The sequence below is a fragment of the Meles meles genome, chromosome 1 (genome assembly GCF_922984935.1).
Source record: "Meles meles chromosome 1, mMelMel3.1 paternal haplotype, whole genome shotgun sequence".
Lineage (NCBI taxonomy): Eukaryota > Metazoa > Chordata > Mammalia > Carnivora > Mustelidae > Meles > Meles meles.
The window spans coordinates 66,427,064-66,554,005 of NC_060066.1; the positions used below are offsets into that span (position 1 = coordinate 66,427,064).

General features: G+C 38.9%; 1 pseudogene; it reads left to right on the forward strand.

Annotated features, from left to right (window-relative positions):
- Window positions 1-31,517: 31,517 nt before the first annotated feature.
- On the forward strand, window positions 31,518-120,434 carry LOC123945001 (annotated as a pseudogene).
- Window positions 120,435-126,942: the final 6,508 nt, after the last annotated feature.

Sequence of the window (126,942 nt, forward strand, 5' to 3'; positions counted from 1 at the left end):
AAATTTGGTAAGAAACTTTCAGCCATAAAAGTTTGCTTTGAAGCAAAGCAAAAAGAAACTTCACCTGTGTCTTCTCTATTCCCCAAAAATGCAATAGCTCCCTATTGAATGTATAAAATTTTATTAGACATAATTGAATATGTTTTGAACTTGATTTTAAATTCATTCATTGTAATAGAAACTCTGTATTTTTAGGGTGATTTACAATGTTTCATGTAAGTACTTCAACAGTAATCCAGGCACTGTGTAAGGGAGGCTCAGCGAATATTTCTGAAGTTCTTCTCTGGCCCATATGCCTGTATATATATGATACCCTATATAGTCACCTACTCTACTATTTTTCAGGGTGAGAATGCATGAAAATTTCAGTGGGTTCTGTAGTTACCATGAGTAGAGAGGTAACAATTATAATACTCGTCCCTCTGATTTCAGACCCCCAAAATATGGAATTCTATCTCACTCTTGCTAGAAATTAGCCTGGAGGTGAGCATAGATTTCCTTTTTCTGAGACCCTCCCTGATCTAAAATCTCATTAATCTCCCTACTCTATTGAACTAGAAGCATTTTATCAAGTATGGGGAAATGGTGTGTTATCGATGACAGGGAATGTAAGCTTTACCCAACTGAAACTTGCAATATTTTTTTTCTTCTTTTTCATCTGAAATTAGTCTTCTGCACTAAATAGCCAGAATTATTGCTTTCTTCCCTGTTTCCTTTATTGCTCTTCCCAATTTAGAGTAATTATTGGTAGCTCACTGAGCAAAGATGACTTTGTGTGTCTTGGGGGATTTCCTATAATAATCCACATGTCACCTTGCTTATGTCAAGATATAATCTTCAAAAATAAACAGGTAACTCATACCATATGCAATTAATTCAAAATGAATCAACTACATAAATATAAGGGCTAAAACCATAAAAGTCTTAGAAGAAAATACAGTGTTAAATCTTCATGACCTTAGATTTTGGCAATGGATTCTGAGATCTGACACCAAAAGCAGTAAGAGAACAGTAAGAGGAAAAAAATAGATAAACTGGATTTCATTGAAATTTTAAAAATTGTACATGAAAAGATATTATCCAAAAAAGTGAAAAGATAACCTACAGAATGGGAGAAAATATTTACAAATCATTTATGTGGTAAGAGTTTAATATCGAGTATATATAAAGAACTCCCAAAACTCCAGAGAAAAGACAAAAACCAATTAAAAAATGGGCAAAGACTTGAATAGACATTTCTCCAAAGAATATTTACAAATGGGTCATAAACACATGAACAGATACTCAACATCACTAATCATTAGGGAAATACAAATCTTAATGAGATACTTACTAAGATATACTACCATAACTTCAAGAAAATGGAAAAATAACAAGTGTTGGGGAAATTGAAACTCTCCTCCATTGCTGATGACAATGTAAAATGGTGCAGCTTTCCGTGAAAGAGTCTGATAGCTCCTCCAAAAGCTAGATGCAGAATTATAAGACCCAGGAGTTATGCTCCTATGTATATACCTCACATCATTAAAACAGGGATTCAAACAGATATTTGTATGCCAATGTCCGTTGGAACATTATTCATGATAACTGAGTGGTGGAAACTACCCAAGTGTCTATTAACAGATGAAAGGATAAACAAAATACAGTACATACCTCTGATGAAATACTATTAAGCCATAAAAAGGAATGAAGTTCTGGTACATGCTACAGCCTGGATGAACCTTAAAAATATTATGCTTAGTGACAGAAAGCAGATGGAGAAGGACAACTATTGTATGACTCCACTTAACATGAAATATCGAGAATAAGCAAATTCATATACAGAAAGTGGTCTAGGGTTTACCAGGATGTAGAAGGACAGGACAATGGGGAGTTATAACCTGATTATATAATCTCTATTTGGGGTGATGAAAAGGTTTTGGAAATAGATGGTGGTGATAGTTGCATAATATTGTAGATGTAACTAACACTGCTACATCATACACTTAAAAATGACTAAAATGGCAGTAAATAAATAAATACATGGCTTTGTTCCCCTATACCAAATAGACAAGCCAAATTTGGAAGATGGGTTTAAACAGTAGTTTAAGGCTACTGAAAATTGATATTTATTCACAGAAAAATAATTTAGAGTAGAAACATCAGTGTTTCATAAGAACCATGAGAAAAAATAAGTATTTAACCCTTTGTTCAGTAGGTTTCCTGTTTGTAGAAGAGAATTCTCTGAAAGAGGGACAGAAGTTTCCTTAAGCCTTGTTGTCATTGACATCTGATTAAGACAACCCACATTATTTGGGTTAGTGGAGTTTTCCATTAACTTCGTGTGAGTTTTTCTACAGGAATTTTAAATAAAAATTTTCCTTTAAAATTCTTATATATGCTTGTCTTAGTTACTAAATCTTGCAGTCTGTCACTATCGACAAAACATAAGAGCTCTCACTAAGGCAAGTCTCTAGTCAACTTTTCTTTCTTCTTATTTTTTTCCTGTATGAAATTAGTAATAGGATCTACTAATACTTTTAAATAATTACTTTATTTCTGCTTGGATGACCACCTGGATTAGGACTAAACCTTTCTAACTGCATAACACCTTTCTTCAGGGAAATCTTAAATCCTTGGACTTATTTCCATTCTAATTTGTTTTGTAATCTTAACCTTTTTGGAGGGTAAGGAAGATGACAAGAAGTGAAGAGAAATAGTAAGAAGCAGCCAATACCTAACTTTTTATCTTCTTACATGGCAACTGACAACACATTTAAAAAAATTTCCAAAATTGTGCTTCTTGATGCCAACATACCCTTAGTTTGGATTTGCAATAAAATTTTTGCTGGAAGTAAAAAATTATTTGTAAGCTCAAGTTTGTGTAATCATATAAAAGTTTCATAATATAAAGTGGTATCTAGAGATAAAAACACACACACAGAAACAAATATAGGCACATCACAATCCCAGATTTTCTGGGACATGATAAGGGCCTGAGGGAAAGAGGGGGGTGTATTTTTAAACATAAAGTATACTTAAGTAACTTAAGGATAAAGTATTTATGATGTCAGAACCTGGGTAGGATAAGTAGAATTCAGTGACATGATAAGGGGATAAGATAAGGGCCTGAGAGGAAGGGGGGGAGAGATATATGTTAAACATAAAGGATACTTAAGTAACTTAAGGATAAAGTATTTATGATGTCAGAAATTGGGTAGGATAAACAGAGTTCAGTGACTTTGATTAGTCCTAGAAAGAAAACAGCTATAGTGAGCAGAAAAGAAGGATAGATAAAGAAAGATGAGTCCAAAAAAATGGGATTCTTGGAAGAACTACATAAAATAAGTGGGAGTGGGGACACTGGTGACTTACTCATTCACTTTCAAGTGGCCAGGATGTTGTAGTGTTAGATTACCTGGGTCTTTTGCTTTTCAAGACTGTTTCTTCACTTTCTTACCCCCACATATTCAGGGGGTATAGGTGTTCATGTTCGTGTCCCTCTAGTTTCTGCTATAAAGTTGTTGAAAGCCAGAATGAGGACTCCATCATATTCTAAGTGAAAAACTCCTCAGATACCTAGCCTCTGTAGCAACTTAAACATTTCAGAGGAGATTTTAACTGTTACAATCAAAACAACTTCTCCTTCAGAAGCAAATGACCAATTTGACCATTGCTTTATATGATCTTCTAATAAGACTGTTATGGGAATAGTGTTTTGTCATTGACTCATTCCTTGATTGATGCTACCATGCTGCTATACCTCACCTTATGAGTGCTTAACTAGTGACTTTTTTTAAAAGTAGGCTCCACATTGAGTATGGAGTCCAATATGGGGCCCAAAGTCACAACCCTAAGATCAAAACCCAAGCTGAGATCAAGAGGCAGATGCTTGACTTACTGAGCCACCCAAGTGCAACTACTTAGTGGTTTTTTGACATAACATATCTGGGAAAATTATACTACTTTTCAAACAATGACCTTTTCTCCCCAGAATAGCACAATTTTCACCATGAAGCACACTGGATAATCATGCTCTTAAGAAGTGGTATTTTGGGGCACCTGGGTGGCTCAGTGGGTAAAGCCTCTGCCTTCGCCTCAGGTCACGATCCCAGAGTCCTGGGATTGAGCCCCGCTTCGGATTCTTTGCTGGACGGGGAGCCTGCTTTCCCCTCTCTCTCTGCCTGCCTCTCTGCCTACTTGTGATCTCTATCTGTCAAATAAATAAAATCTTTAAAAAAAGTGGTATTTTAACATTATGATTTCAGACAAAGACATGCTTATCAATTCATTCAAAACAAGTTTTTAGACAGAGTACAACATGTGGAACAAATTTAAATTGCATACTGTGAAGGATGCACCCAAAATATTTTCCTCTGTGTATGCAAGACAAGCGAAAGAGATGAGAACACAGCATCTTCAGCTAGTTACTCACATGGGTGATTTTGAAGTGTTCTGAAGTATTCTCATGGTTATTTAGTCTTTATTTCACCCTAAAAATATATTTCTGGGCTATAACTTTGAGTGTAGATTTGTGTACTAGACAATGATGTACCTAAGAATGGTTGAAAAATTGTCAAAGAGAAAGATGGAGAACAAACCCTCCAAAGAATATATTTCCTACACCCCTCCTCTAAAACCCACCATCCACTATAGTCTTTTATTACATTTTAAGTATAAACTATATTTACTTTAAACTAGTTATTAATCACAAGAAATTATTTTCTTACAATTCAATTCATGTATTTTTCTAAGAAGATTGTTTGGGTATCTTTCCTTTGGTATTGATATAAAACATCATAAATTTCCTTGTTAAATTTAATAGATTTTTAATTGAATTGTCAAGTTGCTTCACTTCTCTGAGACTTCCTTTCTTCATCAAAAAGAAGGTTAATAAAACTGGTGCTGAAAGTGCTGTGGGGTTTTAAAATAATTAATTAATTAATTAAAAAAATAAATGTCATGAGTAAATAGTTTCAAGCACTTTCACAGCATTTATTTATTTACTGATAAATGTTTTGTTACTAATGAATCACTCCTGGGCATCTGGGTGGCTCAGTCAGTTAAGCATCTGACTCTTGGTTTCAGCCCAGGTCATGATCTCATGGGTCATGATCTCACGGTTCATGGGATCAAGCCCCACATGGGGCTCTGTGACCAGTGGGGAGTCTGCTTGAGGATACTCTCCCTCTTCCCCTCCCCCCTAAAATAAATACATAAATCTTAAGTAACAGTAATAATAAAATCACACTTATTGACACATTAAAATGGTTATTTAGCATATGAGATATTCAAACTGCATTCTTTGAAAATTAAAAAAGATAAATTTAATGGATTTCTTTTTCCTTTAATGACTCTTCACATGGTGGCAGAATTTCACAAATGAAGTAAAATCAGTAAGCAAAGGAAGACATTGATGGAATAAAAGAGCTGAGTAAGTTATAGCCTCAGCCTTGAAGGAAATTGTACATAAGAATGTGCAGAATGTAAAAGTTTATGTACATTATAAAGAAATAGGACCACACTTTAAAAAACAAATAAGCATATCTGAGTTTATACACCAAAACTACAGTTATCTCCTTTAAAAATTTCCCCTGGAAAGTATACACTGTCATTCCTCAAAAACTTATTTGATTGAAAGATAAGTTATGATGATAAAGTAATGGGAATGGTATCACAGAGAAGCACTAGGATATAAAATGCCCAGAACATAGATAAGCGATTTTTCTAAAGGGGTGACTATTCTTAAGGATCTTTCCATGATCTATTCTCCTTTCAACATTTTCTTTATCTATCTATCATCTATCTATCTATCTATCTATCTATCATCTATCTATCTATCATCTCTATATTCTTTATATATATATATATTTCTTAATTTTTATTCTAAGTAGACTCCATGCCCAACATGGGGCTTGAACTCATGACCCTGAGATCAAGAGTCACATGCTCTGCAGACTAAGCCAGCCAGGTGCCCCTCAACATTTTCTACATAAGACTATAACAAGGTTCAGAAATGCTGATCCAAAGGAGCATTCAATTGTTAAAGTCCCATTCAGGAAAGCAGTCAAGCTTGGATCCAACAGTGTGGACATTTTTGCAATGGGAAACAACCAACCACAAAAGGAACTGACTTTGAATACCAAGTGAATAGACTCATTCTAGAAGATACTCTTTTTCTTGCTTAAAACTGTTGTCAGGAGGCAATGGTGGGAGTAAGGCGTAGTCTCATACCTTCCTATAGAGCAGAAACAAGAATTTTCAGAGGATATTCGTGGACATACAAGAATATTCAAAAGGAGTTTATATGGCAAGAGAAATAAGGCTAGGGGGACCTGGCAGGCTCAGTCAGTTAAGTCGCTGTCTTAGCTCAGATCATGATCTCAGGGTCCTGAGATCAAGCCCTACGTCAGGCTCCCTGCTCAGTGGGAAGTCTGCTTCTCTCTCTCCCTCTGCTGCTCCCCCTGCTTATGTTCTCTCACTCTCATGCTCTCTCTCTCTCAAATAAATAAATAAAATCTTAAGGAAAAAAAAGAAGTAAGGTTAATGAACTTTGTGTGTCTGGAGGGGTCTACAATCAACCATAAGCATGGTACATGTAAATGGTCACCCCATATGAAACAGGTCAAGATCCTAATTCAGTGAGATCAAGAATAACAGTGAATCAGGACACAAAGGAGTTCCTGAAAGTCATTCTAAAAGCTTCTGACCAGGTTCTTCAGTGTGCCCTATGATAATGTTTTGGTAATAGCGTCATTGCCATCAAACCCACTCATATATGACTTGGTATCTTTATTCCATAATGTGGGTTCATTTGTGTTCAACCAATTCTTTTTTGTCCCAAGTTAAAAAAAAAACCAAAAAACCCAAAAGGTTTTATTAAGGGGGATTCTGAAACTGAAAGGACATTGTGTTTCTGATCCAAATGGACACTGTATACTCTTAACACCCTGATTTGTTCACAGGTAGATAGAGTATCAGTCCCATTATAGAGTAAGCAGGGCCATTTGGTAAACATCCTTACATTAACCAAGGATTGTACGTGGTTAGTGCTTAAATTTGATTCCTTCAAAATAGACATACAGAGGTTTCTTTAGTACTATACTGACATATACCTCTATGTCAACATTATCATCATTCCTAAATGGGTCACAGTGGGGGAACTCAGACTTTTTAAGGTCCCCACTGAGGCTGGTTATTCTGTGTGTGGGCCTCTTGTGACATAGTTTTTGCTCTTCCCCATCCTGCTTCATGCCCCAAGAAGCAAACCTGGAAGTCTGCGTTATCCAAATTCGTCTGCCCTCTGTCATTTGGTTGGGTTTGACAAATGCAATGCAAGAGATTAGAGAGTGAGAGGAGGAAGAGGTCAGGGATTTATTCCTGCTGCTCTCTGCCTGGTTCAGGAGCACCCATGTTCCTTTACAGATGGCCTCAGCACTTGGTCGGGTGGCTTCTCTCCAAGGGATACAGCCCTTACCATGCTCCAGTAGAGCTCTCCTTTGGGACTTCCTGCTGTCTCCTCAACATCCTCTGTTGGTTCCTTATCCTTGACAATCAGTCCCTACATCAAATCCTCTTTGATTTCCCCATTGGAATGGCTTCCTGCCTGAAACATATATCTTCCATGTATTATTTTCTTATATATTATTTTTTCTCATTAACACAAATATTTATTAACACTATTTATACACCAAAATAGGTTGAGTGTGAAGTTTGGATAACTTGAAGTCACCATTTGCTTCTGCACAAAGGGATTTTCTTATTTATTAATGAACATTTTTCTTTGTCATCCTTTAGTTTTTGTCCAGATATTGGCCACTGTCAAATATTTAAAAGTTAGCTTAGTTTCTATTAAACAAAACTAAAAGTGATTCTGTGACAGTGACTGTATGGTAACCAAATACTTCTGATGTCAAATGTCATTTAGAATGTTTCTTGGGACGCCTGGATGGCTCAGTCTGTTAAGCATCTGCCTTTGGCTCAGGTCATGATCCCAGGGTCTTGGGATCCAGTCTTGCATCAGGCTCCCTGGAGGCTGCTTTTCCCTCTGCCTGCCACTCCCCCTGCTTGTGCTTTCTCTTTCTGAAAGATAAATAAATAAAATCTAAAAAACAAAAAACAAAACAAAGCAAAAAACCAACTTAAAAAAACCCCACCAAAATTTAGTAAACAAAAAACAAACAAACAAAAACCAAAAACACCCCTGATTCTTGATCATCTCTGTCAGTTTGTGCTACTTATGACAGAGAGGGCTGGGATTTTATAAATTCCAAGCCTTATCTGAACAGTGTGCATATAAAAGTGGTCTTTTAGTTTATTAAAGGGGTATCCATGAAGCTGTGGACCTCTGCATTCTTGTCTCTACTCATCAATAACAGCCATCCTTCCAACTATCCTCTTTCAGGCAACCACAGGTTTTAGGAGCTGGCAAGGATCCACAAATAGGTTGTGCAAGTTTACTGTGAGGCACTGGTATACCCCCAGAAGAAGGGGAAGTGGGTCTCAGCAAGCCACTTCTCACAGTGGTTGTTCCGGCAGATCTGGTCGAAGGAGTGCTGTTGATATTGTTGGGAAGATTTGCTGGGACTGTGTACTCTGAGCCATGGGAGGGCCTGGCTGGGGAGGGGGTTGGTATGAGCTATTGTTTCTTTGTTACCTGGAGAATGAGAGCCATGGTTTCTTTTGGTACCTGGAGAACTAGAGCCATGGTGGCTAAATGCTTTTACTGGTTGCTGGCAAGCCAGAGGAGAAGATACTGTAGGGAAGCAGAATTTGCCTGGAGAGATATGGCTGAAGCCTGAGGTTGTGTATGAGGTATTTCTCCATTTGACACTTGAAAATTTAAGTCACTTCTGCTGCTTTTCACTGAGTCAACTTGCATATTCGATGTTTGGGACTCTCATTCATTATTTAATATAATTCCCACAATGCGCTTGTTAGAAGTATCACTCTAAAGATCACCAAAACAGAATCATACTTACCACAAAGTTGTAACTTAGAAGTAAATCTATATTTGACCATCTCTGAGCCTTTCTCCCCCATTTCATAAAGTTTCCTTCTAGAAGGTTTGTTAATACTTACTTAGCAAATCATCCATAAATATGCTATTATTATTCCCATTTTGCAAATGGAAACTAAAAATCAAAACCATCTACTCACTCCACCTCACATACTTGACTATTCACATTATCGTGATTTTACTCTGCCACTGTCTTTATCACAATGTCTTAACTAATGCAGGAAATTTTTGTCCAGAGAGCTAAAAGTTAAAAATAACTTCAATGTTCCTTTCAGGAACTTACTGAAAAAGTCCATTTTTAATGAACATAAGATTGTTTGGCTTTTCAATAGATAGCATCCAATAATTCTTTGCTTTCCGATTTTTCCATACCTTTACCTCAAAGCCCTTTTTTTTCTGTACCCACAAATCCTAAAGCATTCTGCTTTGATCTTTATCCCATCCTAATTAAAAGTCACCCCTTGCCTTGAAAGACTTGCCTTAAACCAAATACCGAAACTTCATATCACAACTTTGCTCTCTTCCTTCCAAGATGCTATTAATTTCATGGTCAAAGCAGTGTTCTCCCTTACTGAGGTAAGCAATAAATTCAGATTTACCTTTTCAACAGGTTATTTTGGTGGAATTTTTGAGGATCCAGCATTTGCCAACACTAACACTTAGGGACTTAAATAATCACCCAAGTTTAGCTAGATAGGAAGACGTGGAGCTGAGATTCAAACCGAGGCCTTCTGACCCTGGAGCCCTCCCATAAATAGCACACATTTTTGCCTCTAATAAGCTATACTATTAAAAGAAAATGTGACAAATCACGTAGCATAAATGTTACTAATTGGTCACTAGAGTGTTTAACACAGTCCCTGATGGCTTTGTATAACAGTACTATCTTTTCAGGTATTCAGAAAAAAATTATTAAAAATTAGACTTTTTCTTTTATCATTCCCCAAAGCTTAAATTTTTAAGACTTGTGTTACTTAAACTCATAAATATATCAAGGTAATTAGCAAAAGTAATAGTATTTCTTTATATATCAACTTGTCATATGAAAATATTGAGCTGTGTTTTATCACTACATATAAGTAAAAATGGGTCTTGCCTTTACATGGCATTATGCATCAAAGTACTGATTTCCAATTTGTCTTCACTGTGCAGCACTGATTATTTTATCATCTGAATGAAATAGAGCAGAATTTTACTTGTTCTAAAAAAGTAGTTGTCATAATAAAAGTGGGCATTTCAATAAAACAGCGTATGATTTTACTCTTGAGATACCAAAGGCAATAACTCAGAGAGAATTGAGTAAGAATTATCATTTTTAAATTACATATTTGAAGGCAATTATGAAAATAGGAACTGATGAATAAACCAAAGGAGTCAAGAAAGTTACTAGAAAATTCTGGAAATAGATTCTCTTCCTCTTGTTTATTTTATTTTTCATGGTGACCTTTGGAAACTCTCAAATAAATCTGATGCAAACGGATGTTAATGTTTAATGTCTTTTTAGCCTGATAATATGGGAAGCAACTCACTAAGGCTTCCACTGAGGGGACTCTCAGGATTAACAGACTCTCTACCCTCTCTCTGTGAATCATACTGGCTGATTCCCACAGCAAAATGACCCTCAGCACTGCCATACTAGCCCCATTCTATCCTTGTACCTGTGCTCCCATCAGCTGAGTTGTATGCTTCCCTAGACGCAATTGTGTTTGATTTGAAACCTTGTCATTGTAATACTATAACAACTACATGTTAATACAACTTGACAACTACATATTACCCAAGATGACAGGTTGTAAAAGAAAAATCTTGCTGCTGTGAAAACTAAATTAAATACTTCAGAAAGCAAACTGCTTTTTAAAATGAGATCAAATCAAATAATTATAAAGAATTAGGGGGAAAAACCCTTTTAAGGCCTAGAAAAATTTTGCTGTTAGCTTTAAGATTTTTTTATCACTTGAAACACACTAGGAAATGTAGATGAATTAAGAGTATAGTTTTGTGAAAAAGACTATCTGGAACTCCAGTCACCAGATTCTTATTAAAAAAAAAAAAAAAAAAAAAAAGCTTTGGGTCTACTACAAAAGGAAGATAAGCAAATATGTATTTATATGTTTGATGTAAAATTCAAAGTTCCAATTTAATATGTATCTCTTTTATGACTGTCTAATATGACTGATATTTCTTGATTAACCAATTGTGATGGTTAATTTTTTTTTCCATTTTATTTATTTTTTCAGCGTAACAGTATTCATTCTTTTTGCACAACACCCAGTGCTCCATGCAAAACGTGCCCTCCCCATTACCCACCACCTGTTCCCCCAACCTCCCACCCCTGACCCTTCAAAACCCTCAGGTTGCCCCAACCTCCCACCCCTGACCCTTCAAAACCCTCAGGTTGTTTTTCAGAGTCCATAGTCTCTTATGGTTCGCCTCCCCTCCCCAATGTCCATAGCCCGCTCCCCCTCTCCCAATCCCAAATCCCTCCAGCAACCCCCAGTTTGTTTTGTGAGATTAAGAGTCATTTATGGTTTGTCTCCCTCCCAATCCCATCTTGTTTCATTTATTCTTCTCCTATCCCCCTACCCCCCCATGTTGCTTCTCCATGTCCTCATATCAGGGAGATCATAGGATAGTTGTCTTTCTCCGATTGACTTATTTCACTAAGTATGATACGCTCTAGTTCCATCCACGTCGTCGCAAATGGCAAGATTTCATTTCTTTTGATGGCTGCATAGTATTCCATTGTGTATATATACCACCTCTTCTTTATCCATTCATCTGTTGATGGACATCTAGGTTCTTTCCATAGTCTGGCTATTGTAGACATTGCTGCTATAAACATTCGGGTACACGTGCCCCTTCGGATCACTATGTTTGTATCTTTAGGGTAAATACCCAGTAGTGCAATTGCTGGGTCATAGGGTAGTTCTATTTTCCACATTTTGAGGAACCTCCATGCTGTTTTCCAGAGTGGTTGCACCAGCTTGCATTCCCACCAACAGTGGAGGAGGGTTCCCCTTTCTCCACATCCTCTCCAGCATCTGTCATTTCCTGACTTGTTAATTTTAGCCATTCTGACTGGTGTGAGGTGATATCTCATTGTGGTTTTGATTTGTATTTCCCTGATGCCGAGTGACGTGGAGCACTTTTTCATGTGTCTGTTGGCCATCTGGATGTCTTCCTTGAAGAAATGTCTGTTCATGTCCTCTTCCCATTTCTTGATTGGATTGTTTGTTCTTTGGGTGTTGAGTTTGCTAAGTTCCTTATAGATTTTGGATACTAGCCCTTTATCTGATATGTCATTTGCAAATATCTTCTCCCATTCTGTCAGTTGTCTTTTGGTTTTGTGAACTGTTTCCTTTGCTGTGCAAAAGCTTTTGATCTTGATGAAATCCCAATAGTTCATTTTTGCCCTTGCTTCCCTTGCCTTTGCCGTTGTTCCTAGGAAGATGTTGCTACGGCTGAGGTCGAAGAGGTTGCTGCCTGCATTCTCCTCAAGGATTTTGATGGATTCCTTTCTCACATTGAGGTCCTTCATCCATTTGGAGTCTATTTTCATGTGTGGTGTAAGGAAGTGGTCCAATTTCATTTTTCTGCATGTGGCTGTCCAATTTTCCCAGCACCATTTATTGAAGAGGCTGTCTTTTTTCCATTGGACATTCTTTCCTGCTTTGTCGAAGATTAGTTGACCATAGAGTTGAGGGTCGATTTCTGGGCTCTCTATTCTGTTCCACTGATCTATGTGTCTGTTTTTGTGCCAGTACCATGCTGTCTTGATGATGACAGATTTGTAATAGAGCTTGAAGTCCGGAATTGTGATGCCACCAACTTTGGCTTTGTTCTTCAATATTCCTTTGGCTATTCGAGGTCTTTTCTGGTTCCATATAAATTTTAGGATTATTTGTTCCATTTCTTTGAAAAAAATGGATGGTATTTTGATAGGGATTGCATTAAATGTGTAGATTGCTTTAGGTAGCATAGACATTTTCACAATATTTATTCTTCCAATCCAGGAGCATGGAACATTTTTCCATTTTTTTGTGTCTTCCTCAATTTCTTTCATGAGTACTTTATAATTTTCTGTGTATAGATTCTTAGTCTCTTTGGTTAGGTTTATTCCTAGGTATCTTATAGTTTTGGGTACAATTGTAAATGGGATTGACTCCTTAATTTCTCTTTCTTCAGTCTTGTTGTTGGTGTACAGAAATGCAACTGATTTCTGTGCATTGATTTTATATCCTGACACTTTACTGAATTCCTGTACAAGTTCTAGCAGTTTTGGAGTGGAGTCTTTTGGGTTTTCCACATATAGTATCATATCATCTGCGAAGAGTGATAGTTTGACTTCTTCTTTACCGATTTGGATGCCTTTAATTTCTTTTTGTTGTCTGATTGCTGAGGCTAGGACTTCTAGTACTATGTTGAATAGCAGTGGTGATAATGGACATCCCTGCCGTGTTCCTGACCTTAACGGAAAAGCTTTCAGTTTTTCTCCATTGAGAATGATATTTGCGGTGGGTTTTTCATAGATGGCTTTGATAATATTGAGGTATGTGCCCTCTATCCCTACACTTTGAAGAGTTTTGATCAGGAAGGGATGCTGTACTTTGTCAAATGCTTTTTCAGCATCTATTGAGAGTATCATATGGTTCTTGTTCTTTCTTTTATTAATGTGTTCTATCACATTGATTGATTTGCGGATGTTGAACCAACCCTGCAGCCCTGGAATAAATCCCACTTGATCGTGGTGAATAATCCTTTTAATGTACTGTTGAATCCTATTGGCTAGTATTTTGGCGAGAATTTTTGCGTCTGTGTTCATCAAGGATATTGGTCTGTACTTCTCTTTTTTGGTGGGATCCTTGTCTGGTTTTGGGATTAAGGTGATGCTGGCCTCATAAAATGAGTTTGGAAGTTTTCCTTCAATTTCTATTTTTTGGAACAGTTTCAGGAGAATAGGAATGAGTTCTTCTTTAAATGTTTGGTAGAATTCCCCTGGGAAGCCGTCTGGCCCTGGGCTTTTGTTTGTTTGGAGATTTTTGATGACTGTTTCAATCTCCTTACTGGTTATGGGCCTGTTCAGGTTTTCTATTTCTTCCTGGTTCAGTTGTGGTAGTTTATATGTCTCTAGGAATGCATCCATTTCTTCCAGATTGTCCAATTTGTTGGCGTAGAGTTGCTCATAGTATGTTCTTATAATTGTCTGTATTTCTTTGGTGTTAGTTGTGATCTCTCCTCTTTCATTCATGATTTTATTGATTTGGGTCCTTTCTCTTTTCTTTTTGACGAGTCTGGCCAGGGGTTTATCAATCTTATTGATTCTTTCAAAGAACCTTATATCAGATCAATTAGATTTTAAGCCAAAGACTATAATAAGAGATGAGGAAGGACACTATATCCTACTCAAAGGGTCTGTCCAACAAGAAGATCTAACAATTTTAAATATCTATGCCCCTAACGTAGGAGCAGCCAACTATATAAACCAATTAATAACAAAATCAAAGAAACACATCAATAATAATACAATAATAGTAGGGGACTTTAACACTCCCCTCACTGAAATGGACAGATCATCCAAGCAAAAGATCAACAAGGAAATAAAGGCCTTAAATGACACACTGGACCAGATGGACATCACAGATATATTCAGAACATTTCATCCCAAAGCAACAGAATACACATTCTTCTCTAGTGCACATGGAACCTTCTCCAGAATAGATCACATCCTGGGTCACAAATCAGGTCTCAACCAGTATCAAAAGATTAGGATTATTCCCTGCATATTTTCAGACCACAATGCTCTGAAGCTAGAACTCAATCACAAGAGGAAAGCTGGAAAGAACCCAAATACATGGAGACTAAACAGCATCCTTCTAAAGAATGAATGGGTTAACCAGGAAATTAAAGAAGAATTGAAAAAATTCATGGAAACAAATGATAATGAAAACACAACAGTTCAAAATCTGTGGGACACAGCAAAGGCAGTCCTGAGAGGAAAATATATAGTGGTACAAGCCTTTCTCAAGAAACAAGAAAGGTCTCAAGTACACAACCTAACCCTACACGTAAAGGAGCTGGAGAAAGAACAAGAAAGAAACCCTAAACCCAGCAGGAGAAGAGAAATCATAAAGATCAGAGCAGAAATCAATGAAATAGAAACCAAAAAAACAATAGAAAAAATCAATGAAACTAGGAGCTGGTTCTTTGAAAGAATCAATAAGATTGATAAACCCCTGGCCAGACTCGTCAAATTTTTTTAAATTTATTTATTTTCAGCATAACAGTACTCATTGTTTTTGCACCACACCCAGTGCTCCATGCAATATGTGCCCTCTCTATTACCTTCCACCTGGTTCCCCAACCTCCCACTCCCCGCCCCTTCAAAACTTTCAGGTTGTATTTCAGAGTCCATAGTCTCTCATGGTTCATCTCCCCTTCCAATTTCCCTCAACTCCCTTCCCCTCTCCATCTCCCCATGTCCTCCATGTTCTTTGTTATGCTCCACAAATAAGTGAAACCATATGATACTTGACTCTCTCTGCTTGACTTATTTTGCTCAGCATAATTTCTTCCACTCCTGTCCATGTTGCTACAAAAGTTGGTATTCATCCTTTCTGATGGAGGCATAATACTCCATCGTGTTATATGTACCACATCTTCCTTATCCATTCGTCCATTGAAGGGCATCTTGGTTCTTTCCATAGTTTGGCGACCGTGGTAATTGCTGCTATTAACATTGGGGTATAGATCACTCTTCTTTTCACTACATCTGTATCTTTGGGGTAAATACCCAGCAGTGCAATTGCAGGGTCATAGGGAAGCTCTATTTTTAATTTCTTGAGGAATCTCCACACTGTTCTCCAGAGTGGCTGCACCAACTTGCATTCCCACCAACAGTGTAAGAGGGTTCCCCTTTCTCCACAACCTCTCCAACACACGTTGTTTCCTGTCTTGCTAATTTGGGCCATTCTAACTGGGATAAGGTGATATCTCAATGTGGTTTTCATTTGAATCTCCCTGATGGCTAGTGATGATGAGCATTTTTTCATGTGTCTGATAGCCATTTGTATGTCTTCATTGGAGAAGTGTCTGTTCATATCTTCTGCCCATTTTTTGATATGATTATCTGTTTTGTGTGTGTTGAGTTTTATAGATCCTGGATATCAACCTTTTGTCTGTACTGTCATTTGCAAATATCTTCTCCCATTCCGTGGGTTGCCTTTCTGTTTTGTTGACTGTTTCCTTTGCTGTGCAGAAGCTTTTGATCTTGATGAAGTCCCAAAAGTTCATTTTCGCTTTTGTTTCCTTGCCCTTTGGAGACATATCGTGAAAGAAGTTGCTGTGGCTGATATCGAAGAGATTACTGCCTATGTTCTCCTCTAGGATTCTGATGGATTCCTGTCTCACGTTTTTTTTTAAGGATTTTTATTTATTTATTTGACAGAGAGAGATCACAAGTAGGCAGAGAGGTAGGCAGAGAGAGAGATAGGGAAGCAGGCTCCCTGCTGAGCAGAGAGCCCTATGTGGGGCTCGATCCCAGGACCCTGAGATCATGACCTGAGCCAAAAGCAGTGGCTTAACTCACAAATTTAAAGATCTGTGTAGGAGGTCCAATATTTGAATGCTATGAGTTCCAGAAAGAAATACAGAGGAAAGTATGAAAATGCCTTAAACCAAAAAAATTCCTAGAACTGAGGAACACAGGTTTCCAGATTAAAATGACTCACTGGGGGTGCCTAGGTGACTCAGTCAGTTACACACCTGACTCCTGATTTCAGCACAAGTCATGATCTCAGGGTTGTGAGATTGAGCCCACATCAGGCTCTGCGCTGGCCATCGAGTCTGCTTGAGATTCTCTCTCTTCCTGTCCCTCTGGCCCTCCCTTTCTCTCCCCCCCCAAAAAAAAAGAAAAGGAAAGGGAAAAAAAAGACCCATTGAATGTGCAGCCATACGAATAAAGAAAGGCAAATAAGGACAAAAAAATCTTAAAAATTTGAGAAAGAAAAAAAAATCAGGTACTATACAAAAGATAGATTCCACATGTCATTCATAGGAATTCTGAGCAGCACTGAGAAGCCCTGTGATTTAAGGAAGAGCACATCCAATATAGAATTTCTAGATGACAGGGAAATCCCTTCATGGAGGCCATATAGTAAGGAAAGAAAGGACGTGAAATGTGTCAGGAGTCTTGATTGCTGTGATACCTGAGGTAAGCAGTATTAAAAGGCATGATGAACTCATGACTGGCAATAGAATGGGCAATCAGCCTGGTCCTGATATAGCCCTTTGTATGGCGGGGCCTTGGCCAGCTGTTGTTTGTTCCTGTATCTCTGTTGAGGCAGACAGAGGTGGATTCTGTGCTAATGAAACTAAGCTCCAGCTATCCAGTGGAAATTACCCCCACCGGGAAATATAGTCCACTCTCAAGTCTTATTTTTGACAGCTTTCTAATATGTGATCGCCAATGCCACCAAGAATTTCCTAAGGTGGAAAAATTCCCTCATAGGAACTACCTATTCCACAACTGCCTTTAGTCTCCATAATTACAGGTTACATGGAATATTATACCTTATATGACATGGGATTTTCAAGCAATTGGTTGTTTTCCTTTGTGACAAAGGCACACATTCAAAGTCCTAATGGAATTTATGTATTGGGCTTATTTTCTTAACAACCGGCACCAGAGAGAGGAGTCAAGATGGTAGAGAAGTAGCAGACTGAGACTACATCAGGTAGCAGGAGATCAGCTAGATAACTTATCTAAACATTGCAAACACCTACAAATCCAACGGGAGATTGAAGAGAAGAAGAACAGCAATTCTAGAAACAGAAAATCAACCACTTTCTGAAAGGTAGGACTGGCGGAGAAGTGAATCCAAAACAACGGGAAGATAGACTGCGGGGGGAGAGGCCGGCTCCCGACAAGCGGCGGAGCAAGGGAGCACAAAATCAGGACTTTTAAAAGTCTGTTCCATGGAGGGACATTGCTCCAGAGGCTAAACCGGGGTGAAGCCTGCGCAGGGTCAGCATGGCCCCAGGTCCCGCAGGGTCACAGAAGGATCGGGGGTGTTGGAGTGTCGCAGAGCTTGCAGGCATTACAACAGGAAAGCCAGCTACAGAGACAGAGCCGAGGAGTGAGCTCTCAGTTCGGGGTTACCTTGAACCGGTCGCAGGCTGGGTGAGCTCAGAGCATGGCTGGAGGCCGGGGATATGGGAGTGATTGGGCGCTGTTCTCTGGGGGTGCACTCAGGAGTGGGGGCCTGGCTCTCGGCTCCTCCGGGCCAGAGACTGGGAGACCACCATTTTCATTCCTGTCCTCCAGAACTCTACAGAAAGTGTTCAGGGAACAAAAGTTCCTGAAAGCAAAGCCAAGTGGATTACTCAGCCGGCGCCTGGTGAGGGCGGTGCAATTCCGCCTCAGGCAAAGACACTTGAGAATCACTACAACAGGCCCCTCCCCCAGAAGATCAACAGGAAATCCAGCCAGGACCAAGTTCACCTACCAAGGAGAGCAGGTTCAATACCAAGGACAGCAGCGGAATTCCAGAGGAAGAAAAAGCACAGTACGGTGCTCATGGCTTTCTCCCCATGACTCTTTAGTCTTGCAGTTAATTTAAATTTTTTTTCAATTTTTTTCTTCTTCTGCTAAATTTTTTTTAACTTTTACCCTTTTCTTTTTTAAAGTTTTTAACTAGTTTTCTAATATATATATATTTTTTTCTTTTTTATATTTTTTCTTTTTTAAATTTTTCTTTTTTTTTATGAACCTCTTTTTATCCCCTTTCTCCCCCGCAGGATTTGGGGTCTCTTCTGATTTGGTTAAAGCACATTTTTCAGGGGTCTTTGCCACCCTTTTAGTATTTTACTTGCTCCTTCATATACTCTTATCTGGACAAAATGACAAGGCGGAAAATTCACCACAAAAAAAAAAAAAAAAAAGAATCAATGCACAGAAATCAGTTGCATTTCTCTACACCAACAACAAGACAGAAGAAAGATAAAATAAGGAGTCAATCCCATTTACAATTGCACACAAAACTATAAGATACCTCGGAATAAACCTAGCCAAGGAGGCTAAAAATCTATATGCAGAAAAATATAAAGTACTCATGAAAGAAATTGAGGAAGACACAAAGAAATGGAAAAATGTTCCATGCTCCTGGATTGGAAGAATAAATATTGTGAAAACGTCTATGCTACCTAAAGCAATCTACACATTTAATGCAATCCCTATCAAAATCCCATCCGTTTTCTTCAAAGAAATGGAACAAATAATCCTGAAATTTTTATGGAACCAGAAAAGACCTCGAATAACCAAAGGAATATAGAAAAAGAAAGCCAAAGTTGGTGGCATCACAATTCCGGACTTCAAGCTCTATTACAAAGCTGTCATCATTAAGACAGCATGGTACTGGCACAAAAACAGACACATAGATCAATGGAACAGAATAGAGAGCCCAGAAATAGACCCTCAACTCTATGGTCAACTGATCTTTGACAGAGCAGGAAAGAATGTCCAGTGGAAAAAAGGTATCCTCTTCAATAAATGGTGCTGGGAAAATTGGACAGCCACATGCAGAAAAATGAAATTGGACCACTTCCTTACACCACACATGAAAATAGACTCAAAGTGGATGAAGGACCTCAATGTGAGAAAGGAATCCATCAAAATCCTTGAGGAGAACACAGGCAGCAACTTCTTCGACCTCAGCCGTAGCAACATCTTCCTAGGAACATCGGCAAAGGCAAGGGAAGCAAGGGCAAAAATGCACTATAGGGACTTCATCAAGATCAAAAGCTTTTGCACAGCAAAGGAAACAGTTAACAAAACCAAAAGACAACTGACAGAATGGGAGAAGATATTTGCAAACGACATATCAGATAAAGGGTTAGTGTCCAAAATCTATAAGGAACTTAGCAAACTCAACACCCAAAGAACAAACAATCCAATCAAGAAATGGGTAGAGGACATGAACAGACATTCCTGCAAAGAAGACATCCAGATGGCCAACAGACACATGAAAAAGTGTTCCACATGACTCGGCATCAGGGAAATACAAATCAAAACCACAATGAGATATCACCTCACACCAGTCAGAATGGCTAAAATTAACAAGTCAGGAAATGACAGATGCTGGCGAGGATGCAGAGAAAGGGGAACCCTCCTCAACTGTTGGTGGGAATGCAAACTGGTGCAGCCACTCTGGAGAAGAGCAAGGAGGTTCCTCAAAATGTTGAAAATAGAACTACCCTATGACACAACAATTGCACTACTGGGTATTTACCCTAAGATACAAACGTAGTGATCCGAAGGGGCACGTGCACACGAATGTTAATGTTTATAGCAGCAATGTCTACAATAGCCAAATTATGGAAAGAACCTAGATGTCCATCAACAGATGAATGGATAAAGAAGGTGTGGTATATATACACAATGGAATACTATGCAGCCATCAAAAGAAATGAAATCTTGCCATTTGCGACGACATGGATGGAACTAGAGGGTATCATCCTTAGTGAAATAAGTCAATCGGAGAAAGACAACTGTCATATGATCTCCCTGATATGAGGACATGGTGATGCAACATGGGGTGTTAGGGGATAGTAGAAGAATAAGTGAATCGAGATGGGATTGGGAGGGAGACAAACCATAAGTGACTCTTAATCTCACAAAACAGAGGGTTGCTGGGGGGGAGGAGGGTTTGGGAGAGGAGGAGGGGGGTTATGGACATTGGGGAGGGTATGTGCTATGGTGAGTGCTGTGAAGTGTGTAAACCTGGTGATTCATAGACCTGTACCCCTGGGGATAAAAATCCATTATATGTTTATAAAAAAATAAGAAATAAAAAATTTATTTAAAAAATTTCTCATAATCGAATGTAAATAGATGTTGCAAGTTAGGTTAATCACTACTATTTAAGTAGGGAATACTATTGGATGGGTTATCTTAACAACTGTCTTCCAGCTCACATGTTTAATCCAGATAATTTCACTGTTATTAAACTATTCCAGATCACAGATTTTTTTAGATGATTTCTCATTTATGGTAAGAATTCAGGTTAACTTTAATAATAAAATTTGTTAAGGAGAGCACAAAAAAGGAAAACTAGGGATCCAATGCTTTTATGAATATGGATGCACACTCAAATAGAAAATATAATCAAGTAGAACCCATTAATTTGGTACCACATTTTAAAAAATAAAATATGACTGAAATGCATACAAATGTGAGAGGACAGAATGTAAGAGCTGAGAGAATTCTGCCTGGGATATGCATATCCCCTTCCAGCTTTTTCTTTTTCACTCTCCCCACATCCCACAGACTACACATGTCAACCTGACCTGGGGTGCAACTGTAGAGCACTTTCAAAGCAGCAGCCAAACATAAGAAGTGGGAATACACAGAACCTCCTAGGGCTTCACAGTTGTTAAAGTGAGAAAATCCTCTCTGGCAGCTATTTAGGGAATGTATGAATGAGATCCTGGAGGCAATGAGACACTCTTCAGGGATCCAGATGTTTGACTTCCAAGGCAGGCCCACAGATCATTCTGGGTGGCAGGTATGGCGAGTGTCAGAACTCAGAGTACTTCCTAAAATTCTGGCTCCTCCACTGGACATTGACTTTTCTCTCTTTTATAGATGATTTTGCAGTCAGAGCTGTTCTTGTCACCCCCAAAGCTACTGTGCTTCTAATGGCAGGGACACACAGTCTTTTCCAGATCACCTTTGAATTCTGTGCCTTTGCCACCAAGGTGGGGCCACATACTCTCCTCTTCTTCCCCGTTTGTCCTTTATTTCTGCCTCATGTCTTCTGTCTTTCCAACTTTACCTTTCGGTTAGACCTTCTCTATACCCTGTTCTCAGTTCAGTTTAGGTTGGAACGCAGTCCAGCACTTTGGCAGTAGCTGCAGCTCACGCTGAAAGTCATGATTACTGAAGCTATGGAGTAGTTTCATAATGTTGGCAGCAATGGCTTGAAGTAATGGCAGCAGCGATTAGGTAGACTCAAAGGTGACAATTCTAATAGTTGCAAGTTGGCAAAGGTGCCAGCAGTTTCCATAGTGATAATGTTGGGTTCAAGAGAAGCAACAATGGATAATGGTCATGAACAGAAACTTTTCCAAGGTGAGTTACTAGCCTCCTCCCACCTGTCCTAGACATTGTAATTGCCTCTGTAGCATCCCCTTTACTCCTACTCCACTGGTTTCCATGAGATTGAACCCACCCTCAGTGCTAGGGATGACCTGGTTTGACCTAAGCCACTCATGACAACTTCTTGCTACACTAACTAGTTCAAGGAAAAGCAAAGATTCAGACCTAAGCCAATGAGTATACATAATTCCTTCAGTCACATTGATTGTTGAAGGAATGAATCTGTACCATTAAAATGGTCCAATAAGAGGGTCACCTTGGTAGCTCAGTTGGTGACGCATTGAACTCTTGATTTTGGCTCACGTCATTTTCTCAGGGTTGTAAAACAGAGCCCCATGTCATGCTGGGCGTGAGCCTGCTTAAGATTCTTTCTCTCCCTTTCCCTCTGCCCCTCCCCAACCCCTAAAAATGTTCAATTAGACACAAAGTTCAGAACTTCTGTTAGAGGTTGTTTTTAAAAATCCATTGCTCAGGGCGTGTGGGTGGCTCAGTGGGTTAAAGCCTCTGTCTTTGGCTCAGGTCATGATCTCAGGGTTGTAGGATCAAGTCCCACATTGGGCTCTCTGCTCATTGGGGAGCCTGCTTCCTCCTCTCTCTCTGCCTGCTTCTCTGCCTACTTGTGATCTCTGTCTGTCAAATAAATAAATACAATCTTTTAAAAAAAAAATCCATTGCTCAAGAAAAAAAAATACATTCCAAAACTTAGTGACTTAAAACATCAAAATTTATTATTTTTCTTAATTTTGTGAGTAGACCACGTGTTTCTTCTTCTTGTCTTGCCTGAGCTCTTTCATATGGTTGCAGTCATGTGACAGCTCACTTGGAACTAGAGTCCCAGATGTTATCACTCTCATGTCTGACAACTGATGATGACTGTTGGTTAAGGTACTTTGGCTCTTCTCCACGTGGCTTCCAATCCTACAGTAGGTTACTCTGGGCTTTTGTCTAGATGATGATCTCAGGTTTTCAAGAGGGCAAAAATGGAAGTTACAAGTTTTTCTAAGGGCTTAATCTCTGGAACTTATAGATCATCACTTCTATCACATTCTTTTGGAAAAGGCAATTCACAAGGTCAGTTAAGACTTAAGTAAGTGGGAAAAAAGACTCTATGCCTTAGTGGGAGCAACCAAATTGTGAAATTATTAAATGATGTGGATATAGGGAATTCATCAAGGGGCATTATCTACCTACAATCATTGAATGAGATCAGTTATGCTGTAAAATACCACATGTTGTGTAACCCACTATCTAGTATTATCTTTAAAAACTTATGTAGGGGCGCCTGGGTGTCTCAGTGAGTTAATGCCGCTGCCCTTGGCTCAGGTCATGATCTTAGGGTCCTAGGATTGAGCCCTACATTGGGCTTTCTGCTCAGCAGGGAGCCTCTTTCCCCCTTTCTCTCTGCCTGCCTCTCTGCCTACTTGTGATGTCTCTCTCTGTCAAACAAATAAACAAAATCTTTAAAAAAAAAAGAGCCATTTATTATTTTTTAAAAATTATGTAAACTCTTCCATCTAGTGTATTTCAGTTCCATAACTTTCCTCTTAGAACTGGCTATTTGTTCTACCACATCTTGTGTGTGTACACTTATTTAAGTGTATGTATACATGTCGTTAATCAAGATATGAAGTCACCACTAGTTTTCTCTTTTTGGTAATACAGACTTTTTTATTTAAATGTTCCACTGGCATCAGTGTTACACAGAATTTGAAATTTGTATTTATAGATGGTACAAGATAACGGGCAGAGGGTATGTGTTTTTCCTTAATCCCTTCAAACCCCCTGCCAACGTTAGGTAAGAGTAAAAGAAAACACCCATTTCTGCAAAGGGAATGAAATAGAAACTTGAGCAGGGGAGAGATTGCCACACATTTATGAAAGATAAAAAGAGGATGGAAGATTTTCAACAAGGAAAAGAGAGTGAGGCAGGTGTAGAGCACAAAACAGGAGAAGGTCGACCTAGAGGAAAGTTGAAAGGTGTAAAGCCAACAAGAGTGAGAAGAGTGGCATATCTGAGAAGGCTATTTGCACAGCAGCCTAATGTTTTCTTCCTGACATGCTCATTTCTTTGCTTTCCTTCTCTGTGTTTTCTGATGCTTAGTGTAAAAATCAAGCATCAGTCTCAGACTACAAACACCTAAGGATTCTTCTCTAATAAGATGGAAGCATCGATATAGGCAGAATTGGAACTTTTGGTGCCAGCACCCCAGAGTAAAGTTCTCCCATTTTGGCAGTTGGAACCTCCACAGCTAAAGACCTGTTACCTGCCTGTACCCATTAAATAATTCATTTCATTTAGACAAGTCCTAGACACCTACATAAAGGTCTCAGTAAATGTCTATTAATGAGAGAAACCAAGTAGAAAAACAAACCCACATAAATAGAGGAAACACATCCTTGCTACAGAGAGAAACAATCCCATCCCCTTTTCTTAATTGGAATGAATATACTGTCAACATCACAAAAGGACTGGATAAAAGAAAGACAAGACAAAAGAAAAAAAAAGAAGAAAAAGAAAAAACCCAAAAAACCAACAACAACAGAAAAATTGTTGCTAGAAGAAACAAAGAAATTTCAGAGAAAGATTTGAGAAGGTAGTACCCCCGAGTACAAGAGCAGAATGCTACAAGAAAGAACAGTCAAGGTACAAATTAGAACATTTATTATATATTTAATTATATGCCAAATGAAATATTTAAAGAAGTGTTAGAATATAATGTGAGTAGTTCTCGCACAACATAAAGAAAAAAACAAAGAGATTGAATGAGACAGAGGCAACAACAACAAAACGAGGAGATTGAACACTTGAAATAGATAAGATATTCAGAGTATAATTCTAAGAGATCCAACTCAACTAACAGGATTTCCAGAAAAATGGGCATACATTAACAAAGTTAAAGAAATTTTCATTTTAATTTTAAATTTTAATTAAAAAATTTTCTATGCCTAGCATGGAGTTCAATGGGCTTGAACTCACAACCCTGAGATCAAGATCTGAGTTGACATTAAGAGTCAGACATTTAACCAACTGAGCCACCCAGGTGCCCCACTAAGAGAAAGAAATTTTAAAGAAATACTACAAAAAAACTTTCTCAGAGGTCAGAAAACACTATTCTGTTTGAGTCTATCAAGTTCCTAGTAAATTAAGAGAAAATTCACATGTAAACATATGCCTGAAATCTTTCTGTCAGAACACAGAAGAAAGAGAATTCCAAAAAACTTTCACTTAGATAAAACAGGTCATTTACATAGGATAGAGAGTCAAAGTCTCACTGGACTTCTAATCACCAACACAACTGGTAAGAGAAAAATGAGCAATGGTATTTCCAGTTCTAATGGATAATAATTCTGAAGCAAATGCATCATGGCAAAATAACTACATTTTAGAGATCCCAGGACTTGGAAAATTTATATCTCATGCACTCTTCTAAAGGAAGTCATTTGAGATATAATCCAGTAAAATGGGTGTAGATATCAAGTGTTGTCAGTTGAATTGTATGCCCCCAAAAGATTTTGTCATTCTAGTCCCCAGTACCTATGAATGTGACCTTCTTTGGACCAAAGTTTTTCAGATCAATTTAAGATGAGGTCATTAGAAGAGACCATAATCCAATATGACTGTGTCCTTCTAAAAAGGGAACACAGACATGCACAGAAGAAAAACAATGTGAAGACATGGGGAGAACACATCTACAAGCTAAGGAATATCTGAGGATATCCAACAATAGGAGAGAGGGATGACCAGATTCTCCCTCACTGACCTTAGAAGAAATCAACCTTTTTAACCTCTTGATCTTATACTTTCAGCTTCCAGTACTGTGAGATGTTAAAACTTAGTTATGGCAGCCCTAGAAAATGAGTATACCAAGAGAAAAGACTCTGAAAAGAGAGATGGTGGAATTCACCTGAAGGCTTTGGAAAAACAATCCCAGGATGACAGTTTTTTTTTTTTTAAGATTTTTTATTTATTTATTTGAGAGAGAGAGAGATCACAAGTAGGCAGAGAGGCAGGCAGAGAGAGAGAGAGGGAAGCAGGCTCCCTGCTGAGCAGAGAGCCCGATGTGGGACTCGATCCCAGGACCCTGAGATCATGACCCAAGCCGAAGGCAGCGGCCTAACCCACTGAGCCACCCAGGCGCCCCAGGATGACAGTTTTTGATCAGGTACTTAATCAATCAGTCCAGTGTGGGAATGCAATCAAGGGCTCCAAGAAGAATGAACAGAATAAAGACAAAACAGAGCAACAGAGAGTACCTAAGGGGCTGGAGAATATTAGTGATTTTCCAAAGAAAGGATATAGTTCTTCTTTTCACAGAAAATTAGAATCTCTACCAAAAGTAGAAAATAAAACCAAAACCTAAGAGACTGTGTAATAAAGTCATGGTTCAGATATGAAAGAAACCCAATGTCATGCAGGTCTTTCAGCAATTGATGGTGTGTTATGAAACAGAACCCATTTAACCTAGAAGAGGTCCCTGAGTGTCCTGAGTGTTATGAATTTGGACCTAAGGAGAAGGAAGTACAATTTTATTGTACTACTTATTTATGCAATGAGCATTATTTAAGTAGTCATATCATAAATACATTGTTAATTGATTTTAAACTTTTAAAAAGAAACGTGGATGTCTTAAATGTAATTACAGAATACAAGATAAATATTATCAATCCTGACAGTACAGAACTAAAGATACCAATTAAAAGGTAAAGGTGGAAGGTGGTGAGTCAGAGAAAGAAAGGCAGAATTGTTAATAGTCTCATGTAATAATACAGTAGGTAGTCAGGAGACATTGCATAACTTTTCTGTAACAGGAAGGAGTATTTTAAGTGTGCTGCTTATTTACAGATGTCGCCAATATAAGAATTAAAACAACTATCAAAAATGGGCATACCTGGGCGCCTGGGTGGCTCAGTTGGTAAAGCAACTGCCTTCGGCTCAGGTCATAGTCTCAGAGTCCTGGCATCAAGTCCCACATCGGGCTCCCAGCTCTATGAGGAGTCTGCTTCTCCCTCTGACCTCCCCTCTCATGATTTCTCTCACTCTGTCTCTTTCTCTCTCTCAAAATAAATAAATAAAAATCTTTAAAAATAAAAAAGGGCATACCCTCTCTCAACTTGATAAAGAACATCCTTGAAAACCTACAGCTAATATCATACTTAATGGTAGCAACTAGATGCTTTCCCTCTAAGATCAAGAATAAGGCAAATATATGTGCTCTCACCACTTCTATTTTATATTGTATTAAATCCTAGCTAATGCAATAAAATAAGAAAAGGAAATAAAAAGTATACAGATAAGGAAGGAATAAAACTGTCCTTGCTGTAGGATGACATGATTGTCTATGTGGAAATCCAAAACAATAACAATAAAAACCTCCTGTTACTAGTAAGTGATTAAAACAAGCTAGAAGGATACGAGGCAAATATAAAAAGCCAATTGCTTTCTGCTATACTAGAAATGAATAATTAAAATTTGAAATAAAAAACACAAGACCATTTACTTGGTAAACCTCATGTCCACACAAAAACCTGCACACTAAAGTTTATAGCAGCTTCATTCTTATTTTTAGTACCAAAAATTATACTTAGGTATATTGTTAACAATGTATATGTAATAGCTATATGAGAAACATACTGAAACTCTGATGAAAGAAATCAATGAAGATCCAAATAAATGAAGAGATATTCTATGTTCATGGATAGAAATATTTCATATTGTAAGTACGTCAGTTCTTTCTAACTTGATATATAGATTCAACATAATTCCAAACAAAATTTCAGCAAGCTAACTTGTGAATATTGAAAAAAACTATTCTAAAGTTGATATGGAGAGGCAAAAGACCCAGAAAAGCCAATCCGATATGGCGAAGAACAAAGTCAGAGGAGTAACTTTAAGACATGGTATAAATCTAGAGTAATCAATACAGTGCGGTACTGGGGAAAGAATAGACAAATAGATCAAGGAAAGAGAATAAAGAGTCCAGAAAAAGACCCACACTAACATAATCAATTGATCTTTGAAAAAGGAGCAAAGGCGATTTAATGGAGAAAGGATAGTCTTTTCATCAAATCATGCAGGAACAACTGGACAACCAATGCAAAAAACAAACCAAAAAACCCCCACAAATCTAGGCAAAGACCTTACACTTCTCAAAAATATTAACTCATGGATCATGGGCCTGAATGTAAAATGCAAAGCTAAACATCTGAGAAGACAACCTAAGAGAAAATCTGGGTGACTTTGGGTGTGACAATGATAAAGCCAAACATTTTTTGGATAGAGTGCCAAAAATGTGATCTATGAAAGAAAATCTTGATAAGTTGGTCTTCATTAAAATCAAGATCTTCTCTGCCAAAAGACAACGTCAAAAGAATAAAAAGAGGAGCCACAGACTGGGAGAAAATATTTGCAAAAGACACATCTGATAAAAGGACCATTGTACAAGATATACAAATATCTCTTATAGCTCAGTAATAATAAAAAAACCTAATTAAAAATGGACGACCAAAGACCTTAACAGACAGATTATGAAAGAGGATATACAGATGACAAGTATGCATATGAAAAGATATTCAGTCTTGTATGGCACTAGGGAATTATAAAATAAAACAACAATAGGATGCAACTACATACCAATTAGAATGGCCGAAATCCAAAATCCTGATACTGCCAAAGGCTGGTGAGGATGTGGAACAACAAGAATGTTCATTCACTGCTGATGGGAATGAAAAATGATACAGTCTCTTCAGAACAGTTTGGCAGAAATACACTCTCATCTTGTGATCCAGCAGTCATACTCCTTGGTATTTACTCGAAGGAGCTGAAATGTTCTATCTGTATAAAACCTGCCCAATAATGTTCATAGTAGCTTTCTTCCCAATTGCCCAAACTTGGAAACATTCAAGATGTCCTTCAACAGGTAAGTTGATAAGCTGGTACATCCTGATAATGGAATTTTATTCAGTGATAAAAAGAAATGAGCTATCAAGCCATGAAAAGACATGGAGGAAACTTAAATGCAGATTTCTAAGTGGAAGAAGCCTGTCTGAAAATGTACATAATGTATGATTCCAATTATATGTCACTCTGTAAAAGACAAAACTACAGAGACAGTAAAAAGATCAGTAATTGCCAGGATGGGGAATGGAGAGAGGAGTAAATACATAGAGAGCAGGGCACTTTTAGAAATTATTTTCTGACCTATAATGGTGGATATATGTCATCCATTTTTAAAAAGATTTACTTATTTATTGAAGAGAAAGAGAGCAAAAGAGCAAGGTGGAAGGGGCAGAGAGAGAGAGAGAGAGGCAGAGAAGCAGACTCCCCTATTAGCACAGAGCCTGATGCAGGGCTCAATCTCTGCACCCTGAGATCATGACCTGAGCCAAAATCAAGCGTTCGACATTTAACAGACTAAGCCACCCAGGCACCCATATATCATACATCTGTTAAAACACACAGAATGTGCAACACAAGGAGTGGATTCTAATGTAAACTATAGATTTTCATTAAAAATAATTTATACACATTGGCTGATTAATTGTAACAAGTGTGCCACACTAATGCAAGATGTTCACAATAAGAAAATCTATGTTGGGAAGGTGGAATATAAGGGGGTTTATAGGAACTCTCTAGCCTAATACATTATATACCTGTTTTCAGTAAACTTGCTTTTCTGCTTTGGTAATGTGATTTTTTTTCCTGGATTTATTATCATATATTTCGTTCAGTTTTCCATGATTGGTTTAGGAATAGTGTATATGGATTTTAATTATGTGATTGCCACATTTCAGGTGAGATGAATGGTACTTCTTTGAGAATACAAGAAATGTAATATTTGTAGTTTCTTCTGGTCCCCTAAACAGGCTCATAATTCACAGACACAGTCATTTACATATACACCATTTTTCTCTAAGAAAATAAAAGGGTATCTATCTTGCCTTCCCCTGAAGAAATGATAGAGGAGAAGCAAAAGGCCACCTCTAAACAAAGACCATTTTTGTTTAGAGATAGAATGATTAAAGAGTTCCAGTGCAATTCATTCATTCATTTGATCAACAAATATATATTTAACAAGACTGTATGCCAGATTCTGGAGAAGCTGTGGTGACACTGTCTTTTCCTTCAAGATACTGTGGTCCTGTAAAGAATTCCGTCAATTGATCTGGCAATTACAATGAACATAACGGATGCTATGATAAGGAAGAAGGACTGTGCTATGGATCTTGGCACTTAAGAATTCTGAAAGTACTCCTGCATGGCTGGGGTTCATTTGCCAAGGTGGGAGTGGCATGAAATAAACCCTGAGAAGCTGGGTCATAAATGACATTTGCCTTTATCCTGAGGGATTTGAAGTAGATTCAAACCCTTCTTGTATTCCAGGAAAAACTCTCTTGACCTCTTCTCTTACTCTTGATGACCATGGATGCAGTTCCTCAAATGCCCTCACCAACTTCATACAGGAACAATCTAAGAGTGCCTCACCCTTCTTGCTTCCTGACTCCACTTTTATCTGTGCAAACCTCTAAGCTTTCATGCAAGGGCACCATGCAAGTACAAGGTCCTATGAATGCCTTATGGAGCAATCCTTGACCACCTGGGGATAGGAAATAATGATTAAATGCTTCCCTCTTTCTTCCCCCAGGATAGTTCTGAGCTGTATTTCAAAAGACTACTCAGAAGGTCCTGTAGAAGAGAGCATCTAGTTTCCCACTGGAATGGTCAACTCTATTTTGTATTCTTGTATTGGTTTTCCCTTTTTCTCTGTTTCACTCCTTCTTCCCTCACTCTCCCCCCACCCCCAGGATCACATTACCTATATATTATCTTCACGTTAGCTATTGTCTCCTCTCTGCTTTCTAAGGAATCCAGGATAAGACACACAGGCAATGACATGAAAGACATATAATTTTTATAAATTTCATATATTATATATAGATATTGATAATAATAAGATACTATTATATATAATATATTATATATCTCATGTACATTTATATATATTAGAATGAAAACCTTGGAGGACACAAGAGAGGGTGTTCATAGAGGCAAGGGTAGAAGTTTTTACGGGGATGAGAGAAATAAGGTATAGCTTGAGGTTTATGAGGTTGGAGAGGATTTTTAAAGGGAGCTAAGCAGGCAGATGGTATCATGTAAGAATGATATTCTTCTGAGATTAACCATAGACAAAAACTGGCTGCTTATTTTGCAGGCATGGCTGTGTAAGGGCATATTTAGCCAGAGTGGCTCCACCTTGGTTGAACAGCCATTTTGTTGTTTATGCAGTAAAATTAAACTGACCCTGCCCCCGCCCCCTCCCCCCTCCCACGGGAACTTACTTAAAAGCAAGTCCAGGAAACCAGTAAAATATGGTTGACCAGTTCCAGCTAACAGAGCCCAAATACAAGGGTCGGTCCGATCAGGTGGCAATAACAGAGCCCGAATTTAGGGATGAGTCGGTCAAGTGGAGACATCCAATCAGTGGAGTATGCATATTGTCTCCCTAGCTACCAAGGAGTGTGGGCCCTGCCTTTTGGGCAACTTTTGGGCGCCAATTCTGACTAAGGAGATAGACTAGTTCAAATAGCTACTATGGGGTGAACTGTAATTCAATTGGCCACCCATGTGTGACCTACCATGACTGCAGCTTTCTCTGTGTGTTGCAATCTCATTGGCCACCTGTGTGTGGCCATGCTCAACCACATGGCCTTTGCTTTATAAAAGTTAGTCTGTGAGGCTGGGGGGTGGCCGCCCTCTCTGTAAGAGGTGGCCCTGAATGGTTGGTTTGATTCTCGATGCTTGGCACGAAATAAAGCTTTGCTTGACTTTCGCTTTGTATCAGTCTCACTCCTTTGATTACGGACCTAACAGCTGTAGGTCAAGTTTCCATAATGAGGAAAGTGATTATCCATTACATGTTAGATTACGGCTGTGAGGATGATTTGGGTTTGATCAAGCTAGTGTAGAAAGGACCACACTTTTAAGAACTTGAGAGTCTTCCCAAAGGAATCCTATTCAAACATTTATTTAGTTTGCTATGCCATGAACATTGTATCTAAAATTAAAATATGGCTGTGAAACTAAATTTTGTCCTTTCAGGTAATACACATTCTAAAATCCTAAAGTAATAAGTATTTTTAGAATTATTTCTTGTCCAAGACTCCTAATTATGCTTTATACAGCTCCAACATACCTATATCTTTATACTAGTATAGTCTAGAATCATCTATTATAGGCTAGAGTAGTAAAGGAAATGCCAGAATCAATTTTACTTATGAATAAAAAAGTCTGACTCCTAGAATTCTCTGTTTAACAAGATGGCCGTGCAATGAAGTAATCTTTCTTTTTTTTAGCCAGTGCTATTGTCTTTTGATGACTTCCACATCAAATCTGATTTATTACTTCACCTGGGCAAACACCAGTACCGGAATGGCAGGCAAGCTAAAATGATCTCTATCAGAAATACAAGCTGGGAACTCTTTTTTTTTAGAGAGACCATCTTGGGTTCTTCTGTCCAGGAGTTGTTCTTCTCTAATTCTGACCAAAGAAAACCTACTGTGCATTGTACTTTGGCTCTTTGAACTGTATAATAACAGATTCTAACCCGAACAAGTTCATGCATATGAAATAAACTTAATGGCTGGGCTAGTTTACCACTTAGCCTTTTCTCACTATCTTCTTTTTTCCCATCCCCTTTTTATTGGATGCTTCAACCTCATTACTATTTCAGGGAAAAACTGGGTCTTGTCCATCATTTTTGTTGTCGCTTTCTTTTTCCTGGCAGACAGAGCTTAAAGTTTCAATAGAGGAAGTGGGGAGGGATACAACACGTTCAGAGTTTATGAAAGACCTTATTTACCATCAAAGTGAAGGTTTCCAGATATGAGGGCCCTCTTTTCTTATGCTCTCAAGTCTTTGATAAGGAATTAAGAACTCCTGCCAGGGCTACAGAAGACACTGAGAGGTGCCTGGCAGAAGGCACTACATGGTGTTCTGAAGCTGTTTATTAATTACAAATGGTATTGAGGAATAATACACCGAGGAACAGAAGAATGGGGAGAAACTGTTAATATCATAATAATTTCTATGGGCACTTTTGAGAGACAATTGGATGTGCACACTTGAATATTTTTCTGTTAACGTCCTTGCACTTTTTTATTTTTTCAAAGCATGCCTTGCAGCTTCCTTTTAACAGAATTACTTATATTTATAACACTCTCCTACTCAATTATAATTCCTTAAAATGGTGGCTCTCAAATATTAGCAGGGCTAAGAATAATATGAAAACCCGTCAAAAGAGTTTAGGGCTTGCATCTCTGAGATTCTCCTTCAATACATCTAGGATGAGGCCCAGAAATGTTTAACAAGCCTCCATGTAATGGTCTGTGAAATACCTTCAGAAATATTTGCCTAGAGATCAAGTCTCTGTGGTCCTCAGGCCATAGGTCCATGCAATGCATGTAGAGTTACTCAATACACACGTTTGTAGATTCAAGGCAAATGGTTTGGGTAGGTAAAACCCCACTGGAGATTCAAGCTCAATATATTACTCTCAGAGATAAGGCTGAAGCTCTAGTGGGTTGTATATAAACTAATTATTTTTGATAAAAGGATAATGGCATAAACAGCTCTCAAACTTGGGGGGGGCAATTGGTTAGAATATATATATATATATATATATATATATATATATATATATATGTATATATTTATCTATAAGAGTGCCTGAATGGAAAGCGTGATTTATTTACTCACTTTTTATATTGGAGAAGGGTGGATGTAAGGAGGAAATGCATTCATTCCTTGTGGTACATTGTGTAAAGGCTAAACCATGTTTGATTTTCCCATTCATTGCTGGATGTGTGTTTCCTTTGTCCTCCCTTGTTTCTTTTGTTTATTGTTTACTAGGGGTTATGAGATCTGCTCTTTAATGCCCCTCCTCCTTTGTTCTTCTGCCACAAGGTGTGAAGCCATTTGCTTATTTGTCCTTTGCTCAGAGCTACCTGTAGATAGGCATGCACAAAACAAAGGAAAATCATATCTTGTCCATCAGCTCCTCACACATTCAAAAGCTGTGCCCTTAATAAAAGAAGAATATTTCACTCCCTCTTTGCTCTTTGAGGGATGTAGGGATTCATCATGCTCTGAAAAGATATCTCTGATAATTATTTTAATGTAAGTAATGTGGAAAATATCTTTTATTTTTAGAGTTTTGCTAATGCTTTCAACTATTGGAAAAAATTAACATGCTACTTTCTTTCATCAAAACCATTCACTCTTCAGTATATTTAAATGTCATTAGTGTGGAGTGCTTCAAGTTCTAAGTAGGAATAAAATGACACCGAAAAATCAATGTGGATAATATAAAGACAAAAATATATATGGATTATTCTGCTTGGAATTGTAAATGTTCAGTGCTCATTAGCTTCTGATTCTGTTTCCAAGTGAGAAAAGGCAATAAACATACACATTACAATCAGGACATGCTCTGTGTTTCTCTCCTTTTTCAAATCCTAAGAATATATCTGTATCTCTATACCTTTACGTGTATCTACACATCTTTTGATAACCACTCAATAACAGCTTTAGACAAAGCTGCTCATTTAGTGACACTGTGTTAAATCATAGCACCTCTTAGAAACAAAATTGGCACAAGTATTTTTGCCTGTGATTAAATTCACATACTATCTTGCTATTGAAAAAAAGTCATAGGCATGCAAAGCACCCCTCCAAAACAGCACAGTGCAAAGGGGGATGCTTATTCTATCTGGAGTCTGTTTGTTTGGGCCAGGGCTGTCATTTTCCCATAGTGTCTTCATTTATTATGCTAACTGACTTTCCAAGGGCAGGCAGGAGGGTATCTGCTCTGTGAATTATTCTCGGTTGGGGGGCTTTTAAAAGCAAACCTATTTTGTGCCCAAACAAAACCAAAAATCAATGTGTTTCTTTTCAAAGATGGGAGGGTTAATACCATGGTTGTTTTGTTCCCATCCAGTTATGTAACCTTGGGAACTTGTTTCTTTGCTTTCAGGATTTGTACAAAACACATTAAAGCTAAACAATAGGCGGGAGTCATAGAAGCAACCCTGGAGCTGTGTCTTGGAGTTCCTCCTCCTGGGTTTGGGAATCTCCAATTAGTTTTATCTCAAGTGCTGACTCCGTGTGTGTGTGTGCGCGTGTGTGTGCTTAGTTAGCCGGCATGCAACACACTTCCCCAGGGTTGTTTCCTTTTTCCTGAGATTTGGCGAAGGGTAAAGTGTCGGAGTCACATGGATACAAAGCATTTGATGAATGTCCAAGTCACCGCTGTGGCTGTCGGAGCTGCCTCTCCTCCAGCCCCGGCCGCGTGAGGCCGGAGCCACGGGGCTCAGCCTACAGGTCCCGGGCAGGAGCCCTCTCCTTGTCTGCTCAGAGCCTCGCGCCTCCCGCGCCGGAGTTCCAGCTAGCGCACTCTACTCTCCCAACACCCCAGCCTCTCCCCGGCATGTAAAGTCGCCCATACCCCCTCCGACTTCTCAGAGGCAGCAACTTTCCCCTCTGGCCGGCGCGGGGCGGGGCACCAGTCGGCACCCGGCATAGCGCGCAGGACTGCAGCCCTGCGTCCCGCCGCCCACCTCGTGACCGACGAGAGCCGCGGGGATGCCAGCGCCGAGAGCGCCCAGGACCTGGAGAAACAGCTTCGCCTGCGCCTGTTGCATGCTCAGCGAGCTCCAGAAGACCGAGCGGGACTATGTGGGCACGCTGGAGTTCCTGGTGTTGGTGAGTGTGTCCCCGCGCGGCGAGGCAGGGAGTGGCGGGTGGCGCGGGGCGCGGATCCAGGAGAGGCCGCTGGAAGCGCGCGCGGCATTGTCTACTGGGGACGGGGTACTGCTCCCAGCGTCGCGGGACCATGAACCCGCGCACGGACACTATGCTCGCCCGCACGTGGACCCCGGGCGGGGCTGTTTCACGCCTGGACACGCAATGAGTTTGCCAGGGCCTTGGAGATAGGCGGGCTTGAAAAGTTAGCTCCAATGGGAGAAGGCTCTTGTCCCCGGAATCCCTGCTTACCCCATCTTTCCTCACTCTTTACCCCGTCCCCGGCTGCCTTATGTAATTTTTTTACCCTCTTCTCTTCCTCCCCTGGGATTTTAAGACTTTGGCTTGGTGATTAAAGTCAGTTTACCACATTCAGGCACATTTAGTTAAAAGAAAAAAAATCCTTGATTGCTTTAGAGCTTGAGTTCATTATTCAGATTAGATGGCAGCGAAGTCCCTTAGTTATAATAATCTTTGAAACATAGGATTCTGGCGGGGGCTAGAGAACTAGCAGCGGGGTTATGATCTCTAGCTGCTGTTGGCTATTAAAGCCACCTGTGGTGCTTACCGTGTTCTAGCTCTGCAGTCTCCTACCCCCATCCTCCATCCCGGGTTTAAATTTGTTCCCCGCTCAGCTTCTGGATTCTCTGTTCACACTGAGCCCAGGAGAGTAGTATAATAAAACTAGTGTCAAAAAACTTCAAGATTTCATAGAAAGAACTGGCAGGAACTTTGTTTCAAAGTTTCAGCTTGACGTATTGGAAGGCTGCTCTGGAAACGTTTCATTCATTTTAGAGCCAGAAGGGGCAAAACTGAGTGAAAGAAACTTCTGAGACATCACTCAGAAATTGAATTTTTTCTATTCATTGTTGCAAAGACAAAAGAGCATTGGCTCCTTTCCACCCAGATGCCTGGGAGAGCATAGGACTGAGGAGCTCTTAGCCTTTGCAATCTAACTCACATCTTCAAACCTTCTGCTCCTTCCACCTCCGTGTTGCGTGCCCTCGTGGTCCAAAGGGAAATGTTTCAAAGGCCAAAACTTTCCGCTCAGTGTTCTGTAAGATGTAAACTTTCTGCTTATAATTATGGTAGAGGAATTCACTTCTTTGCTATGTCAAGAAGGAGAGAACAATGTTTCAACACAGGTTGACTTCTGGTTGACTTCTCAAATTAAAATCAGTATACCTGAGCCCCTGGGGCCACATTCTTTGGAAATATTTAGATATTTGAGAATATATGTGTAATTGGTGATAAATTGGATTGTTGTACACTTCCATGCAGCAATGTTCTAAAAAGCATGTTTTTAAGATTTGACTTTTTTTTTACAAAGTTATTACAATATTATTGACTATATTCCCTATGTTGTATGTTTCTATGACATTTTATAATCAGAAGTGTGTACTTCTTAATCCTCTTCATCTATTTCACTTATCCTCCCACCCCCCTCCCTGCTGGCAACTGCTTGTTTGTTCTCTGTATTTATGAATCTGTTTTTCTTTGTTGTTGTTTGCTTGTTTTGTTTTTTAGATTCCACTGTAAATTAAATTATATGGTGTCTTTCTGTCTGACTTACTTCACTTGGCATACTACTATCTGTGTTGTCACAAATGGCCAGATTTAATGCTTTTTAATGTCTGAGTAATATTCCATTGTGAATTTCATATTCTATTCCATACGACATCTTCTAGATCAATTCATCTATAGATGGATGCATAAGTTGCTTACATACTGTAAATAATGCTGCAACAAACATAGGTGTACATATATCTTTTTGAGTTGATGTTTTCATTTTCCTCAGGCAAATGCCCAGAACTGGAGTTACGAATCATATGATACTTCTATTTTTAATTACTTGAGGAACTTCCATACTGTTTTCCAAAAGGGCCCCACAAATTTACATTACCACCAACAGTGCATGAGGGTTTCTTTTCCTCCATGTCTTTACCAGCACTTGTTATTTCTTGTTTTTTTTGATACTAGCCATTCTGACTGATGTGAGGTGGAGATTTGACTTTTAATAGCTTCAGATTTGCCTTTCATGAAACTTCATTGGTGACAAAGTTCTTTGACTTTTGAAAAATCTGAGCCACTTTTTAAACTGTATTAGTTACTTCTTTCTAGAGGTATATGAAAAAAGTACTGTGCAGAGTCCTGAATTGTAGAAATAGAGATCTAACCTAATCTACATCAAAAACTAATTTGTTGATCTTTATTTAATATATGCGTTTTTCCTCTAACCTTAGCACTTGATTATTAAAATTGAAAACTTATTGCTAGATAGAGTTGGGTAGGAAATTGTGGGAGGGGACACATGGGTGGCTCAGTTGGTTAAGCATCTGCCTTTGGCTCTGGTCATGATCCCAGGGTTCTGGGATTGAGCCCCACATTGGAGTCTTTGCTTAGCAGGGAGCCTGCTTCTCTCTCTGCCTGCTGCTTCCCCTGCTTATGATCTCTCTCTGACAAATAAATAAATAAAATCTTAAAAAAAAAAAAAGAAATTGTGGGAGGTATAAAGTAAATTAATTATATGTCCCTATTTACAAGTAGTTCATTTAATGATTTCATTCTTCTTATTTCATTCAGAAATTATTGACTCTTCCACTTTTATTTTTCTTTGTCCATTATTTTGTGCACGTACATCCAGTACTTATGCACAAACATGTTCACACACACAGAAACACACTAATTGGCCTGTCATCCTAAACAAAAGTTTACCCTGACTTCTTGTTAATCATAATCATTGAAAGCCTCAGATCTACTTGTAATACACTTTTAGATTTTTTCTGAGTATTTATTTTTTCATTATTATTTATAGTAACACTGACTATGCATGTATTATTACTTGTTCACCTTCTGTTGATGTAGTCAATCTAGTTCTAACTTTAACGTAAGGTAATAATATACCAAGCTTTAAAAATATTCAAACTCTTTGGCCTGGCAATTCTTTTTCTAGGAGTCCATCTTGAAGGACTGATCAGAAATGTAGACAAACCATAAAAGTGATTTTTAAAAAAAGTTAGCACTAGTATTAAATAAGGGGTACATTTGTTGTAAAAAATCTGGTAGTGCATTTCTAAGTCAAATGTAAATATTTGTTAGATTAGTCATTGTTTTAGATTTCTGTCATTGTTTCAGCCATTAACATGCAGGAAGGGTAACTCTTATTTTTATTATGAAGAGATAGAAAATGTATTTTTAGTTTTATCAAGAACATATTTTTGACTTACAAGCCCATAAATAATCAAACAAAATGGTATTTTTTCTCTTGATGAAATGATCATATGACCTGAAGGGGAAAACTTTTCATACTAAGATCTTTTATACTTCTTTTTCTTTTAAAGATTTTTTAAAAATTTTATTTGAGAGAGATAGAAAAAGAGCATGTGATCATGAACCAGGGGAGAGGCAGAGGGAGAAGGAAAAGGAGAAGCAGAGTCCCTGCTAAGGGGAGCCTGACTGGGGTTCTATTCTAGGACTCTGGGATTAAGACCTGAGCATTTAAGTCAGATGCTTAACTGACAGAGTCACCCAGGTACCCCTAAGATCTTTTATACTTCTAATTCCTTTCTGTTCTCATTTCCAACCCTTTCATTTTTTAAAGCGAGAACAACTTTCCCACCCCACAGATAGCTGGTATATAGAGTGATTCTCGCTTCCCATGGGATCTCTGGCTTCTTTTGTTTCTTACTAGCCCTTCTATCCTTTTGTATTCCCACTGGGCTTTCAGGGCTCCATTCCTTGAGGAAACTTCATAATCCTGTCCTCTCTGCTGTCCCCCCTACCCCATGCCAGGCTACAGTGCTCACTGCTTTGTAGTTTCTTCTTCCCTGCACCAAAGGAGGCTTATACATATATGTGTTTACTTTGGTCTCATTCTATTAGAATGTAAGCTTCTTGAGGACAGGCCGATATTTTACTTGTGTGTTTTTCCACAGAATTTTGTGCAGTGCTTGTGAAATCATAGGCCATACCAAGATCAGGATGTCTTCCCAGACCCATCTGAGTGAACAGAAGAAGGGCAGAGCAGGGCCAGCTTAATGGGTGTGCATGCTGTGCGCTTTGCTCTGGGCTTCGTACTCAGAAGGACCTGGAACTTGGTTTAGAGCTCTGATAACACTGTCTTGAAATTTGTGCTAGTTTTATCTTTGAACTTGTGTTTTACAAGTGAAGTCCATTGGGATAGTAGTGTGAGTAGAGCTAATATATATATGAAAGAAAGAGAAAAGCTTTATATTTTAATAGCTCTTTTTTTAAAGACTTTATTTGACAGAGAGAGACAATGAGAGAGGGAACACAAGCACAGGGAGAGGGAGAGGGAGAAGCAGGCTTCCTGCTGAGCAGGGAGCCCAATGCAGGGCTCAATCCCCTGACCCTGGGATCATGACCTGAGCTGAAGGCAGAGGCTTAACCAACTGAGCCACCCAGGTGCCCCTATTTCAGTATCTTTAATAACACATTTCCCCCTGCTTTTTGAGCAAAAGACCTCACACTTTTATTTTGCACTGGGCCTGGAAAATCTTGTCGACACATTTCACTCTGGCATTGTGGCCGGTTGGCTATGAAAAATTTTTGTCTAAAATGGGACACTTCTGAGGGTGAAAGGGAGTGTTATTAATAATTACACTGGGAAACAGATGTAACCCTGGAGTGTTCCTGGCAAATCAGAATGTGCTGTTCTTCCATTGCGGGCACATGAGTTACATGTCTTGTCATAAACAAAAGATTTTGAAGTTTGTTACCTGCCTAGGCGCTGACCTCAGATAGCCCAGAATCTGAGTCCTGTCTCTAATTTACTAGTTAACTTTGGACACATTCCTAAACCTTTCAAGCCCCATTTTCTTCATCTGTAAAATGGGGAACCAATAGCATTTCTCAAGGTTGCTGTAAGGATGAGATGATGGATGCTTTGGGCTCTGCCCAGTCCCTGACTTACAGGAGTGCCCTATATATGGTTACTGTTATTTCTTCTGATGCTACAGTTGCTACACAGAGGTACCCATACTGGTCAGCCTTAGTGTCTAATTTTTGCATGGGTGATATTCCTCTTTACACTTTCTGTCTCTGAGTCTCTTCTTTACTTCTTCCCCCAGTGTTTCCCCTTCTTTTCATGCAGTCCTTATTCCCATGATATTCTTATTTTTTAAAAGATTTTATTTATTTACTTGTCAGAGAGAGAGAGAGCGAGTGAGCGCACACACAAGCAGGGGGAGTGGTAGGCAGAGGGAGAAGCAGACTCCCTGTCGAGCAGGGAGCCCAGTGTGGGACTTGAACCCTGGAATCATGACCTGAGCCAAAGGCAGACACTTAACCAACTGAGCCACCCAGGTGTGCCCCATGATATTCTTATACATACTCTGTTGACTTAAGACTGCAAGAACACTTTGCAGTCTATAAAACAACAACCATAGTTAGTATGCCATTTTACAGTTTATAGTAAATAATTGCATATTTATTATCTGATTTGGGTTAATATATATGCCTCTTACTCTTTCAAATGGTGCTCCCTAGAGTTCCAGGGTTCTGTGGTTTGGCTTCAGGATTCTGTGGTTTGGCCCTCATAGAGGGTGAGCAGGAACTGAGTTGGATGGTTTCAGGCTTTCCACTCAATCTCTCCTAGCACAGCCCCACCTTCTTCTGATTTGTGCCTTTGCTAAAGCAGTTAGAAAGCCTCTTACCTAGATAGTAAACTCCAAGAGAACAGGAGTGGTGCATTTTTCTCTTAGGTACAGTTTTCTTGGCCTAAATATAGTGGTGTGTAAATAGGTACACAGGGAAACAAACAAATCAAACAAAAGCAAACACAAAGTTTGAATGAGTCCAAAAACAACTTCCTTCAGTCACGATCTAACTTTTTCCAGGCAAGGATAAACGAATTCAACACATTACCTTTAGGTTTGTGCTATCCCGGCTGAATTGTGTGATCGTCAAATTCATATGCTGCCATCCTAACCCTCAGTATACAAATAATTACAATGCCATGTGGGCGAGGCAATGATAGAGTAATAAGCAAAGTTGCATGGAGGCATTAAGGGGCCCCTTCAGTCCAGGGTCAAGGGAAGTTTTGGGAAAGAGGTGACGGATAGCTTCTGAGGGATGAGGAGAATATGCCAGACTGGGAAGACAGCTAACTATCCATCCAGAAAGAGCAGCGTGTTCCCTGTGATCTTCATATGACATTTTGGGGCTGCTGGCATGACGGTGCATAGGCGATGCTGACAATTCTTTGTTGACGGAGACTGATAAGTTCTACATGCTTTTTGGATACTTTTGGGTATTGGTAGGAGGTGAAGTAAGTTCAGTCTAGTTTGAGAAGGATTGTGTGTTTAAGAATTCTTTCTCCCTTTCTTTCTTTCTCTCTATTTTTATTATTTATTTGAGAGAGAGAATGAGAGAGGAAGAGAGAGAGAGAGTATGAGGAGGGGAGAAGCAGACTCCCTGTTGAGCAGGAAGCCCGATGCTGGACTCGATCCTGGGACTCCATGATCATGACCTGAGCTGAAGACAGTCTCTTAACAAGCTGAGCCACCCAGATGCCCCAAGAATTCTTTTTTTTTTTTTTTAAAGATTTTATTTATTTATTTGACAGAGAGAGATCACAAGTAGGTAGAGACGCAGGCAGAGAGAGAGGCAGAGAGAGAGGAGGAAGCAGGCTCCCCGCGGAGCAGAGAGCCCGATGCGGGGCTCGGTCCCAGGACCTTGAGATCATGACCTGAGCCAAAGGCAGCAGCTCAATCCACTGAGCCACCCAGGCGCCCCAAGAATTCTTTTTTTATTTTTATTTTTTAAGATTTTATTAATCTATGTAAAAGAGAGAGTGGGGGAGAGAACATGAGCAGGGGGAGGGACAGAGGGAGAAACAGACTCTCCACTGAGCATGACCTGAGCCAAAGGCAGACACAACTGAGTCACCCAGGCACCCCTAATTGAAGAATCCTGACTTTAACTAAAAGTAGTAGGAAATCAATTGTGAGGGGACACCTACTGTCCTGTTAGTAATAAACAAATTTGAGAGCTCCAAAGTTGGCACCGGAAAGGGATGTCTTGTGGGATAAAGTTACTAGGCCAAGATTTCCTGAATCACTGTCTCTGAATTTCACCTTGGGATTCCTTCTCTCTGTTCCCTATGTCTACGACCTCTCTGGTCCTCAGCAATCCACTTAAGCATACAGAGAAGACCTTTCCTTGCTTCTCTTAATCTGGGACATGTTATAATCTTCAAAACATTATTCTTGAGTAGGGACGAACAGAGGCCAGTAATCCTAGAAACAACATGAAACACAAACATAGTCCAACTTGTATAATAGAGATTCCTGCTCCTAACCAAGTGACCTTTCAGGGCCGGAGACTCGGACCTATTTTTATCTTAAGCCCCAATGTAGTTCCTAACTGACCCCCTGGCTGGGCACTACTCCTGGGCTGACTTGGGGGAGTGCTTTGTTTTCTAAACATTAACTTGAACATGTATGTATGAGGATGGCCTCAGGACACTGCCCTTAGGATGTCTTGAGTCTCGTAGTGAATACACCTTAGTTCATTCATAATTCAGATATTTGGAATATTAATCATTATGGCCAGAGCCTACTCCCTATACAGAGGAATGTATTTTTAGTCTTATGGTTTCATCTGCATAGTTGTACCTTATTATAATGCCATTAATATAAGAATAGTATCTACTGAGATTAGCTTTGTTTCTCAGCAAGAGAATTCTGTCAGTAGGATTGAGGAATGAAGACTGGAGTCTGGTTCCCATTGGGAGCTTCTGCCATTGCATTGGTCCAGGTAAGAAATGTGGAATGTCTGATTTAAGACAGAATCAATGAAGAAGATAAACAAACCAAAACAGAATAAAACCCAAAACAAACCACAAACAGGAAAACAAGCACCCACCAACTAGGAGACATCCTTGGTTGGAACTTTTGGTAGGTGTGTTCATTCAGAAGTGGAGGTTTCTGTAGAAGGGAGAACATTGTGTGGAACTTCAGCCTGTAGTTTGAAAACAAGATGAATACAAGGGACAGAAGAGCATTGGGAGGAGGAAAAAGGTGAATTTGGTTTTGGACTCGCTGGGCTGCAAATTCTGCTGTTTTTGAAGATATGAATATGAAAGTTAAGAAAGAATTTGGGGGGCGCCTGGGTGGCTCAGTGGTTTAAGCGTCTGCCTTCGGCTCAGGTCATGATCCCAGGGTCCTGGGATAGAGCCCCACGTCGGGCTCTCTGCCCATCAGGGAGCCTGCTTCCTTTCCTCTCTCTCTGCCTGCCTCTCTGCGTACTTGTGATCTCTGTCTGTCAAATAAATAAATAAAATCTTTAAAAAAAAAGAAAAAAAGAGAAAGAAATTGGGGCAAAAATTAGAGTTCTAGAAATTAGCTTATCATATTTTTTTGAAGTCATCAGGTGGATGAGATGCCCTAAGGGGATGAACTTGAGGAAAAAAGCCATATAGACAAAGGGTAGGTTGTTGGAAAGCCAGCATTTGAAGGATGGAGGAAGAAGTAGATTGCATGGGTGACCCAGACTGAGCCATCAAAGGTTGAAACAGAGAACCAGGAAAGAGTGATCTCTTGAAATCCAAGGAAGGACCTAGTAGTACCCAGGAGAAAGTCTTCCTTAGAACTTTTGAGAAGTAGGTGGTGGGAAGACTGAAAAGGCCCCTGGATTTGGCAATTAAATGCCTATCATTGGGCTTTAGTTCAGGAGTGTGTGAGCAGAAGACTGACAGACAATGAGCTGAGACCCCAGTGGAAGGTGAGGGATGAAGACCAGTGGAAAAACTATACTGAGACTTTGTCAGTAAATGCAAGGGGAGAAGTAGGTTAGTAACAGAAGCAGGTGATTTTGTCGAGGGATGTTTGAGGAACTGCCATGTCACTAGGAGATAAAGAAGATCCTTGGCAAGATTCACTGCCACGAAACACCCACAACAACACATCGTTGCATGTGTTGCACACTGTAATGCCAAGAGTGGGCCGGCTGTCTTGGATACTTTTAAATTTCTGCTGCTTCTCTAGTGTAGCATGTGAGGAACTGCTGGGATGGCCTTTGTGCCTCCTTTTGCACACTCACCAGCATCCTGCTGGGACAGTAGGGTGCGGTGCATGGTACAGAGCATGGGTTTAGGGAATCTGATGACCTGGGTTAAAGTCCTGGCACTGAAACTTACAAACTGTGTGTAACTTTGGGCAAATTACATAGCCTCTTTATGCTTGGTTTCATATTTGGAAAATACATTTAATAATATCTCACAGGCTGGCCTCAAGTTCAAATCAGCTTCTGTAGGTATAGTGCTGATAGGTAGTAAGGCTTTCCTCTTTTTCCTTTCTCTTCCTGCCTCACAGACAGAGTCTGGTGGTTGTTGAGGCTACCTAGCCTGCTTCTGGGCCCTTTCTCTTCCAGCCTGGAAGCATACTGGAGGTTTTAATAGATAAGTTTTAATAGAAAGGTCCTGAGGAGGCTGGAGGGGCCTTCAGGATTGCTGGTGAGGTGTGGTCTTCGAGGAGGAGAGGGAGTGGTAAGGGTGTTGGAGATGCGGGTTGGGAGTGTGTGGAAGGTGCAGAGTAGTTTGCCTCTGGGAGGAACAAAGGAGGCAATGCCTAGAGTTATTTTAGAGGAGAGGGGAGTTGGAGGTTTCTGCCTGGTGACCTTTACTTTTCTATGAAATTGAACTATTGTTTTCTTTGTGTTCTGTTTTGTTTGTTTTTGCTGAGAGTAAGGCCTATGAAGACAGTGGTAAAGATTTGAAACATACACTTTCAAGAACAGTAAGGGGAACTGAACTCAGGTATCTGAGGTTGGATGTCTGACTGTCTTTGTGTAATCATTCTTTTATTTATTTATTTATTTTAAAGATTTTATTTATTTGACAGAGAGAGATCACAAGTAGGCAGAGAGGCAGGCAGAGAGAGAGAGATAGAGAGGAAACAGGCTCCCTGCTGAGCAGAGAGCCCAATGTGGGACTCGATCCCAGGACCCTGAGATCATGACCTGAGCCGAAGGCAGCGGCTTAACCCACTGAGCCACCCAGGCACCCTCTTTTATTTATTTTTGCTATGATTTTTAACAATTTTATTTATTTATTTGAAAGTGGGGGGGAGAGAGAGCATGAGCGGTGGGGAGAGAGATAGAGGGAGAGGGAGAAGTAGATTCTTCTGCTAAGCAGGGAGCTCAACGAGGGTAGAGGGGGGAATGACTCAATCCTAGGACCCTAGGATCATGGGATCATGACTGAGCCAGAGCCAAAGGCAGAAGCTGTTTAACTGAATGAACCACCCAAGCACCTCATGCGTATTCTTTTAAAAGTGACTTTCTTAATGCAACATATAAATTTAGAAGTCAAAATAGAGAAGTAGCTTCACCTGATTTCTTATATTATGACTAGGTTCAAATCTTGGAAATAATGACATAATCATTTTTTTAAACCATGACACAAATTGTGTAGAACTTCTGTATTATTACATTTAATGCACACAGCAATTACTATGCACATTCTTTTGAAAAGGAACATTGATTTATCTGACAACATTTTGATAACATTACATTTTTTTCTCAGTACTGTCTTTTAGCATTGTTCTGTTGAGTGTTCTCTTATTATATACCTGGTTTATACTTTAATTCCAAATAAAATTGTTATATTTGAGTTTTGAGTACAATTAGTTTAACCTAAAAATAGTTGTTTCTGTTTACATGAATTCTTTAAAATTATTATCTATAATATTTACTTTTCATAATAGATGAATTTTTATTCTCAGTGTATTGTAATTGCATTAGCTATATTAAAATCAAGATTTCTTTGACTTATTATATTATTGCCTCAAACAATAACAAATTCAAAATCACCCCTTAATAAATGTTTCTTTGCTTAAAACTATTGTTGGGCCAATTTTCAAATGGTGTTCAGTATATTCATTCAAATCCTGAGACATCTTATAAAAACTTTTTTTTCAATTTTTTCCCATTCTCTGAACAATCATTGAATTTTATCCAAGAATTCAATGATTGTAATTTTAAGAAAATTGATATGTTAAGTTGAGGTTATGGTTTTTAAACATCTCTAGTTAGTATAGATAACTTCAGACTTTGATTCCATGCATAAATTTGTAGTATTCTAGCCTTACCATATAGCTAAGCATACTGTACAAAAAAGGACCTGTGTTGTTGGAGAGTAGCTAAGCCAAGGACATTATGTTCTGTCATCAATGTGAAATGAGTATTTTCCATTAAAAGACAACCCCTTCACTTGGAAAGGTTAAATGGTATAATACTTAAGAAATGACGGCATCGGGTTAAATTTAGAATACTGACATAAAAATATTCTCTGGGTTAATAGCAAAAATACAGTAATATAGAATATGAATGAGTAAACATTTTTATTTATTTTAAAACTTTGTTTCTCTGGGAGAGTCGCCTAAGAGTTGATGTCTGTGTTTGACTTTGCTTTGCTACTTTTGTTATTTTAATTATCTATTGAAGTTGTCTTCTTGACAGTAGAAGAGGCTTTATAGATGGTGACACATTTTCAGTGATTGTGCAAGAAATGTGGATGTTTTCCTTTGCTGCCTGGTAATGCTTCACCTTGGCCTCGCTTTCATGCTCCTTTGGTTTCTAGTTTTTTTCTTGTTTGAGACTATTGCCCCAAAGAAACAAATCTTAGGATTCCAGAAATAACATCTCCCATTCCAAAGTTTTTTTTTTTTTTTTTCTGTCAGTAGCACTTGGGGGAGAGCTATGGAAAGACATTTTATCATCTAGATGTTAGTCCCATACTTGCATATTCCAAGATTGCTTTAATAGTTCATTATTTCCCCAGAACTAAAATTATGGAAGGAAAGGGAATTTTCATTTTCTACACTGTGTATCTGTGTGTTGGCTTTTGTGTGACTTTAATATATTTTTATATGTTATGTAGGAATATTTTTGTATTCATATATTTATTCTACTAAAAATTTTTGAATATTTTAAACACTTTATGCCGGGGTTTCTAGTATCTCTTGAATAATGAGATGTCTGGCAGAGATTTCTAATCGCTCCCAATGTCCAATATTCTTTTCTTCCATAGTGATAAAAGTTTTAGCTCAGGCCATGATTATCTAACTTAAGATTGCATGTCTCAGCCTCCCTTGCTGTTAAGTGTGAGCCTATGAATAGGGTCTGGGTAGTGGGTTGTGAGCAGAAGTGGCATGGGTAACTTCCAAGGTGTACCTTGATAATGGAGGAGTATGCACTCTCTCCCTTCTCCCTGGGTGGTGTGAGGATGTGATGGTAGGAAATGAGGCAGCCATTTTCGACAACGATTTCATTGAAATGGAGTCACATGTTGAGGATAACAGAACAACAAAACAGAAAGAGTCCATTTCTTTACTAAAACAGTCTAACTGGTATCCTGTCAAAAATGGGTCTGTAAAAATAAGTCAGTATTTACTTAACTCTGCCCTAACATCATCTTTTTTGACATTTTTACATTGTGCTTCCAATTTTTCACTGATTTATGCAAAGTATTAATGAATTGGCAAACTTTAATCGATTTTTCTGCCTTTGTCTTCACTGAGTAATCCTAACGTTTTAAATTTATTTCTAGCTTTTCTTTAATGAAAGTTCACCAGTGATTTCCCTGGAATACACTAAAACTACACTCTCTTTTGCTCTTGGTAAACTTTCTTTTTTTGTTGTTAGAAAAAGAACAGTATATTTATTTATTTATTTTAAAGATTTTATTTATTTATTTGACAGGTGGAGATCACAAGTAGGCAGAGAGGCAGAGAGAGAGGAGGAAGCAGGCTCCCCGCTGAGCAGAGAGCCCGATGCGGGGCTCGATCCCAGGACCCTGATATCATGACCTGAGCCCAAGGCAGAGGCCTAACCCACTGAGCCACCCAGGCGCCCCAAGAACAGTATAATTTTTAACCTATGCTTCTATATTTTTTTTTCCTGAAGGCCAGGTTTTGTGTGTTTGTTGTGTATATTTGTAAGAACATTTGTTCAGCTGCTTTGACTGAGGTTAAACAACAGTGGTTTAAACAACACGGATTGTTTGTGACTATGAAAGCCGTATGTAATCAACATGGCTTTTTGTGTGTGTGTTCTGTCTTGGAGCTCTGCTTATTTAATTTTTCAATTCGATTGCCTAACAGTATTTCAGAGGAGTAAGCAGCTTGGCTCTATCAGGTCATTGAGTATCCCAGTCCTTCTATCTTATTGCTCCACCATCCCCTAGGACCCATTAAATCAAAGTCTATAGGAGAGAGAGCCAGGCATCAGTATTTTATATAGTTTCTCCAGGTGGTTCCAATGTGCAGAAGGTTGGAGAACCAATACACGAGGGTCTTCTTGTCCATAGGGGTCGAAGCTGGCTTACAGACCCCTTTCTCATTTCAGCTCTAAGGGGACAGAGGCAAATTCCACACATCACTTTCAATCTCATCCCCTTGGCCAGAACGTCATTACATGGCTGAACCAGCTGCAGGGGAGACTGGAATAGTGCTATCTAGTTGGGTAGCCATGTATACGGCTGAAATTTGGGAAGTTCTGCACTAATATGAAGAAGTAGAAAATAAATATTGAGGAGCAAGGTGTAAAACTTAGGCTCCAGTGAAACATTAGGATTGGTTCTTTTTTTTTTTAAGACTTTATTTATTTATTTGACAGAGACACAGGGAGAGAGGGAACACAAGCAGGAGGGACGGGAGAGGGAGAAGCAGGCTTCCAGCTGAGCAGGGAGCCCGATGTGGGGCTCAATCCTAGGACCCTGGGATCATGACCTGAGCTGAAGGCAGATGCTTAATGACTGAGCCACCCAGGTGCCCCTAGGCTTGGATCTCAGAAAATCATATATATTAATTCTTGGGTTCCTTTACTATAAGAATCTGTTCTACTTAACATATAATTTGGATTATTTCCCCCTAAACTAATATATTCTTGTCCACATAGAAATCTATCTAATATTTTGTCTATCTCTTCACATATGTTTGTAAGAGCAATGTAAAGGGTTTTTTTTTGTTTGTTTGTTTTTGTTTGGTTTTCGTGGTTTTTATTTTTGTTTTTGTTGTTTTATTTTCCCATTGGTTTTCACTACAGGAAGAATGAAGAGAGGGTTTGGAAATTTTGTAATTTACATGTTTGTAATTAAACATGTTTTTTTTCCTGAAGTCTCAAACAAATGATAAAACTGTCCCAGGAAAATCTGGAGATCATTTAATATGTCTTTGTTGTATGTCAGGCACTGGATATTCATGTATAACTCACAACTCCTTTCAAGGCTTGTATCATTTTAACAAATACCTAAGTATAGTCTGGTTGGTTCCTCAGTGAGAGAGGGGGGATTCTGAGCCAATCCATTGTGCAGCTATTCCAAGAGGTTCTGCTGGTATTTACTGGCCCAGGCATTTCTAGATCGTGGGAGCACTGTGATTAATCAGGACTCAGAGAACCAAGGCAGATGTTGGGATCAGGGCGCAGAACTTGTTGACTCCGGAAGTACACAGAAGCTAGAAGTCAGGAAGGGACAGTAGTTCATTTCAGGCAAAGGAACAAGAGCAAAGGAGCAACAAGAATCGCCTGGTCAATCCAAGACAGGGGTCAGAGCCAGGCAAGCACTCAGGAGCCAACAATTACCCAGAAGTCAAGAGTTTCCAGGACAGAAATGAGGAAATGCAATGAATCATTTAAAAATAGACAACCTTAGTTCTACTGTTGGATATCTGTTAGTGTATATCATTGCTAAGGGTGATTTCAGTGTGGATCATTTTGGATCTCCATGTGCTTAATTACTTACTACTTACTCTTGGTTTTATGTGTTGAAAGTGGCTCATGGGTGTCCTCTATATGATTAAATCATATGCTATTTGAAACAGGGATTAAGTACACACACGCACACACACACCCAGACACACATCCTCACTCTTCAGAATGTATGTATTGTTCTGCATTCAGTGGATTTTGTATAATTGGCGTTGGTAGAAAGCATTAATGTAATTAAAACACAGAGAAAGTGAACTATAATTCAAATGGTTGTTATTCCTGGAAGTGCTCTATTTGCCAGGACTACTTCTTTTGATGGGATAGATGAGGGAGAGGAACAGGCATTGTGGTAATCCCAGAATGACGTTTGATAAATAAGCCACGTTCTATAGGTGGGGCCATTTTTCTTAGCTTCTAGCAAGGACAGTTAGCACAGCTGTATAATCTTAGAGTCCAGAAGGGAATCATGCTATGGATAGATGAATATAGCTTTCAAATAAAATATGAGAAGTTGATGTTTCTCATGTATATTTTGAAATAATAATTCTCACATATAAATTGTACCTTCTCTGTATGGTGAAATTTTCTGAGGATAGCAAATATTCTTTGGGCTTTAGGGCTGTTTTTTTTTTTAAATTATTTTATATTTAAAATTGACTTAATTATAAGGAATTTAATGAGTTATATTATCAGAAAAAAAATTTTTTTATTTGTTTATTTTCAGCGTAACAGTGTTCATTGTTTTTGCACCACACCCAGTGCTCCATGCAGAACGTGCCCTCCCTATTACCCACCACCTGGTTCCTCAACCTCTTACACCCCCGCCCCTTCAAAAGCCTCTGGTTGTTTTTCAGAGTCCATAGTCTTTCATGGTTCATCTCCCCTTCCAGTTTCCCTCAACTCCCTCTCCTCTCCATCTCCCCAAGTCCTCCGTGTTCTTTGTTGTGCTCCACAAATAAGTGAGACCATATGATACTTGACTCTCTCTGCTTGACTTATTTCGTTCAGCATATCTCTTCCAGTCCCATCCATGTTGCTACAAAAGTTGGGTATTCATCCTTTCTGATGGAGGCATAATACTCCATTGTGTATAGGTACCGCATCTTCCTTATCCATTCATCCGTTGAAGGGCATCTTGGTTCTTTCCACAGTTTGGCGACCATGGCCATTGCTGCAATAAACATTGGGGTACAGATGGCTCTTCTTTTCACTACATCTGTATCTTTGGGGTAAATACCCAGCAGTGCAATTGCAGGGTCATAGGGAAGCTCTATTCTTAATTTATTGAGATTATCAGAAAATTTGATAGTTTAGTTGATAACTTCAATAGATTCTTAATTTTAAACATTCACATTTCTATAGTTGAGTATTTGGTTCAGATTCAACTTTAATGGCATCAGAAAAATATATGCAAACCTAAATGAGAGGTCCAGGAAGTCAGCCAGGATATTTGAATAAAATCTTAAAAAAGAAAAAGTCTGCTAACTAGACTTAAAGAGAAAATTATAGCTTTACTATATTGTATTATATATTCTTTCTACAAACCATTTCTTTTCCAGCTTGTCAGTATTAAAGTTCCAATTATTCTGTGATATTCTAGAATTTTCTTTTCTAGAATTTAATTTTTGCCAAGTGAAATCTGTAGTAATTTTGTAATAAGTAAAGACAGAACTAAGCAATCAGTAAAAAAAAAAAAAAAAAAAAAAAAAAAAGGAATGGAATTGGAGTGATTTTTAAATTTATTTCAAAACCAACTTACATGTGAAAAACCTTTTAACAGTGCAATTTATGTCTCAGGTCAATTTAAAAAATACCTCTTTTAGGGGCGCCTGGGTGGCTCAGTGGGTTAAAGCCTCTGCCTTCAGCTCAGGTCATGATCCCAGGGTCCTGGGATCCAGCCTCGCATCGGGCTCTCTGCTCAGCAGGAAGCCTGCTTCCTTCTCTCTCTGCCTGCTTCTCTGCCTGCTTGTGATCTCTGTCTCTGTCAAAAAATAAATAAATAAATAATCTTTAAAAAAAAAACCTTTTTTATACTAGGCCTTATGATTTAGTCTCTTCAATAATTGTTTTAAAAGCATAAGATTCAGGTGTTTTGATTTTTTTTTTAAGATTTTATTTATTTATTTGACAGAGAGAGACACAGCAAGAGAGGGAAGAGAAGCCTGGGGAGTGGGAGAGGGAGAAGCAGGCTTCCCGCTGAGCAGGGAACCTGATGCGATGCGGGGCTTGATTCCAGGACCCTGGGATTATGACCTGAGCTGAAGGCAGATGCTTAACGACTGAGCCACCCAGGCACCCTTGATTCCTTTTTTAAAGACTTATTTATTTATTTGAGAGAGGGAAAGAGAATCTTAAGCAGACTCCCCACTGAGCACAGAGCCTGATTCCAGGATCAGTGGATACCACCCCTGCCGAAATGAAGAGTCAGATGCCTAAGTGACAGAGCCACCCAGGCACCCCCAGATATATTTTTTTAAGATTTTATTTATCCATCTGAGAGCAAGAGAAAGCGAGAGAGGGAGAGAGCATGAGTGGGGTGAGGAGCAGAGAAAGCAGCAGATTCCTAGCTGAGCAGGTAGCCCCATGTGGGGCTTGATCCTGGGACTCCAGAATCATGACCTGAGCCGAAGGCAGACACTTAACCAACTGAGCCACACAGGCCCACCAATTTTGATTCTTAATATTCCAGGGCATATTCATTAAGCACGTATTGCATGCCAATCACTGTTCTAGGCTGGGAGGAGGAGTTAAAAATCCCCTGTTTCATGGAGCTCCCTTTCTTTCTTTCTTTCTTTTTTTTTTTTTTAAAGATTTTATTTATTTGATATATAGAGAGAGATCACAAGTAGATAGAGAGGCAGGTAGAGAGAGAGGGGGAAGCAGGCTCCCTGCTGAGCAGAGAGCCCGATGCGGGGCTCGATCCCAGGACCCTGAGATCATGACCTGAGCCGAAGGCAGAGGCTTAACCCACTGAGCCACCCAGGCGCCCCTGGAGCTCCCTTTCTAAAACAGTAGATACAAGATAAATGAGTGAACTATTTGGTATATTAGCTAGTTTAAATGGCAATGAGAATGAGTGAAGCAGATGGAGAATAAAAATTTGTGTATGTTTTTACATTTTATATAGGTTGGAAATTCAGAAAGTCACTCCTCTCTGCAAGGCTCTAAGAATATTTAAAAATAACTTTTTTATTTTTGTTTTTTGACACTCTTAACTCAGGCAGTACCTAAGAGGAAAGTGCTACTCAGGTCTCTTGTTCAGCTCTTCAGTATGATTATAATCTAATGATGAAATTAATTTAAAAAAAATTTTTTTAAAGATTTTACGTATTTATTTGACAGAGAGAGATCACAAGTAGGCAGAGAGGCAGGCAGAGAGAGTGAGAGGGAAGCATGCTCCCCGCTGAGCAGAGAGCCCGATGTGGGACTCGATCCCAGGACCCTGAGATCATGACCTGAGCCGAAGGCAGCGGCTTAAACCACTGAGCCACCCAGGCGCCCCTAATGATGAAATTAAACCCAGATATACATTGCTAATAAATTTAATGGAACAGATTAGCAATAGCTTAGTGAGTGTAAGACTTAAGGCTTTAACTAGTTAATTCTTTAGCTGTCATTTCTCGGTACACTGACTTTAATAGAGTAGGCACATGGTTTTTTGGAGGTTCAGCAAACTAACAATGTATCTACCTCACCCTGTCACTGTTACATGTTTATGCCATTGAGAAGCTTATTTTGTAGAGTGTTTGTCAATACGGTTTCACATCCTGGCAGCTTTGTGTCTAGTGGGAATTGTAGCCCGGGTTAGAATCCATCACTGGTGGGAACTAGCCAGCTGAGCAGTGCACCACCTCGGGGAAGCTTCTGCTGGAAATGAAGTGTCCTTCAGCCTTGAGTGGACGAGGTGTGGAGGTGACAGGTTGGGGATCCTGAAGGTGCAGCAGGATCTCAAGCCAGTTTTATAACTGTTACCTTAGATAATCCCAGATGAGTTAAAGCTAAGGTATGGAATGCTTTTTTCCGTTTTATCCATTAAGGTCTTCCCCTGAGAGGAAAAAGGAAGGGTAAGGAGTGTACCTTGTAACCCCTCCCCATTCCTTGTTCGGATAGTATTAGCTCCCTTGTGGCCCTATAGAAGTGACTCCCTGGAGAAGTGTGGACAGCTGGAGGCAGCCCCTCTGTGGCCTATAAAGTGTCATTGGGAGCCACAGCCAGAGACTGTGGGGGAGGGAAAGGGTCACTTCAGGACTGTGGAAAACGCTCCCTTTCCCCTCAGCATCCTAAGGCCTTGTTTCTTGTGTTATTGTCAGTAGAGTCTGGGAGCTTGGATTCTGGTGCTGAAGTTTTTTTCCGGGTTAGTTCTATAAATGATATTTTTTAAGCAACCTTTTTGTGGAGTTTCATTCTTTAGTTCACTGAATTTGTAGCACAAAGGAACGGAAAGAGATTTATTGCTATCGTCATTACCAATTTCAGAATAGAAATTGGTGAGTATTATACTTACATTAGACTTTTAAAAAGTATAACTGAGGGAAAGGGATTCAGCTGGCTGTATTTTTTGATAAGGTTCTGTGCTTTCCTCTTCCGTTTCTCTTTAGAGACCGTTCTATGGCTAATACATCATAAATGTGAAAAGGAAGTGCAAACACAATTACCACAGAAAGTCAAAATCTCTTCCATTCACTTCTTTATGCTGTTTATGACTGTCTGCCTGATTGTTTCAAAGTAAGAAAAAGCTTGGGATTCTTATCTATCATTATCAGTGGCACTGGCTTTGAGTGTGTGGTGTGGTTCTGACAAAACTGGGACAAAATCAACCTTCATGCTAGCAGCCATTGTACCAAACTAATCACAAGAATGTGTGCAGAATATACACAGTGAGCTTTAAAGGCAAGTACATTTGTCTAATGAGATAATGCAAGATACAATGCAAGGAGGGAGATCAGATATAGAATGAACATTCCGTTAACTCTGTAACAAAATATTCAGTGCCATCAGTAGCTCTTCCGTGGGGGCTTTGAGATTTTCTGCTCCACTCTGCTCAGTTTCTTAGTCCTCATCCAGTCCTGAAGCCCCCAGAGGAGGAGCTGAGAGCTGATGGGGCTCCTTAATCAAGAATACAGTGAATGTGGATGAAGTGATCCCTGGGAAACAAGGCTGGGTTTAGAATTTGGTCTAAGATAACATCTGGACATTTCAGAGGTCACAAAAGGAGTTGGGGTCAAGGATTAACACAGCTGAGGTCTGCAGTCTGTGACACAGAGCCAAGGAGCAGCTTTGGGGGATTTCTGCCATCTTTTACACTTGAGAAATATAGCTCCTACTCCTTAGCTCCTTCCCGTGCCCTCTGGTCTAGCCATACCCTCTCCCCTTTCACTTTCAGGTTCCTCTAGCAGACAGTTTTCCTGGACTGACCCGGTAGCTTTGAGTATGGGCTTCAGGCTTATGGTAACTTCTGAGGGGTGGATAATTCCATAATGATAAAGATTAGTATCAGTATTTGTAATCCAAGATGAGGTAGATTTTGACTGCTTTCATTAAACTTATTTCATTAGATGATTAGAATAATCATTTAAGCCATTTGGTTCATAGTTACTCCCTTAATGCATTTTTTTTCACCTAGAAAGGTTTACTAATGTTTTATGATTCTTGTATAATTTTGAAGAATATTTATCAGACTCAAAGAACTTCCCTGATAACTCGAGTCTGGTCTTAGCGACAAACTGTGCCATTTGGAAATGCTTGAAAACTTTCCTGACCACTTCTTTGAAGTTTGCTGTTTATTTTGATCAGCAGGTTCACTTGGCTACCCCTGTGGAAATGTTACAAGGGTCTTCTTTCAGTTCATTTCTGGTCCCAGGTTGACACAGATGAAGTGAGTTGCTCCAAACAGAAGCAACAGAGTTAGAGAATCTTCTGCCTATCATCTGAGTCAGCCTTGCTTAACATCTTACAATTCCAGTTTCTATGGCTTGATTTGTTCTAATTCCCAGGACCTGGACTATTTCTTCTCCTTTTTATTCATACCTTTGGTATAATTTGTTTAGAAATTCAGGAAGTATGGAAGAAAAGTTAAGAGAGAAATCAGTTATCTCCATTTTGGGAAACCAAAGAGCAAAGTGGTTTTGTTTATTAATTTGATGTTGTATGTTTGAGTAACAGTTGTTGAGAGGTTAAGGTCTTTTTCACAGAGTCATAATCTCTGAATTTCACATAAAACAGTATTAGGTACAGAGAGAACTTAGTTTTCAAACTGCCACCCCAAACTGAAGACAAAAATGAGTAAAAAACAAAACAAAACCCAAACCCCAAAACCTCAATGAGAGCTATTCCTATTGACATGAAGAAATACTGTAATGATCATCAGCCTTTCAACAACATGGGATTAATTATCCCAGTAAAAAGAACAATACCCCTAATCTATTTTCACGCTTCTATGTCTCTGATGGAACCAATTTACAAATAAAGGCTGACATTTTACTTTGCAGTTCTCAGCCTTGCCAATCCCCCGCGGCAATTGCGTTGGCCTGCCAGTTGGGAAAATACACAAAAAATAACTCAGAGTTAAGAGTTCTCACACTAGTAGCTATAAACTCATGTTTTCTCGATCAGGAGGTAATCCTCTTTTGATTTCAGAGTAAGTAAGAAATGCAAAATGCATCAAGAGAAGACCATTCTCCTCTTCTAAGATTGTGATACAATTGATGTCCTACACAAGGATCCTCAGAACCTGCTAGACTAGAGCCTGGAGGGTCAGGACAGAGACCAATGGTTCAGGGCTCCCTTCCTCCACCTGTTGACCTAGCAGAGTTTCCACTGTCTGAAGGATTTATCAGTTACGCTCTTACACTAATTTACCTAATGCAAACAGATTCTCCTTCATCTGTCATGCTAGTGCCAAAGAGGAAAGGCCTATGGTTTTTGAGTAGATTATACTGGAAAGACTGTCTCATTCTTTTGTTTTTGTAGAACAGTGATTAAAGTGGTCTGACCAAAGGATTGGTGTAGGGGAGTCGTGGGTGGTCAAGGTAGCCTAGGGTCAGATGGTTGAGTAGCCTTGAATGCCAGATTAGTTTAGAACTAGTGGTAGACAGTGGAGAGGTGGGGAGTTTTTTGAGCAGAAGTTATAGAATTGAGCCTTGATTCAAGAAGGGTCATCTGGCAGAAAGTCTTTTAGCAATAGGTTGTAGGAATGGCTTCATTGGGCACAGGTAAGACTGGAAGAGACCAACCGATGAAGCCCAACGAACGTCAAGAGATTAAATGAGTGGAGAATATGATGAGGCTCCCACTCTAGACCACCTTAATTAGAACCTTGGGATGGGAGAGAGAGTGGAGAGTCAGGAATTAGTATTTTTAAAAGGCTTCATAGCTGATTTGAATATGTAGGTAAGGTCAAAAAATAAAAGAAAATGAATAAAATAGCATTAACATATGTATCAATCAGGGATTGAGATGAATAATGTTTTTTCCAATATGCTGCTAAAAAGTCGACAAGTGTGGTTTAAGTTGTGGGCATGCTTTCTTGAAAAGAGATAGAGCTCTGAGATGACAGAGGCAAGATGTTGAGTTGAGGACTGGTATGCATTATGGAGTAGTTTAAAAACCACCACCACCAGAAAGACATTATTGCATCAGCCAAAATGATCAGAAATGGGGCAGAATGATCACACTCATGACCCAGAACAAACTTTTTCTGCAGTTGTTTAGGAATTTTCTTTCTCCCTTTTCATGCTTTGATCTATTTCTCCAGATACATGAATCTCTGTGGGGAAAAAAGGAGTTTTTTGTTTGTTTGTTTTGAGTTTAAAGTACTATGTGCGATAGTTAAGTTGGCTACCTGGTATGGTGAAATCTGACTTCTGGCCCTTCCGCTACTTATTAGGAAAAGTGAGAAAGTAATTGATGTGTGCCAAATAATTCCCATACAGTGGGAATTTATATACATTATCATTAACCTGCCCAATAGTCCTGTGATGTAGGGATTAACCTCCCAGTTTTATAGGAAATAAAAGGAGGCTCTAGCTTTCAAGAGAGCACACACCTGCTCTTGCTCCCAAGCCTGTGCTATTTCTTATTACCTGTCCTGTCTCAGCAGACATGAGAAAGAGTGGAGATAAACCATGAGTGCAAAGGTTAGTATTATTATTGTCATTTTCAGGTATTATAGAGATAACCCAGATGAATGGCTCATTCAAGGTTATGTGAAAGTAAATGACAAAGGAGAGGGTGTGCAGAGGAAATCAGAGTTCATGAGCATACCCAAAGAACAGAAAGAAGGTTTAGGCTGAAGAGGCAAGTAAATTCACTTCACTCTCCTCACATTTTTTTTTTTCTGACCCCAACCCTGTGGGCTTTTATTTCATCACTCCACCAAATATATATTTATCCAAGTCACCAGTGCTATCCACATTGCTAAATCCAGTGGCCATTGGCCAGTTTTTCAGTCCTCTTTTTGCTTGACCTAAAGGAATGTTGGTTTTCTAATTGAAACACTTCCTTCCAGGACAGTATATATTGACTTTGTTTCTGACTCCGTACTCCACTATCTCAGTGTCCTTTGCTGGTTTGTCATCTTCTCCATGATAAGTAGCTATTGGAGCCACATGGTATCTATCCTAGAGATACAGGATTCATTGCTCTGACCACTTTTCTTCTTTACGTACATTTATTCCTTTGGTAGTCACCCTGAACTTCAGTCTTGAATGTCTGTGTCTCTCCATGGATGTCTAATACATGTCTCAAACTTAACATGGCCAAAATGAAACTGCTTAACACCTCACCTCATTCTTTCTCCCAGCCAAACCTCATCTTTCTGAGATCCTACTCTTGTCAGTAAACAACAACTTAATCTTTTCTCATTGATCACATTTAATAATGGCAAATCCTTTTAGCTCTATTAAAAAAAAAAGAAAATCCAGACTTTACATACGTTCATGATAAAAACCCTCAACAAAGTAGGCTTAGAGGGAACATACCTCAACATATGTAAAAAACCCACAGCTAACATCATTCTCAATGGGGAAAAACTGAGAGCTTTTCCCCTAAGGTCAGAAAGAAGACAAGGATGTTCACTTTCACCACTTTTATTCAACATAGTATTGGAAGTCCTAGCCACAGCAATCAGACAACAAAAAGAAATAAAAGGCATCCAAATTGGTAAGGAAGAAGTATAACTTTCACTATTTGCAGATGGCACGATATTATATATAGAAAGCCCTATAGACTCCAACAAAAAACTGCTAGAATGAATAAGTGAATTCCGTAAATTTGCAAGATATAAATCAAAGTACGGAAATCTGTTGCATTTCTATACTGAAGCAACTGAAAGAGAAATCAAGAAAACAATTCCATTTACAACTGCACCAAAAATTATAAGGTATCTAGTAATAAACCTATACTCTAGAAACTGCAAAACATTGATGAAAGAAATTGAAGATGAACAAAGATAGGGAAAGACAGTGCATCCTCATGGATTAGAACAAATACATTAAAATGTCTATGCTACCAAAGCAATCTACACATTTAATGTAATCTCTATCAAAATACTAACAACATTTTTCAAGGAAGTAGAACAAACGATTCTAAAATTTTTATGGAACCACAAGACTTTGAATAGCCCAAGCAATCATGAAAATGTGAAACAATGCTGGAGGTATCATAATTCCAGATTTCAACCTATTTAAAAAGCTTATGTCATCAAAACAGTATGGTACTGGCATAGAAAATGGACACATAGATCAATGAAACAGGACGGAAAGCCCAGAAATCCATCTATGAAAAAGGAGGCAACAATATGCAATAGGAAAAAGTCTCTACAACAAATGGTATTGGGAAAACTAGACAGCTACATGCAAAAGAATGAAAGTGGACCACTTTTTTTTTAAAAAGATTTTATTTATTTATTTAACAGAGAGAAACAGAGATCACAAGTAGGTGGAGAGGCAGGCAGAGAGGGAGGGGGAAGCATGCTCCCCGCCGAGCAGAGATTCTGACATGGGGCTTGACTCCAGGACCCTGAGATCATGACCTGAGCTGAAGGCAGAGGCTTAACCCGCTGAGCCACCCAGGTGCCCATGGACTACTTTTTTTATACCATACTCAAAAATCAACTAAAAGTTGAGGAAAGACCTTATTTGTGAGATCCAAACCATAAAAATCCTAGAAGAGAACACAGACAATAATTTCTCTGACATTGGCCATAGCAACTTTTTTTCTATGTATGCCTTCTGAGGTAAGGGAAACAGAAGCAAAAATAAATTAGCGGGACTTACAAAAAATAGAATGCATCTGATTAAAGAGGGCATGTATTGCATGGAACACTGGGTGTGGTGCATAAACAATGAATCTTGGAACACTGAAAAAAAATTAAAAAATAAAATCCATGCACAGAAAAATAAAGGTCCATCACTGCTGTGGGTAATTTTTCAAAATGCAATGGAGAATATAAATGTAACTCCAAAGTAAAAAAAGATCCAACAGTGTGTTAAACTACTGTAAAATCACAAAAATACGTGTAAAGTCTACTGTGAAAAGAATAATATTTTTAAGAATCTTTTAAAGAATAAAATGCATCTGCATAGCAAAGGAACAATAAAACTAGAAGACAACATACTGAATGGAAAGAGATATTTGCAAATGACATATCTGATAAAGGCTTAGTATCCAAAATGTATTAAGAACGATACAACTCAACACTAAAAGCCAAATAATCCAATTAGAAATGCGCAGAAGACAGGAACAGACATTTCTCTAAAGAAGATATCCAAATGGCCAACAGACATATGAAAAAATGTTCAACATCACTCATCATCAGGGAAGTGCAAATTGAAATCAGAATGGGATATCACCTCAGACCTTTCAGAATGGCTAAGACCAAAAACAAGAAACAGCAGGTGTTGGTGAGGATGTGGAGAAAAAGGAAACTTCTTGCACTGTTGGTAAGGATGTAAGTGCTGCAGGGACTGTGGAAAACTCTGTGGTTCCTCAGAAAGTTAAAAATAAAACTACCCTATGATTCAGCAATCACACTATTGAGTATTTACCCAAAGAATAGAAAAACACTAATTCAAAAGAGATACACGTACCCCTATGTTTATAGCAGCATTGTTTACCAATACCAGGATATGGAAGCAGCCCAAGTGTCTATCGGTTGAGGAACGGATAAAGAAAAAGTGGTATATGTACACACACACACACACACACACACACACACACTGGGATATTTCTCAGCCATAAAAAAAATTAAATCTTGCCATTTGCAAGGACATGTATGGAGCTAGAGAGCATTAATGCTAAACAAAATAAGTCAGGGAAAGACAAATATTGTATGATTTCACTCATATGTGAAATTTAAGAAACAAAACAAATGAGCAGAAGGGCCTAAAAAAAGAAAGAGAGACAAACCAAGAAATAGACATAACTATGGAGAACAAACTGTTGGTTACCAGAGGGGAGGTGAGGGGGGCATCAATGAAACAGGTGATGGGGATTAAGGAGTACAATTGCTATGATGAACACTGGGTGGTGTAAGGAAGAGTTTATTTATTTTTTAAAGATTTTATTTATTTATATAACAGAGAGAGAGAGCATAAGCAGGGGCAGTGACAGAGGGAAAGGGAGAAGCAGCCCCCCACGCCCATCCCACAGAGCAGAGAGCCCAATGCGGGGCTCAATCCCAAGACCCTGGGATCATGACCTGAATTGAAGGCAGGTGCTTAACCAACTGAGTCACCCAGGCGCCCTGATATATGGAAGTGTTGAATCACTATAGTGGACACCTGAAACTAATATAACACTGTATGTTAACTAACTGGAATTAAAATAAAGACTTTAAAAAATTTGAAATTTAACCATTTTTCACTACCTCTGTCCACTGCTGTTATCCTGACACAGCAGCTTCCTGCTTGGTTTCCCTGGATCCCTATAACCAAGGTAGCTGGGGTAATTCTTTATGAGCATGTCAAATCATTTCACTCTTTTGGTTTAAGCCCTTCAAATACTTTTCATCTCGTTCAGAGTAAAAGCCATGTCCCTCTAATGGCCTGTGAGACCTTGTGATCTGTGGTCTTCTCTGTTACATCTCAATCTCATTTCCTGCTCTTTTTCCAACGTGCCTTTCTCTGATCACAGTCACCCCTTTGCTGATCCTCAAAATGCTGGGCATGCTCCTGTGTCAGGAACTTTGCACTATTGTTCCCTTGGCTTGGAATGCTCTCCCCCCAGGTACTCTCATGGCCAGGTCCTTTGCTTACTTCGGATCTTTGCTCAGATGCTGCTTCTCAGTGAGGCCCACCCTGACCACTGTATACCAAGTTGTATCTCTTCCCTTTCAACACAACACTCCTCACCCACCTTTACTGCTTTAATTTCTCTAAAGCACCTGCTGACCTACTAAATACCTCAGGTATCTTGTTTGTTCTTCTCCCACTAGGAAGCGAGTTCATTAGGAAATGAAGGAGATCCGTGACTGCTTGTTTATGGCTATTCGCACAACCTCTAAAACAATGCTTAGCACATAGTAGGTGTTCATAAATGGTTTTTTAATCGATTGATATGACTCATACTCAATATCATATGACATATATATGTGTATATGTGTGTGTGTGTATGTGTGTATTTAAACCCTTTGTTAAGAAAACTTCTTAAAACATACACAATGCATTGGAAAGGTATTAGAAATCTAGTAAAGGGTTACAAATTTGAGTCTGATCTATAAATGCTAAGAGTTTAGCAAAGTAGATATTGATAATAAAATGGATGATGAGAAGGGATACACTGAAAAAATTAACTCATAAAACTAAGAGGCAAGTAAACACTGAAGAAGAAACTAAAGAGAAATGAAATTAGCTAGGAGACTGCATTTATAAGGAGATGTCATTCAGTGATTACCGAATAATACTTTTTTAAATTACTGAGAAATACTGTAGTGGAGGAGATACTGTTAAACTTTCGATTTGTCTTGGAAAGCAGTCAACTAATTATTTTCCATGTGTCTGAGCAGTGTAATAAGACAACAGTGATTAGTGGAAAGTACTTTTGGTGTGGGAAAGGAAGTATACTACTTTGGGATATAAGGATGTTGTAGAAATTAAGATTTTAAAGTCTTAAGAGGATTCCCATAGGGGGCTGATGTATTTTCCAAAGTCCTTTGTTGTGATGAAATATGGAAGGTTATTTTCTAAGTACCAATTTGTGAACATAAGCATATGTATGCCAAGGGAGATTTGAAATTCAAGAAACTGATTTATATGAAACCACTTGTTTGATGTGATGTCCTTAATGATTTGGTTTTATTTTCATCCCATCCCTATGTCTAAACACATAATTAAAGTTCACCATTGTGAGAGGCTCAGATGTCCTTGCTTTTGGCTGTAATAGTAGAATTTTGATTTCCAGTACCAGTAATTCTTATAAATGAAGTCTACTGGTGATCTCCACAGAATGTAAGCTATTACTGTATATGAAGAGGCAGAAAAAGTGTCATTTTAGTTTATATCTTTCTATGGAAATACCTTACACTATGAGATTAGGCAGGTCTTTTAGTGTTGAAAAATATGAATGAAACCTCCTGTGGATTCCATTGCTTCTTGTAGCTGCTGTGGAAATTCTCTCGCAATGCTTTCAGACACCTTGACCACACTGTTGTACGTATTTACTGTTGCACTGACTGCTTTCTTGCCTTCTTTGAAGCCTTTCCCAACCTGGCTTCTTGACCCTTCTTTTCAGAAGAAAGACTCCTAACCTTTTCCCATGACCATCTTTTAACCATATAGTTTAACTCTGCCCCAGTAGGATCTCCTTTTGCTTCCCTGTGGCATTTGATATTGCTCATCAGTGTTACTTTTTTGAAATTTCCTCCTTGGGTAGCATCCGTTGGGTTCACTGATGAAAGTCTATAATATCCCCCTTTGCTTTCAACTCTCATTCTTGGCTTTTCATTCCCTTTCTTATATAAATTTTATCTGTCTTTTTAATAAACTTATCAACTCATCATGACCTCTACACTTACCTTTACATAAAGTGAAATATATCATTCCAGTTAAGATGTCGAGTTCCAAAGTCATGTCTTCTATATACGGGACATTGCACCGTATGTTTCACTTTTTTTTAAAATATTTTATTTATTTGCCAGAGAAATCACAACTAGGGAGAGAGGCAGGCAGAGAGAGAGGAGGAAGCAGGCTCCCTGCAGAGCAGAGAGCCCGATGCGGGGCTCGATCCCAGGACTTTGGGATCATGACCTGAGCCGAAGGCAGAGGCTTAACTCACTGAGCCACCCAGGCGCCCCATATGTTTCACTTTTGCCTCCAATTCTGTCATTATTTTTCCTCTCTTGGGCCCTACTACCTTCTTATAATTGGCATTTTCCAATTTCCCTAGACTGGAAAACTTGGTGTCTTTTTGGTCTTCTTGTTTTTTATCCCCTATCAAACCAGTTTCTTTTCTTTTTTTTTTTTTTCCATTTTATTTATTTTTTCAGCGTAACAGTATTCATTGTTTTTGCACAACACCCAATGCTCCATGCAAAACGTGCCCTCCCCATTACCCACCACCTGTTCCCCCAACCTCCCACCCCTGACCCTTCAAAACCCTCAGGTTGTTTTTCAGAGTCCATAGTCTCTTATGGTCCGCCTCCCCTTCCAATTTTTTTTTTTTTAATAAACATACAATGTACTTTTATCCCCAGGGGCACAGGTCTGTGAATCGCCAGGTTTACACACTTCACAGCACTCACGATATCACATACCCTCCCCAATGTCCATAGCCCCCTCCCCTTCTCCCAATCCCACCTCCCCCCAGCAACCCCCAGTTTGTATTGTGAGATTAAGAGTCATTTATGGTTTGTCTCCCTCCCAATCCCATCTTGTTTCATTTATTCTTCTCCTATCCCCCCAACCCCCCATGTTGCTTCTCCATGTCCTCATATCAGGGAGATCATATGATAGTTGTCTTTCTCCGATTGACTTATTTCACTAAGCATGATACGCTCCAGTTCCATCCATGTCGTTGCAAATGGCAAGATTTCATTTCTTTTGATGGCTGCATAGTATTCCATTGTGTATATATACCACATCTTCTTTATCCAGTTATCTGTTGATGGACATCTAGGTTCTTTCCATAGTTTGGCTATTGTAGACATTGCTGCTATAAACATTCGGGTACACGTGCCCCTTCGGATCACTATGTTTGTATCTTTAGTGTAAATACCCAGTAGTGCAATTGCTGGGTCATAGGGTAGTTCTATTTGCAACATTTTGAGGAACCTCCATGCTGTTTTCCAGAGTGGTTGCACCAGCTTGCATTTCCACCAGCAGTGGAGGAGGGTTCCCCTTTCTCCACATCCTCGCCAGCATCTGTCATTTCCTGACTTTCAAACCAGTTTCAATGCCCTATTGATTCCCTCTTCTGATTGTGTTTAGACATTTCTAAATGTGTCCAGGATGCTGCTACTTAGGTAATGAATTGATCTTCCTTTGTTCAGGAAAGATGTAACAATGACAGAGAAGGCAGAGTGATAACCATGCAACCAACATGCCCAGATTAGTTTTGCTAAAATACTATTTTCATCTTTTTATTTATTTATTTATTTTGCCAAAGACAGACCTCACCTCCTTGAGGCTCACACGTCCTAATTGCCCCAGCTGACATTCTAGAACCTTCATAAAAATCTCCTTACCATATCTGTTCACACTTACCATGGTAACAAATCTCTCCTGTAGGGTTAGTTTGTTTCTCAAGTAATCCAGTCAGTTATCTTGCTGACTTATCTGATTGCCTCTGCTTATGCTCTTCTTTCTGCCGGAATAAACTCTCCTCTCTTCTTGGACACCCATAGTTTACTTGCCTTGTAAGACTCGATTCAAATATCACATTTCTATAAAGACATCTCATACCTCTCTTACCTTTCATCACCTCCCAATGTTTTGTTATTCATATTACAAATTTCATCATTTTAATGCTACTTGTCTTGCATCATCATTTATTTGGTTTCTGATATTGCTATCAGCTTAGGTCATGATCCCAGGGTCCTGGGATTGAGCCCCACATCAGGCTCCCTGCTCAGCGGGAAGCCTGCTTCTCCCTCTCTCACTCTCCCTGCTTGTGTTCCCTCTCTTGCTATATCTCCCTCTGTCAAATAAATAAATAAAATCCTTAAAAAATAACAACAACAAATGAACGGATAGATCTGGTCAATGTTACGAGTGTATAGCCTGTGCTTTTCTGTCTCTATGTCCTTTTCATTGTGTTTTCTCTACGTATCTTTAAGCAGAAACTGTGCCTTTCTCCTATTTTTATTTTCTATAACTAGTTCATAATGCACTGCCAATCCTATAGTGAACCTAGAGAATGAATGAATGACCAAATGCATTGAAAGTGAAACAAATAAATGTTAGTATACATCTTTTTAAAAAATCTCTTACATTTCCAAGTACATAAGAGTCTGAATAAACTATAGGAAAAGATGAGGGCAATGGAATTGAACAAAGTGTTAGATGGATATTATTATCAATAAGTAGGGCAAAGAAGTAGTGCCTAAGTAAGTATTATATTTTAGCATGTAATTATATCTTTTCAACCATATCTTATTCATTTAATGTTCCCAGTATTTATCAGGAATTCAGTAACTGGTTTTTGTGAAATGAATACATGAATTGTGTCTCATATATTTTTAAGTATTTGCTTAAATAATAATGCACTGCCGCAGCTGGTTTCCAAAGTTGTCTCCCCAAGGACCTTTACCTCCCAGTGGTCACACCTTTTTGGCATCCTTTCTTTGACTCTGAGCTGGCCCTGCAAGTTGCTGTTGACCAAAGACTCCTAGGTCTAGGTCATAAGAAGCTGTGCAGCTTGAAGAAAGTTTTGCTTTTGTGATGCTTTGCTTTGAAGCCAGTCACCATGTAGGAAGTGGACCTATTCTGAGACCACTGTGCCATGAGAAGCTTGAGCCATGTTAAGAAAATCACACGAAAGTGAAAACACAGTCACTGTACTATAGTGTAAAAATGTACCTGTAAGGAGAGCCATGCACTTAAACTCATGTTAAAGGTCAGCTGTTTTGTGTGTCCTATTTTTCGCATACCACTGTTTGTGCAATTTACCTGTAGTTTTTAAATTGCTATACTGTATCCCATTCTGTGAGTGTATCACAATTTATCCATTCTGCTCTTGATGGACATTGGAGTAGTTTCCTCTTGTTGACTAATATGGCTAGTTTTGCGGTTAGCATTCTTATAAATGTCTTTGATAAAAGGAGGTACCCCTTTCTGTTGGGTGGTTTTGAATTGTTTTATGGCTATTTTGCATTGCATTAGTTTTGTGTCTACAAGTAGCCTATATGCCATTTTAGAGTGTAATGACTAGGGTGTATGTGTTTCTCTTTCTTATCATAATGCCTACCAAGCAGAGTTTATAGTTTAATTATTCAAGAAATATACATTGATTGTTCATTTAGAAATTTTAAAGCACATCTGCTTGGCTTCTCAAAAAAAGTTCTAAATTAATCATGGAGTTTGTACTCCAGTCATTAAGGACAAAAAATAGGGAGACAAACCATAAATGACTCTTAATCTCACAATACAAACTGGGGGTTGCTGGGGGGAGGTGGGATTGGGAGAGGGGGAGGGGGCTATGGACATTGGGGAGGGTAAGTGCTATCGTGAGTGCTGTGAAGTGTGTAAACCTGGCGATTCACAGACCTGTACCCCTGGGGATAAAAATACATTATATGTTTATTAAAAAAAAAAAAAATTGGAAGGGGAGGTGAACCATAAGAGACTATGGACTCTGAAAAACAACCTGAGGGTTTTGAAGGGTCAGGGGTGGGAGGTTGGGGGAACAGGTGGTGGGTAATGGAGAGGGCACGTTTTGCATGGAGCACTGGGTGTTGTGCAAAAAGAATGAATACTGTTACGCTGAAAAAATAAATAAAATGGAAGCATCAAAAAAATAGGGAATATCTTTTTAATTAGACATTCCTGTTGAATAAATAGCAGTTTGTTGGAAAATATTTCATCTCCCCAGAGCTATTGTTTATTGTTTTACAAATAACATGAGAAAGAAAATCACTTTTCTCATAATGATAAAAGAAAGGGTAGTAATAAACAACTGAAGTTTCTGTGTACTATTATCATACCTTAGGGTTCTAAGCTTCAATAAATCACTTGTTAGGATAGAGCTTATAAATTATCAGTGTGTGTAACTTGAGAAGAGTGTTAGAGTACATATTTTCTATTTGATGAGCTATATTTTAGAGCTGCATCATATCATTTATTATAGTATAAATTAATGGGTACTAAAATTACAACATTTTTTTCCTTCACAGCTAATCAACTTGAGGAATTTTCTTGTTTTTTGCCTCTTTGTCATAACACCTGGATTATTTATTTTAAAAATTACAATGATAAAACTATTCCAAATAGGCCAGGTCTGATTACTTTCCATTCCAGCAAATTTACTTTAAGTGCCAATACCATATGGAAAAGTTTGACTCTGATATACCAGACTTTTTTTTTCTTTTTTGGTAAAGTGTAACTCTTGAACAAAAAAAAATGAGTGACATGGAGGTTTAAATTAGTTTCAGATGGTTTATAGTTTGTGGTTTGTTGTTGTTAACTCTAAAGAATCTAAAGGATATATAAAAAGATTAAAGAATCTTTTCAACTACCAAGCTTAAAATATCCGTGTTTATGAACAAATGCCATGCATTTTCTATCTTGGTTTATCCTTGTTCCTTTAATTCCTAGTATTTTTTTTTTTTTGAATACCGTGATGTCTTTTGCATCTTCCCATTCATCTATTTATTCAAACATTTACTGAGTGTTTTTTGTGAGGTAAACATTACTGTGGGCCTCCCATTTTCAGAGACTTGGCTCTTCCCTGGAGGAGATCAAGTGTACTGGGAATACCAGCTATATAGATGGATACAATATAATATCAGTAAACCTGAGGAAAGTAGGATCAGAGCAACTCGTTCTGCTTAAGGGAGTCCAGGAAGTTGTACACAGCAGATAACATTGGAAGGGAGACATGAAGGATGTATAGTAATTTGAGCAAAAAAGTGGAAGGAAAGATCTTCTGTGCAAAGAGAGTAGTGTAATACAGAGGCACAGATATGAGAGAGGTTTGGCATATTCAAGAAACAATGATAAGTGTGGTTTTCTTAGAGCTTAAAGCACACTGGGATAAAGAAGAGGGGGAAGACTTGAGATGAAGAAGGTTACCATTTCCACTGCCAGACATGAAAAGCACAGCCTTCCCCCAGAATGACCCCCTCTTTTTTTATCTTGGAACAGAACAGTAATATGGGAACTGGTAACCCTTGGTACAATTGGCAGGAATTGAATAAAAAGTAGGCTTTTTGATCAGCAAAGAAAATAGGATTGAGTTTTCTAAAAAAGTGTAAAAAGGACAAATGGGAGTAAAACCCCAGCATAGGCTCAGAGCAGTAAGTAACCAGTGGTCATTCCCAAAGTAGAGATGCTACAGCTAAGAAGGAAGGAAGCCTCCATTAGAGTGCCTTTGAGCACCGGGCATGGTTTTCTATATTTCTTCGTCTTCCTTCATCAACCTGGGTGAAACCCCAGAGGGCAACTGGATGGAATTAGGTAGACACTAATGTGGTTGATAGCAGAAATAGGCAACAGAGTGATTATGATAGGGAGATGGGCTGGCCTGAGAGTGAGAAAGTAAAGTTTAAAGGCATAAATCCAAATTTCTGCACTTCTACAATTACTGGGAAAGAGATGTTCTGTGTTTTAAACAAGCCCCTAAAAGAGGGGAACAGTATTAGAAGACTGTTGGGAAAGTAAATGTGGTCTTACCAGGACGATGTTGGTGAAGACAAGTGACACTGGATGGAGGCGTCACCTCCATTTCCCTTTGTCCTGGAGGCCATATTTTTAGAGATAATTACAGAGAAGAGAATGGCTGGGGAGGTAACCAGGGTGGTGAACGGTCTGGGAAGAATATTGCAGGCAAAAGAGACAACGGACCTGAAGCTGATCAACCCTCCCATGGAATAAAGGAGACAAGACAGTCAAAAGCAAGAATTGTCTAGAGTGAAGGCAACAACCACTAACTGGAAGTCCGAGGAGTAGATTTAGTTCTATGAAGAAATTTAGTTCTATGATCTTTCTTACGACTTTCATTGACAATAGGGAAATAAACAACTTTGGAAGAAATACCTCCAGGATAATGGGTTCTCTGTGTATTGGGAGTGTTCAAGCTGTGATGGGTGCCAACTTGTCAGTAATGCTGTGATTTGTAGGCATTTTGATAATGACCTTGAGTGTCATTGGAAGATGTCTGAAAATGTAAAATATGACACTCTTGATAGCCTTAAGATGTATGTGAACCAGATGGCCTCAGCTGGATGCATTTAGGAGCCCTGATGCCAGCGAGCCCTGGGCATGCGGTAGGGCTGTGTGCGAGCTTTCATTGGAGATCTGACTCGTGGGAAATGACCTAGTTGCTAAATTGAGATGAAATAACAATTATAGCCATTAGGAAATGAATGCCTGCTAGTGCCCAATTCTCAGCTGGGTACTTTATACACACTGTCTGACTTAGTCATCACAACAGACTTGGGTGGTGGAGTTTATTAAATATCCCTTCTTTTATCAATGAACAAAGAAAGGATTGACTAGATTGATTCCAGCTCCAACATTTGCCAGCTGTGTCACTTTGGAGACTTACGTTGTCTCCATGCCTCCGTTCCCCCATCGAAAAGTGTGGATAGTAAGAGTGGCTGCCACATAGATGAGAGTTAAATATGCTTAGCACATAGTAGATGCTTAATACAAGTTTGCTATCATACTTTAATTTTTACTATGGCTCCAAAGCTCATGTTGTTTTCCCTGAGATGCAGTGGGTTGGGGGAATGTCACAGCTAAAGAAATATGAAAAAATATTAGAATCTTCATTCTTTACGGGGGGGAATATATATATTAAATATAATATTACCATATTATATTTTATATATATATATAAAATAAAAATATATTGTTCCACTTGGGAGTTTGGGAGAGAGCCAGGTAGCAGTTGATGATTACATGAGTAGTCTCGTATATTTATGTATAAGAACGGTGTACAGTATTGGAGTTATATATCCTTCAGGTTAACAACCTCTCAACACCAATCCAAAATGCTACTTACTTTATAAAATTTTTCCAGTCCTCAAACTGGAATGGGATTATGTTTTCCTTTAACTGCCCACCCCTGCACACACCCCCCACCCCCGACCCTGAATGTTCTTACTTGCTTATTATTTCCTGATTTATATCATGGTTACTTGTGTACTCTCCAAAGAACCTGAAGCTCAGTTTTGGCCTGGCCTTTAGCATCTCCTCTGTGGTATTTCTTGGAATACCTCAGTTCTGGTATGCAGGTACTCCAGTCTTTATTTGAATTGAGCCGCATTATTAAGTTTTCATTTTTATCCTTTTTTTTTTTTTTACTGACCCCTTTAGACAATACTGAAAGGCATCCACAGAACATTTACTTTCTGTAGACCATAGAGTTTGTTTGTTTTTTTTTAATTTATTTATTTTTATTTGTTTATTTACAGCATAACCGTGTTCATTGTTTTGGCATCACACCCAGTGCTCCATGCAGTACGTGCCCTCCCTATTACCCACCACCTGGTTCCTCAACCTCCCACCCCCCCCCACCCCCCCTAGAGTTTGTTTTTTTTGTTTTTTTTTTTTTAGATTTTATTTATTTGACAGAGAGAGAGAGAAATCACAAGTAGGCAGAGGCAGGCAGAGAGAGGAAGAAGCAGGCTCCCGGCTGAGCAGAGAGCCCGACGCGGGGCTAGATCCCAGGATCCTGAGATCATGACCCGAGCCGAAGGCAGAGGCTTTAACCCACTGAGCCACCCAGGCGCCCCTAGAGTTTGTTTTTTTAAAGCAGATAGGCTAATTCCTAAAATTTTAAGTTTGTGTACTTCTTTAAAAACAAACATTACTTTAATGAAAATAGATCCTGAATCTGGTATCTGCATACCAATGATTATGAATCAGTGGGGGAGGAAAGAAACTTTATTTCACTCTGGCCCCAAATGGCTTTCATGCAAAAAGACTAAATGCTCCCTTTAACTGACTCAGTTGCACAGATGTGTGGATGTGTATGCCCCCCTTCATCACCCAGCCATGCTGGTGCAGTGATGCTCGAATGTGCACACGCTTTGCAATACCTTCCACCTCTCCATCTTCACTGTCACTTCGTTTAAATTCTTATACCTGAGTTATTGTACTAGGTTCCTCATCGAGGTGCCTGCCACCATTCTGGACTCAGGTAAGCCCCCACCCTTCGTGATCATGAACGTTCTATGCACAGAGCTGACCATGTTCATGGACCTAGAATGCCACAGGAGTTTCAAGCAGTGAAGCTGGCCTCAGGGTCCTTCTGAGATCTCCCCCTCCCCCCAACAGATTTCTAGCAGCAGTCTTTCTCTGTCCTTTCCCTTCTGCCAGACCCCTTGGATTTTATGCTCAGAAATATAGGTAGTTTTTTGTTGTGTTATTCACTCTTTGATAACCCCTTAAATGTTATTGTAGTTATTAGGGATGTGGGCTCTACATCCAAATTTTATTTCCTTCAACTTCTACAACTGTAAGATGGGGATTATGTTAGTGCCTAAGTCATAGGATTGTTATGAGGATTGAGTTAATATTTGTAAAGTAGTACATCAGTGTACCTCTGTGCTCTGTCCTGCTTTGGGAATGTGTGTCATCATGCCTTTATTCCTGTTCCTGCTGTTCTCCATATTTTTTAAAAAGATTTTATTTATTTATTTGACAGAAAGCATACACATGAATGGGGGGAGGAGGGGCAGAGAGAAGGGGAGAAGCAGGCTTTCAGCTAAGCAGGGAGCCCAATGCAGGACTTGATCCCAGGACCCTGAGATCATGGCCTGAGCTGAAGGCAGATGCTTAACTAGCTGAGCCACTCAAGCACCCCTGCTGTTCCCACTGTCTTAAGAGTTCTTCTTCTCTACTTGAAGAATTTCTATCCATTGCTTTAGAACCCTCCTCTAAGACATCAGTCTCTTAGTAAAGCCTTTCCATGTTACCCTTTACATGCTCAGAAAGATCTGATACTCCATCTACTTCTGAACCTTGAAAACAAATTTATATGGAACACACTGTGATGCAAATATTTTTATATATATCAGTGTCCTCTACTGGATCATCAACCCATGAAGTCATTATTGACTTATCATTGGTTCCTCAGAAGCTAGCTCAGTGTCAAGCACATCATTTTTAATAAAATCATTGGACAATTTTTTTTTTTGACTGAACAGCAAAGCATTTTACAACAGAATGTGGTGGTGGTAGTATTGAATTTCAAGATTTCGTTTGGACTTTGGTCCAGAGCATGGTGTTCTTGTGTGATTCTGATAGGTATAGATACATATCTGCATATGTGTAGTTTTATTAGTGTATGCCTGATTGAATACAATCATTCCTGCCAGTTTGCATTTATTTAACTACTTCTGGTAGTTTATAAGAAATTAATCTTCTGACTTCCCATGTAAAAATGCAAGCCGAGAGTTGTGGTGATTCCGTGCCAAAGATCTGTTGCTGTTCACCTGGAAGACTGACGCGTCCTCTGGTTCAAGCTGTGCTTTAATAAACGGGAGCTCAAACACTTTGTGATGGGGAGTACAGCTAAGGACTCTTTGAAGTACACAAGCGGATCATGCTGAATGCTTTTCTAGGTCATGTTCATTTCATAAAAACAGTCAATTCCCAGCCATCCCAGAAGAGGAAATGCTGAAGGTCCCTCACTGCACTGCTGGGCTAGGAGGAAACCAAGGGCTGCGAGCGGGAGGGGCCCCACCGCCTAGCCTTTCCTTGACTAGTAACTGGTGGGCATGGAGCCCAGTCACACAGGTCCCCACACACAGCGGCTTTCAGGCTAAATTTGTGCCGCTGCTTCAATGCAGAAGTTTTTTTGTTTGGTTTTGTTTGGTTCCCATGTTGATTTCCTAATCATGACTTGATTTCAAAGCCAAACACGATAGCATCCTGAACACTCATCAGCATTTGGTCAGCTTTGCTGCCAAGCTAATTAACAGATTTTTATTTAAAGGGATGAGAATAAAGGGGATGATTTTGGTAAAGAAGTACCATCGTGGGAAATTTGATTTTTCTCTTCTGTTTAAGGATTGTTATTTCTAATTTTTGGACATTATGTTGTAAATATTAATTCCACTGGCCATGTTTGCTTTAATTTGAACACACACAGTTTTCAGATTCTGCTGACCATTGATGCTGACACATTTGTGATGGATATTACCAAGTTATCTTTTTTTTTTAAAGGTATTTATTTATTTGAGAGAGAGACAGTGAGAGAGAGCATGAGAGAGGAGAAGTTTAGAGGGAGAAGTAGACTCCCCATGGAGCTGAGAGCCAGATGCTGGACTCGACCCGGGACTCTGGGATCATGACCTGAGCCAAAGGCAGTTGCTTAACCAACTGAGCCATCCAGGCACCACCCCCCAAGTTATATTTTTAAAAACCTGATGAGTTATTGAGAAGGTACCACTTTGGATCTAAATGCCAAGATCAGAGCAGCTACTTGTGCGCTGACAAAACTTATTTTTCTTTCTTTTCAAGGATGGGAAAACAACTTTTTAGTCTGGAATAGCAGGCCTCTCACTGCTAAGCCATGAAGCCTGAGAGTCCCGAAACCAGAGGCAGAGAATCCTGGGGAGGGTGCTTAGTGTAGGGGGCTAAAGGGGAATCAGGAAGGAATCTCTCTTCCCTGGCATGACCAAACATTTGGAAGGGAGAGGAGCAGCTAGGCCATTGGAGGCAATTTGAGTGCCATGTCCGGACAGGGCATTTGGGCTTGGCTAAGGTCCACAAATTATCTGGGGTGTGGAGCTGCTCCAACCTTGCATACAACCAGTGCTTCCCACCAGAAATATCCAGAATGATGTCTCTTTAATTCTGTTATCAGGACCGTGAGGTTTCTAGCAGGGAACAGCTCTGCTGGAGGCTTTCAGGAAGCTTGATGAGTAAGAAGACTCACGTAGTGGTGGAAAGATCTCAGGCAGCTGTCACTTGGGAGATGGAAGTTCAAGGTTAATTTCACTTAGTTGGCAAATGTGTATTGAGAAAAAAGTTCATTTTCATAATGCTTCTTTTTGCTGGAGACCGGAGAAATGCAGGAAAGATTAACATTTTTCTAGGCTCTCTTTTGGGCTAATCAGGTTATACTAATGAAAATATTTTAGTGTGCAACACACAGTATTAAGTGCACCATGTGTGTAAATTCTTTTAATTCTCACAGTAATCCCATGAGGTAAGTGCTCTTATTCTGCCTTTTTTACGGTTGGGATATTGAGGCACAGAGAGATGAAGTGATTGCCCCGGAATCACCCAGCTAAGTGGCATAGCTGGGATTTGAACCTCGTCTTAGAGTTGAGCTTCTGCTCTTTGTCAGGACACTGTACTGCCTGAGCATGCGGGGAGCATGTAGATGCAATAGTTGGCTTGGTCTCTGAACTCTCTGTAACACTTCATGGAGCATTGATTTATCTCACTGGGTTTAAGCTATTGATTTCCATTTATATTACTTCTCTCCTTCTGTAACCTTCCAAAGGCAGGGGTTTGACTTTGCATCCCTGGCACCAGCTTGCGATCCTGGCACCTAAGGAAATTCTGGAACACGGTCCCAGCAATCTGGGGTCCAAGAAGACCAGCAAGGCTGGGAAATTCAAGTGACCCTGTGGCCTTTCCAGCTCTGGTCAGGGGAATAGAGATAATGTGTCAGAGTTTAGAAGTCACTGAAACCAAAGTTAAAGATGAATAGAATCACTCATTTCTGATGTGTTTATGTTTGCTCTCCTTTTATTATCAATATCTTCATCTTTCTAGAACTATGTAAAGCTGGTCAACATTTCCCAGAACGTAAGCTAGAGAGACCGTTAGCTAGCAATGCTAAATAGATCAATTCAGAGCCTCTATTGACATCATAAAGCCGGATTCTTTTTCTCTGACCTGGCTGGGCACCTTTAAGATATTTATTATTTCTTTCCAACCTGCCATACTTCTGCAGGGATTCTGAGGTTATCTCTGAGGCAAGCTGTGTGCATTGGGAGCAAAGGTTCAGTTACTGAATATGTCCAGAATGAAGTCGCAGACTGAGAGTTCCTCTCCAGGTATATTTCAAGTTCATCTCCTGCCTTGTTCCCCCAAGCCCCCATCTTGTGCACTGGACTGACTGTTCCCACATAGATCTGGTAGCTGCTAACCTTGGGTCTGGCCTTTTCGATCATTGCCTTTTCGAGATACCAGATACCCCATTTCTTCCTCTTTTTGGAAACGCTTCTCAGTCTGTGATGTTCAGACTCCACCTTTTCTAAGCATCTGTCCAGAATCTCCCCACCTGCATTTGACTTCTTCCTTCCCTACTCTGATAATCCTTCTTTCTAGACTGTTCTTACTAAGGCAAGCCTCATATTAGGTATTTGAATGTGTCTGTCTTTTTCATTGGGAATTTTGGAGGACCAGAAAGTTGTGTGTGTGTGTGTGTGTGTGTGTGTGTGTGTGTGTGTGTGTGTGTATACATGTGGCTACTCCCACGTACATAAATATACCCAATGTCTTTGCTGTCCCATAAGGCAGAATAGCAGGTACTCAAAGATACTTTTTCCATTTGAATGACCACCCTCCATCTTCCTGTTCACCTTCTGCCTCCACACATCATGGATGCCTCATTCTGATACCACAGAAAATATTTGAACACTTCTGCCTTCTAGTCATACAGTTTTTGGATTGTCTCTCTTCCCATTCTTTTCATTTATGAAATGCTACAGAGTGCACAGCCACCTAGCATCTGCCTGGCCTCAGTTCTAGCCAGCACTCCTCCACTTGCCCCTGCAGTGGGACAAGGACTAGAATCAAAGCAGTAGGGCTGCTGATGATAGAGGTTTGGTGAAAGTCAATGCACTCCATATCAGACATTCTCCTGGCAACCCTTCTGTCATTACTCCAGGAATGTTGCCTCCAAGGAGGAAACTGAAGCTCATGGAGATGACGGAGTGCAGCTGGGATTCAAAGCCAGATTTTGCTACCAAATCCCATGTTCTTTCGCCTACCACTCCTTAAGCCTCCTAAGCCCTGAATGTGCGTGACACGGTGCACTCCTCATCACCCGAGGGACTCTTTACTGAGAGAGAAATTGGTAGCCCCATTATCCACAGAGAGCGAGCTCCACCCAAGGTCCCACCAATGATAGTGGGAGAGCCCATGATTCAAGCACAGATGATCCCCCCTCTTCTCTTTCCATTGAACCACACCATTTCCTGACTCCCCAAAATATATATAGGAGACTTTGCGTGTCTTCTTTCTTTCCCAGGGTTGTTGCCCGCCACTCGTTTTTTTGTCTTCTAGTCCCCCCCCCCCCACTTAGTTGTGGAGCCTTGGGCCCAAGTTAGGGGTCTCTTACTTGATTAGTTTATCCTTTTGTTGGAAACTCAGAAGCTTCCCAAGGTAAAGCAAGCAATGCATACATAACAAGCAGGTGGTGATAACTGGTCAGGTGGAGGGAGCCTGTGCCCCATCCAAAGGGGCAGCGATACTCACGTCCAGTCAACTGCTGCTGAAGACTGGGACCCCAATGTTCCAGAAGCTCCTGCTTTTCCAGAGTAAGCTGGGATTCTGGATTTTTATCTGAGTTTTCCAAATTTTTGAAATGCAGAACAAGCAAACCAATCATGTGTATGGACCGGATTTCCGGACTGCTGTTTTGTGGCCTCTGCCTGGGGACCTGACTCGTCGCCCATACTTTGCTGTTTGGTGTGATTTCCCTATCCTGTAGAGATCTGGGTTTGTGACCTTGTTTGGGGGAAAGGAGAAGGAAATTAGTACATGAGATACAGATATGGAAAAAGAAATTCAAAAGTGTTAATATTTGATTTAAAAGATTCATGCTAAAATAAGTGGGGCACATCTAAATTTACATTTAAATATACATGGCATCCTAATTTAGCGACCACAAAGAATATCAGATTTCCTCAAAATAGAGTTTTCCCCAAATTAGTTATCCCTCTACCTAAATTTTGCCTAAGAATGATCTTTAAATGTATTTTAAAAACATCTAAATCTTAGATATTTTAATAATTAAAAATTTCCAGATCTAATTAAAGACTTCTAAAGAATAATACTAATATTTTATTTTCTATACATGTAGTTTGATAAGCATTTAAACTGTTTAGCCAAATTAGCATAGAACTTACACATATATTAGCAACATTTTAATAATGTTGCTCTATATTTCCTGCAAAATTATTGATGATTTTGTTATTTTTAAGTAGAAAGCTATGACTTCATTATAAAAATTTAAAGTTGTCTCACTATTAAGTAAAACTAGCTTTATATGTCAACCTTTAATTAATTACTGTGGTATTGCTAAATTCAGTCACCTTCCAAAGACTCAAAATTATTGTCCCTCAGTCTGTGGAATGCACTTAAAACAGGCATTTAAAATCACTTGTGTGGGGATACACTTGAAGAAATACCACATTTGTAAACAGTGATCTTCCTATTTTTAAAAAAATGTAAATCACTTAATCCATAATGCAGACATGTTTACAAAATGAATATTGTCTGCCAGATGAATCAGTAATTTCTGTATTTTAATGCTTCCTAAGCTGCTCATTTTTAAAAATGTGAACCCCTTTGTTGGATCTTTCGAGAGTCCTAGACATGGCTGGGGAGGGCTGGTGCTCTCTGTGTCATGGAACAGTGGTTCTCAAGCCTGTCTGTACGTTAGAATCACCTAGGAGCTTTAAAGATACATATAGATCCACTTCAATAGATCTGACTTGCTTGGTTTGGTGTAGGGCTTGGGCATTGTTTTCTTTAGTTTCGAAACTCTCCCCAGGTGGCTGTAAAGTGTAGCTAGGTATAAGAACAGTCCTGGGACTTCGAGGAGAATGCCAGCCATAACTGATACAATGCACTGAGTTTCAGCCTGGGTCCACCTCACTCAAGGTCCCAAGCAGCCTACTGGGGCTGTGGCCTGTGTTCCCTTGGCCTAAGGCTGAAAGCTCCGAGTTTATAGCTCTATACACCTAATGCAGTGGGGCAGAGGGGGTTTAATCTAGCCCCACTCGTGTGTCTGTGTGTTTTCCTTAATAATAAGTGCATTTATGGATTCATTGGGCTCTGTACTTGATGTCCAAGTTATCTTTAATTTCCCCAACAACTCTAAAAGTAGTGAAAATTATTATAAATTTACAAGGAGAAAACAAAAGAGCAGGGAGAGGGAAGAAAGTAATATGCCCAGGGTCATACAAGAAGGAAGTGTTGGGATTTAAATCCAGGTATTCTAACTGCAGAGTTCACACGCTTAAACCAAAGGGTTTAAATAAAATGCTCATGAAGTAAGGCAAGGAACAAAAATGGCCAAAGCTGCTCAGGGGCAAACACTAGGGAGTGGTGAGGACTGGGGAGCGCAAGGAGGGCAGCACCCCTCTGCTCTACCCAATTGCTGCCAGGCAGCAAGTATAGTTAGCTCATCTAATGTTTTAAGAGGTACTCTAAAAAGTCTGGAATATTAATTTTTAAAATTATTTATTTATTTAAAGATTATATTTATTTATCAGATAGAGATCCCAAGTAGGCAGAGAAGCAGGCAGAGAGAGAGGGGGAAGCAGGCTCCGGGCTGAGTAGAGAGCCCGATGTAGGGCTCAATCCCTGGACCCTGAGATCATGACCTGAGCCGAGGGCAGAGGCTTTAACCCACCCAGGCGCCCCCCAAATCTGGAATTTTTAATATGAATCTTCCTCAACTTTTAAACTAGCAAACCTCTGTTACAAATTATGCAATCTTCACTGTTCTTCGTTCTCATTAAGGGAAGCCCTGGTCAAGGACAGAGATACTGAAAAGACAATATGAGCAATGCATTAAGTTCTGTGAAAAGAAAGCATGTAGATTCTTTTGGGGAGGGACTTGGCTTTCCACAGACAGGACCTGCATTGATCTACACAAGCTCTTTGTGTTACTCTTCTGAAACTGGTATATACTGTTCTTTGTGACACTAAACTAAGCTGCAGGTATGGGAATGTCTTATTGATCAGAAGGTCATAGCAAGGATATCTCTCCAGTTTCTTTGTCATCTCTGTGGTCTATGGTTCAGCACAGATGAGGGTATCATGATATCATAAACACAGGTGTTAAGATATAACCTGCCCCCATCAACTTAATATCCTGGTTTTGCTTAATTTTCATGTATAAATTTCTCATTTTTCTGCATGTGCATTAATGAGTCTCAGCTGGGAAGTATGATGAACATTGTCTTAGTATTTATTCATTCAACAAAGATACAGTCTGAGAAGTATTTAAGAACTTGGAAAAATAAAGTGTTTTATACTTTAAGGAACATTGCTTCAAATCTGATTTGGTCAGATATTGAGCCTTTCTAAATAATACCTAAGGTTAAGGAACATTAGTTATAAGCAACTTTTGAGACATAGATTTCTCCCTTAGTGTTCTAATACAGCACAATAGTTTAGAAATTCTTAAAACAGTGCAGTGTTTTGCAAGAAATGTCATTGTTAAGGGCAGTATAACCATGGGACCTGAATGATAACACTTTGATTTAGAAACAGTCAAAAGCTTATTTTTCATAGCCTCTATAGCCACGGTTCAGATTCCATGAGTTTGAGTTATTCATCTGAACGTAATAGGAACTGTCTTTTTGTTAGAGGAATCAAACTGAGTTCTTTTAGGAGATGTAGGGGGTCATAACTGGTACCTTAGAAAAACAGGGGCAATGTAGTTAGTTATTCTTAAGGAAAAACTTCAGATGAATACATTTCTCTAGCAAAACCTAAGGTTATGAAAAAAATTGCACTGTTTATTTTAAAAAATAAGTTTTGAAGATGATGGATTATTTATTTCAGAACTTGAACTGTTCAAAATTATCCTTGGCTTAAGTTTGTAAACAGATTTCAATATATTCTGTATTTTTTTCTTTTAATGATGAGGAAATAATTATTAAAATTTGTTCTAGATTTATAAGTATTTAGAGATAGGTGTTCTCCTGTTTAAGAATTCTGTTTCTTTTAAATACAGGTAGGTCCTGAAATTAATGCCATGCTTCAACTCGACTTTCTAACCGTACAGCACATTTTATTGGACTGTGTTCTTTTTCCAGATAGTAACATCCATTTGTAATCATATGATTGAAGATGAAATGTTCAATTTGTACATAAAATTCTAGTTTCTTTGAAAGAATACTAATGTCTAACTTTTTGAAAATTTAGAATTACTACTTCAGTTTGGTAGCTACGTATTGAGTATTTTATCTAGTAATTCTATTGGTTATCTAATTAAGAAATAAAAAATATGGGCCAAAGGATTGGAGGAAATCTTCTGGAAGGAAGTGGGCTTTGATCTAGGCCCTGGAGGATGGATTGAAACCTTCCTTCACCACTGCAATGGTGGCTGCAGTTCTTATCAATGACACTGGTGATTGAAGGGAAATGACTGGAATTAGAGTATGACTTTGAGACGAGGAATGGCTGAGCGATAATATTTAAAAAGGTAGATGAAGTTCTGTAGGAATGATTTATATAATTTTAAACTGATTATTGCTCATCTACTATCATCTGGTCCTGGGTGATTCCACTGGTTAAAGCATACATCTGGTGCAAGCCAGATCATGCTTGCTGCTTCCTCTTCTTTTTTTTTTTTTTTTAAGGTTTTATTTATTTGACAGAGATCCCAAGCAGGCAGAGAGGCAGGCAGAGAGAGAGGGGGAAGCAGGCTCCCCCCTGAGCAGAGAGCCCGATGTGGGGCTCTAACCCAGGACCCCTGGATCAAGACCTGAACTGAAGGCAGAGGCTTTAACCCAATGAGCCACCCAGGTGCCCCTCATGCTTGCTTCTGTCCCAAGGCTGTAGACTACACTTACTATCTCAGAAACCTGCAGCATGGGTCATCAAGCAGGTGGCTATTGACAGGCAACAGGAAAAAACCTGCATTAGCCAGCCCAGGAATCTTCTCTTTTGCCTTTGACAATTATTCGACATGGCATAGATACCAGAACAAAAATTCAGTAGGAGTTGCCTTAATATTGTCACTGAATGTATTATTCTAAGTTTTCTGGTAGAGAAGAGAGAAGATTCTTTCACTGATTACAGCCTTTTGATGTCGACTAATTGTTTCTCTTAAATCTTGAACGAAATATCTTCCTGTACTTGCAGAAGATAATACAGATGACTCTGAGTTATTTACATATAATCATATATTAAGCAGTTGTTGGAAAAATGGAATTCAAAAAAGAACACTGGAGAAATGAAATCGTTATACCCAATGAATTTAACATGTTTTCATTACGCATCTGTTATGCGTGAGATTCTGGGCTAGATTCTGCGAGAGAACCAGGGAAACAGATTTAATCCTGGTCTTTAAGAATTTTATCAGTAACTACCATTGCTGACTCAGTATTCAGGAGAACTGCTTCACCATGAAGTCCAGATAATGAGTATGTGATAATGAGTATGTGATAATGACATGTGTATGGAGCTTGTGCTATGTGTCAGACCGTATAAAATCCAGGACACATTAAGAGTAAGAGCTGTGCCTGGAGAGGACACAGGGGTTAGACCCTAGAGGACAGTATATGCAAAGGAGATCTATACAATTTGAATATAATTTGATAGGCATATAATTCTATCCTAAAACTAAATTTTAAATATTTTGAGGGGAAGAATTGTTTCATCTTTTTTCTTTTCTTCCCTTCTTCCTGCTCCATAGTTTTCTCCTCTTCTTTTAGACAGTTTACTTAGTACACTCTTTATGTTGATTGCCCTCCATACATAATGATATATAATAAAGTTTTACAGATAATGGGAAGTATAAGGTTTAGAGTTATTGTAAAGCTACCGAATAGAATTACATGGCCTTTCATGCTTAGATTCCTTAAAATTAGTATAATGCATAACATTTTCTTAATAAGCCTTTTATTATGGGTTTTAATTTTTTTATTTTCACTGCTTATGTATCACAGACAGACTGTGATATAAATTGCTCACCTGAAGATGATTGAGAATTGGCACTTTAACTTATTTTTAGAGTGTCATTTGTAGTCCTAGATAAAACCACATTCTCCCCAACCCTTGGTATCGTTAGTCTTTATTATTTTAGTTCCTGGTATTAGTGTATCTTATTTTCATTTTAATTTGATTGTTCCTGATAACGGATGACCCAAGCTGCTCTTTTAAGCATTTATCAGCATTTTTGTATCTTCTTTCTGTTCAAATGTTTACCTGTTAGAAAATTGTAAAGTATTTCTTTTTTTTTATTATTGATTTAAATATTTGTATATTCTACATAAGGAACCTTTGTCATACTTATGTATTACAGATATTTTTCCCCAGTCTGTGGTTTGCCTATTAATTACCCTAATTAATGGTGTCTGGGTGCGGGCAAAACTTAGATTTAACATCATAAAAGCAACAGTTAGCTTTATGGAGAATGAATGCTTAGGATAATTATTATCATTATTAACTCCATTGGTCATCTTCAAAGGAGATTTTATGCTGTTTTGAATTCATTAGTACATTGTTTTGGATGTCTGAAGACTGATTCAGGGTTTCAGGGTTTGGGATGTATCCTATGTCCTAAACCCTTATAAGCTCCTGTATTTCTCTCTGTAGTAGTAATACAATAATTTTGGATGAAAACAAGGTAACTCTAAGTATTTAAATTCCTCAAATGGTGAAAGGCCATTTCCTATATTTTGTAGGTGAAACTAGTGGGTAGTATGCTAACCAGGCAGACTTTGGTCTGCCCCTGGCAACTGATGGAATTCGTTAGCTGAAAGTAGGTACTCAATTGTATTGTGCTCTTTAATGTGGTCTTAACTTACATGCTATAATTAGGTTAAGAGGACAGGATTTTCAGAAAATTGTCTTCTGTAAGCAATATTCTGTTACAGATACAAGAGCTTACTCAAATTCTGTGCTTTTTATTCATTTCAGGAAAAAGTCCCTACAATCAAATCAAGTAGCCTTAAGCGGAAGATTTCTGTGCTCAAAGATATGAGGGAGTGCCATCCTTTTCCAAAGCAGGGCTAGGAACATTGGAAATCAAATTTAGAAACTGAACTTTATTTGGTTTCTGTTTCAGCCTCTGCATGAGGTCTCCTGACCTGACTATTTTAATTTCCCAGTGGGGGAGTGTGGGTCTCATAATCCAGTGAGCCATGGGAGAGTTGGTGCTGAGTCAAGCAGGAATTTATTCCAGGCTCCCTCATATCCTGGCTGCTTGACCTTGGAGACCTTACTTCACTTCTTTGAGACTTAGTTTCTCCATTGCTAAAATTCAGCTAAGATTATACCCAAACTTAGAGGATTATGGAAACATTAATTGAGTTAATTTATATAACTGGTGAAAAAAAAAAGGACACTTTATTTATTAAATAATTAATAAATTAAATATTATTACTCTATCTGTGGTAGAAATAGTAAGTTTGAATAGTAACCTTAATTTTTCTGTAACCTTAATTTTTCAGTAACCTTTCTTTTTCTGGTCATGTGGCAATGGCTAATTATTTCATGTCCCTTTATTCATATGTGTTCTTATTAATTAATTCTTTAGTGAATAGGCATCAAAGCAGTTATGTCTGTCTTTACTTAGCCAACTGAGAATTCAGAGTTGTTTATATTTCTTGCCACTGAGAAAAGGGCCATGCCAATTTATATGAAATACTCTTATTTTAGCTTTTTTAGTTTAGTATTTAGGCAATTTACTTGATTAAAATAATGTTTAATATTTTTCTTAAACAGTCACAATCCATATATGAAAATATATAAAGCATTTCTCATTTCTGAACAAATATTCCAACGAGTGTGGACTTTTGACCCGGGGAGTTCATCATTCATTTCTATCACTTTGGAATGAGAAAGAAACCAGTATGGCCACATCCCATTTATTCTTCACTTAATGAAGTGATACATAAGAAAGCAATTGTTGACACAGTTTATAAGTCATAATTTTTGATGGCTTCCTTAGTTCAGTCTACAGAACAGAAGGGAATATTTAAATGAAAAAGAGAAACAGAACAGAAGAAATAGCCATGCATCTATTCCTTAACTGGCATTTTAAATGATTTTGAGAAATAAAAAATGGGATTACTTGGATCGGTGTTTATTAATTGAAATGGGGTGTGCTTGTGTGTGTGTGTGTGTGTATGTGTGTGTGCATATGGATATGTGAAAAACATTTGTAATTATGGAGGTACTAACAAAATTCATTTCACCGAATGAGAGATGCAGTAGCTTCATCACTCATCTTCCTGCTTCTGAGCTTGCATCTCATTTTTTATTATCAGAAAGGTACCAGAGTCCATCTAAAACATAGGCCAATCCTGTCACTACTCAGTTGGAAACCTTCCCCATTGCACTATGAGTAAAAGTCGACGTTCTCATAATGGTCAACAAGGTCCTATACTCTGCCGTCTCCTTACCTCCTTACTCTCTGCTCTCACCCTCTACCTCTTTTCCTTCTCTATAAGGTGATACTATTTTTGGCCCCTGCTTACACATGAAGAAACAGAGTCTCAGAGATTTCTTAATCTAGCTTGCATTCAGTCCATTGTTCATTTATGAAACATTGAATTTCTACTTTGTGCACAGCACTGGCCTGTTGTTCTGGGTATAAAGGCGGTTAAAATACTGTGTTTATCCCCATCAGCTTCAAGCTAGTGGGGGAGAAGGGTGCATACATTTAATACAATCAAATAGTACATGAGGTACAATCATGAGAAAGTGCACAGGGCATTCTGGAAACCAGAAGAGCAGAACCAACGCCAACCTAGAGAATTAGCGCAAGGCTACCTACAGAAGAGGACCCTGAACCACTGTTAGGGAGGAGTAGAAGTTGACTAAATTTGGAGTGGAGGAGGGCATTCCAGGGAGAGGGCATGGTGAGGACACAGGCACAGAGTACGAAACAAGGTGATAAATGGACACTGGGAGGTGGCGGGTGTTTCAGGACCATAAACTTAACACAAGGCAATAAGCGATAAACAGACCGCATCGCCTCTTCCACCCTGGGAAGCAGGGTCTGGAATGAGTTTTACTGTCTTAGGTCCAGGGGACTGGGATGAGCAAAGACACCAATTCCTGAGTATCAATCTGATAACCCACCTCTACAGTGTGACTCGGCACTATAAAGTCACATGCTACTTCATTTCTGAATTTTATTCCAGTTCTTTATCAGCTCTAGGGTCCAAATCTAAATCCTATTGCATTTGGAAGAGGCCATGACAATAAAAATTATTCCCCGGTAGGTGCCATTTTCCCTTCCTCCCACCTCCTCTTCTCCCCACTCCACGTCAAAGAGCATCTGTATATACGTATAACTTTCAGACCAATGACAGCAGGACACATGCTCCCATATCCCTGAATAATATCATTGCTGCCTGACGTCTTCTTGCTGGGGGCACTTAGGACTTCCAGACAAACCCCCAAATATTGGATGTAGTTCTGATTAGATTTTAGTTTACTGTTTAGTTTGTTCTTTATATTGTTTGCATTTTCAAGCTCTAAGCTCTGCAAATAATTGCCCTAAACCATGTTAGTAATGTGCACTCAGCCTAGGGACAATTTCATGTACATCCCACTAAGGCTGCTTCTTGAGGATCTAGGATGATTTAAGTGTTCTGAAACACAGAAAGTACTGGTATTAGAGGGTGTTTGCTGTTTGGAGCAGTAAGCAAATCTATTGCATCTTTGTGGTTATATAACAAAATTCATAAAGTTTTGAATGGACATTAGCTTTTTCTTTGTTATTTTACATAACCCAGGTCAGAAAAAAAATGCATAAATTTTTGTTGTTATAATTGCTGTTTTCGTGTAAGGGAAGTTTTCTCGTTTACCTGCATCCAACTTGCTTCATGAATATTCAGCTGTTGATGGAGCTGCAAGCTAATATCTATGGAAATGAACTCATTAATAGTATTTTCCTGGCTCCTACTTGGTTCATGAAGTATACAGACTATTTATGATATTTCCTATTTCATTTTCCTCTTGGCTTTTGAAACAGGGTGCCTGGGTGGCTCAGTGGTTAAGCCTCTGCCTTCGTCTCAGGTCATGATCTCAGGGTTCTGGGATCGGGTCCCACATCGGGCTCTATGCTCCATGGGGAGCCTGCTTTCTCCTCTCTCTCTCTCTCTGCCTGCCTTTCTGCCTACTTGTGATCTCTGTCAAATAAAATATTAAGAAAAAAAAAAAAAAACTGATTCTTCTTGAACCTTCAAGAAGAATTAATTAGAGATTAAATGTACTGTTATTTAGAGATTAATTTAGAGATTAATTAATCTAATTTAATTAATCTAATCTAATTATTCTAAATTAATTAATTTAGAGATTAATTAATCAGAGATTAAATGTACTGTTATTTAATGAGAGTAACATCTGGCAAGTATATTTGGTGATATAAAATAAGAAAAATTAGTAGTTCTAGCTAACAGTGGTATATTGGTTTTTGATGTAATAGTTGCTTCACAAATATTAATTTATTTAACCTTTGCATGAAGGCTATAAGAATAAATACCATATTATTCTCATTTTACAGATATTGGGACTGCATCAGGGAGGTAAATTTACTGGTGAGATGTCTTGTATCTAGCATTTGGTAGACCTGGGGTTTGAATCCAGGCAGACTGGCTCCAGAATTCAAACTTTAAACCACTTCACATTCTTTTTTTTTTTTTTTTTAAGTTGACAAAGTCTACAAACTGGACTGTCTGTTGTCTCAACACCTGTGCATTCCTTCCCCACTGATTGAAAGTACCACGTGCTTCATGGGGCATCTGGATGGGTCAGTAGGTTAAGGCTCAGACTCTTGATTTCGGCTCAGGTCATGATCTTAAGGTTGTAAGACTGGGCTCCAGTGGGGCTGTGGGCCAGCATGGAGTCAACTTGAGGATTCTCTCTCTCCTCCTCCCTCTGCCCCTCTCTCCTCTCCCCTGTGCATGCTCGCAAGTGTGCTTTTTCTCTATAATGAGTAAATTAATTAAAAAAAAAAAGCACCACTGGTTTCAGATACAGAATTCCCTCCTACTCAGAGTGTTTTCTGGGCTCTCTTCTGTTCCACTGATGTGTACTAGCCCCAAACTAACTGTTAACATTACTATACATTAGTTCCTTTTAGAAGTAGAGTTCAAATAGAATGAAAATGGAAAGGAAACAGAACTACAGACTGAGAAGTGGATGGTATGTTGAATATCTAGACATGAAGAAAGGAGAGAAGGGGGTATGGTAAGTCAGAAGGGGCAAAAGGATGTTGGTAGAAAAGTCATATGTATCTTAAGGATAGGAATGAACAATTTTAGGAGTTCTGAAGAAAAGGTAAAATAGATACAGAAATTTCTAAATAAAAAATTTAAATTTAAATTTAAAATTAGTTCAAGCATATATGTATCATGAAGCAAATTTAAAAAACCTTTCTTCTCTACCTTGTGGGATTTTTATAGTGAGCTAGAACAGAGTTTGAAAAAAAAAATGAGGTCTGGATACCAGGCAGAGATGAATCCTTGTGTTGGGATCCTCAAGTCATTTCTCTGGGTTATTTTCCAGCACTAAATACTTTTCCTTCCATCACTGCTACATTTTCTTTTCTTTCTTTTTTTTTTAATATTTTATTTATTTGATAGAGAGAGATCACAAGTAGGCAGAGAGGCAGGCAGAGAGAGGGAAGAAGCAGGCTCCCTACTGAGCAGAGAGCCCAATGTGGGGCTCGATCCCAGGACCCTGAGATCATGACCTGAGGCTAAGGCAGAGGCTTTAACCTACTGAGCCACCCAGGTGCCCCAGCTACATTTCCTTTTCATGGGACCTGAATTCTCAAATAACGACTTAAACAGGAATAGTGTTCTGCACTTTAAATTTGGGAAATGACCAGTTTCCTGTGCCAGAGAAAAATTTGTGCTTGAGAATATTATCTATATAGTGTGCTTTGTACTTCCTGCTTAGCCTTTTCTTTCATTGTGCTGTGTTTTTTAAGTTATCTGATATCACTGTGAATTCCTGAGCAGCACAATCTGAAGTATTATATTAGAACCACAATAGTCTCCTGGCATCTCTGACTAAATATTTGTGCAATATTAAAAATAAGTTAATTGAGCCGGCATTTTATTGAGGAAACATTTTCACAAGTATGTTCGTATAAGCTTATGAACGGCCCTTGGAAATTCATTTTATCCCATATCGATCACCAACACCGGAAACATACTTTTATCTTATTAAATGGCACCCCAAATTCTGAGATATTGGAAATACCCTTTTTTGTTATTAATTCAGAATGTAATGAAAGGTTCATTATTTTCATTTGACTTTGAGCTCTTTTACAAATATTATGACTTGTAATACATAAAGGAATAGATTTTAATTTTTGTTCTATAATCTCGCCTAATGCGCCATGTTTGTTTAATGGTTCTCTTGGTGCTATAAAGAGTTGATAGCATTCAGAAGAGCTAAGGCAGCTCCAAGGATATTAGTCTTCTTTTCTGTACCTGACTTTTCTGTAGAACTTTTTTTCAGGTTGGCCTGTCATTTTACTTTATTTTAAACTATTAAATATTTTTTAATAAAGTGACTTTTGGCAATAAATTTCTCTTGGCTTATATATTCCACGTATCATTTGATTCATGATGATCTTGTGTTCCTTTATATTGTTTTGGGTGATTGATGTCTTTTTCCGGAATGGTCAGTGATACACCAAACTTCAGGAAAAAAACAACTAAATAAATAAGATTAAGAAGTGCCCAATGTTTATAGTCTGCTGTTTTGAAACCCCTCAGAGCTAATCCTCCTCAACACACCTATAAACACCTACCACACACCTATGCAGATACAGTATGTCTCATAGGCAGGGAATGCAGCCAAGGCTCTGAGCCTTGGTTTCCTCACACATTAAATTAGGTTAATAATAATAGTACTTTGGGATATTTGGGTGGCTTAGTTGGCCGAGTCTCTTCAGTCATATTTTCTACACATTTCAGAAATTTAAAAACTAACAAATGCAAAGAAGGTAGAAAAAATTAATTCAAGACCAAACGGTAAGGTGTTTATAGAGACTGCAGCCCATCTATCATCCTTGAGAGGACTTAGAGCACAAAGTACTAATAAAAGTTGAACAATGTATGTGGAGTAAGGCCACACTATGGCTTTGATTTCAGTGATGTCCTTCATGATCTTGGTATGGACAGAACTCACACAGGCTGATAAAGTAAAATGACAGGCCCATCTGAAAAAAAAAATGTAAACTTTATGTTAGAATTAACATCTAATATAATTGTTAATGCCTTGGAAAAACAGATGTTAAGTCAATAGGCTCCAGTTTTCTTCGTGCTTTTTCTTCAAGCTTTTTCTCTTCTCTTCGGGGGAATTTTTCACTCTAATACTTTAAGACCAAGTGCCATTTTAAAACTTAGAACTCTGGGGGCTCAGTCAGGGGACCATGCGACTTGATGTCAGGATGCTGAGTTCAAGCCCCCTGTTGGGTGTAGTGATTACTAAAAATAAGCAAACTTTGAAAATAAAATCAAATAGAAGTTAGAAGTGTGGAATTGTAAGGGCCTGGTTGGCCAGAGAGAGCCATTTCCTTGTGGGCTTGGGTTGACCCTGCCCCTCCCAGAGGAACTTGCTTGCAGGCCCCGGAGGCGGGCCAGGTTGGATGGAGACATCCAATCAGTGGGGTGCACATATATTTGCTGTGGTGAATTGGGATTCAGTTGGCCACCCCTATTGCTGACCCAGGGTGACTGTGCAGTTTTCCTTGTGTGTTGCATTCTCATTGGCCATCTGTGTGTGGGCCGGGCTCAAGCACCTCTATAAAGGTTAGTCTGTGAGGCGGGGGTAGTAATAGTCTTTGGGGTAGTAGTGGTAGCGTGGTAGTCATCGGGAGCATGGTCCTTGGGACCAGCATCCTTGGGAGCATTGTAATCGTCAGGAGCAGAGCGTCATGAACCTCGCGGGGGAGCGGCCTTGCCGCCTCCCTCGCTGGGGAGCGGCCTTGCCGCCTCCCTCGCTGGGGAGCGGCCTTGCCGCCTCCCTCGCTGGGGAGCGGCCTTGCCGCCTCCCTCGCTGGGGAGCGGCCTTGCCGCCTCCCTCGCTGGGGAGCGGCCTTGCCGCCTCCCTCGCTGGGGAGCGGCCTTGCCGCCTCCCTCGCTGGGGAGCGGCCTTGCCGCCTCCCTCGCTGGGGAGCGGCCTTGCCGCCTCCCTCGCTGGGGAGCGGCCTAGCCGCCTCCCTCGCTGGGGAGCGGCCTAGCCGCCTCCCTCGCTGGGGAGCGGCCTAGCCGCCTCCCTCGCTGGGGAGCGGCCTAGCCGCCTCGCTTCCCCGCCTCCCTCGCTGCCTTGCCGCCTCGCGGGGGAGTGGCCTGGCCTGGCCTCGCCTCTCCCAGCATCAGGGGAGCAGCCTGGCCTCGGCTCGCCTCGCCTTGCCAGGTAAGGGGAGCGGCCTGGCCTCACCTCGCCTTGCCTCGCCTGGTAAGGGGAGCGGCTGGGCCTCGCCTCGCCGCCTCGCGGGGTAAGGGGAGCGGCCTGGCCTGGCCTCGCTTCGCCTCGCCTGGTAATGGGAACCGCCTCGCCGGGTAAGGGGAACCTCCAGAGTCGGTGTCCTGGTTGTCATCGCCTCTTTGTAAGAGAGGGCCGCCACTGGTTGGTTTGATTTTCGATGCTTGGAAGTAAAGCTTTGCTTGACTTTCACTTTGTGTTGGTTTTTGTCCTTTGATCACGGACCCTAACAGAATGATTACTATTAAAGAAAGCTTTATAAAAGGTAACAGGGCCTTGGCAAAACCTCAAGATTATGTGCTGAAAATTTAAAGGGCCACAGAGATTTCTAAGTCACAAAAATCAGTAAAATGAATTTTATATAAATTAGATGACAATATTAGTGTTGAGAATAAAAAACAATTGCCATTTAGTTTTGGTCTGAGGGTAACAGGGAATAGTGATGACTGCAGCCTGTGAAGGGAACTTGTGGTTGCTTTTGCTCCAGGCTATTGCTACCATTCAGGATGTGGAACCTGTGTTGATTTTTTTTTTTTTTCCTAACATTTGAAGAGGGACTGTAATGATTGATTTTTTATGTAAATGTTTTTATTTCCTTAAACGGTAGCAGTTGAAACAATATTTTAACCAATTGTGTTATGTTCAAAATACCTCTACTGCTTTCTATCTCCGCTTTAGACTTAACTCACTGCCTTAAGTCAATGGAAGTTAAATATACAAGAAAGATGGCTATTATTTATCTTTTATGGGCTGAGCGGTGAGGATGAGACATAGGAATTGAAATCACAAAAACACACAAGAGAAAACCAAAAACTTAACAAAATAACAAAAATTGGCAAAAAAACACACTTCAGAAAAGCTTGGTATGCTTTGAAATCACTTAATAATTATTCTGATTCTTACTCTCCTTTCCATTTTATGCATCTCCGAGATTCCATTCATCATGGTTTTGGTTTTTCCTTCATCTTCTGTCCATTTTCACTAGTGGCTCTCTAACCACCTATTAACCATCCTTAAAATCTTGTGCCTTGTATGTGGTTAGATTACCGATTACATGCTGATCCTTCATAAATTCTTGCCCCTGAGAAGTCCTGAAGAGCACAGTTCTGTCATGCTGCCTTTTAACACATTGAGGTCAAACAGAAGACACTAAATAATGTTTTAATTATCCTCAAATCCTGGAGAAGTTTCAGCCAAGGAAGTTTAAAAAGTATGGTTGTATGGTGAAAAATGATCTTCGTCTAGATGTTGGTGATGTTAATTTTGAAATAATAGTTGTTTTGAGAAAGAATAAAACATCTTTTTGTGGGAAATTGAGTACATATTAACAGGCTCTCAACAAATAGGACGTAATAAATCCTTTTGGTTCTGAATCATGAAAAAACACCAACATTCCAAGATTTTTTCCTCTGGATATTGACATACTGTTTGGTATCCCTGTGATCTTTTTAGGCATCTATCTGAGTAACCCAGGGTGACATATATTTTCCTTTAATCGTTTGTAGAGAGATAGATGCCCAAGAGGGTTAGTCTTCAGTGCTACTGAACAAGTGACAAGTGATTTATTATTCTCTGTTTTTGGAGCTTTGTATGGGTGGAATGTTGTCATGGCAGTCTAGGGACAAACTAATATCTGTTCCAAAAGATGAAAACATGCTGCCCATACATTTTCTGTAGTGTTATATAGTCTGATGGAGAACAGACATGCAAACTCCAAGTATTTTATAATTGTTCTTCATCGTGCCTGAATTGAAACTATACAACAAAGGGAGCTTTAAAAAATCTGCTTTGTTTGAAAGGAACTTTAAATTCTGCCTAATAATTTTATAAAAATGTGGTGGACTTTTTACTTATAATCTAACAAAATCATTGAAATAAGAAGATATATGGAGAAATAGGGGACATTGCTTAAAACCCAGGAAGCCAGAAAAAATTATTTTTATCATGTAGCCCAGAGATGTTGATAATGCAGAAGCTTTTAGTCTCAAATTTGTGAATTTCCTTAATAGTGCTATAGGTATTTGGGGATTGTATATACCAGGGGCGCTCAACTGCACCACTGTGGGGGTGCTGAGTCATGGCAATGTGGAGAGACATTTTTGGTGGTTGCAACTGGGATGGTAGTTGCTGTTAGCATCTAGTCAGTGCAGGCCATGAAACACTTAAACATCCTACATGTACAGGACAAACCCCACAACCAACATTTTTCTGACACAAGTGTCCAGAGTGTTAATATTGAGGTACCCTGGTATATGATGATGAAAAAGAAAAGCGATTGTATGATATTCTTATATTCTAAGTTGCTGATGATTAGCTGTATTCTAATAGCTGGGAAGATAATACACGAGGGGACTTAATACTACACAGTCTGGTGGTCTTTAGAAACAAAGACCCTCTAGTGAAGAAAATATTTTTTACTTATACCACTAGAGTTACTGAGTGCTTACCAAGTGCCAGGTATTGTTGGGAGACACGGGGGAAACCCAAGTGAACAAAACAGGTAGACTGCCTTCACAGAGCTCTGGTATGAATGTGGGGGACTAGTAAACAAATACATAAAATGGGACATGGAGGAGCAGGTAGTGCCATGGGGTAGATAAAGTAGAGTAATGGGGTAGGTAGGTAATGATGGGGGGTGGGAAAGGGAACACTTAGACTGGATGGCCATGAAAGACCTGAAGCTTAGGAGTGAGTGACAGTAGGAGGCAGCCAGATGAAGAGGGTTTTAGGCTGAGGAAGCAGGTTGTGAAAAGGTGCCAAGGTGGAAGTAGGCGTGGCTTGTTGGGGAGGCACAGAGAGGTGGCTGTGGTTGGGCAGTGGTCCAGAATGGGGAAGCTGGGATGAGACAGAATATGAGAGGATGGAGGGGCCAGATCATGCTCATTTCTTTTTTAGGTTGAGAATATTCCATCGTTTGGATGTATTTATCCATTCACTTACTGAAGGACATCTTGATTGCTTCCCACTTTTGTCATTAATGAATACAGCTGCTGTGAACTTGCAGGTGCAGGTTTTGTTATGGATAAATTTTCAGCTCATTTAGGTAACTTCTAAGGAACACGATCGCTGAATTGGCATGGTGAGAACATTTATGGTAAGAATATGCCAAACTGTTTCCCAAAGTGGCTGTATCAGTTTGCATTCCCACCAGCAATGAGTGAGTGTTTCTGATTATTCCCCAGCCTGACAGCCTTTGGCACTCTCAGTATTTTGGATTTTCTCCTTTCTGATAAGTGTGTAGTATCTCATTGTTCTTTTAATTTGTAGCTGCCTAATGACACAAGATTTGAACACCTTTTCATACGCTTATTTGCCATGAGTATATCTTCGGTGAGGTGTCTGTTCAGTTCTGCCCATTTTTAAATTTCATTGTTGAGTTTCTTATTGTTGAATTTTACTTTGTACATTTTGGACTATGATTCTTTATCACATGTGTCATATAATTCTTAGGGAAATACTTTCTGGTTTGTGGCTTGTCTTCTCATTCTCTTGTCATCACAGAGGAAAAGTTTTTAATTTTAATGATGTCTGGATTGTCAATTTTTTTTTTCATGGATCATGCCTTTGGTGTTACATCTAAAAAAGTCATCACCATATCATCACCTAGAAATTTCCCCCTATGTTAATTCTAGGCACTTTAGGGTTTTGTATTTTATATTTGGGTCTGATCCATTTTGAGCTAATTCTTCTGAAGGATGTAAGGTCTGTGTCTAGATTTTTTTTTTCTAATCTTTTTACATGTGGATGTCCAGTTGTTCCCAGCACTGTTTGTTAGAAAGACTATCCTTTCTCCATTGTATAGCATAGCCTTTGCTCCTTTGTCAAAGCTTAGTTGACTATATTTGTGTGAGTCTGTTTCTGGGCTCTCTGTTGTATTTCATTTATCTATTTGTTCTTTAACCAATTCCATACTGTTTTGATTATGGCTTTATATTAAGCCTTGAAATCCAGTAGTGTCAGTCTTGTGACTTTTTCCTTATTTTTTTTTAGTACTGTTTTGACTATTCTGAGTCTTTCATTCTCCATATAAACTTAAAATCGTTTTGTTGATATCCACCAAAGAACTTGCTAGAATTTTGATTAAAATTGTGTTAAATCAGGTTGGGAAGAACTAGCATCTTGACATTACCGAGTCTTCCTATCCATTAATGTGGACTGCCTCTCTCCATTTATTTAGTCTCTTTTGGTATATTTTTATCAGAGTTTTGTGGCTTTCCTCCTGTTGTACATATTTTGTTAGATTTATACCTAAGTATTTCATTTTTGGAGGTGCTAATGTAAATGGTATTGTGTTTTTAATTTCAATTCCATTTGTTCATTGCTGGCACAGAGGAAAGTGAGTGAATTTTGTATATTAACCACGTATCCTGCAACTTTGCTATAATTGCTTCTAAGTTCCAGGAGGTTTTTTGTCGATTCTTTTGCATTTCCCACACTGACAATCATATCGTTTGTGAACAAAGACAGTTTTATTTTTCCTTTCCAACCTATAAGCCTTTTACTTCCCTTTTTGTCTTACTGTATTAACTAGGAAATGGAAGACAATGCTGAAAAGGAGTGGTGACAGGATTTGCCTTGGTCTTGATTGTAATGGGAAATTTTCTAGTTTCTCACCATTATATATGATGTTAGCTGTAGGGTTTTTTTAAAAGATTTTTTTTTTAATAATGTTGAGGACATTCCCTTGTATACTTAGTTTACTGAGTATTTGTCATGAGTGGGTGTTGGAATTGTCAAATGCTTTTTTCTTCATCTTTTGATCACATCGTATGATTTTTCTTTTTAGATCGGTAATGAGATGGATTTCATTAACTGATTTTAGAATGTTGAACCAGCTTTGCATACCTATGGTAAATTCCCCTTGGTTGTGGAGTACAATTGTTTTTAGACATTTTTGGCTTTTACTTGTTAATATTTTGCTTAGAACTTTTTTCTTTTCTTTTTTTTTTTAAGATTTTATTTATTTATTTGACAGACAGAGATCACAAGTAGGCAGAGAAGCAGGCAGAGAGAGGGGAGGAAGCAGGCTCCCTGCTGAGCAGAGAGCCCTATGCAGGGCTTGATCCCAGGACCCTGAGATCAGGACCTGAGCCGAAGGCAGAGGCTTTAACCCACTGAGCCACCCAGGCGCCCCTGCTTAGAACTTTTGTAAAGATTGTATTTATTTATTTTACAGATAGAGATCACAAGTAGGCAAAGGCAGGCAGAGAGAGAGGAGGCAACAGGCTCGCCACTGAGCAGAGAGCCTATGCTGGGCTTGATCCCAGGACCCTGAGATCAGGACCTGAGCCTAAGGCAGAGGCTTTAACCCACCGAGCCACCCAGGCGCCCCACTTAGAACTTTTATACTTATAAGAGATATTGGTCTGTTATTTTCTTGTGAAGTCTTTGGTTTTGGTATTAGGATGATGCTGGCCTCATAAAACAAGTTAGGAAATGTTTCTTCTACTCCTGTTTTCTGAAAGAGATTGTAGAGACTTGGTATAATTTAAATGTTTGGTAACATTTAATAATAATTTTTTTCAATTGTGTGTAGATATGTTATTATTACAGTAAGTTCATTGCTCAGTTTTAGCACCTAGCTTCTAGTACGCTGAATATGTTTATTATGTTTATTGCATATTGTCTGCCTCCTCCCACTAGAATAAGAGCAGAAATTCTTGACTATTTTGTTTATTGATATGTTTTATATACCTAAAACAGTGGCTCTCAACTAGTGCTTTGCAGGTTTTTGGCGTTTTGCAAAAATCCTTTTGGAGAATATGTAAGGTCAAAGCTATTCTCGTGGTAATACTAAGACTTCTAAGACTTCGTTTGCTTCCCCCCCACCCCCCTGACCCGCTACTGTGCTGTTGCTTACACTGGTGGGGGAAAATCAGTCATGTGTAAAACTGCTGATGTTTTAGTGTGAATCCAGCAGTGGCACCAAACTCTACTAGTAGCCACGACATACTTCCTGGTCCTCACTCATGAGGGAGTGACAAGGGGATGCCAATTTCACTTAAAGCTGTAAAAATTATGAGTTTTATTAAGTCCTGACTCTTGAGCATGTGTCTTTTTAATATTCTGTGTGATGAAATGGGAAGTATACCTAGTACTTCTGCTCATACTCAAAAATATGGTTGTCTCCAGGGACTAGAATTTGTGGTTGAGTTGCTATGGAACATTATATTTACTTGAAATAACAACTGTGAGATAAACTATGTTTCAGTTTCCTGGCATTCAGGCATTTGGCAGATAGGTTTTTTTCAAAAAGGATGAAGTAAGCTTGTCACCTCAAGGAAAACAACTGATAGTATTTGCTGATGATGATAAATTCAAGTTTGCAAGTGAATTTCGAGTTTTGGAAAATTTATATCTATGAGCTCGATACTTTCCTCATACTTACAGATTTTTCTAATGAGTTGGATACTGATACTAACTATTGTGATGTGGGTTTTCTTTGATATTAAATAACAAAATGTGTTAATATCTTGAAGATATGTTTAACTCCCAGTGCATCATTGCTAAAATACCTTATAGCATCAAGCATATATAATAGATCTCTTCAAACTGCAGATAGATCAGTTGGTGTTAATGCAACAGAGTGTGGAGAGTTCACTGATATGGTTGGTTTCAGATTAAAAATCATGACTACCCTTTAAGAAATGACCTGAGGTATGGTGTTGTATTAAAGAAGAATATCCACAACTATCTGAAAATGTTATAGCAATGAACATGTCTGTGTGACTTTTAAGAGTGATCTGCTGTGCATGCCTGACGGAAAGAGTGGGGAGGACAAAAAATGAGTTGAAGGAGATACATTTTTCATTATTCATTATTTCATTATTTTCATTATTCAATATTTCAATATTTCATTATTCATTATTCATAATTTTTCATTAGATTTTGGTGTTTTGTACTTCGCAAGACTTAGAAATTTAGGAAATTTTGACTCCTAACTGTTTACCACAGAACATTGAGATCGTGGTGGATAAATTTAGTTCATATATACATGATCACTTTTGGTCTTGCCCCCAAATTCTTTTTTTTTTTAAAGATTTTATTTATTTATTTGACAGAGAGAGATCACAAGTAGACAGAGGGGCAGGCAGAGAGAGAGAGAGAAGCAGACTCGCCGCTGAGCAGAGAGCCCGATGCAGGACTCGATTCCAGAACCCTGAGATCATGACCTGAGCCGAAGGCAGCAGCTTAACCCACTGAGCCACCCAGGCGCCCCTTGCCCCCAAATTCTGAAGGATATATTCCCAGGGAGAAACCACTGTGAACCAGGGTTTCACCTTTTACAACTAAACAATTATTCTCAGGAGTTACTGGGTTTTTAAACTCTGGTTTCCTATAAAAAATTTAGTTCTAATCAACACCCTGTTATTTTATTAACCTAATGTTGCCTTCACAATATCTTTTTTTTTTGTTTTTTTCATGCAGGTTTTCTTACACTGAATGAACCAGTGTGCTGCATCAAAAATTGATCAAAATGTAACAGAAGAAACAGTGAAGGTGAGAAGAGGCACAGTCTGCCCTCAACCCAAGCACACATTCCCTTTTAGTTAAAATTTCTTCTGTGGGATGTTACTCTAGGCTCTTGAGCTTCTCCTCAGTTCCACTATAAGTTCTGTGCCAGTCACTTGTGTGGACGACCCTGAGATAAAGGGAAAGAGGTTTTGGGAAAAGAAACAGAGTGATGAGGACGTAGAGGCGTAGAAGACATGGAACAATTTTTTGCCGAGGCCTTTGGGCAGTTTGAAAAGAGGAAGAAAAACAAACACATGACCAAGAACCTCAGTGTCTGTGAGCAAGGGGGAACAGAGCCCTAAGTAGGAGCATTTCCTGAGGTGGCTTAGGAAGCAAGATGTGGACAAATGTGACTTCAATCTTTGATCACCAAAGAGTAAATGATTTGGGTGGTTCCGTGGTGCAGAAAATGTCTGCATAATGTCTTCAACTCAGAAACACATGTATAAGCCTTTCCTTTTAGGAAAGGAAAATGATGAAGAGTTTTGTAAAGGGGGAGGAGGTACATGAAAATTAATTGCACTACTGTTATTATTCATTTAAGCTGCCTAAATTATTATTGATGTTTATTTTTGGTGCTGATTTGCTGTTTTATTTTACAAAAAAAAAAAAAAAATTCCCCAAGGATTTTTATAGGCTCTTCTGACTATTTTTTTATAAATTAAAAATGAACTTTCAAATTCTCTTACCATGGGAGCATTTTAGTTTGTGTGCTTTTGGTCCCAAGCAATAGACACTTATTATTCAAACAAGTTGAAGACACATCAGCTCTCATTTGGGGACTCCAGACAGAAGAGAAGGTTCAGGACCTGTGACTCAGGGAGGTGGATAAGATTGCCAGGTTCTGTCTAGCTCTTCACTTTCATCCAGGTTATCTGCTTTGCCCCAGGGCTGGCTCTTCTCATCCCTGCAAAATGACCTTGTAGCTGTCCAAGCTATCACTTCCAGACACAGCACCTTTCCAGAGGGGAAGCTGTCCATTCCAGGATGCTGTTCCAGAGACCAAAGAAGCCTTTGCCCCCAAAAGCCTGCCAGCAAATCTGCCTGCACTATGTTACCTGCTGCCCATTCTCACTAATGGGTTGGGGACTGTCACGCTTGGATTTAGTTATTCGGGCTTTTCCTGAGAGCCAGGAATGGGTTCCTGGTTCCCAGAGCTGTGTAGGAGTAGAAAGGATGTCCAGACAAAATTGGTCCTCTGCCCTCTGCGTGGGTAGAAAGGATAAGCATGCCCTGAAATTTTCAGCTTGCAAAGAGAATACTATCCTCTCATGGACTTTTTTTTTGACCTGCTTCACTATTGCACTTATTATATTTATTTGTAGATGCTGTTCTCAAATATTGAAGATATCCTTGCTGTACCTAAAGAATTTTTAAAAGGCGTGGAAGAATGCCTGCATCCAGAACCTAACACTCAACAAGAAGTGGGAACCAGCTTTCTTCACTTTGTAAGATCAATTTCTGTTTATTTTAGAAGCTCTGCCCCATCCCCCAGATTTTAAGGTTTAGCTTTTGGCACAGTAGCATGTGAGAACTCAGTGTAGAAGTAAAATGTGACACCGAAAGTTTGGGGTCTTTTAAGGCCAATGAAATCTTCCACTGAGAGCCAGGAAAGGGGTGAGGTCCTCACATCATCCATTTTATTCAGTGAAGAACAAACAGCCTTTTCTTTTTTCCAGCAAGTTAGTTCTTGGCATCCTCTGTAGCTTTGAATCCTAATGAATATTCAGGCTGTTCATAATGAATGGATTTTTATGTTTCCCCCAAACATAGAGCATTTCCCTTTTGAGGGAGAAAATCCTTACTCTTACAATGGCCTGATGAGCCTTTTGTGAGTCAGAATGTTCCCTTGTTAATGGGCTGGTGACAAGCCTGCAGGTGAAGGAGCCCTGTCACTCTAGGTACACAGACGCAGGAGTCTCTTGTTTTTCAAGGGTAGTTTCTCAGAAGGTCGTACTGAGTGGTGCAGAAGAATAACCAGTCAGTCCTCCGTTGTTTCAAATTACACATCATGCTCCTGTAATCATTTTCGTCTCTTTGTTAAAAATGCAAAAGAGTATTTTGTCACAGAAGTCAATTTTTGTTTATTTTTATTTCTATTTAGCCTTTAGAAAGTTAACGGTATGTAATTTTTTTTTTAATTTTTTTTTAAGATTTTATTTATTTATTTGATAGACAGAGATCACAAGTAGGCAGAGAGGCAGGCAGAGAGAGAGGAGGAAGCAGGCTCCCTACGGAGCAGAGAGCCTGATGTGGGGCTCGATCCCAGGACCCTGAGATCATGACCTGAGCCGAAGGCAGCGGCTTAATCCACTGAGCCACCCAGGCGCCCCCGGTATGTAATTTTTAGGTCTGTAATCCTGTCTGGAGTGGGCAAAGCTGCAAAAGTTCTTTTTATAATCAGGAAATATTTCATAAAGGTACTTAATATTAAATGGAGAGAGGCTCCTTGGCGCAGGAAGATCAAGCCGTACTTTCCTTGGGTATGACTGGAAACCACGCATGTTTGTGTCCACTTAATGCAGACTGTTCCTCTTCATGAATGAATTCACATCTTCTGCCAGCTGGAGCATCTGCTGCCTTAGTCCAGGGCCTCACATGGGAATCTTGCACTCTGACATCCATTTCCTCAGTAACACACTATGAATCTGTCATCCATGAATTTAGCTAAACTATTTCTGAAGCGTATTTCCTTTTGGGTCATACCATCTCTTGAAATAAGTAACTCAAAATATAAGTAACTCAAAATATTTTTTGCTGGCTATATAAAATAGCACTCAGTGTTGCTTTCCAAATGTATGTCATGGAAATTCCAGAGGGTGTACTTCGGTTCTAATATTTGATCAATACATTTTCTGTGTCTTCCTCTTATTGGAGTTGCTTTGGTAGATACTAATCCTAGCCACTGAGAGAAAAATCTAATGACAGAAGGATGCTTAGAGGTCATGATGGTGAAATTACTCCCTTTTTGAAAGTACCCCTTCTGTGGCAAATACGAAGGTTATTTATCTTGTTCCTACTTGATCTCTTTTAATGAAAGCTATAAACACTAGAAGATCTTTATGTTAATCCTGAATCTGCCTACCACTGCCCATTATGGATTGCCCTTGCAATGTCCACCCAGTGGTCTTAGTTTTGTGTTTTGGAGCTACACAGTGTTGTAAGTCCCATTACACTATGACAGCTGTCTGAAAGTAGCTACCATTTCCTTACTTTATTATACTAACAAATGATTCTACTTGAAATGACCTCTCATACTTTGTCACAGAGAGTCTCATATTTGGAGACTCTTAAGTCCATCATTATCTTAGTCACTTGTTGCTGACTATTCTCTTGTTTGTCCGTGTCCCTCCTAAACACAGCTGTCCAGATTGGTGCATGTGAACTGCAGGGTATTAGGTCCCTCTATTCCTGCATGATCAGGCACATGCTTTTCCCTGTTCCTAAAATGCTTTCTTCCCTCACCCTGCCTGGGAATGATGCATTCATCTCTCTGAACCTTGCTCAGATACTACTTTTTTTTTTTTTTTAAAGCTGTATCTGAACCGTCTCAGGAAAGCTAAGTACTCTCTTCTCTGTAATTTGCTACCATTTGGCTCATTTACTTAGTATTGCATACATCATATTGGACTCTAGTTCGTATAACCTTTTTTCCTAGATTATTCTTCTTGAATCAGAGAAAATTGGTAAATGAAGTGTGCTTAGATACATACACAGAGTAGAGTTCCCAAAATATAGTAAACGCTTTGGACACATAAAATATGTTCACAAACATCACACAGGTTGATCTTTCCAAATACGTATTACCATGACTCTAACTTATCCTTATTCAAATTCACAGAAAGACAAGTTTGGTATCTATGATGAATATTGTAGTAACCATGAGAAGGCACAGAAATTGCTTTTCGAACTTAACAAAATAAGAACAATCCGCACATTTCTTTTGGTAAGTATATATATGAGTGTTACCATACGCTGTGATTTGTTGCTAGGCTCTCTAAGGAACCAAGGACTAGCGTCAATGTGGTGCAAAAATTACTCATGGGACAATGCTTTAAATGTGTCCGGGCTAGGAGACTAGAGTCACAAAGGACTCTAATCGTAAGAAGGGAGAGTTGGCAGAAGCTCATGGATGGGAAAACACTGATAATGGCCTCTCCTGGCTGACTATGAATTGTTTGTGAGAACCTCAGATTCTTAGTGAGAGAAGACATTTATGCCAGAGTTCATCATCGCTTGTATATCCCTCAGCTCCCTAGGGTTTCATTTGCTTTTGCTAAGAGAGCTGTAAATGGGGCCATCACAGGAAGGAAGCGATTCATGGGTATAGTAGAAAAGAAATTTCAAGATTGAACTTTCTCCTGCATAAGTTCCTTACTCACTTTCCACAGAAAGAATAAGAATATATGTTATTTTAAAGATTTTATTTATTTATTTGACAGACAGAGATCACAAGTAGGCAGAGAGGCAGGCAGAGAGAGAGGGAGAAGCAGGCTCCCTGCTAAGCAGAGAGCTGGATACGGGGCTTGATCCCAGAACCCTGGGATCATGACCTGAGCCGAAGGCAGAGGCTTTAACCCACTGAGCCACCCAGGTCCCAAGAATATATGTTTTATTTCTTTAGGATAGCACAGAGAAATGCATATTTTGGTAGTAATTTGGACAATTTAATTGCCCGTAAGGACCACATTGTAAGTGTACAATTCAATACTATTTAGCCAATTGTGGAGTGGAGGAACCATCCCCACTATCCAGTTATAGAGATTTCTAGCACCCTGAAAAGTCCCTCATGCCTGCTCATGGCTCATCTCTACAACCCCTGTAAACTCTACGCTATCAATTGATTTACTTTCAATCTCTGTAGTTTGCCTTTTCTGGATAGTTCTTATAAATGGAATGGTTCAATGTAATATTTTACACCTGGTTTCTTCTACTGAGTAAATGTTTTGAGGTTTATCTCCATTGTAACATGTATCCATATGCCATTCATTTTTATTGCCGGATAGTATTCGTTGTATGGCTATACCATATTTTATTTATCCATTTGCCGGTATGGACTTTGGGTCAGCAAGCAAGTATGATTAATGATGGGCCTTGAAGATCTTTTCAGAGAGAGGTATTAGTATAGAAAAAGTCAGGAAATGTCCAGTTTGAACTGTTTTATCAACGATGGTGAGATGAACATTCATGTACAAGTCTTTGGATATTTTCATTCTCTTGGATGGATGCTAAGAGTGGAATTGCTAGGTCATAGTAAGTGTATATTTAAGAAACTGCCAAAATGACTGTGCCATATACACCAGCAATGTACGTTTGCAGTTTCTTTATATTTTTGCAAACACATGGTATTACCAGTTGCAATTATAGCTGGGTTAGTGGATGTGTAGTTTATCTCAAGATGATATTTATTTGCATTTCTCTCATGACCATTGATACCAGGCATGCTTTCAATGTTCTTATTAGACATTCATATATCCTGTTGGCGAAATGCTTATTCAAACCTTTTGTTCCATTTTTAAATTGAGATGTTTATCTTATATTGAGCTATAAGTGTTCTTTATTTTGGAACACATCTTCTGTATCTGACATATAATTTGTGAATATTTCCACTCAGTGTGGTTTGTTTAAAAATGTTATCTTTTGGACATCAGAATTCTTACATTTTGTTGAAGTAGGATTTATTAAATTTTTTCCATATGAACATATTTTCATTTTATTTAAGAAGTCTGTATTCAGGGGCGCCTGGGTGGCTCAGTGGTTTAAGCCGCTGCCTTCAGCTCAGGTCATGATCGCAAGGTCCTGGGATCGAGTCCCGCATCGGGCTCTCTGCCGGCGGGGAGCCTGCTTCCCTCTCACTCTCTCTGCCTGCCTCTCTGCCTACTTGTATCTCTCTCTGTCAAATAAATAAATAAAATCTTTAAAAAAAAAAAAAGAATTCTGTATTCAGGTTTTATACTTACTTTGTTAATTTTTTCCCCAAGTATTTTGCTCTTTTTGATGCTGCTGTGATCGGAATGATTTTTTCTTTTCTTTTTTAAAATTTTTTATTTATTTCTTATTTTTTTTTATAAACATATAATGTATTTTTATCCCCAGGGGTACAGGTCTGTAAATCGCCAGGTTCATACACTTCACAGCACTCACGATAGCACATACCCTCCCCAATGTCCATAAGCCCACTCCCCCTCTCCCAAGCCCCCTCCCCCAGCAAACCTCAGGTTTTTTTTGTGAGATTAAGAGTCACTTATGGTTTGTCTCCCTCCCAATCCCATCTCGTTTCATTTATTCTTCTCCTATCCCCTAGCCCCCCATGTTGCATCTCCACGTCCTCGTATCAGGGAGATCATATGATAGTTGTCTTTCTCTGATTGACTTATTTCACTAAGCGGAATGATCTTAATATCATTTTTTGGACTGTTCATTGCTACCATATAAGCATTTGACTTTTATTTATTTTTGTTTATTGTATATTCTTATATCATGTGCTTTAAATTCATGTATTAGTTCTAGGAGTTTTTTTGGTAGACTCTTTAGGACACTTTACATATCGAATGAAGTCATCTGAGAGTAGACAGTTATATTACTTCCTTTTCAATATAGATGTCTTTTTTCCCCCCTGGGTTTTGCACTGGTTAGAACCAGTTTACTATTGAATAGAAGTGATAAGAACAGACATGCCTGCCTTGTTTCTGATCTTGGGGGAAATCAATCAGTTTTTCATCATGAAGTGTGAAGTTTACTGTTGTCACAGATGTCCTCTTCCAGTTGAAGAAGTTCCACTATATTCATAGTTTGTCAAGAGTTTTTATTGGGACCTTTTTGCTTTGGGACCTTTTTGCTTTTTCTGACGTAGGTGTTTAAAGCTATGATTTTGTCCTACACACTGCATTAGTTTTATTCCATAAAATTTTACATGTGTTTTCAGTTTCATTCAGTTATTGAAAAGGATCCCGTTTCCTTCGTAATATCTGTCTATTCTTTATTTAGAGTTTGTCTTGGAAGGCAGTTCTGCATGGGACTGTGTCCCTGCACATTTTCGGAGCGGAGGAACTGACTGCTTTTGTTCTGGCTGATCTTTAAAGGATGTTTATATCACGATATAAAGGATGTTTATATCAGAAGGTAGAGATATTCTCTTCCTCCTAAGTGGCGGGCAGTCACGCCTGCTGCCCTCATGAAAGATGCATGGTTCTTAGCTTCAGGTCTCCTTTCCTGGTATCCATGTGCATGGGCCACCTGGTCTTTCTTGTGTTGCGATTTGGGAACTGAGCCTTGGCAAACTGGCCCCAAAATAATGATACTCTGGCTACTGCTATTGCTTTCAGGGGAAAAAAAAAAGTCCTGTAGCTCTGGCCTAGGAGTTTTATGTGTTCTTCCAGCATCCAGAAATCTCTGGCCGGTTGACTTTTGAGCTTGTCAGTAGGGTAAAATCTTAGAATGATGAGTTTTAACATTCCGTTATTTTATTTCCCAAGGTTGGAATTTTCCAGATTTCTTCCTGTAGTTGACTTTTTAAATTTAATTCCATTTTGGTCAGAGAACATAATTAAATCATTTAAATCTTTTTAAATTCATTAAGACATTTTTATGGTTTAGCATATGGTCTGTCCTGGAGTTTTTTGTTTTTTGTTTGCTTGTTTTTTTCCCCCTCTCTGTATGCTCCATGTGTGCTTAAAAACTATGCATATTCTGTAACTGTTGGGTGGAATGTTCTATAAATGTTAGGTCAGTTTTGTTCATAGTGTTGTTCTTCTCTTCTTTCTCTTTTCCTCTAGGTGTTCTGTCAGTTATTGAGGGTAGGATATTGAAATCTATAGGTATAATTGTTAAATTGTCTGTCTTGCCTTTCAATTATGTCAGTTTTGTTTTATATGTTTTGGGGCTCTGTTGTTAAATATATATTCATTGAAAGTGCTTGTATTTGTATTTCTATTGATCATAAAATGTTTTTCTTTGTCCCTAGGGATATTTCTTTTCTTAAAGTCTGTTTTGGCTGATATTATTATAGCCATGACACTTCTTGTACTGTTTGTGTATCTTTTTCCAGTATTTTCCTTACAAACTATTTAGGTCTTTGAATCTAAAACATGTCTCTAGGAGACAGTATATAGTTGGATCTTGCCTTTTTTTTTATTTTACTTTATTTAAATTCAGTTAGCCAACTACAGTACATCATTATGGATCTTGATTTTTTTATCCAGCCTGATCATCTCTGACTTTTGATTGGACTGTTCCATTCATTGATCTTTAACTGAATTATTGGTATTGTTGTATTGACAGGTACCATTTTATTGTTTTTTCTGTATGTGTTTTTGTTGTTGCCCCTCTGTTCCTCCCTTACCTTCCTTAGTGTACTGTTTTATTTCCTCTGTTGATTTTTTTGAACTATTTTTTTGGGGGGGTGATTGCTCTAAGAACATTATTCATCTTAATTTATCAAGTCTATTTCCTGAAGTTGGTTGTTGTTTTTTGTTTGTGTTGTTCTGTTTTGTCTTTTTGTAACTTTCCTGGACTTGATTTAAGAACCTGTGACTCTTGTATGTGCAACTGCTCTCTCTACTCAATTTTTTGTTTTTTAATTTAGCCTCTCTTTTTAGGGGTCACTCCAGTAACTGCTTAACTTAGTTCTGTCGGTGGTTTGTCAGAGGTGACCAAATATCGTTAATCATCTTGTCTATGGATCTATGTGTTACTTTAGGGGGGTGGGGGAGACATTCAGAGAGTAGGCAGTTTTCAAGTCAGATCTAGGTTTTTCTTTCCATGGGGACACCGCTTCCCCCTTGGGTCTTTTTTACAGATGCACAGCCTGATATCTGCTCCAAAGAGGGCTATAATCTCAGGCCAAGGGAATTGTGGGCATTCTCCATTTTTCTTATATAGTGTGCTAACTTTATTGACAACGCCCTCAGGAGTGAGATATTTACTTTCTGCAGCCCCACCTGAAAGCAGGTTTTCAGGGTCTATCACTATGTCAGGGCCCCTGTGATGCGGCCACTGCAGGAGAGCCACTGTGGAAGCACCATTTTGATAGGGCCACTGTGCAGGGCGAGCTGAGGAGGGCGGAAGCACGGGGAGGCAGGGGGAAGGTGGGAGAAGCTCTTGTGAGAATGCTATAGACTCCCACCTTTCTTACCAGAAATTTCCGCAGTTTTTCATGGAAAAAACACTTCTCTGTTTTTTTGTTTGACTTTAGTTGATTTCCAGAGCCCTGAAGTTGATATTTTCGACAGTTTTGCTGAGGTTACAGTTGTTTTTTTTAGGAAGAGGATTTACTAATCCCTTTTCTCTGCCACAGCCAGAAGAGGCTTCTATGCCACTAAAATTTTAGAGCTTTTTAGGAGGTGTTAAAGCTTCATTGTCTTAGTGAATCCAGTCTGTTCTCAGCACAGTTGACTCTTTGATCCCCTTGATCTAGTTTATTGACTGAATTGTGTCAAGCCATGCCAGTCAAGTCCAAAGTGTGTTGGTTTTTAGATGATCCTGCAGCATAGTCTGGTAGGAAACCTGGCTTTTATAATACCTGCTCTGGTACTAAGTGATCTCTAATTACCTGAATGACTTTAAGAAATTGATTTTATCGCTGGTGTCATTTTCCATCTCCATAAAATGGGGGATAATAACAGTCACCCTTGGGAAGACAGGTAAGAGTACAGATTTGGTGGTGGTATTATTTGGGTACTTGGGTATGCTGGCACAGTTTTCATCATCATGGAGATCTGTGGGAGCTCATTTAGAAGATATTCTTGGTAGACGCATGGAGAGAGAGTTGGCTTTCATAAGCCAGTCTAAAGTGACAACCCACCTCTGCTATTATGAAGACAGTTCATGATCTGTACAGTCCTCTTAGACAAGGAAATAACAGTGTGTTAAGCAGTCATGAATTTCTTAGGGTACCTCAACGCGGGGCTAGGGAAAGGGGTGGCTGTGTTTATAAGGGGCGCTGACGTATGTAAGGATGCTGAAACATCACTGAAAATACAGTGAGATGTACATAGTTGTGTTTCATACGGTTCCTCTGGGGACAACACCATGCGGGGTTGGAAAAAATATTTTGATAAACTGATTGCAATGGGGGGATGAAGCCCTCAAAGAGCATGCTTGAGTCAGAACACTTCTTTGCTCCCCTGTCTTCTAAAGTGTCTGGGTGAAGTTAAAGTCATGATGTTAGTTTTGCTGACTCAAATACACTTGGCTAAAGCCAAGTCGCTCACGACATTCGGGGCTGGGGGGCAGATACTGCTACCCCCAGTCTTTTCATTTTCATCCTTTCCTGCTCAGCTCTTGGTCTCTCTTCTCAGTGAATGTAGGACAGTAGTCTCATCCCTTGTAAAATGCTGGTATAAAGGTTGCTAAATTATCAGTATGATATCTGAGGAGCCCTTTTCTCCATTTATTACATATTTATCGACTACTTTCTTTTTGCCAGTCCCTCTGATAGGCATTGTAGGAAAAGGATTTGGCACAAGTTTCTAATCTTTTTCTTTTTTAAATTGATACTTAAATTATAAAATAAAGACCAGATGCTTCAGAGGATATAGGCTTTTTTTTTTTTTTAATCAGAGTTGATTTTCCTTCTATTTCATGTTATTCTGATTGCTGCTTTTGAGATTTCTCCGTTCATCTTGCCTCTCTGGTGATCATACCTGACCTCCTTCTCAGAGACTGACTGGCCATTGTCACTGGTCGGGTATTATAGCTAAAAGTGACTGAGCAATCACTTGGTTAAAACATGACAGTTTTACAGGCAGGAAAACTAGCATTCTGAAATCAACCCAAAGTTACATCACTAGTCAGTGGTGAGGATGTATAGAACCCGGTTGTCTTCAGGCCCTGCTCTTTACAACACAGCACAACACCACAATTCAGCTACAACACAACTCCTTTTATAAGCAGGATTGATCTGTGTATCTTTTTGTCTGTTATTTATTTATCCATCAGTCCATTCATCCACCCATCTGTCCATCCATCCATCCATCCACCTACCCATCATTTATTCCTCCATCTCTATCCTGTTTCTTTTTCCTCAGACTTTAGAGGATAGTACATAAAAATTAATTTTAAAGGTATGTATTTAAAACTTATTTTGGTTTCTATAACTAACGTGATACGAAAATACTTCTCTTTGTCTTCTGTCAATGTTCTTTGTGATTTCACAGGCTCATCTCAGAGAAAGAAGGTATAAAGACAGGCTTTCAAAAGATTTTAGCAGAAAATTTTATGATAGAAGAAAATTTCATGGCTCCAGCTTTAAAAAATTGCGATTAATTATTTTTATTTCCACTGCAGAACTGCATGCTACTTGGAGGACGGAAGAATACAGATATTCCCCTGGAAGGATATTTAGTAACACCAATACAAAGAATTTGCAAATACCCTCTCCTTTTGAAGGTATTTTATGTGTTTATTTCACTGTAGTATTTTCCTTGTATCTGCATATTTTGCTGCATATTTTGCTTTAAAATGTTTTTCTTTTAAATAATCTGATTTTCTAAAAAAAGGGCAGATTATACTTACTAGGGAAAATAGCTATTTCATCACATATATATGGATTAGGAAACAAATCTTTTAGGAAAAGAGACTTTTTAGTGCTCTTTGTAGAAAACTTATCCGTTTGAGTTTCATTTAGAGTAAATGCATTAGTTTCAAGATAGATCCCATTAAATACCTTATGACAAGTTTATATTGCATATTGTCTACAGGGTTCGTTATCTTAAGTAAATCTACTATTGTTGTATTTTTTGACTTCCCCTTACACTGGTCTCCTCTTGATGCTAATGAACTTAAAGTGAAAGTTACCTAATTTCACAGTTTGGTTTTTGAATCAGTATTCAGGGAATGTTGTGGGTCACATGGGACAATAAATGGTAGGATGTAGAACGACCGTGCTAAGCAAATACTGCCTGTGGACGCATTAATAGTCATAGGCCATTGTCTCATTACAATGACTAAAAGTGTTACTGTGAAATACACATTTTAATGTGCTAATTCTGCTTGTACTGTAAGAATATGTGAATAGATTAGAATAGCAATTCTGGAAATGGTGCTTCTTGGAACTAGAACAGCAGTTTGGGTTGGCGGTTGAGCACAGGAACTCTGAGTTCAGATCCTAAGTATTCTGCTTACTATGACTGAACACATAACCTAACTTCTTTTTTTTTTTTTAAGATTTTATTTTTATTTATTTGACAGACAGAGATCACAAGTAGGCAGAGAGGCTGGCAGAGAGAGAGAGAGAGGGAAGCAGGCTCCCCGCTGAGCAGAGAGCCGGATGCGGGGCTGGATCCCAAGCCTCTGGGATCATGATCCGAGCCGAAGACAGAGGCTTTAACCCACTGAGCCACCCAGGTGCCCCCACATAATCTAACTTCTTAAAGCCTTGGGTTTTTATTAATGAAGCAGAAAAAATGATGATGAAATTGTAGCGTATGTCTGCAAGGATGTGTATAATGGATGTGTATGTCTGTGTATGTGTGTATATACATATATACATACACACATATGGAAAATGTATTACATAAAAATAGTAATTCAGCTTTTATGCAAATCATTTAGCACAGTATGTACTCCGTATATGTTAGTTATTATGTACTCCGTATATGTTAGCTGCTATTATTCATATATATTTGATTCTGATTTATCTTAATAGATGAACTACTGCTTGCTCTCTAAATTTTTAAAATATTTCAATATGTTATGCACATATCAACTGGTGTTCTTATTGATTTACTTTTTGAGAAACAAATGTAAGGAATTTGAACTTAAAAAAATTTTTTTAACTACAACTTCCATGAGTTGCATAATTGGGTTTTTGCGTAAAATTTCTTTGAAAACAATTTCTCCTTATTAAAAAAACAAGTCAAAATTGCTTGCTTAAGCCACAGAGGGAAGCTAACATGGGGATCTTCAGTTTTGCAGACCTTTAATATGGTCTTCAGTTCAGTAAGATTGGGGCAAACGTGACTCCTGTCTTTCTGAGAGTCCTTTCAGACTCTTGACTTGGTGACTCAGATCACGTCAGCTATTCCTGGCCCTGATTTTGGAATCCCAGGCATTTGTTTGTTGTAAGAGTCAGAAGGGATAGTGCTATTAAGAGAAGGATATCATGCTAAGTAGTTGTTCTAAATCACTTCTGGATGGGGATGACCACCAGATAGGGTTGGCTGATCTGACCTCTCCAAAGATAGAACAATGGACACATCCTTGCTTAGGAAGAAAAAGATCAACTCAGAGCTCCTTCGAGAAGTGGAAAGATGACATCTTTCCCCTTCTTTGGATGATTATCTTCACAAAGAAACATGAAGAAACTATTTATTTGTGTAGTAGATATGTTGGTGTTGATAATTTTGTTGTTGTTGTACCATTGTGCCTATAGTCTCTTTGATTTTGGTTGGTTTTATTTATTCGGAGAAAAGCATTAGGGGTTAGGCTGTGTGTTATACAATCTATCAGTCATCTTTGTGGAACTTGAAATTATTGGCATGGCCAACCAGTACAATGTTGATAGAAAGTAACTGATAAACGATTAGTACTACTCATTTTTCTTGCTGTTTCACATTGTCTACATTCATGTCTCAACTTCACAGATACACACTGGCACAATTCCATAGGACCTCAAATCACAGTCTGCAGACTGACTTGACCACTTCACATAATTTACAAATACTTCTGCACTTTAGAATTTTTAGAGAAGCCAGCATATCTCTTTTATGGATTTGTGATCCAACATAAGTTTTTAAATCTTGTCTTGGGAGTGATGTAATGTGCACTCTTCTGGTGCTAGCCCTGCAGAACGGAATGTGAACATACTGAATGCAGGGTCAAAGTTTATGGCAGAAGTTTCAACAGCAACAGACCTCAAGAGAGTATAACAACTGCATAGTTTCCCATTGGATGTTAAGAATGAAGAAACTTATTTTAAAGACTTGCCCCAGGATTTCTGTAATTGTGTTAGTTAATGTGATGATGGCAACTGTAGTAAAGAGACAAATGACTAATGAAAAAGCAATGTGGTCACAACTGTCTAGACAGTGGGTGAAGATGTTTAATTTCGTGCTTCTAAACAACAAACAAAACCTTTTAATATATTTAAAAGATTAAAGATCACGCTTGCTCTGATATCCTGAATGGACAAAACCATAAAATGCCAAAAAAAAAAAACAAACCCAAATCAAAACAACAACAAAAAAAGCTTTGGAGAGGCCTATGGCAATTCATTCACTGTAGAAAGTGAAACCGAGTTATTGGTGTAAATAGCATAAATTGCTCCGTTAGTGATGGAGTATCATGGAACTTGTAAGTTACTTATTTTGCTAGAGTATAAGACATCATTTAAAAATTTTGCTTTACTCATGGCATGTTTTTGTAGTTTCTCAAAAGTGTTTTAGGAAATAAGGCATTGAAATTATTTTTGAAATTATGGGACATATTTATTTAAAGACTTACTGTTCCGCTAAGACTCTAGGAAGACATACAGAGTTCTATTTCTGTTGGAGCAGAGGTCAATCTTATAAACAAATTACATGCTGCAGGTGAGATATTTGACAATTCAAAAGGAGAAATCTAATTTAGTTTTTAAAACAAAATAATTTTAAGGCCAAAAAATTAAAGGAGCTGCAAAATGTGTGTCAGGGTAACGTACATTCATTGATCTGAATTTCAGTGGAGTTTGTGATGTCCCTTCTGAAGGTGGCTCTCACGATCTCTGCAGTTCTCATTTCCTGGTCATTCTGAACCTGCTATACCAGAAAGCTGAAGATCAAAGGGCGATTAGGTTTTTTTTGTGTATAAACAGGAGTTGCTGAAGCGGCCTCCAAGGAAACACAGTGTCTACGCAGCAGTAATGGAAGCCCTCCAAGCCATGAAAGCTGTCTACACCAACATAAACGAGGCCAAGAGGCAGATGGAAAAGTTAGAAGTTTTAGAGGAATGGCAGTCTCACATTGAAGGCTGGGAGGTACATTTACTCTACTCAACAGTGGAGCTTAAAATAGTTGTGTTATGTCTTATGCTGCATGTAGAATTGTTGACAGTGGATGGAGCCATAAATGGTCATTACCCAGATAATGCCAGAGGGCTATAACCATTTCTGCAAAGTGCTGTCATTATTATTTTTAAATCTCTTTAGAGTGGCAAGTTAATTGACTTAACGTCAACCTGAAAGCTTTGTCATAGAGCCTTCTAATGTTGTGTGGGTTATAAGCTTTGGTGTTTCAGTATTTGTGCGTCTTGATTATCCTTTTCCCTGCCTTCCTTTGATCAATAAGTACATAGCCTGAAACCTGGAGAGAGTAAGGAAGGGGAGTAACGCCCCGTATGTGTTCTATGATACTGTTATTTTCAGATTCTAAATTAGGTGTTTGATGATGAATTTCATGTTAAGGTCACTTAATCTCTTAAACGGCATTTCTTTGCAATTATTTCATCATTTCTAAGTGAAGAAACTGTCTTATGATGTGATTTTCAAGGTCCATTCAAGATGAAAAGTCTTACGGATTTATGACTCATTAAAGAAAGATTTTTTTAAATGATAAAAGAAGCAAACAAAGAATGATATTCAGACTCTGTTATATGTTTTCATCCATGGTAACTTTGAATCCTTGTTATTTCATGGGGTTGGAGCCCTGTGTTATTTTAGTGCTATATAAAGCATAAACTGAAATTTTGTCTTTAAATTGACTTAATTGAGATGAGATGAGCTTTCAACCAGGATCATTTAGTTTTATAAAGTAAAGCAATTAAGACATTTTTTAAAGGGATAGAGAAGATTTAAAATGTTTCCAACCAAATAATGTTTTCACACAAATTCGAGAGAATTGCTTTGTATCTTTAGGACCTTATAATTGACTGATTTGTTTCATATCTTCAATATGTTGGTTTCCATTTAGATCTAAAATTAAATCCATTCAAAAATTATATCCATTCAGATTTGCAAAGAAACCTCAAACGTTGACCTCCGGGAATTCACCAGTTTATCCATCCTTCACCATGAAATTTTCAAATCCAGCTAGGATGGAAGTTTTCTCTTCATCTATATTCTTTCATTTCAAGTGTCCAGGGGGACCTCCCATTTCAGCATGAATGCTAATTATTTCAGTCAGTTAAAATGGTTGTGTGTTTTGCAGTTGATTCATGATGATAATTCCTTTCTTGGGGAGCGCTTGTCCTGCTGGGTTGAGGAAAATGGACTGAAGTTTGCTTTTGTCGTTCTGTTGTCAGGCGAGCATTGGAAGAAAAACTGAACATGCTTTAAACTGCAGGGTTTCTCATTGATATTTGCCAGGCCTTTTCCCAAAACAAAACCTCACAGGTTCTTCTCGGTACTCTAGGGGAATGGAATCTGTCATAATTTTGTTCCTCCTCATGTATATTCTAAAAAAAAAAATGTATCTACTGCAGAATTAAGAGATTCTTTAAAAAGTTGATATTTCTTGCTCTGGGCATGGCAGTTACTCAGAGGAAGAATGTGTGTGGATCATGTTCCGTTACTTACAGTCCCTAACAGGGGGTGCCTCAATCTCACCAGCGCTCTCTGTTTACAACAAACAGTTGAAGTGCAAGAGGAAAATGCAGCATCGGGACAGAGGAAACTGGCTGCAGGAAATCAGATATTACTACAGTCCCAGCAGGCACAGAGGAGATCATATGAGTTCAGGTCCCAAAAAAGGGCAGTGACGCAGATTCTATTGGAGTAGGATTTGAATATAATTGCATAAGACACAGCCAGGCTACTTTGGGGGGTTTTGGGACATTGAGGGAACGGAGCTTGGAGGAATGCCCAGCTAACTGGTTGGCAACTTTTGATAAGAACATGATTCCTCATCTCAGTCCACCAGCTTGGAGAGAGGGGCAAAGCTCTTACAATACTCACACCTGGTCTGTTCCTGGAAGCTTTGGAGAAACTGCTGATAGGACTCCCGATTTGTCCAGGAGAGAGGGGTAGTCTTACAGGATGAATGCAGGCCCTGGGAGGGAAGGAGGATAGTTACAGAGCTTTCTCTGAATTGCAAACAAAGATTACTGCTCAGCTTGCAGAGAGCTTTGTGTATGTTTAGAGTAGCTCTCGTGGGATTAGGACACCGCCAAGGGCAGATGTCAGGTGGCAGGCTGGCCAAGAATGGAGAGTTCCTTAAAAAGCCTTTGAGGTGAGAAGTCTTGAGCTAAGAAGGCTGGGAAACAACTCCCTGTCTAGTTCCTTCCCCAAGCTCCTGCAGACCCTTGAGGACCACCTGAGGGATGACACCCTCGCTCCAGTAACTATAAAATTTCTTGAATGGGATCTGAATCTGATACAGCATGAATTAGCATTGTTTTCACCTTAGGTGGATTATTTATTTCATGTAAGTCACTTAATTATCCAGTCTTATTTTCTCATTAATCAAATGAAGGCTTTTTATAGTAAAATCTGTCTGGTATCTTGCCTGTCTAATATTTTGTGCTATAAATTATCTTTACATTCCTTTATGTTGAATTTAGGTAAACAAGTGATTGAAATCTATGGTCCCAAATTAGATGACACAGAGGTGAAACATGATTTTCTCTAGTCCGGACTCTAACCCTTACTTTGGGGATGATATATCAGACCTCTCCCACATAGTATGTGGATTATTACAGGAGTCAAACGAAATAAGTGGAAGTGCTTTGAATACTGTAAAATCCTATGCAAATGAGAAGTATTTTAAAGCTCTGGTTCAATGGTACGATTTTTACCGTTGAGAAATTCCTATTTGTCTAATACAAGCTCCTGACTACTGAAGGTATTATATCATTTCACTTAAGGTTAGATACCTCCAAGTCACAGAAACTAAAAGAAAAATTAATTTTAAAAGATATGGAGTAGCTCACAGAATCAGTAGAAAAGCTAACTCTCAAGGGTGTCTAGGCAGCCAAAACTGGTAGGTAGGTTCATCAGTGCCCTGAGTAAAATGGATAGACTCTAATAATGTTTTCTACCACTTTATTACATCACTCAAGATTCAAGATCAAAATCTAAGATTCCTGTAGTCTTGCCTAGGGGAGGACAGAGGTCCTTGTTGGCCAGTCAGCCACTTCCCTTTTGAGGAAAGGCTGATCTTCCATTGTATGCAATCTTGGTGAGCCCTTAACCGTTGGCTGAGGTTTTATAATCCCCATTACACAGATTTAAAAAGTGAGGGCCCGTATGATTTACCCCTAAGTGCTTATAGCTAATGGATGGCAGAGTTTAAACCTATATTCCTTGTCACCGTGTAATATTGTATCTACTCAGAAAAAAAATTAAGCTAATTCTTTAGATTACGTTGATTGCTTGCCATTTAGAAGTAAATTTACTATAGAAATTAGGTGTTTGTCATCATTTACATAGTGACTGCCATTACAGAAGATCTGTAGTTTAATTGCTCAGATTTGAAGTTCTGCCTTTTATTAGTATAATTTATGATATCTCAGTTTTATGTCTTCTCCAACATTCAGAGCATTGCACAGGATATTCTACCAAAGGTAATTGTAGGGCAGTGATCAGTGTGCTTGGAAAGGAAGTTCATTAGTTGTTTAATCAGAGTCACTGATTCATTTCATAGAGCAGGACCAGTCGCCGTCTTGGTCTGCTTTTTGGCTGATTGATAGTATTGTAATGGTAACTCTAATCTTTGGAGTCCTAATGAACTCTGTCGACAAGGGAGTATCAAAAAGCATTATATCACTTGGTAATTCAGCTTTATATCCGTGATAGCCCTGTTTGGAATAGACCTCTCAAATCTGAAAACAATCATATTCAAAGATAAGAGGGAGAATTATTAACATATGAAGGTGCTGGAAAAAATAAGATCAAAATAGTTACTGCATTTTATGAAATAGAAACAGAATAGAAATTTGACACCTCTTGGCTTTCTGCGTGGAGAAATATAATGGCACAAAACCGTTTTAACATCCATTTCCTGCTTTTTGTATATGATTGTGTCTGACAGTATATTGACTTCAAGTCATGTTCTCTTACTTTATGAGTATGAGTCTAACAGAGGTTGTGATGAGAATTTTTTTTTCTTTCTACAAGGTGATTTGGTAGATACAAATTTGTCTACTGCCTTGAGACAGAATTGATTTATAGATGGCTCTTGTTACTTAAGGACAGGTGGTTTGGGAAGAAGGCCATTGAAAGTCAATCTATGTAGAAAGGGAGCAGAATTTCCTGAGTGGGAGGGGGGAAGGTTGATTGGGACTTCATTTCGATAAAACGAACATTTATGTTATTAGTTTTATCTAATAGATGACAGAATCTAGGTTAAAACATCAGTTAATAAATTGAATCTCAAAAAGAGTGAACCAAATGCTGAATCTTGCTGGGGGACATACATTTTATGACATTCTATGATAAAATGATGTGATATTCTTCATTTCATGTTTAACTTTTCTAGTAGATTTAAAAGGTTTTTTGAAAGAATATTCAAATGCTTCATTCATTTTCTCGAGACACTCCTTTGATACTGAAATCATTCTCTTATGAGACGCTCACCTAGTTGTCATTCTTGTCAATTTTCTTTTCTTCCACAGTGAGTGGGTCTAGCTCTTGTTAGATCTTCATCTGTCAGTGCTTTGTATATGATTGGGGGAAGTTTCAGGGCCTCCTGTCATCCTCCTCCTTTGCCAAGATTATGCCTTCTCTCTGCAGTCTGCATTTTTCCAGTATTGACATTCAACATTGAGTTGACAAGATGAATGGGGTAGACTCTGGTGTTAAGCAGGGAGCGCTGACAGTGGGGTCAGATAATTAGTGACTAGTTTCCTATTATAGTGATTTTTTGCCTCCTCATAGCTGCAAAGAATCAGTAATGAACCCTTCCATAACATATTAAGAGAACTTAACATAAAAAGATTTACCTTTCAAATAATCCAGATGTGGTTTAGCAATAGTATTTTCATTGGGTCTTTTTCAGAGGTGGGGCTTTGTTCTATTGTTGCAGTGCTTCATAAATCATTTTAATGTTTGAAGACACACTGGAAATTAGAAAAGGGGCCATAAAATAAATCCACACGCTCCTGTCTTTTCTGGGTGTTGTCATTTTCTGAAAGCATACTTTGTCACCTAACTTGTGTCCACCTATGGAAATTCATCATATTCCACATTAAATTAAATTACATTAAATTCTGTAATGGCACTTCGAATTTACTAGTCTTTCATGTATGCTGACTATATAATTCACACCTGACTATACCTCCAATTCATAGAATCAAAATTATTCAGCTTCTTAACAAATTAGATTCTGAATTGTCACCATTTTCTGGCTGGATCTTGACCATGAGACACCCACAGTGGGAAGAGGAGCCATTGGTGAGGAGGGTTGCCAATATGGACTGCCACTGGGTCCTGGCTTTAGTGACTGAAGTCATGGTTTGCTCCATCCATTTCAGACTGATCTTTTCACCCTATCAGAAGGTGATACTGAAATGGTGTACTTTGTAAGTCTGACAAAGAAAATCCCTAAAGAGTGATTGAAACCTGAAACCACGATATGGAGTGAACTATATAGTTAATGATAAACAAATAATCATACACACACAGCTATCTCTAAGAGTGTTAATTCAGGCCAGCTCTCATTTTGTTGCTACTCTGTTACTGCAGTGATCACACTGCATTTAATTCTATGCTTTCATATCTGTTTCTTCCACTAGAATCTGGAACAGGGGTCAAGTCCCAAGCCTTTGCACCTGCTGGGACCAAGGTGAAGGAGGAGGGATGAGATAGGTTTCCACAGACTTGACTAGAAAGAGAAGCTTTTGGAAGGAGAGGCACTGGATGAGTAGATTCCCACCCATGGTGCAGTTATTAATGGGTGGTTACTTCTCCCCTTGAACGGCCACTCAGCCTCCCTTTCCTGATTTAATAAAAGTGGTCAGAAAAAAAGAAAAAAAAATAAAAGTGGTCAGGATGAGAACCATCCATGGAACGTCTTGCTGGGGCTTTGCTGTATTTAGTTCTATATATATACTTCATCACAGGTGTGATTTTACATGATAAATGTTGCTTCTTAAAGGGAAATGCATGTTAAAAAGGATAAATCATCTAGATGAAAAAAGTACATTATTTTGGTTATTTTTTAAGGGATTGCTGAGACAGCAAAAGTCTGAATCATATGGGTAAACACATTATTTAAAAATATCTGTACTGGGGCGCCTAGGTGGCTCAGTGGGTTAAAGCCTCTGCCTTCGGCTCAGGTCATGGTCTCAGGGTTGTGGGATCGAGCCCCACACCGGGCTCTGCTCAGCAGGGAGCCTGCTTCCCCCCTCTCTCTCTGCTTGCCTCTCTGCCAGCTTGTGATCTCTCTCTGTCTGTGTCAAATAAATAAGTAAAATCTTTAAAAAAAAATCTGTATTGAATATGTACATATACATATTACATTATGGGCAATAGCTTTCGGATAGTCCAAAATTAATGATTTATACAAGCCCTCTTATTTTTTTTTAATACTTTATTTATTTGACAGAGAGAAATCACAACTAGGCAGGCAGAGCAAGAGGAGGAAGCAGGCTCCCTGCTGAGCAAAGAGCCTGATGCGGCGCTCGATCCCAGGACCCTGGGATCATGACCTGAGCCGAAGGCAGAGGCTTTAACCCACTGAGCCACCCAGGCGCCCCCCTCTTACTTTTTAAAATAATTCTTTATACCTTGCCTTCAAATGTTCGTTTATGACTCTATGATATATCACTGTACTGTTAAAATAGCTTATTTTAATGGGCAATATTTTTTTCACAGACACATGAAATTCCATCTTTGTAAAAGTATTTCTATAGGGTTTTTCCCATAGTGAAATAATCTGCCGCCTTCAACATCTACTTGGTGACCCATGAAAGACTGTACAAAACTGATCTAACCAAACATCTTTCCCTTTCTTTTATTTTCCTTCCTCCTGTCCTCCCACCATATTTCTTTCCTCCTTCCTTCCTTCCTTCCTTCCTTCCTTCCTTCCTTCCTCCCTTCCTCCCTTCCTCCTTTTCTTCCTCCCTCCTGTCTCCCTCTCTCCCTCTTGCTTCCTAAAACTTTACAGAGAAGCCTACTTGCTAGAGATTTATACCAGGAAAAAATGTTTAACACATTGTTTGGCATGTTATAGAAATGTTAAAACCCTGACTTTAGTATTCATCTAGAGAAAAGTGTTTATCATACATGATTGTTCAATGACTAAATATGGAATTGCCAAAGAACAGATTTCTAGATTTAAAAATTAGCATCAATTTTCAAAATGAAGATAAAACACTAACTAGGTTATGTAACATTACTTAGGTATAATTGAATATTCACCAGTGATGAAATATACCAGAGGTGACCATGTGGTATATTTGCGACCATGGTAACACGATCAATGCCTATCTACCCTGGGACTAGGAAGCAGTCAGGACTACCTCAGGCAGAGACCTGTACTCACCTCTATCTCCCTGTCAGCAGGGTTGCCATAGGATCACTTGAGCACCTGGAATCAGGTACTCAAAGCCTCCAAGGCAATTTTACTTAGAGTGTTCCACATGCATCAGCATTTACTGGAATGACGTGGGACCTACCCCAGCTTTACTCAGTTTCAATCTCCGAAGGTAGGACCAGGGAACCTGGGAATTTCAAGAAGCATATCAGGTGTGTCTCCCAAACTCTAACCTTTGAGACCCATTGCCCTAGAGGCTTTGCTGTCTTCTGATGATCTGCCTGGCTTGTTTTACTGCTTTGACATTTTTTATATTCTAGTTCACTTGCCTGACGTTGTCATTTTGATAGACTTTAGTGCTCCTGACTCTTACCTAGTAATCTGATGTTCATAGCCATACTATATTTCAATTTCTTCCATGAATTTTATAGCTTGACTTCTTTATTTCTAACCCCAGAAGCTCTCCTGGGATTTCTAGGTAAATGAAAAAAAATTGCATGTAATTTCGAAATATCATACATTTCATTTACTTTAAAGATAAAGTCATGAGGGTTTTGTTTTGTTTTCCTTTGTTTTAGCTACAGAGAAAGGTAGATTTATCATGTAAGCAAGGGGAAAATAACACAACATTATTTTAAAAGAGACGCTTATTAAGTGTCTACTTGTACAGGGGATGGATTTGAAGTGAGAGGCATATCATGACTATAAAGACGATGGTATATACACTTGGTCAAATTTTTAATATTTCTAACATTGTATGTCTCTGTAGTTAAGAGATTCTTACTGATTTCTAGTTGCCATTGTCCTAGTAATAATGCACAGATTCAATCATGGTAAATCAAGGGCACAATGGTTCTTCTTGACCATTTACAGCTTATACACATGGTATAAAGAGAAATGCTATAGGCCATTCATTTAGAAGGAGTTTTTTTAGACAAATGTGTATGTTCAACACAGATTCCTTTAAGTGTGTAAGCAGTCCTCTGGGATTTATTTAATGGACATTTCATGTGACAGTAGTAGTTTACTATTATCTAATACTATTACTATTCTACTCTGGTAGAAGATGGTAAAGGTACCTAATGTACTGATTCTTAAAGCTGGCTGTTAAATATTAAAGACATATCATTACAGGGATAGAAACGTCTTGGTAGGATTTAGTAAAATATAATAGGAGTGATGTTATGTTTATATTGTGAGATATACTTTAAAAGATAACAAGATTGTTGGGCTCGATGTCATTACCCCACAAAGTTTCATTAATAGATTATTAAACAGATGCTTTGGGCTGTTTTTGAAAAGAAGTGTTTTACCTCACAGAGGTCAATTAATATTATTCTGGTTTTTGATCAGGAGCTAGGAGCTAATGGGAACTTATGGTAATGACTTAAACATAATGTAGTTTTTAAAGATTTTTTAAAAATTGTATTTATTTGAAAGAGAAAGAGAGCACAAGTGGAGGGACAGGGACAGGGAGAGGCAGGCTGAGCCTGACCCAGGGCTCTATTCCAGGACCTTGGGATCATGACCTGAGCTGAAAAGAGACAGTTAACCAACTGAGCCACTCAGGTGCCCCCAAACATAATGTATTTGTAATATTAGTAAGGGGTTTGAGAGTTTGCTATGATACCAATCTAGATTAAATCAAAAGTCAAACTCAGCATACAATAGAGGAAAATGATCCAGAGGCGTTTGTTGACTAATGGAGCACTTGGAATTAGCTGTAAGATGGGATTGCCATAAATGTGTTAATCCAATCTTATAGAATCAAGATATATGTTGTAGGGCTCTGGAGAAATACTGATATCACGACATGATTTATTCACCAGCTTGCATCTGGGTGGTCGTGTTCACTTCTGGAGATGTTCCGTATTGAGGGAGACCCTCACAAACTGGAGAAGGTTCAGAAGAGTTCTTCAGGGATCTTGCAGATCTTTCCATAGTTTGGCTATTGTGGACATTACTGCTGTAGACATTTGGGTGCATGTACCCCTTCAGATTACTACATTTGTATCGTTAGGGTAAATAGCCAGGAGTGAGAGTGCTAAGTCATAGGGTAGCTCTATTTTAAACCTTTTGAGGAACCTCTATACTGTTTTCCAGAGTGGCTGCACCAACTTGCATTCCCACCAACAGTGTAGGAGGGTTCCCCTTTCTCCCCATCCTCTTCAACATCTATTGTTTCCTGACTTGTTAATTTTAGCCATTCTCATTGGTATGGTATGGTATCTTACTGTGGTTTTGATTTGTATGTCCCTGATGCCGAGCGATGTTGAGTTCTTTTTCATGTGTCTGATGGCCATCTGGATGTCTTCTTTGCAGAAATGTCTGTTCATGTCTTCTGCCCATTTCTTGATTGGATTATTTGTTCTTTGGGTGTTGAGTTTGGTAAGTTCTTTATAGATTTTAGGTACTAGTCCTTTATCAGATATGTCATTTTCAGATATCTTCTCCCATTCTGTCAGTTGTCTTCTGGTTTTGTTGACTGTTTCCTTTGCTGTGCAAAAGCTTTTGATCTTGATGAAATCCCAATAGTTCATTTTTGCCCTCACTTGCCTTGCCTTTGCTGATGTTTCTAGGAAGAAGTTGCTGCGGCTGAGGTTGAAGAGGTTTTGCTACCTGTGTTCTTCTCAAAGATTTTGATGGATTTCTGTCTCACAATGAGGTATTCCATCCATTTTGAGTCTGTTTTTGTGTGTGGTGTAAGTAAATGATCCAGCTTCATCCCTCTGCATGTGGCAGTCCAATTTCCCCAACACCATTTGTTGAAGAGACTGTCTTTTTTCCATTAAACGTTGTTTCCTGCCTTGTCAAAGATTAGTTGACCATAGAGTTGAGGATCCATTTCTGGGCTCTCTATTCTGTTCCATTGACCTATGTGTCTGTTTTTCTGCCAGTCCCATACTGTCTTGATGATTATAGGTTTGTAATAGAGCTTGAAGTCCAGAATTGTGATTCTGCCAACTTTAGTTTTCTTTTCAACATTCCTCTAGCTATTTGGGGTCTTTTCTGGTTCCATATAAATTTTAAGATTATTTATTCCATTTCTTTGAAAAAAAATTGATGGTATTTTGATAGAAATTGCATTAAATGTGTAGATTGCTATAGGTAGGTAGCATGAACATATTCACAATATTTGTTTTTCCAACCCATGCGCATGGAACACTTTTCCATTTCTTTTTGTCTTCCTCAATTTCTTTCATGAATACATTATAGTTTTCTGAGCACAGATTCCTTGCCTCTTTGGTTAGGTTTATTCCTAGGTGTCTTATGGTTTTGGGTGCAATTGTAAATGGGATTGACTCTTTAATTTCTCTTTCTTCTGTCTTGTTGTTGGTGTATAGAAATGCAACTGATTTGTGTGCACTGATTTTATATCCCGACACTTTACTGAATTCCTGTATGAGTTCTAGCAGTTTTGGAGTGGAGTCTTTTGGGTTTTCCACATAAAGTATCCTATCTGCAAAGACTCAAGAGTTTCACTTCTTCTTTACCTATTAGGATGCCTTTAATTTCTTTTTCCTGTCTGATTATTGAGGTTAGTACTTCTGGTATTATGTTTAATAGCAGTGGTGATAGTGGACATCCCTTCTGTGTTCTTGACCTTAGAGAAAAAGTTCTGTTTTTCTCTGAGAACGGATATTGAGAATGGATATTTGCTGTGAGTTTTTCATAGATGGCTTTGATGATATTGAGGTATGTACCCTCTATCCCTACACTGTGGACAGTTATGATCAAGAAAGGATGCTGTACTTTGTCAGACGCTTTTTCAGCATCTATTAAAAGTATCATATGGTTCATGTTCTTTCTTTTATTAATGTATCACATTGATTGATTTGCAGATGTTGAACCAACCCTGCAGCCGAAGAATAAATCCCACGTGGTTGTGGTGAATAATCCTTTTAATGTACTGTTGGTTCCTATTGGCTAGTATTTTGGTGAGATATTTTGCATCCATGTTCATCAAGGATATTGGTCTATAATTCTTTTTGATGGGGTCTCTGTCTGGTTTTGGGATCAAGGTAATGCTGGTTTCATAAAATGAGTTTGGAAGTTTTCCTTCCATTTCTGTTTTTTGGAATAGTTTCAGGAAACTAAATTCTTCTTTAAATGCTTGGTAGACATCCTTAGAAGCCATGTGGCCCTGGGCTCTTGTTAGCTGGGAGATTTTTTTTTTTTTAAATGACTGCTTCAGTCTCCTTACTGGTTATGGGTATGTTCAGGTTTTCTGTTTCTTCCTGGTTTAGTTGTGGTAGTTTATATGTCTCTAGGAATTCATCCATTTCTTCCAGGTTGTCAAATTTGCTGGTGAATAGTTGCTCATAATATGTTCTTATAATTGTTTGTATTTCTTTGGTGTTGGTTGTGATCTCTCCTCTTTCATTCGTGTTTTTATTTATTTGGGTCCTTTCTCTTTTCTTTTTGATAAGTCTGGCCAGGAGTTTATCAATCTTATTAGTTCTTTCAAAGAACCAGCTCCTAGTTTTGTTGACTTGTTCTACTGTTTTTTTTTTTTTTTTTTTTTTTTTTTAGTTTCCATTTCATTGATTTCTGCTCTGATCTTTATGATTTCTCTTCGCCTGCTGGGTTTAGGCTTTCTTTACTGTTCTTTCTCCAGCTCCTTTAGGTGTAGGGTTAGGTTGTGTCCTTGAGACCTTTCTTGTTTCTTGAGAAGAGTTGTATTGCTATATACTTTCCTATCAGGACTCCCTTTGTTGTTTCCCAAGGATTTAGAACAGTTGTGTTTTCATTTTCATTTGTTTCCATGATTTTTTTTAAATTCTTTAATTTCCTGGTTGACCCATTCATTCTTTAGCATT